The sequence below is a fragment of the Gorilla gorilla genome, chromosome 2 (genome assembly GCF_029281585.2).
Source record: "Gorilla gorilla gorilla isolate KB3781 chromosome 2, NHGRI_mGorGor1-v2.1_pri, whole genome shotgun sequence".
NCBI classification, from domain to species: domain Eukaryota; kingdom Metazoa; phylum Chordata; class Mammalia; order Primates; family Hominidae; genus Gorilla; species Gorilla gorilla.
Window position 1 is genome coordinate 85,732,501 of NC_086017.1, and position 144,179 is coordinate 85,876,679.

Below are 144,179 nucleotides of genomic sequence, written 5' to 3' on the forward strand. Positions count from 1 at the left end.
AAAAAATTTAAATAGACATTTATGAAAAGAAGACATGCAAATGTCAAACAGGCAAATGAAAAGGTGCTCCACATTACTGATCATCATAGAAATGCAAATCAAACCCAAAATGAGATATCATTTCACCCCAGTTAAGCTTGTTTTTATACAGAAGTCAGTCAAAAACAAATTCTGGTGAGTATGTGGAGTGAAGGGAACCCTTGTACACTGTTGTTGGGAGCACAGTTAAGAACAGTTTGGATGTTCCTGATATAACTATAAATAGAGCTACTATATGGTCTAGCAATCCCACTGCTCAGTATATGCCTAAAAGAAATAAAATTGGTAAATCAAAGACATATTGGCACTCTCATGTTTGCTACAGCAGGGTTTATAATAGCCAAGATTTGGAAGGAACCTAAATGACCATCAACAGATGACTGGATAGAGAAAATGTGGTACACATACACAATGGAATACTATTCAGCTATAAGAAAGAATGAGAGTATACCATTTGCAATAACATAAATGGAACTGTAAGTCTTTATGTTAAGTGAAATAAGTCAGGCACAGAAAGACAAATGTGACACGTTCTCACTTATTTGTGGGTGCTAAAATTCAAAACAATAGGTGTCATAGAGATGGAGAGTATAAGGATGGTTACCAGAGGCTGGGAAGGGCAGTGAGGGAACAGGGGGATGGTGGGGGTGCTAAATGGGTAAAAAAATTGTTAGAAAGAACGAATAAGACAGTATTTGATAGCTCAACAGGGTGATTATAGTAAAACATAATTTATACATTAAAAAACTAAAAGAGTATAATTGGATTGCTTATAACACAAGCTATAAATGCTTGAGGGATGGATACACCATTTTTTATTATGTATTACTCATTGCATGCCTGTGTCAAAGTATGTCATGTACCCCCATAAATATATACACCAACTATGTACCCACAAAAATAAATTAAAGATTGAAATTAAAATTAAAAGCAAAGGGAGGAGAGTATAATGAGGCCTGTGTGACCCATGGCTTGAACTAGCTTTTCAGGTTAACTTTGGAATGTCCTTATCCAAGAAGAGGGGTTCATTTAGTCAATAGGGGCTTAGAAATTTATTTTTAGTTTATAAGTGGAAAAAAGAAGGATTTTTAATCCTGAGCCATAGCTCTCAGTCAATCAATCCCTGCAGGGAACCCTGTTCTTTACTCTGGAGATAAACGCTAGTTTTCTTTTCCACTGAATAACACACTTCAAAACGAGGGGAAACATCTTGAAACTAAGAGGTACAGCCTTATTAAATTTGATTTGGTTTCAATTGTAGTTAGTTTAATCATATGCATTCTAGAGTTTGTCCTCAGTCTTCTCCTACTTTAAGCCCATGATCTGTTGAATTTGCTCAGCTCCCTGCTCAACAGCAGGAAATCAGAATTATTTTAAAACCTCATTGTGGCTGGGAGCGGTGGCTCATGCCTGTAATCCCAGCAATTTGGGAGGCCAAGGTGGGCAGATCGCTTGTTTTCAGGGATTTGAGACCACCCAGCCAATGGAGTGAAACCCAATCTCTACTAAAGATACAAAAATTAGCTGGGTGTCATGATGCACGCCTGTAATCGCAGCTACTTGGGAGGCTGAGGCAGGAGAATTGCTTGAATCCGGGAGGTGGAGGTTTCAGTGAGCCAGGATGGTGCACTGCACTCCAGCCTGGGCAACAGAGCAAGACTCTGTCTCAAAATAATAATAAATAAATAAATAAATAAATAAATAAATAAATAAATAAATAAATAAAAATAAAAATCTCATTGTGTTTCAAACAAAATTTCTTTTGAATATCAATAGTATCAACTTGCATATTAACTATCATTTTGTTTATATCCAATCCTGAGAAATCTTTGAGGACTAATTTTACTGTTTTCTGCCATTTTGGTAAACATACCAAATTCCATCAAACAAAATGCACAAAGTTCCTAAGAAATACATTTTCTCCTTGAGGAGTAGACTTGCTGTGTTAGAGGGACTCATGGCTACCAACCTTCTAGTTTAACAAAAATGACCAGAATACTCTATCTTAATATGAGTAGCTAGGTACTCACAAGGCATCTAGAAGGTTAATACTCATGGTCTGAAAATAGCCACATTTTTTAGCTGGCCACAAATTACAATTGCAGAATATTTGTGGCCATACAAGACATCTTCCACCAAGACTGAAAAATGTATAAATGTCCTAGGAGTGCAGCATTTTTTGTAAGGATAATATTAATGAGCTAGCTTAGGACAGTGGGTTAATGGTCATTGTTAAAACCAATAGCCTTGACTTTAGTGAGTACATCTGCACCTTCCAAGTTTAATTATAACTCTTTCTCTTTATAGTTACTTATAAGTAGAGACACTAACAAAAGACAGTGCATTCCTGCTCTTGTTTTCTGAGGATGTCCAACTCTGTAATGGAGTCATTTCTAATAAACTTGCTTCTTTCACTATGCTCTCTGACTCACCTCAAATTTTTTCTGCATAAGATCTAAGAATCCTACTTTGTGGTCTGTATCAGGACCCTCTTTTCCAGCAACATCTTTCGGCAATATCGTGAAGGGACACCAAGACAAGACCCCCACTCCAAGGAAAACAATCCACACAGAATCAATCAGCTGGCAAGTGGGCCATCTTTTAGAGTCGTGAAGCCATTCAGGTGGGCAAGAACGATTATCCACTATTATTTAAGTGAGAGACCCTAGGGCATAATGTTAAGGTGAGAGACTCAGCCCCAAAAGTTAGAGGCCCATGGGCATCATATTCAGATTAGAGGCCAAGCTCACAGGGTTAGAGGCCCCGGGGAATACTGAGAAGAATGGGTTTGGCTAAACAAGATGTTTGCCACTTTCTCTTTTTGGACTGTCCACCTTGCGCTCTCTGTCCCTCACCTGAGTGCTCTGCATCTTGTCACCTCTCTGCTCACTGCCTCAGTTTTGTAATAGCCTGGAGGCTGACCCAGGAAAGAGGCCCCAAATAGTTTAGCTTTCACTTTCCTCAACTATCCTCTGACTTTTATCTGATTGCTTGTTTAATTTGCCACTGGTCCAAGTGACACTGAAAAAAGAGAGATGTCTTGGAACCTAGTATTTTTGTACCTTAATTATCAGAAAAGATCAGCAGTAACCTCTCCATCATTATGACTAGAAGTTGAAATGTGGTATTTAACAGCCCTACATGATAAGATCAGATGTGCCTGTTTAGTGACAGCATCTTTTATGACAACCCTCCGCAAACAATTAGCCTCAAGATGGAGAACATGATACTTTTTCTTAACAGTTTTCTCTCATTTCTTAACCATAAGGTCATCTTTGATTAGCTGGTATAGGGCAGCTGTACCCTACTTTCTAAACCCAGCATGTCACTTTTTTTCCTGAAAGAGTTTTGTCAGTTTTGTCACAGCAGTGTGAAAATGGACTAATACATTACAATGTACAAGTTACAGCCTTCCCATTTCCCCTGTTTGATCTGACTCCTATTTTGCAGCTTAATTTGTTTTACAGAATAGAAACTAAGTGGGAGGAAATACATTATATACAGGCTTCTCTGATGCTTGGTCAGGATAAAAAATTAAAATGGGCTTCTGTATGTTTGATGGAGGAAAAGACAAAATAGGGATGGCACATAATTGATTACCCTTTTAATGCAAGTGCCTCTTAATATCAGGCTTTTCTTGGCTGGGGCTGAAATCCCCCTGCCAGTCCAAGCACCCCATAAGAACACAGTCAGACTCCTTCCAGTTCTGGTGAGGTGTGCAACACATTATTAATTTCTTCTAGTTTTCCAGGGTTATCTAGTGTTTGGTCATCCTCTTCTCCCTGCCCTTCAAGTCCTGTCTTACATACATACCCCACTCTCGAAACACCCGAGCTTCACTGGAACAACATGCAGTGGGGCCTCTTATCAGCCTGCAAAGTTGAATGTTTGCCCTCTCTGGGAAGTGACAGATGATAATAGGGACACTGTATAGGTATATGTACGCTTTTCTATGTCTGAATTAGCCATATGCAAGGAAAAACTAAAACAATTTTCAGAGGTTCTGGGAAAATTTATAGACAAATTTAAGAGGATAACCTTGATGTATAATCTGACCAGGCAGGATTTGCATATATTTATGTTTACCTGCTGCATGGTAGAAAAGCAGTGCATTATGGGAGTGGCTAGAGTACATGCTAATAGGGTGGCAGCCTGCAACCAGGGACGTGACACCTATCAAATAGGAGGCACACCAGTGCCTGACCAGGACCCAAAAGAGAACTAGAATCTAGAAAAGACAAATGAATTAGGAAGAAAGTGGGATATAGAGAGAAAAAATTACAATCATTTGACTCCTTGAAGGAATAAAAAAAAAAGTGTGATAAAGCTTTTTAATTTTTATAAAGTCTGGAAAGTTACTCAGGGAAAAGATGAAAACCTAGCATTATTAAAAGGGTGGATAATTTAGACTTTGAGGAAATACACTAACACTGACCCTGACCCCAAGAAGGGACAGGCATTGCTAGCAGTTTATTTTACAGCCCAGTCTGCTTCTGATATCTGCAGGAAGACACCAAAAGCAGCCTTAGGCTTCCAGACTCCCATGGATCAGATTTTAGACTTGGATTTTGCAGTTTTCCATCACAGGAATAGGGCAGAGAAAACATAAAATAAAGCAAATCTCCCAAGAGGCCCAGCTTCTAGCTGCAGCCTTGTGCTCTCCACCACTTCAGAGGCAGCCCCTGGGCCCCAGCCCTCACAGAGGAGGTGAGAAGGTGAAAGTCCCACTCTGTGCCTCTGAGCCACTGTGCCTTGGATACAAATCAATGTGCCTTCTGTAAGAAGGTCAGCCACTGATGAAGGAAATGCACTGTGCTTCCAAGGGAGCCATCATCAGAGCCCAGCAGACTCAAAAGTGATAGGGCCTGATACTTCCTACCTCTGCTCCCATTGGACTATTAGCTATCAAGAGATGGAGGAGACTCAGGTGACTCTTGAAGTGGCAGATAGGAGTATTAACTTCGTATTAGGTATGGGAGCAGATGACTCTGTCCTGATTCAATACAATGGTCTCCTGTCTTCTCATGATGGACAAGCCCCAAAACACTGCTTATCATATTTTCTAAGTTGTCCTTCAGGGCCTCTGGGCTTCTCACCTGCCTTTTTAGTACTCTCTGAATGCCTGACCTCTTACTGGGGAGAGGTTTATTGACTCAGGAGACCAAGTCACGGACAACTTCACAGATCATAAAGCATAGTAAGTGTTACTTTTGTTCCTGACCCCTCAGGGGAAGTTAAGAATGAGCTGTCACATTTACCGCCTGAGGTGTTGTCTCCAGTAAATCTTGAGGTTTGGGCCACACAGGCTCTGGGAAACAAACTAAACACCTCCCCCATTCAAATCCAACTTCAGCCTAGTGCTCCTCACCCTCAGAAAAGACAATACATATTAAGGCAAGAAGCATGAGGGGAAATTCAACCCCTTATCACCAAATTCTTGCCATATGAGTTATTAAGGCCATAAGAGTCCCCTTACAACACTCCCATGTTACCAGATAAAAAGCCTAATGGCAAGTACAGATTTGTCAGAACCCTTAGAGCATTAAGAAATGCAGTTGTCTCCATACACCTCATTGTCCCCAATACTTACCAAGTCCCAGGGGATGCAAGCTGGTTTACATTCTTAAATCTGGGGTGGGGTGGAGCCAAGATGGCTGAATAGGAATTGCTGTGGTCTACAGCTCCCAGCGTGAACGACGCAGAAGATGTGTGATTTCCGCATTTCCATTTGAGGTACCAGGTTCATCTCACTACGGAGTGCCAGAGAGTGGGTGCAGGACAGTGAGTGCAGTGCATGGTGCACAAGCCGAAGCAGGGTGAGGCATTGCCTCACTCAGGAAGCTCAAGGGGTCAGGGAGTTCCCTTTCCTAGTCAAAGAAAGGGTGACAGATGGCACCCGGAAAATCGGGTCACTCCCACCCTAATACTGCGCTTTTCCAATGGGCTTAAAAAATGGCACACCAGGAGATTATATCCCACACATGGCTCAGAGGGTCCTACACCCACAGAGTCCCGCTGATTGCTAGCACAGCAGTCTGAGGTCAAACTGCAAGCCGGCAGTGAGGCTGGGGGAGGGGTGCCTGCCATTGCCCAGGCTTGATTAGGTAAACAAAGCAGCCGTGAAGCTCGAACTGGATGGAGCCCACCACAGCTCAAGGAGGCCTGCCTGCCTCTGTAGGCTCCACCTCTGGGGGCAGGGCACAGACAAACAAAAACACAGCAGTAACCTCTGCAGACTCAAATGTACCTGTCTGACAGCTTTGAAGAGAGCAGTGGTTCTCCCAGCACACAGCTGGAGATCTGAGAACGGGCAGACTGCCTCCTCAAGTGGGTCCCTGACCCCCGAGCAGCCTAACTGGGAGGCACCCCCCAGTAGGGGCAGACTGACACCTCACACGGCCGGGTACTCCTCTGAGACAAAACTTCCAGAGGAATGATCAGGCAGCAGCATTTGTGGTTCACCAAGATCCGCTGTTCTACAGCCACTGCTGTTCTGCAGCCACCACTGCTGATACCCAGGCAAACAGGGTCTGGAGTGGACCTCTAGCAAACTCCAACAGACCTGCAGCTGAGGGTCCTGTCTGTTAGAAGGAAAACTAACAAACAGAAAGGACATCTACACCAAAAACCCATCTGTACGTCACCATCATCAAAGACCAAAAGTAGATAAAACCACAAAGATGGGGAAAAAACACAGCAGAAAAACTGGAAACTCTAAAAAGCAGAGTGCCTCTCCTCCTCCAAAGGAGCGCATCTCCTCACCAGCAATGGAACAAAGCTGGACGGAGAATGACTTTGACGAGTTGAGAGAAGAAGGATCCAGACGATCAAACTACTCCAAGCTACAGGAGGAAATTCAAACCAATGGCAAAGAAGTTAAAAACTGTGAAAAAAAAAATTAGATGAATGGATAACTAGAATAGCCAATACAGAGAAGTGCATTGCTGTAAAGAAATACCTGAGACTGAGTTATTTATAAATGAAAGAGGTTTAATTGTCTCATGGTTCTACAGGCCTTGTAGGATGCACGGTTCTGGCATCTGCTTCTGGTGAGAGCCTCAGGAAACATTTATTCATGGCAGAATTTGACGTGGAAGCAGGCACATCACATGGTGAGAGCAGGGGCAACAGAGGGAGGGGAGAGGTGCCACATCTTTTCTTTCTTTCATTTTTATTTTTTTTTTTAGATGGAGTCTCACTCTGTCACCAAGGCTGGAGTGCAGTGGCTTGATCTCGGCTCACTGCAACCTCTGCCTCCTGGGATCAAGCGATTCCTGTCTCAGCCTCCTGAGTAGCTGGAATTACAGGCTCATGCCACCAAACCCAGCTATTTTTTTGTATTTTTAGTAGAGATGGGGTTTCACCATGTTGGCCAGGCTGGTCTCAAACTCCTGATCTCTAGTACTCTGCCCAACTCAGCCTCCCCAAGTGCTGGGATTATAGGTGTGAGCCACTGTGCCCAGCCTCCACACACTTTTAAACAACCAGATCTCACATGAACTCTGGGTGAGAACTTATCACCAAGGGGATGGTGCTAAACCATTCATGAAGGACCTGCACCCATGATCCAGTCACGTCCCCAGGCCCCACCTCCAACACTGGGGATTACATTTCAACATGAGATTTGGAGAGGGCAAACACCCAAATCACATGAAAGACAAAGGTTTTCAAAGGAAACAATGAGGAAGGTTACATAATTGTTTTGAAATAATTATCCTTGGCTACAAAAATCAATAACAATCATGATGCCAGTACATGGTTGGAAGGCAGTAGTTACTGGGCAGATGTCCTTACAGAAATTTTTTTTTTGTATAACGTTGTCATGGACTTTGTGCAAGGTTGTAATTTTTGTAGAATCTTTTTCATCATCAGGCATACACGCATGAGAATGCTCTCTTAATGGCCTTCCCCAGCTCGAGCTGTCAGAGTTTTCTTATTACTAGTGACTCCATTTTGATTCAGACAACTTTCACGTTTCCCTTTTGTGCTCCAGATCTTTTTCCAAAAGCATCACTGATCAATCATCTTTAAGTTTGGTTTTGATGGCCCTTAGTGCTAGGATGGACCTATTTTGGTTTTTGTTCTCATCCCACATTGAGGCAGGGGGTAATTGGCACCTAAGAGTCAGTGTCAAAATCCTTTTAGGCATATTTGGAGCAACAAGGGAAATTTGAAGGGAGTAGTTTTCAGGCTAAGTCTACCTGGAGTTCATTATTAAGTTCGATTTTGTCTGTTCTGTAGTCTTTTGCTATCATCTCAAAGTGCTGTACTGGTATTATTCTGTTAGGAGTTGTACTTTTGAAAAAAAACTTAAGTAATGGATACACAGTTTAAAAAGGGAAATTATGAAGTAAATAGTAATAGGACAATTCTAGTTTGCATAATGGCTTTGAGCCATTAACCTAGGCTTACAGACAACTAATTGAATAAATCAAATGATCACAAGGAATCAGGTGAGATGGTGTAACCACATGGCCTGTCTTCTTCTTTTGTGTCTATAAATTTCTAATTTCCTAGAGAAACTTATCCAGGTACAGCATATAGTATTGACAATAACACAGTCATTTTCTCATTTAACCAAAGGATACTTATGAGCAGAAGCTATTGATTGTGGATTTTCATTCACATCATTATTCTGCCAAGTGAAAAATGTAGCATTAAGGAGGAGGAGGGGTAAAAATCTCATCACATGGAGTCTTGTTCTAATGACCTGGGAAAATCTGTTCTAATGACCTGGGAAAATCAGCATGAAAACATTAACTTCTCCTGCTTTGTAGTTTGAATGTCTTTGGTCATGACATCAGTTGGTTTGGTGAACTCTTTCTGTGATCCATACATCAGGCACAAGTTTATTCTTTAAAATTTATCTAGTTTCAGCTCATACGGCTTTAGTAACAGAGCAGCTTTTGCCTTTAGTTGGAGAGTTGTTGCCAAGTTAGGAGAAATATATTAGGAAAATTCAGGATCTAGTATAATCTACATGTAGATAACAAGAACTTGAAAAGAATGCACACGTTTACAATCTACTAACAGAGGCATTATAGTTTTTCTTTAGAAACAGAACTTTCTCTCTACATTAATTTACAGAAAGTTCAGGTTTAAAAACCTCTTGAGGCCAAAGCAAGGGAGGTTTTAGATTTTACTTACAATCTTAAAGTTTTTGGGTCTGCCAGGAAGTGACAATTTTTACTCATTCACTGTCAGGCTGGAAGCACTGGAAGCCAGGCATTTTATGCACATTCTTAAATATGAGATTTCAGTCAAAGCCTTAATAATATAACCAAGGTTTTCAATGGTATTCTGTTTATGAAGAGAAACAGATATTTATCGAGTAAAAATAGAAGAATACTCACAAATAGTTTCCAAATTTTGGAGGAATCAAGTAGGGAGACAAAATGAATGCTTCCATCTTTGTTCAAAAAATTATACTTTACTGAATTTTTGTAAACTATAAGTAGCTTACGAGATAAAGTTTTCTTAAATCTGGAAAACAAAATATTTCAGAACCAATAATGTTTCAAATAAAAGTCATAAAAACATCATCTTCGTGAACCACTTAATTTCATGTAATTGTTTTGTTTTGTTTAATCTTGATTAACAGTTTTATAAATCCATCAGTTTATTTATTTGAGCTCTGGAGATTTTTATTTAGTCTACCGATCTTAAATTATCAAAAATTTTGCCAGGCACAGTGGCTCACATCTGCAATCCCAGCACTTTGGGAGGCTGAGGCAGGTAGATGACTTCAACTTGGGAGTTTGAGACCAGCCTGGGCAATATGGAGAAATCCCATCTCTATAAAAAAAATATAAAAATTATCCAGGAGGCTGAGATTAGAGGATTGGGAGGTTGAGGATGCTGTGAGCCAAGACTGTGCCACTGTATACCAGCTTGGGCAACAGAGTGAGACCCTGTCTCAAAAAATTTATCGGAATTCTGTGTTCAAGAGTATTTGTTATTTTCTATGAAAAGCAGTTTTGGACTATAGCAGATTGCAAACACTTTTGGAGAAATTTTCAAAACAACCGTGAATGACAAAAACTTGGAATAGCCATGGTTTAAAATCTGATCAAAGGTCCCAATTGACAATGAAACTTGGTTGTTTTTATTTCATGCAACCAGAATCATGACTGACTACATCACATCAGGACAATCAGACTTTTATTAATTTCAAGTTATGTTGGAGTAAAACACTGTTTTTCTAGATTTTTCAGGACATATATTTCAGCATCAGGACATAACAGCAGAGTTGGAACCACAGAAAAAAAGTTACAAGAGTTGACAAAAGGTTGAAGGAAACTTATCACCTCAGCCAAGCAAAATGTTATGCCTTTTTAGGCAAGAAAAGGGGAGCTGAATCTCCATCCTCAAACTAGGCAAATTAAATAGATCTCAGAAAGATATTTGACAGAAATGGAAATTGTCTGTAGTTTAGAAGATGGCTGTTAAGGGAACAGATTTCAGAATTAAAACTCAAAACCTCTTGCAATTTTATGAAAACTAAATCAATACTTTAAGAAAACCTTGTTGTTCTAACATAGGGGACCACAGTTTTTCAGTTTTGTATTAGTGTATTTTTAATGCCAAAGCTTAATCCTTAGGAAGACTTTTCTAATTTTATTTAGAAAACTAATAAATTAATTTTCAGAAGAATTTAATTTTCTTCTGATTGTAACCAACTTGGTCACATGCAAAACATCTTGCATAAGTTCCCCTTTCACAAATGAGTTACTCAGACCATTGGTGACATGCTTGGGCTTTCCACTTTGTCCTGTACTTTCCCTCTTAAATAACTAGACATTTTAGTTTAGGATGAAAATTTACCACACAAGATTCTTTGTCATGTGAAATATTTCTTTTCTTTTCAACCTTCTCCTATCTCCATCTCCCTATCAATAACTTTCTTCGCATCTTTCTCTTCTACTTACTGGTTCTTCTTTAACATTTCACTGTTTTTTTGCTGAATCAATATTTTGAAACAACCTTTAAATAACCTTCAAATTATATAAAATTATTACTTCTTTCTCAATAAAGAGCATATTTGTATGCATTTCTTATACATTTTTTCTTATTAAAAACTCATCCTACATTTTAAGGCACACTTTTATATAGAATTATATATATTATTTAGGCCAGGCATGGTGGCTCACACCTGTAATCCCAGCACTTTGGGAGGCTGAGGGAGGAGGATTGCTGGAGCCCAGGAGTTCGAGGTTGCAGTGAGCTATGATCATGCCACTGCATTCCAGCCTGGGTGACAGAGTGGGATCCTGTTCCCCCACCCCACAAAAAGAATTATCCATATTAATTACAATTTTATTATTTTATTTTATTTGAGACAAGTCTCAATCTGCCACCCATGCAGTGGCACAATCACAGTTCACTGCAGCCTCAACCTCCTGGGCTCAAGCAACCCTCCCACCTCAGCCTCCCCAGTAGCTGGGACTACAGGCATGTGTCACCATGCCTGGCTAACTTCTGTATTTTTTGTAGAGATGGGGTTTTACCATGTTGCCCAGAGTGGTCTCAAACTCCTGGGCTCAAGCGATCCACCCACATCGGCCTCACAAAGTGCTGGGATCACAGGCATGAGCCACTGTACCTGGCCTATATTAATTAGAATTTTAAACTTGTAGTAACCTTAAATTATAGTGAAAACTTAGGAAGCAGGAAATCTGTCACATATCAGTATTATCAGTATTTTATGGGTGAGAACAATTTTATAGCAATATAGAAAGTTATATGGGTAAAAATCCATATAACATATCCACATAAATATAACTCTAGGAAAAAGTTAACATAGAAAACAAAATTATGACTAATAATGTAGGGACCAGCCCCACAGGGTCTGTGGGTTTTTCTCCCCATGTGTGGAGATGAGAGATCACAGAAATAAAGACACAAGATGAAGAGATAGAAGAAAAGACAGCTGGGCCCGGGGGACCACTACCACCTAGACACAGAGACCAGTAGTGGCCCCAAAGGCCAGGCTGTGCTTTTATTGGATACAAGACAAGGGGGCAGGGTAAGGAGTGTAAGCCATCTCCAATGATAGGTAAGGTCACATGGGTCACGTGTCCACTGGATGGGGCCCTTCCCTGTTTGGCAGCTGAGGTGGGGAGAGAGAGAGATAGAGAGGAGACAGCTTATGCCATTATTTCTGCATATCAGAGACTTTTAGTACTTTCACTAATTTTGCTACTGCTAACTAAAAGGTGAGCCAGGCATACAGGATGGAACATGAAAGCGGACTAGGAGCATGACCACTGAAGCACAGCATCACAGGGAGATGGTCAGGCCTCCAGATAACTGCGGTGGGCCTGACATCTGTCAGGCCCTACACAAGAGGTGGCAGAGCAGAGTCTTCTCTAAACTCCCCCCAGGGAAAGGGAGACTCCCTTTCCTGGTCTGCTAAGTAGTGGGTGCTTTTCCTTGGCACTAACACTACTGCTAGACCACGGTCCGCTTAGGTCACGGGCATCTTCCCAGATGCTGGCGTTACTGCTAGACCAAGGAGCCCTTGTCTTCTGGTCACTTCTCACTATGTCCCCTCAGCTCCTATCTCTGTATGGTCTGGTTTTTCCTAGGTTATGATTACAGAGTGAGGATTGTTATGATATTGGAATAAAGAGTAATTGCTACAAACTAATGATTAATGATATTCATTTATAATCATATGTATGATCTATATCTAGTATAGCTATTCTTATTTTATATATTTTCTTTATTACACTGGAACAGCTCTTGCCCTCAGTCTCTTGCCTCGGCACCTGGGTGGCTTGCCGCCCACATAATAACAGATTTCTAGAAGAGACAAATATAAAACCATCTGACCAGTAAACCTGGGTAAAATGTACACTGGCCATTTTGAAGATATTTCTATTTTTATTTTACCACTAATTTTAGAATAGTTTATTTATCACAGATTTAATTAAGTCACATGAATTAAAAAGCATTTAGGTTAATTATTGTATATTTCATGAGGCCATTTATCTAAATAGACTTTCTTAAGGGATTTCTGGAACACTACACCAGATTTTACCATGTAGACAAAACACATAACAAAATACATGTGTATATGCACAAACATATCTGACCACATATACACACACAAATAACAGATCTTACGGTTCTTTTATTTTAGACTTTTAGTCATGAGATAGTAATACTAATCCACCAGTTTATAAAAGACAGTTGGACCCAAATTATATTTTTTGGCAAAATGTAAAACATGGCTAAAATTTATTTTCCACGATAGGTAATCTAATAAGTGCTGTGAACCAGTTTGGGTAAAGCAGTTTCCATGGCAGTTTGACTTTTTAAAAAACTTTTTTCACCTTAAGTTTCAAATGAGTTTAGGGTTATATTTTCAATGTTTACATTTAAGCTGGGACTCGATAAATTGTATAAGAAAAATAAAATCTCCATGTAACCTTGAATTAGTAGCAAATCTATTTTCTGTTTGCCAGTGTGATTTGCTTGACTAGCAAGTGTGGACAGGAAAGATTTTCAGCGGTTTTTAATTATTTATAATTTTTATTTTTTGCTTTTGCATGGCAGAAATAGCAAAATTTTTGTGCTAGACATACCTTAGATTATTGCTGTAAGGTCAAGATTTTGACCTGTTTGATCTGAGAGCCTAATTTCATAAATATTTTTCTAGTTATTTTTCTCTTATATTAACTTCTAATTAAGTATTCTGTCATTGTACACAACTGTAAGTCAGGTAAACCTAAATTTATATTTCTTATTTTTTCTTAACACACGGTATTTTAGAATTAAATTTATATTTCTAAAGATTATCTCACTTGTTGATATCATGAAGCTGTTGTAATCTATAAAGCCATTAATTTGAAAACTCTTTAAGATTTGGGGCACAGGCCAGAATTCCATAAACAGTGAATGGGCAGAAGAAGGACAGAGAGAGGTATACAGAGAACTTAGAAAACTCTACATGTTAACTCTGTAATTGCAGGTTTTTCAAATAATGACTATTGGAGATCTGAATTTTCCTTGATGTAATTTTCCCAGCAAGTTAAAAATATGGGCCATAATATATAACCAGCTGGAGTCCCAGAAAACCTAGCATGCCTTAATGTTTGAGAATGCGATTCTGGTCTTTTTTGTTTTGTTTTGTTTTGTTTTGTTTTAGATGGACTCTTGCTCTATCACCAGGCTCTCATGCAGTGGCACAATCTCGGCTCACTGCAACCTCCACTTCCCAGGTTCAAGTGATTCTCCTGCCTCAGCCTCCCAAGTAGCTGGGACTACAGGCACATGCCACCATGCCTGGTTAATTTTTTTTTTTTTTTGTATCTTAATAGAGATGAGGTTTCACCATGTTAGCCAGGATGGTCTTGACCTCTTGACCTCGTGATCCACCCACCTTGGCCTCCCAAAGTGCTGGGATTACAGGCATGAGGCACTGCACCCTGCAACCATTCTGTTTTTCATTAATCTTGAAAGAGTAGAGAAAATCCTATAAATCCTGTCATGGAATTTCAGAGGTTTAGGCCAGTGTTTTAGAGGGTGATAACTGCCCTGGCAGCTTTTAGTTAGCCATCCTGACCCACCATTTAGAATGTTTGCTTTTGCTCTTGGGAGACTTTCAGAAACAAGGATAAAGAGTCAAACAAAATCAAAAGAAACCAAGATAAGATTGTTCACAAAAATTTTAACCTAGACATGCAGATCAAAATATTAAACTAGGCATGCAGACCAATTTGAAAGTAAATTCACTAGAATATATGCCTCACAGACAGAATGTAAAATCTGTAGAAACCAAGACTAATCCAGAAAGACACTGATCTTTATTCCAGAAAGGACTTACCAGAAAAGACAAAAAGTCTTTTATCCTCTCTAGAGGGATGTGTGGTCCTTCATTAAGGTAGCTTATCCAAACCTGTTCCCAAATGGTATAAAAAGCCTCTACCAAAAAGAGGGAGGCTTAGCCTGAAAGAACACAGGAAAAACAGGCAGGAAAAAACAAGCTGTGAAAGAAAGCAAGGAGCTCAAAGGGCTCAAAGGTGAGTGCTGCACACTGGTTCTGGGAGTAATTCCTCTCAATCTTGGTTTCTGAACAAGAACTCAGTGAAAAAATAAAGTCAGCAAGATTCTTGGGGGTGGTAAATAATTATACTTTCTGTGGTTAGTTAGGGAGAACATCTGTGGGCTTTTGGGTTAAAGGACCACTGACATCATGAAAACCAGGGCAGCCTCTCCCAAGAATACTATGTTCCTCCTTGTCTTCTTCATTCACAGAGAGGATTCCCTTCATCTGAGAAAGCCAGTTTTCATCCAAAGGATCCACCTTACACAAGTCCAGGGTAATTATAATGTATTGGCAACACCCATTCACTATGTTGTACATTTTGAAAAAGCTATTAATTTCAATACATCTGCATTTAACAGTTCAGCACACAATTGCAGACACTGTGTGCAGAGTCTTTTTCTTGGAATGCTGGTTTCCTGGGCTCAGTGCTTTCTCCAGAGGTTTTGCACAATTTGGGGATTTTCTCTAAAGAATGGAGAAGGCTTTTTTTGCTAAATACAAAAGACAAGCTCTTGAGAGGAAAAATCATGTTTCTATATAAAAGTAAATGTGATTCCCAAAGGCCTACTTTGAAAGAAAAGGGACAAAACTGAGGTGTTATTCCAGACAGTGTGATAGGTATGTCAACAAATGATAGGTATGTCCAATGGACACATCCAAATACACGCTTCCTAAAAATGGACCAATTTTTTTTATTCAAGAAATCTCTGTGAGCTGCTTTCCAAAATGGCAAAATCAATTATTTTGATCGGGTAGAAAATCTTCAAATTTTGAGGGTAAATTAGAAGTTGAAGAACAATCAAGTCATTCATAGCAGGGTCTGATAAGTCAGGAGGATGAATGAATGGAAAGAATGCTGTTGGTGTCCAAAGGTAAACCTGGCTTGCTTCTGGCAGGTGTCATCTAAGGCACATGCAATGTGACAGCTTTGAAGGGCAGAGGGTCTTGACATTGACTCTCCACAATGATATGGAGATCAGTGTGAGTGCCGGCATGTTGACTCCTGGGAGACTACTAAGCATTTGCCACCTCCTCCAAGGTGGAGGTCCACAAGAAGGCTACAGAGTCATTCACAGGTGTTGGCAACTTCCAGCATCAGTACAGCTCTCCTTACCTGCACAGCTAGAGACACAGACAATATTGGCAATACAATATTCTTGTGGGATTTGTTTGCTTCCAGCATAACAGATGAATTTTTCTCCAGCAAACACAACAATTCATTTTCAACAGGCACCATTTCCTCCTAAATATGGAAGATTCACCACGTCTCAGTGTGGGTTCCCAGTGTGGGGCTGGAGTGTTCTCAGTGTGGGTTCTCAGTGTGGGGCTGGAGGAAGACATTCGGCTGGGCTCCTACCGTTTATACTTATTATACCGTTAGGGTCAGTAAGAGACAGGTGGTGATGATGATGTCAGTTAAGAATAGCCATCATTTGCTTAGTTAAGTGTGGAATTGTCGTGGGAGTCTAACTTGCTAAGCTAATTTCACACTTAACTCCCACAGCTTGTCCACACCTAATTTCAGGATATATGTCAAAAGGAAAGAATAAATGTGATATACAGTTATATAAGTTACATCAGTGGTCCCCAGCCTTTTTTGGCACTAGAAATGGGTTTCCTGGAAGACAATTTTTCCACAGATGGCAGGGAAGATAGTTGCAGGATGAAATTTTTCCACCTCAGATCATCAGGCATTAGATTCTCATATGTGCATGCAACCTAGATCCCTCACATGTGCAGTTCACATTGGGGTTCGTACTCCTATGAGAATCGAATGCTGCAGCTGATCTGATAGGAGGCGGAGCTCAGGTCATAATGCTCACTCAGCCACCACTCACCTCCTGACGTGCAGCCCGGTTCCTCAGAGGCCACAGGCAATACCTGTCCATGGCCCAGGGATGGGGACCGCTGAGTTACATTATATATACTATTAATATCTAGCTGTACCTAACAGTATTGTGAAAACATTTATAGTCCTGTTTAAGGGTCTTTTCTGAAGCTTTCCATTTACAAATTGAAAAGAATATTAAGGCCAGGCATGGTGGTTCATGCCTGTAATCACAACACATTGGGAAGCTGAGGCAGGAGGATCCTTTGAGACCAGGAGTTTGAGACCAACCTGGGAAACATGGCAAAATCCTCTGTGTACAAGAAAACACTAAAGTACACCAGGTGTGGTGTCACATGCCTGTGGTCTCAGGTACTTGGGAGGCTGAGGTGGGAGGATCGCTTGAGCTCAGGAAGTTGAGGCTGCAGTGAGTTGTGATTGCACCAGCCTGGGTGATAGAGTGTCGCCCTGTCTCAAAAAAAAAAAGAAAAAGAATATTAAAATAGATACTGTGGTTTCTATCTATCTTTTTGGTCCTCTCATAGCAAAAATCAACAAAAGAAACTAATGTATAACCTAGCAAAATGCAGCAAGCACTAGGAATTTTCTATTTCAGTGCCTTAGGCAATCTGACAGATAATGTAGTTCAAAAAAAGTGTTTGCTGTACTGTGAAATGTACATTTAGATATGCAGACAGCCTCTTGACACAGACATTGCTATAGTGGTTTCTAGCATAATTTAAGGCTTTTTGTTCTTGATTAACAGTGAGATGCCATCCGCCTCAGTGTGTGCCCTAAGAAATTAAAGAGATGCCAGGAAGGAAAAGTATTAATGAGGAGTACAGAATTCTACTTTAGAAAACATCTTGGCCGGATGCAGTGGCTCATGCCTGTAATCCCAGCACTTTGGGAGGCTGAGGCAGGTGGATCGCCTGAAGTCAGGAGTTCGAGGTCATCCTGGTCAACATGATGAAACCCCGTCTCTACTAAAAATACAAAAAATTAGCTGGGCATGGTGGTGCATGTCTGTAATCCCAGCTACTCGGGAGGTTGAGGCACGATAATCACTTGAACCCGGGACAAGGAGGTTGCAGTGAGCTGAGATCATGCCATTGCACTCCAGCCTGGGCAATAAGAGTGAAACTCCATCTCAAAATAATAATAATAATAATAATAATAATAATAATAATAATAACAACCGCGGATTTTTGCAAGGCTACAGAGAAAAGGGAATGCCTATACACTCTTGGTAAGAATGTAAATTAGTTCAGCCACTGTGGAAAGCGGTTTGAAGATTTCTCAAAAAACAGAACTATCATTAGACCCAGCAATCCCATTACTGGGTGTATACCCAAAAGAAAATAAATTATAATTATTCTACCCAAAGACACATACACTAATATATCCACAATAGCAAAGACATGGAATCAACCTAGGTGCACATCAATGATGAACAGGACAAAGAAAATGTGGCATATGTACACCATGGAATACTATGCAGCCATAAAAGAGAATGAAATAATGTTCTTTGCAGCAACATGGATGCATCTGGAGCCCATCATCCCAAGCAACTTAATGCAGAAACAGAAAACCAACTATCACAGGTTCTCACTTATAAGTGGGAATTAAATCTTAGGTACACACAGACGTAAACATGGGAACAATAGACACTAGGGAATTCAAGGAGGGAGGAGGGAATGGGGCAAGACCTGAGAAGCTTCCTATTAGGTACTATGTTCACTATCCGTTTGAAGGGATCAATAGAAGCCCAAACTTAAACACCATGCTATATACCCTTATAACAAATCTGCACATGTACCCCTGAATCTGAAATAATAAACAAAATAAAAATGTTTTATTAGTCTAAAACCTGTCAATATGACATAAAAATAATTATCAGGTTGGACACAGTGGCTCGTATCTGTAAACCCAGTGCTTTGAGAAGCCGAGGCAGGAGGATCACTTGAGGCCAGGAGTTCAAGGCCAGCCTAGTCAACATAGTAAGACCCCATTTTTACTAAAAAGAAAAAAAAGAAAAGAAAATACTCAAAATAAAAAGCAATCACCTTTCTTACTCCTTCTTCTCTCTTCATTCCTACACCAGTCTTATTTTTCTAAATGACAATAATTATCAATATTTATTAAGATTGTGAAATTCTAGTACTTTTCAATAATAAATATCAACTAATTGCATTGTTTTTAAAATCATATTTCAAAAACAAGTCAATATTTTACATGGCTATAAAAGCACAAAATATTGATTAAAGTTTAATAAAAACATGAAAATAAATTATTTCAACTAAATATAAAGTTAATATAATTTAATTGAAGGAAAAACTAGTTGAAAATAATTAAGGTTGTTCAGGTTCAAATCAACAAATTCCATGATCAACAATTTAAAATATTAAGGTCTGGTAAGTGATAGAATTAATGCCTAAATATGCCTAAATGACAACATTGCTAACTGATGATTTTGTTTGTTTATTTATTTATTTTTCAGATGGAGTCTTGCTCTGTCACCCAGACTGGATTGCAGTGGCACGATCTCAGCTCACTCCAAATTCTGCCTCCCACGTTCAAGCGATTCTCCTGTCTCAGTGTCCTGAGTAGCTGGGATTACAGGTGAGTGCCAGCACACCTGGCTAATTTTGTATTTTCAGTAGAGACGGGGTTTTGCAATGTTGGCCAGGCTGTTCTTGAACTCCTGACCTCAACTCTTGAACTCCTGACCTTGAACTCTTGAACTCTGCCCGCCTCAGCCTCCCAAAGTGCTGGGATTACAGGCGTGAGCCCCCATGCCTGGTCTCATGTTATTTAATTTTTATTTTAAAGAACAATCCCTAAGCAATTCATGGTGCTAAGTTCAAATAAGTCAAAAATAAAGCAAATAACCTTTTTTTCTGCAGGACTTCACAATTTAGTTGGGATGAGAAGATTAAAAATAATAGTGATAAACCCTATGATGGAAAGAAAAAATGAAACTAAAGGAGTGTGGAGGAATAAGGTCTCTATTTTAATTTATGAGTTTTGCAGCCATTTGTAGACATGACACTTGAATTTTAAATAAGTTAAAAGGAAAAAAATTGACAACTTCCAAATCTTTCTCTCTCACCCAACTTTATTCATATGTATTATTTCTATTAATGATTATCATAAGAGAAATTAGGACTTCTAAATTAGTAAATATTGGCCGGGTGTGGTGGCTCACACCTGTAATCCCAGCACTTGGGGAGGCCGAGGCAGGTGGATCACAAGGTCAAGAGATCAAGACCATCCTGGCCAACACGTTGAAACCCCATCTCTCCTAAAAATACAAAAAAAAAAAAAAATTAGCTGGGCATGGTGGTGGGCGCCTGTAGTCTCAGCTACTCGGGAGGCTGAGGCTGGAGAATCACTTGAACCGAGGAGGTGGAGGTCGCAGTGAGCCAAGATGGCGCCACTGCACTCCAGCCTGGAGACAGAGCAAGATTCCACTTCAAAAAAAAATTAGTAATATGCTTAAAAATAATAAATTCAGTTCATGCTAACAAAATAGTATTTTAAAATAAAACAAGTCCCCAAATAGTTTGAAGAGTTGTAATGTTTTTATATTTTTGCAAAATGTCTGGCTTAACTGAAGACAGCTTGATACTCATATCTGCTTCTGAATTCAATCTGTTGCAATATGTTGTTTTGACTAAGTGTGTGAATAGTGCCCCACAGAGACATGAGGTTGTAGAAAGGAAGAATAATTTAAAAGAATTTTTGGACGAGGTGTGGTGGCACACGCCTGTAATCCCAGCACTTTCAGAGGCTGAGGCGGGCGGATCACTTGAGGTCAGGAGTTCGAGACCAGCCTAGCCAACATGGTGAAACCCCGTCTCTACTAAAAATACAAAAATTAGCCAGCGTGGTGGTGAGTGCCTGTAATCCCAGCTATTTGGGAGGTGGAGGCAGGAGAATCGCTTGAACCCAGGAGGTGGAGGTTGCAGTGAGTGAAGATTGTGTCCAGCCTGGTGACAGAGTGAAACTCCATCTCAAAAAAAAAAAAAAATTTAAGTATTTTTGGCCAACTATTGTTCTTCTTCTTTGATCTCCAAAGAAATGCTTTATTCAGGTTACTGCAATGGAAGGCATGACACCACATCATATGCTTTTTCTGCTATATCACATTAAAACCTATAGGTATATTTTCAATGTTAATGGCTCTTTTACCGATCATGATTTTTATCATATTGGCATGGCCATTGGGAAAATATTGGTTCATCGAATAATGCAGATGTTCCAAATATTGATACACTTTATTACAAAATATTTTGAAATTCAGTAATATTGCCCTTCATCTCCTCAGAAAAACCCGTGTTTTGAAAAATTGTCATGTTCAAGAATGCAGATACGTTTTCCAAATTTTAATTTTCACTTGAAAACTTTTTACATTTTCAGTAACAGCTCAGTTATTTTTCTTTAAGACAATCTCACTTCTTTTTTTTTTTTTTTCAGACAAGCTCTTGCTCTGTTGCCCAGGCTGGAGTGCAGTGGTGCAATCATAGATCACTGCAACCTCTGCCTTCCGGGGCCAAGTGATCCTCCCGCCTCAGCCTCCCCATTAATAGACTGTGGGCAGCAAGCCACCCAGGTGCCAACGCAAGAGACTGAGGGCAAGAGCTGTTCCAGTGTAATAAAGAAAATATATAGAATAAGAATACTTGTACTAGAAGTAGAATATAGATGATGATATGTGAATATTAATAATCATTAGTTTGTAGCATTACTCTTTATTCCAATATTATAATAATCTCTGTTCTACAACTATAACCTAGGAAAAACCAGTCCATACAGAGATAGGAGCTGAAGGGACACGGTGAGAAGTGACCAGGAGACAAGAGTGCGAGCCCCCTGTCACGCCCAGACACGGCCACCAGAGGGCTCCCTGGTCTAGCGGTAAAACCAGTGCCTGGGAAGACGCCTGTTACTTAGCCGACCTTGGTCTAGCGGTAGCGCTAGTGCCTGGGAAAGCACCGGTTACTTAGCAGATCGGGAAAGCAAGTCTCCCTCTCCCCGGGGGAGTTAGAGAAGACTCTGCTCCACCACCTCTTGTGGAAGGCAACATCAGTCAAGCTCGCCCGTAGCCATCCGGAGGCCTGTCTCCCTGTGATGCTGTGCTTCAGTGGTCACGCTCCTGGTCTGCTTTCATGTTCCGCCCTGTACACCTGGCTCGGCCTTCTAGAGAGCAGTAGCAGAATTAGTGAAAGTACTAAAAGTCTTTGAAATGCATAGAAGAAATAATGGCGTAAGCTGTCCTCTCTCTCTCTCCACCTCGGCTGCCAAACAAGGAAGGGCCTCCAACCGGTGGACAGGAGACCCACGTGACCTTGCCTATCATTGGAGATGGCTCACACTCCTTACCCTGCCCCCTTGCCTTGTATCCAAAAAATAACAGCGTGGCCAGGCATTCGGGGCCACTACCAGTCTGCACGTCTTGGTGGTAGTGGTCCCCCGGGCCCAACTGTCTTTTCTTCTATCTCTTTGTCTTGTGTCTTTATTTCTATGATCTCTCATCTCTGCACACAGGGAGGAAAACCCACAGACCCTGTAGGGCTCATCCCTACAGTAGACTACAGGCTTACATCATCACCCTTGGCTAATATTTTTTGTAGAGATGGGGTTTCACCATGTTGCTCCAACTGGTCGCAAACTCTTGAGCTCCAAAAGTGCTGGGATTACAGGCGTGAGCCACTGCACCCTGTCACACTTAGTTCATTTTTAAGTAATAAGTGCTCTATGAGTTCTTACGATTTTATCAAATAGAATACTGAAAAGACATACTTGGGGATCTAGATTTAATGAAAATTATATTTTTTACTGCTTCATCAAGGATATTCTTAAGTAACATGAAAATAAAATTGGCACGTTTATTTAGGCAACCACGTGAGTGTAAATAATAGAACTGCCACTATTGTTTGGAGCCACTGTCTTGTTTTGTGCTACGGTTTTACTTACTATTGCATTTGCACCAAAGCAGAGAACAAAAAACAAGTGAAAAAGACAAGTAACATATCTGTATTATGATAGAAAGAGTCTTATTTTCATGGAGCACTCTGAGATCCACTGTTCCAGGTATAGCTCTCTCCCAGACCCATCACACCTGTTCTGGCACAAAGTTTTATTAATTCTACTTCTTAAGTATTCTTCTACTCACTGCTTCCTGTCCACAAGTTTATGACTCAGTGAAACCCTCACTCTCTCTCACTTGAAATATTTCCATTTTCCATCATGTTCCCATCAGCCTGCATTCGACTCAGTGAAACCCTCCCTCCCTCTCATCTGAAATATTTCCATTTTCCATGTTTCCATCAGCCTGCACTCCTCGACTCAGTGAAACCCTCACTCTCTCTCATCTGAAATATTTCCATTTTCCATCATGTTTCCATCAGCCTGCACTCCTCTCACTTCCCGTTATCTTGTTCGCTTCCAGACTAATATCTCTAAACAGGTAACTGTGTTCCTCAAGGACTTAAAAGCACTTAACAACAGCTTAAAACTTAGGTTCTCACTCTTTAGCAAGGACTTGAAGAATTAATGATTCAGCTCCTGCTCACAAATCTAACCACTTTTTCCCACATCAACCCTGAACAGAAGCTAAGTTCCACTCATATACAAAATCTTTCAATTTTTCTGAATAAAAAAGATTATGTAGCTGTCACCCATAATCCGACTCCAGAACTCTGTTTCTGCACCTTCCTGTCAAACTCATAATAAGTCTGCGTATTAGTCTGTTCTCATACTGCTAATATGGACATGCCCAAGGCTGGGTAATTTATAAAGAAAAATAAGTTTAATGGACTCACAGTTCCACATGGTTGGGGAGACCTCACAATTATGGCAGAAGGCAAAGATCAGGTCTTACATGGCAGCAGACAAGAGAGAGCATGTGTAGGGGAACTTCCCTCCATACAACCATCAGATCTCATGAGACTTATTCACTATCATAAGAACAACACTGTCCTCATGATTCAATTACCTCCCACCAGGTTCCTCCCACAATATGTGGGAATTATGGGAACAATAATTCGAGATTTGGGTGAGGACACAGCCAAACCATATCAGTCTCATAATAAGGACCAAAGGCCAAGCCTTCCCTAAGTCATCCTTAAGAGACTCATGCAGATTTCATAATTTGCTCCCAGTTGGGCCTTTTCTCAAGACCTTGACATTTTGATCTAGACTCAGATGGCTTTGTGGCTCATTATGAAACCCATTTGTGTTCTTACGCTGGACTCAGTAAGATAGCTACTCTTTCATCAATTCGTGTCATTATTTATTAATTCTTTGCATAACTGGACTTCAAAATAGGATTTTAAAAAAAGTTTTGACCGTGTGCTCTTCACAATGAAGATCACTAGGCATTTGTTATGTGATTCTTTCTTTCCTATCATATGGGAGAAAATACGATTGGGCTGTGTGCCCTGAGGGGGAGGGCACATTTAGATATTTTAGGAGTTGTAAATAGAAGACCAAACATCAGAGAGAGAGACTTTGCTTCACCTGTAGTTCAAATATTTAGTTAGGACAGGCACAGTGGCTCATGCCTGTAATTCCAGCACTTTGGGAGGTTGAGGCAGGTGGATCACTTGGGCTCATGAGTTCAAGACAAGCCTGAGCAACATGGTGAAACCCTGTCTCTACAAAAAGTAGAAAAACTAGCCAGGCATGGTGATGCACGGTATTATGAGGTTGCACTTCACTGAAAAACCAAAGTTGTTTAGCACTTCCCTGTGAACCACACCATCTCACAAGTATGAGGTGTAGCAGAAGTCCAGTCCCAAGGACACAAAGAAGACACACCATGTTAATGGAATGACATACTGCAGTGTATCTAGATAAACGATCCTGGGCCTTGATGAGAGAGATAGATGCAGTCTTGAAGGAACTGATTATGCAGTGATTCTGCATTTAAATATTTGACCTTATTTTAATAACAAAAATGTATGCACCTTTCATTTTCAAAGTACAGTTGTTCCTCAGTATCCGTGGGAAATCAGCTCCAGAATACCCCACAGATACCAAAAACCACTGATGCTCAAGTCTTATATAAAACAGTATTTTGCATATAACCCATGCTTATCCTTCCATATGCAGTCATGTGCCTCATAATGACCTTTTAATCAATAATGAACCATGTATATTACCATGGTCCCCTAAGATTATAAACACATACAGAAACCTTCTTGCGGGAAGTCAGAGACCCCAAATGGAGGGACTGGCTGGAACTGTGGGAGAAGAACATAAATTGTGAAGATTTCATGGACATTTATTAGTTCCCAAAATTAATACTTTTATAATTTCTTATGCCTGTCTTACTTTAATCTCCTAATCCCGTCATCTTTGTAAGCTAAGGATGTATGTCACCTCAAGACTCTGTGATGATTCTGTTAACTGTACAAATTGTTTGTAAAACGTGTGTTCAAACAATATCAAATCTGATTCTAAAACATGGGTGTTTGAACAATATGAAATCAGTGCACCCTGAAAAAGAACACAATAACAGCGATTTTCAGGGAACAAGGGAAGATAACCATAAGATCTGACTGCCTGCGGGGTTGGGCAGAATACAGCCATGTTTTTCTTCTTGCAGAGGGCCTACAGACGGACGTGTGAGTAAGAGAATATCACTGAATTCTTTTCCCAGCAAGGAATATTAATAATTAATACCCTGGGAAAGGAATGCATTCCTGGGGGTAGGTCTATAGACAGCCGCTCTGGGAGTGTCTGTCTTATGTGGTTGAAATAAGTACTGAAATACACCCTGGTCTCCTGCAGTACCCTCAGGCTTGCTAGGATTGGGAAATTCCAGCCTGGTGAATTCTAGTCAGACTGGTTCTCTGCTCTTGAACCTTGCTTCCTGTTGTTTATCAAGACAATGTGTGCACAGTGGGACACAGACCCTCATCAGTGGTTCTAATTTTGCCTTCACTTTGTGATCTTTATGGCTCTTTGAAGCATGTGATCCTTGTGACCTACTCCCTGTTCGTACATCCCCTCCCCTTTCAAAATCCCTAATAAAAACTGGCTGGTTTTGCAGCTCAAGGTCGCCATCATAGTCCTACCAATGTGATGGCACCCCCGGAGGCCAAGCTGTAAAATTTCTCTCTTTGTACTCTTTATTTCTCAGACCAGCCAACACTTAGGGAAAATAGAAAGAACCTATGTTGAAATATTGGGGGCTGGTTCCCCCGATAAAACCTGACATGTGGGACTTGATACTAGCACTGCAGATCAAGTAGGGAAAGTGACTGATACTCGATGATGGTGCTAGAACATATGGTTTCTCCTATGAAAAAACATAAACATATACACCATCTAGGGTTATGTAACTACACTTTATGATGTTCACAAAACAAAAATATTGCTTAGTAATGCATGTCTCAGAACATACATGTCATTAAGCCATGCATGACTGTACTTTATATCATCTCTGGAACACTTCGGTCAATCAAGAAAAATGACCAAGACAAATCTCAATCATTTTAGGAGGTTTATTTGCCAACATTAAGGATGCACGCCCAGGAGACAGGTCTATGCTTTTCTTCAAAAATGATTATGAGGGTTCCAAATTTAAAGGGGAAAGGGTGAAATATTGAGAAATACAGTTTTCATGTAAGACTGGGGTAAGGGGAAAACATTCATTGATACGGTTTGGCTCTGTGTCCCCACCCAAATCTCACCATAAATTGCAATAATCCCCATGTGTCAAGGGTGGGACCAGGTGGAAGTAATTGGATCATGGGGGTAGTTTCCTCTATGCTGTTCTCATGATAATGAGTCACATGAGATCTGATGGTTTTATAAATGTCTGGCATTTCACTCATTGTCTGCTTGCACTCATTGTCTCTCCTGCCACCCTGTGAAGAAGTGCTCTCTGCCATTATTGTAAGTTTCCTGAGGCCTCCCCAGCCATGCAGAGCTGTGAGTCAATTAAACCTCTTTCCTTTATAAATGACCCAGTCTTGAGTATTTCTTCAGAGCAGTGTGAGAACAGACTGATACAGTCATTCATGCCTTTGTCTCAGTGAATCTCATTTATACATAACATAGACAAACAGGGAGGGGGAACAATCAGATATGCATCTGTGTCAGGTGGGCAGAGGGGTGAGAACAGACTGCTACAGTCATCCATGCCTTTGGCTCAGTGAATCTGCATTTATACATAACATAGACAAACAGGGAGGGTGAACAATCAGATACGCATTTGTGTCAGGTGGGCAGAGGGGTGAGAACAGACTGATACAGTCATCCATGCCTTTGGCTCAGGGAATCTGCATTTATACATAACATAGACAAAGAGGGAGGGGAACAATCAGATATGCCTTTGTGTCAGGTGGGCAGAAGGGTGATTCTGAGTTCTGTCCTATGCACTGTAAAGAAGAGTTATCAGACCAGGCGCGGCAGCTCACATCTGTAATCCCAGCACTCTAAGAGGCTGAGGTGGGTGGATCACCTGAGGTCAGGAGTTCGAGACCAGCCTGACCAACATGGAGAGACCCCATCTCTACTAAAAATACAAAATTAGCCAAGTGTGGTGGTGCATGCCTGTAATCCCAACTACTCAGGAGGCTGAGGCAGGAGAATCGTTTGAACCCAGGAGGCAGAGGTTGCGGTGAGCCGAGATTGTGCCATTGCACTCCAGCCTGGGTGACAATAGCGAAACTCCATATCAAAAAAAAAAAAAGGATAAGCTATCAATTTACATTGCTATGATGAATTTTAACAGAAACACTTTAAAGATCTTAAAGCACACCAGAAATTTCCTTGTGGGAAAAATATGAGGGAGGGGGCTACAAGATAAAAAGCTTTTTATCTTGGAGCCATCTTATTTAGGAACCAAAAGAAGGAGGCAGGTTTGCATGACCGAGTTCCCAGCTTGACTTTTCCCTTTAGCTTAATGAGTTTGGAGTCCCAAGCTTTATTTTCCTTTCACACTTAGAAGACCAAATACAATGTGGATGTAAACAGTTGTGTTGTTGAGGAAATAATGACAAGAAAAAGTCTGAATATGTTCACTACAGATACAAGCATCTGATTTTATTTCAAATATTTTGCATCCAAGTTTGTTTACATACACAGATATTAAACCTACAGATACAAAAAGCTGAGTGTACTTACAAATTAATAACTGTACACAGGCAGCATGAAATTCTCTTTGTACATGCCAAAAACATTCCGTGTCCACCCAGGGTGAACACAGCCACTTCACAAACAGGGTGTAAATAAGGAGGTTCACTAAGTACAGGAAAGTTACAAGACCATATTGGCATTTTTAACAGCCATTCCTGAGAAAGAGAATGGGAAAGTGCTTAAGAGTCAGAGGAGAGGAAAAGAGGAAGACAGATGACCTCCTACATCAGAAGATGGAGCAGTGAGAATACAGAATAGGGAAGCAATAGTTAAAAGGAAAAAAAGTAGAAACAGGATTTGATGTCAATTTGCTGTGCAGAGGGTAAAAAGGGGAGTTTTATTTCCAGGCTATCTGCCATGATCACAGCTAGTTTGTTACTGGTGATGTGAAATTTGGAAAAATAAAAGAACAATATGATGGCCAGAAGTGATACAGACTTGGACACATCATGTTTGAAATATCTGAGGTCCCATACGTAGGGATGTCGAACTGACAATTGGGAATACAGTTCCAGAGTTCACAAGAGAGATCAAACCTGGAGATAAAAGATTTTGAAACTATCAGAATTTCAATGGTACCTGAATCCATCAGACCAAATGAACCTAAGAGAATGAAAGGATAACAAGGAACAAGTACAGAATCCACAGAAATACTAATATTTACAAAGAGAAATAGACTGTTAAGACCAAGAAGGAACTTTCTGAGTTTATTTCACAAACTAAGAAAAGCTCAATATTAGAAAGTCTACTAATACAATTCATCATATTCAGAGTCCTGAGGAGAAAAATCCTTTAATTGTCCACATAGGCATTAAGAAGATAAGTCTTAGAAACAGATTCCAGGTTCTGATTTCTGCATGTAAGAAGCTTAGAAGTAGCCAGGTGCAGTGGCTCATGCCTGTAATCCCAGCACTTTGGGAGACCAAGGTGGGCAGATCACCTGAAGTCAGAAGTTCAAGACCAGCCTGGTCAACATGGCAAAACCGTGTCTCTACTAAAAATATAAAAATTAGGCTGGGCATGGAGGCTCACACCTGTAACCCCAGCACTTTGGGAGCTTGAGGTGGGTGGATCACATGAAGTCAGGAGTTTGAGACCAACCTGGCCCACATGGCAAAACCCCATCTCTACTAAAAATACAAATATTAGCGAAGTGTGGTGGTGTGTGCCAATAGTACCAGCTACTTGGGAGGCTGAAGCAGAAGAATTGCTTGAACCTGGGAGGTGGAGGTTGCAGTGAGCCAAGATCATGCCACTGCACTAGTCTGGATGACAGAGTGAGCTCTGCCTCAAAAAATTAAAAAATAAAATAATAATAATAATAATACAAAAATTAGCCAGCATGGTGGTGGGTGCCTGTAATCTCAGCTACTCAGGAGGTTGAGGCAGGGAGAATCACTTGAACCTGGGAGCCAGATGTTAATGTGAGCTGAGACTGCACCACTGCACGCCAGCCTGAGCAACAAAGTGAGACTCCATCTCAAAAAAAGGAAGAAAAAAAAAGAATGGAAGTAATCAGTCCATCTTAACAACACATGAAAAGCTGAAAAGGTCAGGTGTGGTGGCTCATGCCTGTAATCCCAGCACTTTGGGAGGCCAAAGCAGGAGGATCCCTTGAGTCCAGGAGTTTGAGACCAGCCTGGGCAACATAGTGAGACCCCCAACTCTAAAAAAAAAATTTAAATAAAACAAAAGCTGAAGAGACTGAAAAATCAACAATTCTTTTTGGATTTGAATGTGAAGAGAGGACATAGGGCAAACCACTGCCCCCAAGATTGGAGAGATAGAGAAGTGAATATAGGAATTTATGGCTTACAGGAACAGAGACTCACTACTGAAACCACCTTAGGAACCAGTGCTGGAGTAGAAAATCTTGAACTATAACTGGTGAATTGCTGAAGGTTCCATATGGACAACTCAAGGAGGTAAAAACACCAGGGAGATCCAGTTATGAGGGAGCATAATATTGTAAAATTTACCTCCTGGAGCTTCACCAGGCTCCTGTGGCAAATACCTGAGAAAACTTGCTTCCTGCTTCCACCTTTGGGAAGGAAAAAGGAAAACCATCTTAAAATATGCCAGAGCACCCTGTTCTTAACAAGGCTTGTGCTCAGGAGAAATTACTGAACCTCAGCCTAACCTGCTCTCATATAACCAGATCCTAAATGACCTGCTGGAAGGGAAATTCCCAACTCCAGCCTACTCCAGTCATCCCTAAAGGGGAAGATAAAAACAGAGAAACACATGTGAAGTTCATAGTCCCAAAGCAGAGACTCACTTAAACAATGAGGCCCAGTCGTAAGACTCCAGAACTCTTCTGCTACAGTCTGAATATCTGTTCCCTGCCGGACCCCCTGCAAAATGTGCCTGTTGAAACCGAGTCTCCAATGCACTAGAATTAAGGGGTGGGACCTTTGAAAGGTAATGGCAAAGCCAACCTGATTGGGATTAATGCACTTATGAAAGAGGCCAAATGAAGCTTCTTTGTCCATTCCAACATGAGAGGACATATAGCTGGCACCATCTATGAGGAATGGGTCTCATCAAACACTGAATCTCCTGGAACCTTGACCTTAGATTTTCTAGCCTCCAAATTGAGCAATAAATTTCTGTTGTTTACAGATTACTTGCTCTAAGTTATGCTGGTGGATGGACTAAGACAGCTTCCCCTCCCCTCCACAGCTTCCCATCATTACTGGATGCACTGTTACAGTAGTTCCTTTTACCTGGTATCTCATATCTAGGAATAAAGAAAAAGCACAAGGCATACTAAAAGGCAAAAAACACAATTTGAAGTGACAGATCATCAGAACCACACACACCTATGATATTGGAATTATCAGACAGGGATTTTTAAAAAAATCTCTGAGTAGTACGCTAAGGGCTCTGATGAACAAAGGAGACAGCATTCAAGAACAGATAGGCAATGTAAGCAGAGAGACAGAAGTCCAAGGAAAGAACAAAAGAGAAACAGTAGAGATAAAAAAAATACTGCAAAAGACCTGAAGAATGTCTTTGATTGGCTTATTAGTAGATTAAACACAACAAAGGAAAGAGTCTCTGAGCTCTGGAAACGTTGAAAGAAACTTTAAAAACTGAAAACAATGGAATGTAATATCCAAGAACTGTGGGACAGCTAGAAAAGGTGTAACATAGAGTGATGAGAATACTAGAAGGAAAAAGAGAGAAATAAAAGAAACATCTGCAAAAATCATGTCTGACAACTTCCACTGTTAATGTCAGACACCAAACCAAAGATCCAGGAAGCTCAGAGCACACCAGGCAGGATACATACCAAAAACCTACACCTAGGCATATTATTCTCCAACTGTATAAAACATCACCTCCAAAAGAAACCAAAGGTGGAGTGGAAAACATCTTACTTATAGAGAAACAAAGATAAGAATCACGTTCAGGCTGGGCTCGGTGGCTCATGCCTGTAATCCCAGTACGTTGGGAGGCCAAGGTGGGTGGATCATGAGGTCAGGAGATCGAGACCACCCTGGCTAACACGGTGAAACCCCATCTCCACTAAAAATACAAAAAATTAGCCAGGCGTAGTGGCGGGAGCTTGTAGTCCTAGCTACTCGGGAGGCTGAGGCAGGAGAACGGTATGAACCCGGGAGGCAAAGCTTGCAGTGAGCTGAGATCACACCACTGCACTCCAGCCTGGGTGACAGAGCAAGATTCTATCTCAGAAAAAAAAAAAAAAAATTACATTCAACATCTCAGAACCATGAAAGTAAAAAGAGAGTGGAATGACATATTAAACATGCTGAGAGGAAAAAAAAAAACCCATCAACTAAGATTTCAGTGCCCTGTGAGATCTTCTTTCAAAAGTAAACGAGAAATAAAACATTCCCTGGACAAACAAAAGTTGAGGAAACTTGTTACCAGCAGATGTGTCATGTGAGAAAATATTAAACATTATCTAGAGGAAAAAAAAGATACACATCTGAAAACTGAATCTACATTTTATTTATTTTTATTTATTTATTTTGAGACAGAGTCTCTCTCTGTTGCCCAGGCTGGAGTGCAGTGGCACATTCTCGGCTCACTGCAACCTCTGCCTCCCAGGTTCAAGCAATTCTCTGCCTCAGCCTCCCAAGTAGCCAGGATTACAGGAGCCCTCCACCACGCCTGGCTAATTTTTTTGTATTTTTATTAGAGACAGTGTTTCACCATCTTTGCCAAGCTGGTCTTGAACTCCTAACCTCATGATCCACCCATCTCGGCCTCCCAAGGTGCTGGGATTACAGGTGTGAGCCACCACACCTGGCCTGAATCTACATTTTAAAAAGAACATTAGAGAAGGAATAAGTGGTGGTAAAATGGTTTTTTTTTTTTTTTTTTTTGTAAGATGGAGTCTCACTCTGTCACCCAGGTTGGAGTGCAGTAGCGTGATCTCAGCTCACTGCAAGCTCTGCCTTCCAGGTTCATGCCATTCTCTTGCCTCAGCCTCCCGAGTAGCTGGGACAACAGGCACCCACCACCACACCCGGCTAATTTTGGTTTTGTATTTTTAGTAGGGATGGGATTTCACCATGTTAGCTAGGATGGTCTCAATCTCCTGACCTCATGATCTGCCCACCTTGGCCTCCCAAAGTCCTGGGATTACAGGCATAAGCCACCGTACCTGGCTGCTTTTTATTCTTAATTGACCTAACATATAACAGTTTGTATATAATAACAATGTATGCAATTATATATATATATATATACCTTTTTTTTTGAGAGTCTTGCTCTGTCAACCAGGCTGGAGTGCAGTGGTGCAATCTCAGCTCACTGCAACCTCCACCTCCTCCCTGGTTCAAGCAATTCTCCTGTCCAAGCCTCCCGAGTAGCTGGGACTACAGGCGTGTGCCACCACGTCCAGCTAATTTTTTGTATTTTTAGTAGAGATGGGGTTTCACCATGTTAGCAAGGAGGGTCTCCATCTCCTGACCTTATGATCCACCTGCCTCAGCCTCCCAAAGTGTTGGGATTACAGGCTTGAGCCAAGGCACCCAGCCAATGACATACTTTAATATATACAAGGCTATGTATGCTTACATATAAGTGAAACAAATGGCAACAATAACACGACATAGGAATATGAGAGAAACTGGTATTACATTTCTATTAGAAGGCAGTCAAAGTAACTGAACTGGTATAGTGTTATTTGAAGGTGGACTTGGATTTGTTGCAAGTCTATACTGCAAACTCCAGGGCAACTAGTAAAAACCAAAGTATAAAAATGATAAAAGAGAAAACAGGCCAGGTATAGTGGCTCTTGCCAAGGTAGAAAGATGGCTTGAGTCCAGGAGTTAGAGACTATCCTGAGCAATACAGTAAGACCCTGTCCCTACAGAAAAGAAAAGGCCAGGTATGGTGGTGCATACTTGTAGTCCTAGCTAATTGGGAGACTGAGGTGGAAGGATCACTTGAACCCACGAGGTTGAGGCTGCAGGGAGCCATGATCACACCACTGCACTCCAGCCTGGGTGACTGTCTCAATAAAAAAAAAAAAAAAAAAAAAAAAGCAACGAGATGAAACAAAAATCGTATAAAATCATCAACTCCATAAAAGGCAGAAAAAGAGTGGAGGACAAAGCAAGAACAAAGAACAATAGGAGTGAATAAAAATGATATGGCAAAATTAATCCAACTGTATAATCACTTTGAATGTCAATGGTCTAAATGCACCAATGAAAAGACAAATTGTTAGAGCCCATCAAAATAGAGGCACATCTCCCCTTGAGCTTCACTTTATTTTGCTTGGCAACATCACCTTTTTAACAAATTAAAGATCTGTGGCCACGAAGTGCTCAGCAAGCCTGACCAGCACCATTTTTCCAACACCATGGGCTCACTTCACATCTCTGTCACATCTTTTGGCAATCCCCACAATCTTTCAAAGATTTTAGTTATCACATCTGTTATGATCTGTGATCAGTGATTTCTGATGTTACTATTGGAATTGTCTCAGTGTGCTGGAACTCTATGGAAGATAGCAAACGTGATGGAAAAATGTTGTGTTTGACTGCTTCATTCACTAGTCATTTCCCTGTCTCTATTTCTCTCTTCCAGCTCCCCATTCCCCAAGACACAACAATGAAATTAGGCCACTTCACTCTGCAGTGGCCACCATGTGTTCAAGTGAAAAGAATTGTGCACATCTGTCACTTCAAATCAAAAGGTAGAAATCATCAAGCTTAGTGAAGAAGGCATGTTGGAAGCTAAGACAGGCCAAAGCTAAGCTTCTTGCATCAGCTACCCAAGTTGTGAATGCAAAGAAAAAGTTCTTGAAGGAAGTTATAGGTGCTACTCCAGAGAACACATGAATGATTTTTAAAAAACAAAACAGACTTTTTACTGACACAGAGAAAGTCTGAGTGGTCCACATAGAAGATCAAACCAGCCCCAACATTCCCTTGAGACAAAGCCTAATCCTGAGAAAGGCCCTAACTCTCTTCAATTCTATGGAGGAGAAGAGAGGTGAGGAAGTTGCAGAAAAAATGTTTGAAGCTGGCAGAGGTTGGTATATGAGCTTCTAGGAAAACAGCCATATCTGTGACATTAAAGTGCAAAGTGTGCTGTAAAAATGGGAACAAGAAAGCCTGCATGATAGGACTTCTGTTACAGCATGGTTAAGACCTTCTTGTTGGTAGGCCAGGAGGTAATGGTCACCATTTGTGTCCATATTCTCCTAGACTGAGCATGGAGAAATCTATAATAGTAGCCGGAGAGGTGTAGGTTGTGTGTTCAAGGGAAAAAAGAGTGATTTTGAGGGAACACATAGCCTGCCTCAGCTACGTCAGCTTTCTCTCCTATATGGGTTTGTTGATGCCTGCTGAGGTGTGACTTCTGGCAAAAGGTTTTCCCACATTCCTTACATTCATAAGGTTTTTCTCCTGTGTGTGTTCTCTGATGTATACTGAGGCCTGACTTCTGGGAGAAAGTTTTCCTACATTCATTACATGTAAAGGGTTTTTCCCGTGTGAGTTCTGTGATGTACAAAGAGTTTTGACTTCTGGGAGGTTTTCCTACATTCTTTACATTCAAATGGCTTCTCACCTGTGTGAGTTCTCTGATGTATGGTGAGAACTGTCTTATCGTAAAAAGTTTTCCTACATTCATCACATTCATAGGGTTTCTCTCCTGAGTGAGTTCCCTGATGCGTACTGAGGTTTGACTTCTGACAAAAGGTTTTCCCACACTCATTACATTCATAAGGTTTTTCTCCGGTATGGGTTCTATGATGTACAGTGAGGACTGACTTCTGACTGAAGGTTTTTCCACATTTGCTACATTTATAGGGTTTCTCCCCCGTGTGAATACCTTGATGCTTCCGAAGATTTGCCTTCTGATGAAAGGATTTTCCACATTCATTACATTCATAGGGCTTTTCCCCGGTGTGAGTTCTCTGATGTATAATAAGGTATGATTTCTGACAAAAAGTTTTTCCACATTCATTACATCCATATGGTTTTTCCCCTGTGTGAGTTCTCTGGTGTATGGTGAGGAATGACTTGCGATGAAAGGTTTTTCCACATTCATTACGTACGTAAGGTTTCTCTCCTGTGTGAGTTCCCTGATGGGTGCTGAGATTTGACTTCTGACGAAAGGTTTTCCCACATTCATTACATTCATAGGGTCTTTCCCCTGTGTGAGTTCTCTTGTGTATCCCAAGGTTTAACTTATTGATAAAGGTTTTCTCACATTCATTACATTCATAGGGTTTTTTGCCAGCATGAGTTCTCTGATGTATAGTTAGGAATGACTTACAGTGAAAGGATTTTCCACATTCATTACATTCATAGGGTTTTTCCCCTGTGTGAGTTCTGTGATGTACTATAAGGTATGACTTGTGGCTATATGTTTTTCCACATTCGTTACATGCATATGGTTTTTCCCCAGCATGAGTTCTCTGATGGACAGTGAGGAATGACTTACAGCAAAAGGTTTTCCCACATTCATTGCATTCATAGGGTTTTTCCCCTGTGTGAGTTCTCTGATGTATCCTGAGGTTCGACTTATTGATAAAGGGTTTTCCACACTCATTACATTCATAGGGTTTTTCCCCTGTGCGTGTTCTCTGATGGACAGTAAGCCTTGACTTATGGCTAAATGCTTTTTCACAATGGTCACATGCATAGGGCTTTTCCCCTGTGTGAGTTCTATGATGTACTGTGAGGTATGACTTCTGGCTAAAGGTTTTTCCACATTCACTACACTGATAGGGCTTTTCCCCTGAGTGAGTTCTGTGATGTAAAGTGAGAAGTGACTTACGGTGAAAAGTTTTTCCACATTCAATACATTTGTAGGGTTTATCCCCTGTGTGAGTTCTCTGATGTAAAGTGAGGAATGACTTACGGAAAAAGGTTTTTTCACATTCATTGCATCCATAGGGCTTTTCCCCTGTGTGAATTCTCTGATGGATAGTGAGGCTCGACTTATAGCTGAACAATTTTTCACACCAGTTACAGGCATAAGGTTTTTCCTCAGTAGGCATCTTGCGCTGTATCATAAGGTCTGATTTGCTAATGGAGGGTTTCTCACATTCAACACATTCATAGGGTTTCTCTCCTGTGTGTGTTTGCTGATGTTTAGTGAAGTCAGACTTTCTACAGCAAGTTGGCTGTCCTACCTGAGTTATCCCTTGGACAACAACAGCTGAGTTATTACAGGCTTTCTCATATTCATTATATTTACCAAAGGTCTGTACTATATGAACCCTCTTATGTATAAAGAACATTGCCTCCGTGTTGAAGGTTTTCCCTTGTTCATTACATTGAAAAGGCTGCAGCAGAGTTTGAATCTCGTGATGCTGAGTAAGATGTTCATGATGTCTGTGGGATCTCCTGGTTATATCAGGGACATGAGGTTTCTCTCCAGACTGTGCCTCCCCAGGCTGAATAGGGAAAAGCATGTTCTGGCAATAATTAAACTGCCCAGGCTTCATTCCTGAACTGTTTCCATTATTTATAATCAGATTTAAAACATGGTTTGAGTTCAAATTAAATGTTTTTCCTAATTCAACTCTCTCCTGAGTTGATGTGTTGCTGTTGGTGATTACAATTTGCCAGAAAAATCTATCATGACTTTCATGGCTCCTTTCAATAAGGTCATCAATGATCTGGACAGCTGAAATGAGAAAAAAGGTATCCATGAACCACACATGAGCATGTCTTACAGAATGCTTGCGTAAAGGTAAAAAAAATTACTTCCTATCTCAGTGGAGTAAGATTTGACAAAAATAAATATGGGTATTGGTTTTATATGCATATGGTTTCTGTTCCTACTGACATAATGTAATAAATCAGTATATTTTCTAATGTTCAATTGAGTTTTTCTTTGCATTTTGAAGTTTTCCTGTTCTTTTTTATTTCACAAAGAATTATTTGGTAATAATATGCATCTACTTCCTACTCATAGGTTTTAATAAGTGCTCATTATTGTCATTTTTCTTTTTTTCTATTTATTCATATAACAATAGTGGCTGTTTTAATAGCTGCTATTTTTTCTTTATTGTTCTTTGAAGATAGCCAGCTTTTTCCTGGGTCAGCAACTGGCAGGTACAAGAGATGGCCATTTTTCTGTCTCCTAAGCATGGAAGTAGCTTGTGGACAGGATTTTGCCTATATGTTAACCTTTCACTCCTCCCTGAGAATGGTTAAATGTGTCTGGAGGTTTTCCAAGCAGAAAATCTCTTATTCCCCACATTAAACAAAAACAGATCCTGGCAAATTCCTACTTAAACATGACATACCCTGCTTCCCAGAACCATAATAGGCACATAAGCTCCAGTCAAAAAACCACACTGGTGATCTGAAGGATTGGTTCTGCAACTCAGGCTGTTCCCGTCATCTTTGAAAAGTGTATTTCCGGTTCCTTCTGAGATCAACAGCCCTGCCCCTCTCCACTCACACACCCATGCTTGATAATTCACCATTTTTGAAGGGTTTTATTTTGTGTTTTGGAGTTTCAGATGTCACACAGTTTTATATAAAAATGAAGTTTCCTGTACCTTTCTCATCTTCAAATGGTAACTACAAACTCCACTCTCAAACAGAAATCTGAGCCCTTCAACAGGAAATAATTGGTTTCTTTGGACTTGAGACCCAGAATCCTCTGGTTCTCCTCCCAAGTCCAGCACCACCCCTATCCAGGCCCCTATGATGGGTCCTCCTCAGCTTCATAATTTCCTTCTGAGACAGGATCTTACTCTGTTACCAAGGCTGGAGTGCAGTGTTGCTATCATAGCTCACTGAAGCTTGAAACTCCTGAGCTCAAGCAATCCTTCCATCTCAGCCTCCCAAGTATAAAAACTGGTATTAGAAACCCTTGTCACCGTACTTAGCTACTATTTTTTTTTTTTTTTTTTTTTGTAGGTGAGGGTCTACAAGGATCATTTAAGGCCAGAAGTTCGAGACCAGCCTGGGCAATAGAACAAGACCTCATCTCCACAAACAATAAAAAATTAGCCGGGTGTGGTGGCACACACCTGTAGTCCTAGCTACTTGGGAGGCTAGGGTGTGAGGAACACTTGAGCCCAGGAGTTCATCGTTACACTGAACTATAATCATGCCACTGCACTTCAGTCTGAGAAATAGAGTGAGAACCATCTGTTTAATAAAAAATAAAACAAGAATAAAGCTACAGCTTAAAAAGAAACACCGTTTTCATCATCATTATAATGAGTGATTCTTAAAAATCGTTTAAGATACATTCAAAGGATAAATAAATGCATGAATGTCTAAAAAAAAATTTTAAGATACTACATCAGAATAGAGGAAAAGGGGGAAATAGAGAAAATAAATAGCAAAGAAAAAGGCCTAAGGAGAGGATGGCAGGGATTGGATTTGGGGTAAATAGAAGAAGATACTCAGAAAAATAAAAGACTGGTATATATGCATGAGAGTTACCCCTGGGGACTATATAATGCACATTTAATACACACCAACAGCCTTCAGGTCGAAGACCTAGTGAAAAAAGTAGTGAAAACAAGATAACTACAAAAATTTGCTGGGCATTACTCCTCCAGGCCTCCCCGCCCGGTATTCACTGACTGACCTGAAAGTCTCAGGTTTGGGGTTTCTTCTACTATCCATGGCTCTGCTCCTTGCTCTAGCTTGAAGATCATCTCAGGTTTGGTAATGCAATGCCCTGGTAATGAGAAACAATGGAAGACTTTGTCAAACCACTAAGTCAAATCCTTTTCAGAATGACAACAGCTGGGTTTCAGGGACTGTGCAATGAAGGAGCCAATTTGAACATTTCATTAGAGTAGTGACACATTTTTCATCAACTGGAAGCTTACAAGTAAATATTATTATACCTTAAAAGGGTTCCTATATTTACCAGCAACAAAACACATTCCTGGGAGTTACTGGGAAGTTTCACTCACCCAGTGATACCAGGCTGCTGTAGGTCTCCAGCATCACGTCCCCGTACAGGGTCCTCTGAGCGTCATCCAGGTCCTGCCACTCCTCCCAGGTGAAGTGCACAGCTACCTCCTCAAAGGACACCAAATCCTGTAATGATACCAGGCTGTTGTAGGTCTCCAGCATCATGTTCCTGTACAGGGTCCTCTAAGCATCATCCAGGTCCTGCCACTCCTCCCAGGTGAAGTGCACAGCCACATCTTCAAAGGACACCAACCCCTGTAATGGCACATTTTTCCTCAAGTCAAAGCATCAGCCCAGGGTCAAAAGAACAAGAATCTGGGAATTCACTCTTTTGTGTGTCCATGTGTCTTATGTATTTTACATAAGATGTAGTTTGTTTTGCACTGTTTATGGTGGGAGAAGGAGTAATCACAGTAGAAATATGCTTCCACTGTAATAACTTACAAATTAATAAAATTGTATTACAAAGTTCACCTTATAGATCTAGAACCACCCTTACTGCTAGGGATAAAAGTATAAACAAAATGCAAGACCCTCTCTCTACAAAAATAATAAAAAAAAAAGGCATAATGCTGCATGCCTGTAGTCCTGGCTACCCTGGAAGCTGAGGCTGAAAGATTGCTTCAGCCCAGGAGTTTGACAGTGCAGTGAGTTATAATCACACCACTGCACTCCAGCCTGGCCAACAGAGAGCCTACCTCTCAAAAAAAAAAAAAAAAAAAAAGGGGATAAAATTCTACTCCTCAAAGGAGCTCATGATCTGGTTATGAATATATAAGTATAAACACATACTGGTAATAATGTTTAGGTGAACTCATTGAGACACAAGTTCAATGCAGACTAAGATAAGAGAGAAGGAGAAAATAAGTTTTGTTTATTTTGCACCATGAGGTTCCACTTTACTGAAAAATTAGGTGTTTGGCTCTTCCACATGAACCATGAATTCTCATGACTATGAGAAAGTATCAGAAGTCTACTCACAAAGGCAAAGAGAACACGCACCACTTTAATGGAACTCTGGACAGCACCATGCCTAGATGAATGATCCTGGGCAGTGATGAAAGCTAAATGCAATATTTAAGGAACTGATTATGCAGTGATTCTGCATTTAAATATTTGACCCAATTTCAAAAATTCTTATGCACCCATCGTTTTTACATTATATTACTTCCTCAGTATCCATGGGGACTGATTCCAAGATACCCCCAGATATCAAAATCCACAGATTGGATAACTCTCTTATATAAACTATTCTCATATTTGCATATAACTTATGCACATCCTCCTGTATACAGTCATGAGCTGCATAATAACATTTCAGTCAATGATGAAACATGTATATCACAATAGTCCCATAAGATGATGATGAAACATACACGGAAACCTGATATTGGCATTGCAGATAAAGTACAGAAAACGATATTCAATAATGGTTCTGAGCCATCTGGTTACCCATATACCAAAAACATACAAATAAAAATATACATATCATGTAGGTTTTCGTAACACTGTGATGTTCACAAAACAATGAAATTACCCAAAGATGCATTTCTCAGAAAGTAATCCCATCAGTAAGCCATGCATGACTGAACTTTAACTCTTTAGATTACATATAATACTGAAGACAATGTAATGCTACATAAATGGCTGTTATACTGTACTGTTTAGGAAATAACGACAAGAAAAATTTCTGCAGATGCTCTGCACAGAGACAACCATCTATTTTTGTGGGAATATTTTCAATCTGAAGTTGGCTGAATCCACAGATGCAAAATCCATGGATACAAAAGGGTGAATATACTTAATTAAAAGCATATACACTGGCATTTCAAAATTTGCTTTCTACGGGACAAAAAATTGCTGTATCCACCCAGGGTGAACACAGCCACTTCACATACAGGTGTAAATAAGGAGGTCCAGTAAGGACAGAAAAGTTACATGTCCATATTGGCATTTTAACAGCCATCCCTGAGGAAGAGAATGGGAAAGGGCTTAAGGGAAAGCCAGAAGGGAGTAAAGAGGAAGACAGATGACCACCTACATCAGGACATGGAGTGTAAGAATACACAATAGGGAAGCAGTTCTTAAGAGGAAAAAAATGTAGAAACAGGATTTGGTACCAATTTGCTGTGCAGTGGGTAAAAAGGGGAGTTTTGTTTCCAAGTTATCTGCCATGATCCAGCTAGTTTGGTACTGGTGCTGTGAAGTGAAATTTGCAAAAAATAAAAGAATACGATAACCAGAAGTGACACAGACTTGGACATATCATGTGTGAAACATCTGAGGTTCCATATGTGGGAATGCTCAACTGGCAACTGGGAAAATGGCTCCAGTGGTTCAGAAGAGAGATCAAAACTAAAGATAAAGATTTGGAAATTACCAGAATTTCAATGGTACCTGAATCCATCAGACCAAATGAAAATAAGAGAATGAAAGAATAAAAGAAACAAGTACAGAATCTACAGAAACACTAACATTTACACAGGAAGAGAAATAGACTGTGAAGACCAAGAAGGAAATTTCTGAGTTTATTCCATGAATAAAGAAAAGTTCAACATTCGGAAGTCTACTAATATAATTCATCATGATCATAGTCCTGTGGAAAAAAATCCTTTGTGCATATAGGCATTGAGAAGACAGTTTTAGAAACACATTCCAGGTTCCTATTTCTGCATGTAAGAAGCTTGGAAGTAATCAATAATTACTTTACAATAATTAATTTTAATAACAATCTTAACAAATTAATATGACACAATTAATCTTAACAAATAAAAAGCTGAAGAGACTAAAAAATCAACAGTTCTTTCTAGATTTGAAACTCAGGGGAGGACACAGTGCAAACCACTGCCCCCAGGATTGCAGAGACAGAGAAGTGAATATAGGACTTAATGGCTTACAGGAAAATGGACTCACTACTGAAACCAACTTTGGAACCAGTGCTGGAGTAGAAAAACTCAAACCGTAATTGGTGAACGGCTGGAGGATCCGCGTGGACAACTCTAAGTGTTAAAAACTACAAAGAGATAGAGTTATTGTGGGGGAGGGGGCACAATACTGTAAAATTGTCTCATGGAGCTTCACCAGGCTCCTGTGACAAATACCTGAGAAAACTCCCCTCCTGCTTCAACCTTTCAGAAGGAAAAAGGAAAACCATTTTGAAATATGTCAGAGCACCCAGTTCTTAACAAGGCTTGTCCACAGGAGAAACTACTTAACTTCAGCCTAATCTGCTCTAGTATAATCAGAGACTAAATAACCTAGGGGAAGGGAATTATCCCCTTCCACTGCAGCCCATTCTAATCATGTTCCGCCCAACGTAGAAAATTAATTAAACAGAGGAACACTTCTGAGGTTCACAGTATAGACCCAATCATAGCATTCCAGAACACGGCTGCTGGGGTCTGTGTGTTTGTCCCTCACATATGATACCAAAACATTGTTCCTGAGGTCTGAATGCTTCTCCCTCACATAGAATTCCAGAACACTGCTACGAGGGTATGAATGTTTGTCCCTCACAACACTGCTGCTGTGGTCTGTTTTTTTTTTCTTTCTGCCTTTTTAAAATTACTTTATTAATATTTATTTTTAATTGACATATGACATTGCAAGTTTTTGTAATGTAAAACGTCATGGACAAATATTCAGACCAATGCAGTAGCGTTCTGGAATCCTATGTGAGGGACAAACATTGAGACTCTCGCAGTAGTGTCCTGGAATCCTATCTGAGGGACAGACATTCAGACCCCAGCAGCAGTGTTCTGGAATCCTATGTGAGGGACAAAGTACGCATACACTGTGAAAAGGTCAAATCTAGCTAATTAACAAATACATCAATTTGCATAGATATTTTTCTGGTGAATACACATAACATTAACTTTCTATTTCTCAAGAATGCAATAGGTCATCATCAATTACAATCACCTTGCTCTACAATACATCTCCTGAAATTTATTCCTTCTATCTAACCCTAAGTATGTATCCTCTGATTAACATCACTGCAACTCCCCTTTACCCCTAGCTCTGATACCAACCATTGTACTTTGTAATTCTATGAGATCAACTTTTTTATATACCAGTAGGAGTCATGTCATGATATATTTGTCTTTCTGTGCCTGGCTTATTTCACTTAACATGTTGTCCTCCAGGTTCATCCATGTTGTTCAAAAATGACAGGGTTTTCTTTTTTTTTTTACTGCCAAATAATATACCACATTTTCTTTCTTTTTTAAATATGTTTTCTGTATTGAATTATTTATATATACATTTTTATCATACTTTAAGATCTAGGATACATGTGCACAATGTGCAGGTTTCTTACATATGTATATGTGTGCCATGTTGGTGTGCTGCACCCAGTAACTCGTAATTTCCATTAGGTATATCTCCTAATGCTATCCCACCCTGCTCCCCCTACCCCACAACAGGCCCTGGTGTGTGATGTTCCCCTTCCTGTGTCCATGTGTTCTCATTGTTCAATTCCCACCTATGAGTGAGAACATGTGGTTTGGTTTTTTGTCCTTGCGACAGTTTGCTCAGAATGATGGTTTCCAGCTTCATCTATGTCCCTACAAAGGACATGAACTTATCATTTTTCATGGCTGCATAGTATTCCATGGTGTATATGTGCCACATTTTCTTAATCCAGTCTATCATTGTTGGACATTTGGACATTTCAGTTGGTTGCAAGTCTTTGCTATTGTGAGTAGCACCGCAATAAACATATGTGTGCATGTGTCTTTGTAGTAGCATGATTTATATTCTGTTGGGTATAATTCCAGTAATGGGATGGCTAGGTCAAATGGTATTTCTAGTTCTAGATCCCTGATGAATCACCACACTGTCTTCCACAATGGTTGAACTACTTTACAATCCCACTAACAGTGTAAAAGTGTTCCTATTTCTCCACATCCTCTCCAGCACCTGTTGTTTCCTGACTTTTTAATGATCGCCATTCTAACTAGTGTGAGATGATATCTCATTGTGATTTTGATTTGCATTTCTCTGATGGCCAGTGATGATGACCATTTTTTCATGTCTGTTGGCTGCATAAATGACTTCTTTTGAGAAGTGTCTGTTCATCTCCTTTGTCCACTTGTTGATGGGGTTGTTTTTTTCTTGTAAATTTGAGTTCTTTGTAGATTCTGGATATTAGCCCTTTATCAGATGAGTAGATTGCAAACATTTTCTCCCATTCTGTAGGCTGCCTGTCCACTCTGATGTCTTTTGCTGCGCAGAAGCTCGTTACTTTAATTAGATCCCATTTGTCAATTTTGGCTTTTGTTGCCATTGCTTTTGGTGTTTTAGACATGAAGTCCTTGCCCATGCCTATGTCCTGAATGGTAATGCCTAGGTTTTCTTCTAGGGCTTTTATGATTTTAGGTCTAACATTTAAGTCTTTAATCCATCTTGAATTAATTTTTGTATAAGGTGTAAGGAAGGGATCCGGTTTCAGCTTTCTACATATGGATAGCCAGTTTTCCCAGCACCATTTGTTAAATAGGGAATCCTTTCCCCATTTCTTTTGTCAGGTTTGTCAAAGATCAGATAGTTGTAGATGTGTGGTATTATTTCTGAGGTCTCTGTTCTGTTCCGTTGGTCTAGATCTCTGTTTTGGTACCAGCACCATGCCGTTTTGGTTACTGTAGCCTTGTAGTATAGTTTGAAGTCTGGTAGCGTGATGCCTCCAGCTTTGTTCTTTTGGCTTAGGACTGACTTGGCAATGTGGGCTCTTTTTTGGTTCTATATCAACTTTAAAGTAGTTTTTTCCAATTCTGTGAAGAAAGTCATTGGTAGCTTGATGGGGATGGCATTGAATCTATAAATTACCTTGGGCAGTATGGCGATTTTCACGATATTGATTCTTCCTATCCATGAGCATGCAATGTTCTTCTACTGGTTTGTGTCCTCTTTTATTTTGTTGAGCAGTGGTTTGTAGTTCTCCTTGAAGACCTCCTTCACATCCCTTGTAAGTTGGATTCCTAGGTAATTTATTCTCTTTGAAGCAAATATGAATGGGAGTTCACTCATGATTTGGCTCTCTGTTTGCCTGTTATTGGTGTATAAGAATGCTTGTGATTTTTGCACATTGATTTTGTATCCTGAGACTTCGCTGAAGTTGCTTATCAGCTTAAGGAGATATTGGGCTGAGATGATGGGGTTTTCTAGATATACAAACATGTCATCTGCAAACAGGGACAATTTGACTTCCAAGAAATAACTAAGATCAGAGCAGAAGTGAAGGAGATAGAGACACAAAAAACCCTTCAAAAAATCAATGAATCCAGGAGCTGATTTTTTGAAAAGATCAACAAAATTGATAGACCACTAGCAAGACTGATAAAGAAGAAAAGAGAGAAGAATCAAATATATGCAATAAAAAATGATAAAGGGGATAGCACCACTGATCCCACAGAAATACAAACTACCATCAGAGAATACTGTAAACACCTCTACGCAAATAAACTAGAAAACCTAGAAGAAATGGATAAATTCCTCGACATATAAACCCTCCCAAGACTAAACCAGGAGGAAGTTGAATCTCTTAATAGACCAATGACAGGCTCTGAAATTGAGGCAATAGCTTACCAACCAAAAAAAGTCCAGGACCAGACGGAATCACAGCCGAATTCTACCAGAGGTGCAAGGACGAGCTGGTACCATTCCTTCTGAAACTATTCCAATCAATAGGAAAAGAGGGAATCCTCCTTAACTCATTTTATGAGGCCAGCATCATCCTGATACCAAAGCCTGGATGAGACATAATCAAAAAAGAGAATTTTAGACCAATATCCCTGATGAACATCAATGCGAAAATCCTCAATAAAATACTTGCAAAACCAATCCAGCAGCACATCAAAAAGCTTATCGACCATGATCAAGATGGCTTCATCCCTGGGATGCAAGGCTGGTTCAACATATGCAAATCAATAAACGTAATCCAGCATATAAACAGAACCAAAGACAAAAACTGCATGATTATCTCAATACATGCAGAAAACGCCTTCGACAAAATTCAACAGCCCTTCACGCTAAAAGACTCTCAATGAATTAGGTATTGATGTGACGTATCTAAAAATAATAAGAGCTATTCATGACAAACGCACAGCCAATACCATACTGAATGGGCAAAAACTGGAAGGATTCCCTTTGAAAACGGGCACAAACAGGGATGCCCTCTCTCATCACTCCTATTCAACATAGTGTTGGACGTTCTGGCCAGGGCTATCAGGCAGGATAAAGAAATAAAGTGTATTCAATTAAGAAAAGAGGAGGTCAAATTGTCCTTGTTTGCAGGGGTCTCTTTGCCCTCACATAAGATTCCGGAACACTACTGCTGTGGTCCGAGTGTTTGTCCCTCACATAGCATTCCAGAACACTGCTGCTGTGGTCTGCTTGTCCCTCACGTAGGATTCCAGAACACTGCTACAAGGGTCTGAATGTTTGTCCATCACATCAGATTCCACAACACTGCTGCTAGGGTCTGAGTGATTGTCCCTCACATAGGATTCCAAAACACTGCTAAGAGGGTCTGAATGGTTTGTCCCCTGCATAGGATTCCAGAACACCATGGCGAGGGTCTGAATGTTTCTCCCTCACATAGGCTTCCAGACCACTCCTGCTGTGGTCCGAATGTTTTTCCCTCACTTAGGATTACAGAACACTGCTAGTGTGTTCTGAATCTTTGACCCTTACATAGAATTCCAGAACACTGCTGCTGGGTTCCAAGTGTCTGTCCTTCATATAGGATTCCAGAACACTTCAACGAGGGTCTGAATGTTTGTCCCTCACATAGGATTCAACAACACTCCTGCTGTGGTCTGAATGTTTGTCCCTCACATACAATTCCGGAACACTGCTGCTGGGTTCTGAGTGTTTGTCCCTCACATAGGACTCCACAACACTGCTGCTGTGGTCTGAATATTTGTTCCTCACATAGGATTCCAGAACACTGCTACGAAGGTCTCAATATCTGTCCCTAACATAGGATTCCAGAACATTCCTGCTGTGGTCTGAATGTTAATCCCTCACATAGGATTCCAAAACACTGCTGCTGGGTTCTGAGTATTTCCCCTCACTTAGGATTCCAGAACACTGCTACGAGGGTCTGAATGTTTGTCCCTCACATAGGATTCCAGAGGACTCCTGCTGTGGTCTGATTGTTTGTCCCTCACAAAGGATTCTAGAACACTCCTGCTGTGGTCTGTATGTTTGTTCCTCACACAGGATTCCAGAACACTCCTGCTGTGGTCTGAATGTTCATCCCTCACATAGGATTCCAGACCAATGCTGCTGTGGTCTGAATTGTTGTCCCTGACATATGATTCCAGAACATTGTTACGAGGCTCTGAACGTTTTTCTATCACATAGGAATCCAGAACACTCCTACTGTGGTCTGAAAGTTTGTTCCTCACATAGGATTCCAGGACACTGCTGCAGTGGTCTGAATATTTGAATCTCACAAAGGATTGCAGGACACCCCTCCTGTGATGTGAATGGTTGCCCCTCATATAGGATTCCAGAACACTGCTGCTGGGTTCTGAGTGTTTGTCCGTCACATAGGATTCCCGAACACTGCACCAAGGGTCAGAATGTTTGTCCCTCACATAGGATTCCAGAACGCTGCTGCTGGGGTCTGGATCTTTGTCCCTCAAACAAGATTCCAGAACATTGCTGGTGTGGTCTGAATGTTTGTTCCTCACAAAGGATTCCAGAACACTTCTGCTGTGGTCTGAATGTTTATCCTTCACATAGGATTCCAGAACAATACTGCTGGGTTCTGAGTGTTTGTCCCGCATATAAGACTCCACAACACTGCTGCTGTGGTCTGAATATTTGTTCCTAACAGGATTCCAGAACAGTGCTACGAGGGTCTATTTGTCCCTCACATAGGATTCAAGAACACGCCTGCTGTGGTCTGAATGTTTGTCCCTCACATAGGATTCCAGAACAATGCTGCTGGGGTCTGAAGCGTTGTCCCTGACATAGGATTCCAGAACACTGTTACGAGGCTCTGAATGATTGTCCATCACATAGGAATCCAGAACACTCCTACTACGGTCTGAAAGTTTGTTCCTCACATAGGATTCCAGAACACTGCTGCAGTGGTCTGAATATTTGAATCTCACAAAGGATTCCAGGACACCCTTCCTGTGATCTGAATGTTTCTCACCCACATAGGATTCCAAAACACTGCTGCTGGGATCTGACTGTTTGTCCCTCACATAGGATTCCCGAACACTGCGCCAAGGGTCAGAATGTTTGCTCCTCACATAGGATTTCAGAACATTCCTGCTGTGGTCTGAATGTTTATCCCTCACATAGGATACCAGAACAATACTGCTGGGTTCTGAGTGTTTGTCCCTCACATAGGACTCCACAACATTGCTGCTGTGGTCTGAATGTTTGTCCCTAACATAGGATTCCAGAACAGTGCTACAAGGGTCTGAATATTTGTCCCTCACATAGGATTCCAGAACACTCCTGCTGTGGTCTGAATGTTTCTCCTTCACATAGGATTCCAGAACACTGCTGCTAGGTTCTGATTGTCTGTCCCTCACATAGGATTCCAGAACGCCGCTATGAAGGTCTGAAAGTTTGTCCCTCACATAGGATTCCAGAACACTACTGCTGGGGTCTGAATGTCCCTCACATACGATTCCAGAACACTGTTACGAGGGTCTGAATGTTTGTTCCTCACATAGGATTCCAGAACACTCCTGCTGTGGTCTGAATGTTTGTCCACACATAGGATTCCAGAACACTACTGTTGGGTTCTGAGTGATTGTCCCTCACATAGGACTCCAGAACACTGCTACGAGGGTCTGAATGTTTGTCCCTCACATAGGATTCCTGAACACTGCTAGGAGGGTCTGAACATTTCTCCCTCACACAGGATTCCAGAACACTCCTGCTGTGGTCTGATTGTTTGTCCATCAGAAAGGATTCCAGAACACTCCTGCTGTGGTCTGAATGTCTGTCCCTCACACAGGATTCCAGAACACTCCTGCTGTGGTCAGAATGTTTGTCCTTCACATAGGATTCCAGAACACTGCTGCTAGGTTCTGAGTATCTGTCCCTCACATAGGATTACACAAAACGCTACGAGGGTCTGAATGTTTGTCCCTCACACAGGATTCCAGAACACTCCTGCTTTGGTCTGATTGTTTGTCCCTAACAAAGGATTCCAGAACACTCCTGATGTGGTACGAATGTTTGTCCCTCACAAAGGATTCCAGAACACTCCTGATGTGGTATGAATGTTTGTCCCTCACACAGGATTCCAGAACACTCCAACTGTGGTCTGAATGTTTGTCCCTCACATAGGATTCCTGAACACTACTGCTAGGTTCTCAGTGTCTGTCCCTCACATAGGATTCCAGAACAATGCTACGAGGGTCTGAAAGTTTGTCCCTCACATAGGATTCTAGAACACTGCTGCTGGGGTCGGAATGTTTGTCCCTCACATTGGATTCTAGAACAGTGTTACGAGGGTCTGAATGTTTGTCCCTTACATAGGATTCCAAGTCAATCCTACTGTGGGCTGAAAGTTTGTTCCTTACATAGGATTCCAGAACACTGCTGCTGTGGTCTGAATGTTTGACCCTCACATAGGATTCCAGGACACCCCTCCTGTGGTCTGAATGTCCCTCACATAGGATTCCACAACACTACTGCGGGGCTTTGAGTGTTTGTCCCTCACATAGGATTCCACAACACTGCTACAAGGGTCTGAATGTTTGTCCCTCATATAGGATTCCAGAACACTGCTGCTGTGGTCTGAATCCTTGTCCCTCACATAGGATTCCAGAACACTGCTACGAGGGTCTGAATGTTTTTCCCTCACATAGGATTCCAGAAAACTGTTTCTGGTGTCTGAATGTTTGTCCCTCACATAGGATTACAGAAAACTGCTACGATGGTCTGAATGTTCATCCTTCACAAAGGATTCCAGAACACTCCTGCTGTGGTCTCAATGTTTCTCCCTCACATAGGATTCCAGAACACTCCTGCTGTGGTCTCAATGTTTTTCCCTCACGTAGGATTACAGAACACTTCTGCAGTGGTCTGAATGTTTGGCCCTCACATAGGATTCCAGAACACTGCTCCTGGGATCTGAGTTTTTGCCCCTCACATAGGATTCCAGAACACAGCTACTAGGGTCTGAATGTTTGTCCCTCACATAGGATTCCACAACACTGCTGTTGGGGTCTGAATGTTTGTACCTCACATAGGATTCCAGAACGCTGATGCTGAGGTCTGTTTTTCCCTTACATAGGATTCTGAAACACTGCTACGAGGGTCTGAATGTTTGTCCATCACATACGATTCCAAAGCACTGCTAGGAGTGACTGAATGCTTCTCCCTCACATAGGATTCCAGCACACTCCTGCTGTGCTCTGAATGTTTGTCCCTCACATAGCATTCAAGAACACTTCTGCTGGGGTCTGAATGTTTGTCCCTCACATAGCATTCAAGAACACTTCTGCTGGGGTCTGAATGTTTGTCCCTCACATAGGACTCCAGAACACTCCTGCTGTGGTCTGAATGTTAGTCCTCACATAGGATTCCAGAAAACTGCTGCTGGGTTTTAAGTGTTTGTCCCTCACATAGGATTCCAGAACACTGCTGCTGGGTCCTGCGTCTTTGTCCCTCACATAGGATTCCACAACACTGCTACAAGGCTCTGAATATTTGTCCCTCACATAGGACACCAGTACCCTGCTGCTAGGGTCTGAATATTCCTCCTTTACGTGGGATTCTACAACACTGCTACAAGCGTCTGACTGTCCCTCACATGGGATTCCAGAACACTCCTGCTGTGGTCTGAATGTTTGTCCCTCACATAGGATTCCAGAACACTACTGGTGGGTTTTGAGTTTTTGTCCCTCACACAGGATTCCAGAACACTGCTATGAGGGTCTGAATGTTTTCCCTCACATAGGATTACAGAACACTCCTGCTGTGGTCTGAATATTTGTCCCTCAGATAAGATTCCAGAACAATTCTGCTGGGGTCTGAATGTTTGTCCCTCACATGGGATTCCTGAACACTCCTGCTGGGTTCTGCGTCTTTGTCCCTCACATAGGATTCCACAACACTGCTATGAGGCTCTGAATGTTTGTCCCTCACATAGGATACCAGTACCCTGCTGCTAGGGTCTGAATGTTCCTCCCTCAAATAGGATACTAGAACACTGCTCCAAGGGTCTGAATGTTTGTCCCTCACATAGGATTGCAGAACACTCCTGCTGTGGTCTGAATGTTTCTCCCTCACATAGGATTCCAGAACACTGCTGGTAGGTTCTGAGTTTCTGTCTCTCACAAAGGATCCCAGAACACTGCTATGAGGGTCTGAATGTTTGTCCCCCACATAGGATTACAGAACACTGCTGCTGGGGTCTGAATGTTTGTCCCTCACATAGGATTCCAGAACTATGTTACGAGGGTCTGAATGTTTGCCCTCACACAGGATTCCAGAACACTCCTACTGTGGTCTGAATGCTTGTTCCTCACATAGGATTCCAGAACACTCCTGCTGTGGTCTGAATCCTTGCCCCTCACATAGGATTCCAGAACACTGCTGCTGGGTTCTGAGGGTTTGCTCCTCACATAGGATTCCAGAACACTGCTACGAGGGAGGGTCCGAATGTTTGCCCTTCAAACAGGATTCCAGAACACTGCTGCTGGAGTCTGAGTGTTTGTCTCTCACACAGGATTCCAGAACACTGTACGAGGGTCTGAATGTTTGACCCTCACATAGGACTCCAGAACACTCCTACTGAGGTCTGAATGTTTTTCCCTCACATAGGATTCCAGAACTCCCCTCCTGCGGTCTGAATTTCTCCCTCACATAGGATTCCAGAACAATGCTGCTGTGTTCTGAGTGTTTGTCCCTCACATAGGATTCCAGAAGACTGTTATGAGGGTCTGAATGTTTGTCCCTCTCATGGGATTCCAGAACACTGTTACGAGGGTTTGAATGTTTGTCCCTCACATAGGATTCCAGAATACTCCTACTGTGGTCTGAATGTTTGTCCCTCACACAGGATTCCAGAATACTGTTGCTGGGTTCTGAGTATTTGTTCCTCACATAGGATTCCAGAAAACTGCTATGAGGGTCCGAATGTTTGCCCCTCAAATAGTATTCCAGAACACTGCTGCTGGTGTCTGAATGTTTATTCCTCACGAAGGATTCCAGAGCACTGCTAGGAGCATCTGAGTATTTGTCCCTCACATAGGATTCCAGAACACTGCTGTTGGGGTCTGAATGTTTGTCCCTCACATAGGATTCCAGAACACTGCTTCGAGGGTCTAAATGTCTGTCCCTCACATAAGATTCCAGCACACTGCTACGCAGTTCTGAATGTTTGTCCTCACATAGGATTCCAGAACACTCCTGCTGTGGTCTGAATATTTGTCCCTCACATGGGATTCCAGAACACTGCTTTGAGGATCTAAATGTCTGTCCCTCACATAAGATTCCAGCACCTGCTACGCGGTTCTGAATGTCCCTCACATAGGATTCCAGAGCACTCCTGCTGTGGTCTGAATATTTGTCCCTCACATGGGATTCCAGAACACTGCTACGAGGGTCTGAATGTCCCTCACATAGGATTCCAGAACACTCCTGCTGGGGTCTGAATGTTTGTCCCTCACATAGGATTCCACAGCACTCCTGCTGTGGTCTGAATATTTGTCCCTCACATGGGATTCCAGAACACTGCTACAAGGTTCTGAATGTTTGTCCCTCACATAGGATTCCAGAACACTGCTACGAGGGTCTGAATGTTTGTCCCTCACATAGGATTCCACAACACTACTGCTGGGATCTGAATGTTTGTCCCTCACATAGGATTCCAGACACGGCTACGAGGGTCTGAATGTTTTTCCCGCACACAGGATTCTAGAACACTCCAGCTGGGGTCTGAGTGTTTGTCCCTGACATAGGATTCCTGAACACTGCTGCTACCGCTACAGTCGTCGCGAGTGTCTGAATGTTTGACCTTCACCAAACACCAAATGTCCTGGCACTTTAGTCTTGGACTTTCCAGCCTCCAGATCTGTGAGCAATAATCTCTGTTGTTTATGAATTACTCAGTCTAAAGTATTTTGTTATAGCCACCTAAAGAGACTAAGAGAGCATCACCTGCCCTGACACCTCATAACCACATTACTGAAGCTATATTAACAGCAGTCACTTTTAGTGGGTACTTCATGCCTGGAATTAAGGGGAAAAAATTACAAGGCATACTAAAAGGCAAAAAAAGAAAAAAAAATACAATTTGTAGCAACAGAGCAAGCTTCAGAAGCAGACAAAGCTATGATTTTGGAATTTTTTTTTTAAACCTCTGGAGAATATGCTAAGGGCTCTAATGAATGAAGTAGACAGCATTCAAGTGTAGATGGGTAATGTAATCAGAAAGACATCATAAGAACCATCAACATAATGTAGTGACAAAAAATGTGGTAAATAACTGAAGAATACCTCTGATGGCTTATTAGTAGACTAGACTCAGCTGAGTAAAGAATCTCTGAGCTTGAGGATTTATCAACACAAACTTCGAAAACTAAAAAAGAAAAACACTGAAATGAACAGAAGATGATATCCAAGACTGTGGGACAACTACAAAAGGTGAAACAGGGTAATGAGAATACCAGGAGGAGAAGAAATAGAAGAATGATCTGCAACAACCATGTCTGAGAACTTCCAGTATTAATGTCAGACACCAAACCAAAGATCCAGGAAGCCCCGAGAACACCAGGCAGGATAAATGCCAACAACCTACACTTGGACATAAAATTTTCAAACTATATGAAATAAAAGATAAAGGAAAACTCTGAAAGAAACCAGAGGTGGGGCAGAAAACACCTTACCTACAGAGACACAAAGATAAGAACTGCATTCAACATTGCAGAAACTGTGAAAGCAAGAAGACAGTGAAATGGAAAATTCAAAATGTTGACAGAACAAAACCCACCAACCTAAGTTTCTGTACCCACTGAAACCACCCTTCAAAAGTGAAGGAGAATTAAGGCCTTCATCAGAAAAATAAAAACGCAAGAAACTTGTTGCCAGGAGACCTGTCTTGCAAGAAATGTTAAATGAAATTCTTTAGAGGGAAACAAAAGATATATAACTGAAATCTGGATCAACATTTTTTTAAAAAGAGCATTAAAGAAAGAATTGTGGTACAATAAAAACTTATGTATTTATTCTTAATTGATCTGACCAAGAAGTTTATAGATAATAATAAATACACACAGATAGATTATGTATGCTTATACACAAGTGAAATGAGTAACGCTAATACAAGGAATGGAATGGAAGGATGGGAGGGAGGAATTGTGGTACAATAAAAACATGTATTTATTCATAATTGATCTGACCAATAAGTTTGTAGATAATAATAAATACACACAGATAGATTATGTATGCTCATACACAAGTGAAATAAGGAATAATAATACAAGGAATGGAATGGAAGGATGGGAGTGAGGAATCAGGTGTTTTCTTTGTTAAGCAGGTAGTCACCCGTGAAGTGGGACAGTGTTATCTGAAAGTGGACTTGAATTCTTTGTAAATGTATATTGAGGAATTAGGTGTTTTCTTTGTTAAGCAGGTAGTCTTATTTGTGGGACAGTGGGATAGTGTTATTTGAAAGTGGACTTGAATTGGTTGTAAATGTATATTGCAAATTCTATGGCAACTAGTTAAAAAAAGTTTTAAAAAAAGAAGTACATGCTAAGAAAGACAGGGAAAATGTAGTCATCTAAAATCATCAATGAAAACTGCAAAGGGCAGAAAAAGAGTGGTAGACAAGAGAACGAAGACTAAGGAGAATGAATAGAAAACAGTAACAAATACAGTACATATTAATCCAATGATATCAATAATCACTTTGAATGTTAATGGTATGAATGTACCAATTCAAAGACAGAGACTGTCAGAGTCTATCAAAAGACAGACACATCTCGTTTCACTGCACTTGCTTTATTGTGTTTTGTGACCATGTTTTTTACATATTGAAGGTTTGTGGCCACCCTGCAATAAGCAGGTCTCACTGGCACCATTTTTCCTACACCACGTGCTCACTTCACGTCTCTCTGTCACACTTTGGTCATTCTCACAGTAATTTAAGCTTTTTATTATTGAATCTGTTATGGTGATCTGTAATCAGTGATCTTTAATGCTACTATTGTCATTGTTTTGGGAACCACAAATCACACCTGGATAAGACAGCAAACAACTGACAAACGCGTGTGTTCTGACTACTCCACCAACAGGCCATTTCTCTTTCTCTCTTTTTCTCAGGCTTCTTTTTATTAATATTAAAATGTGGCCAATTAATAACCCTACAATAGCCTGTATGCGTTCAAGTGAAAGAAGAGTTGCATGTCTGTCACTTTAAACCAAAAGGAAGAAATAATTAAGCTTAGTGAGGAAGGCATGCTATAAGCAAGACAGGCCAGTAGCTAGACCTCATGCAACAAACACTTAGCCAAGTTGTGAATGCAAAGGAAGTGTTCTTGAAAGAAATTTAAAGTACTACTCCAGTGAACACATGAATGATAAAAAGCTAAACAATCTTGCTGCTGTTATGAAGAAAGTTTAATTGGTCTAGATAGAAGATTTAAAAAAATATTCCAGTAAGCCTAAGCCTAACTCTCCTTTTTCTTTTTTTTTTCTTTTTTTTTTGAGACGGAGTTTCATTCTTCTTGCCCAAGCTAGAGTGCAATGGCGTGATCTCGGCTCATCGCAACCTCTGCCTCCCAAGTTCAAGCCATTCTCCTGCCTCAGCCTCCCGAGTAGCTGGGATTACAGGCATGCGCCACCACACCCGGCTAATGTTTTGTATTTTTAGTAGAGACGGGGTTTCTCCACGTTGGTCACACTGGTGTTGAACTCCCGAACTCAGGTGATCTGCCTGCCTCGGCCTCCTAAAGTGCTGGGATTACAGGCGTGACAGCCACCGCACCCGGCCTCTCTTCAATTCTATGAAGGCTCAGAGAGGTGAGGCAGCTGCAGAACAAAAGTCTGAAGCTAGAAGAGCTTGTTTCATGAGGTTTAGGGAAAAAAATCATCTCCATAACATAAAAGCGCAAGATAAAGCAGCAAGTACTGATGGAAAAGTGGCAGAAAGCTATCTAGAAGATAACTGATTAAGATGGCTACACTAAACAGATTTTCAATGGAGACAAAACAGCCTTCTGTTAGAAGGAGATGCCATCTAGGATGTTCCCAGCTAGAGAGGAGTTGATGTCTGGCTTTAAGGCTTCAAATGACATGCTGACTCTTTTGTTAAGGTCTAATGCAGCTGGTGATGTTAACTTGAAACCAATGATGATTTACTATTCTGAAAATCCAAGGGCCCTGAAGAATTATTATAAAACAGCTCTGCCTGTACTCTAGAAATGGGAACAAAGCCTGGATGACAGACTATCTGTTTACAAATATGGTTTACTAAATATCTTAAGCCCACTGTTGACACCTACTGCTCAAGAAATAAGATTCCTTTCAAAGCATTACCACTCACTGACAATGCTCCTGGTACTCAAGGGCTTTTACAGAGATGTATAAAGAGCTGAATATTGTTTTCATGCCTACTAACCCAACATTCATTCTGCTGCCCTTGGATCAAAGAATAATTTCAACTTTCAAGTCTTATCACTTAAAAAATATATTTCATAAAGCTATAGCTTCTCCAGAAAGTGGTTCCTTTGATGGATCTGGGCAAAATAATTGAAAATCTACTGAAAAGGATTCACCATTCTAGATGCCATTGAGAACATTCATGATTTAATAAAGAAGATCAAAATAGCAACATTAGGAGAAGTTGGGGCCGGGCATGGTGGCTCACGCCTGCAATCCCAGCACTTTGGGAGGCCAAGGCGGGTGGACCACCAGGTCAGGAATTTGAGACCAGCCTGGCCAACATACTGAAACCCTGTCTCTACTAAAAACAAAAAAAAATTAGCTGGGCCTGGTGGGGGGTGCCTGTAATCCGAAATACTTGGGAGGCTGAGGCAGGAGAATTGCTTGAACCCGGGAGGCGGAGGTTGCAGTGAGCTGAGATCGTGTTGTCACTGCACTCCAGCCCAGGCAAGACTCCATCTCAAAAAAAAAAAAAAAAAAGAGTGAGAGAGAAGTTGGCAAGATTATTCCAACCCTCACAGATAACACTGAGGGGTTCACGACTTCTGTGGAGGAAGTAACTGCAGATATAGTGGAAATAACAAGAGCACTAGAATCAGAGACAGAGCCTGAAGATGTGGTGAGACTGCAGCAGCCTCGGGAGAAAACGTGAGTGGATGAGTTGCTTCCACGGATGAGCAAAGAAAGTGGTTTCTTGAGATGAAATCTACTCGTGGTGAAGACAGTGTAAACATTGTTGAGATGACAACAGATTTAGAATAAACTCAGTTGGTACAGCAGAAGGAGGGCTTGACAGGTTTGAACCCAATGATTTACAATAATACATAAACTTAGTTGGTACAGCAGTACAAAGGCCTGACAGGATTGAATCCAATTTTGAAAGTTCTACTGGGGGTAAAAAGCTCTCAAACAACATCGTATGCTACAGATAATTCTTTTGTGAAAGGGAGAGTCAATTGACACAGCAAACTTCAATGTTGTATTATTTTAAGAAATTGCCACAGCCACCCCAACCGTCAGCAATCACCACCTTACATTAAGGCAAGACCCTCCATGAGCAAGAAGACTGCAACTTGGCCAGGTGCAGTGGTTCACACCTGTCATCCCAACACTTTGGGAGGCCAAGGTGGGGGGATTGCTTGAGCCCAGGACATCGAGGCAACATGGCAAAACCCCATCTCTACAAAAAAAAAAAAAAAATTAGCTTCACATGGTGGCATGCACCTGTAGTCCCAGCTAGTCAGGAGTCTGAGGTGGGGGTTTGATTGAGCAGGAGGTTGAGGCTGCAATTACTCCAGCCTGAGACACAGAGTAAAACCCTGTCACACACACAAAAAAAGACTGCAGCTTGCTGAAGGCTCAGATGACTGTTAGCACTTGTTAACAATAAAGTATTTGTAAACTAAGGTGTCTACACTTTGTAGACATATGCTATTGCACACTTTATACAGCATAGTATAAACATACTTTTACATGCACTGGGAAACCAAAAGAAATTGTATAACTCACTTTATTGCAGTGGTCTGGGACCAAACCCACATATATCTCTGATGCATGGCCGTCCTGTATTGTACACTTAAAAAAAACTTAAGAGGGTATATTTTAGGTGAAATGGTCATCTAATTTTTTTTTTTTTTTTTTGAGATGGAGTCTTGCTCTGTTGCCCAGGCCAGAGTGTAGTGGCGTGATCTCGGCTCACTGCAAGCTCCACCTCCCGGGTTCACACCATTCTCCTGCCTCAGCCTCCCAAGTAGCTGGGACTACAGGTGCCCGTCATCACACCCGGCTAATTTTCTGTATTTTTAGTAGAAACGGGGTTTCACTGTGTTAGCCAGGATGGTCTTGATCTCCTGACCTCGTGATCCACCCGCCTCGGCCTCCCAAAGTGCTGGGATTACAGGCGTGAGCCACGGCTCCCGGTCTCATTTTTTAAAAAGCATGAGAATGAGAAATATTTGGGGAGTGATGGTCACGTTTATGGCATTATTTGTTTTGATGAGTCCTTGGGTGAATACTTATCTCTAAACTCATTAAGACGTATATATTCAGTGTCAGACACCTGTAATCCCAGTGCTTTGGGAGGCCAAGGTGGGCGGATCATCTGAGGTCAGGAGTTTGAGACCAGCCTGGCCAACATGGTGAAACCCTGTCTCTACTAAAAAAACACAAAAATCAGCCGGGCATAGGGGTGCACGCCTGTGATAACAGCTACTCAGGAGGCTGAGGCAGGAGAATTGCTTGAACCCGGGAGGTGGAGGTTGCAGTGAGCTGTGATCGTGTCACTGCACTCCAGCCTGGGCAACAAGAGTAAAACCTCCGTCACACACACACACACACACACACACACACACTCACACACACAAGGTATATCTTAAATATGTGTAATTTTTGTATGTCAACCACACCTTAATTTTATTTTTTGAGATGGATTCTCGCTCTGTCACCCAGGCTGGAGTCCAGTGGCGCAATCTCGGCTCACTGCAAACTCCACCTCCCAGGTTCACACCATTCTCCTGCCTCAACCTCCGGAGTAGCTGGAACTACAGGCACCTGCCACAACGCCCCACTAATTTTTTCTATTTTTAGTAGATACGGCGTTTCACCGTGTTAGCCCGGATGGTCTCGATCTCCTGACATGATCTGCCTGCCTCAGCCTCCCAAAGTGCTGCGATTACAGGTGTGAGCCACCGCGCCCAGGCAATTTTTATTTTTTTGAGACAGAGTCTCACTCTGTCACCCAGGCTGGAGCGCAGTGGCACTATCTTGGCTCACTGCAACCTCTGCCTCCCAGGTTCAAGCAATTCTCCCGCCTCAGGCTCCTGAGTAGCTGGGACTACAGATGCATACTATCACACCTGGCTAATTTTTTTATTTTTAATAGAGATGGGATTTCACCATGTTGGCCAGGCTGGTCTCAAACTCCTGACCTCATGTGATCTGCCCACCTCAGCCTCCCAAAGTGCTGGGATTACAGGTGTAAGCCACTACACCCGGCAATTTTTAAATATATATAATTAAAAATTAATGAAAAACAGGTATTTGCAGGTTTCCGTTTTGGTATATGTTTATTTATCTTTATGTCAGGTTGCTGTGTCAATACACTTAGGAGATCATAGTTTCTAAATTAAAATACATATAAATATGTCTGAAATTTTTTCTTTCTTCTTTTTTTTTTGAGATGGAGTCTCACTCTGTCACCCAGGCTGGAGTGCAGTGGTGCAATCTCAGCTCACTGCAACCTCCGCCTCCCAGATTCAAGTGATTGTCCTGCCTCCGCCTCCACAGTAGCTGGGATTACAGGCATCTGCCACCACACCCAGCTAACTTTTATATATTTTTTTTCTATTTTTAGTAAAGACAGGGTTTCACCATATTGGCCAGGCTGGTCTCTAACTCCTGACCTCAGATGATCCGCCCGCCTCGGCCTCCCAAAGTGCTGGGATTGCAGGTGTGAGGCACTGTGCCTGGCCTGGAATTTTTTTCTAAAGTTTACATTTCTGAGTTAAGAATGCTTAAAATATTATAAAAACAGAAACACAATTCATTATGTGTTTCATTAATCACCTTTATTAAAAACAACGCAATTATATTACAATAGGACAAAAAAAGTTTAAGCAAATGAAAACAAAATCATGACATACCCAAACTCAGGAGGAGGCAACAAAGGCAGTGCTAAAGGGAAGCTTACAGCTGCAGATGCTAAAATTAAAAAGAAGATCTCAAACCCATGCTAAAGGGAAGCTTACAGCTGCAGATGCTTAAATTGAAAAGAAGAGAGATCTCAAATCCATGCTAAAGGGAAGCTTATAGCTGCAGGTGCTTAAATTAAAAAGAAGAAAGATCTCAAATCAATAACCTAACATTACACCTGAAGGGAAAAAAAAACTAATGACAAACCAAGCAAAAGGAAGAAAATAACAGATTAGAGCAGAGATAAGCAGAATAAGACCAGAAAAAAGAAAGGAAAAAAACCACACTGAGTTTTTTTTAAAGATCAATAAAAATTTTAAAACTCACAGCTATATTAAGAAAAAAAGAGAAATCTCAAATACTAAAATCATATATAAAAGAGGTGACAGTACAACAGATGCCACAGAAATGAAAAAGATTACAAGAGACTAATGTGAGCAACCATATGCCACAAAACTGGGCAACCTAGAATTTATAAATTCCTAGAAACACAAACCACCATACTGCATCATGGAGAAATAAAAAATCCAAAGAGACCTGTAACTAGTAAGAAGATTCAACCAGTAACCAAAAACCCCCTAAAAAAGAAAATTCCAGGTCCAGATAACTTCACTGGAGAATTTTACCAAACATTTCAAGAAGAATTAATGCCAATCCTCTGCAAAATATTCCAAAAATGTTCAAAAACCAGGAGGGGACATTCCAATCCATTCTATCAGGTCAACATTTATCTGGTTCCACAGCCAGATGAACACCTTTCATAATAAAAACACTCAAAGAATTAGGAATAGATGGAAACTCCTCAGTAAATAAAGATCGTACATGAAAAGCTCACAGCTAACATCATACTCAATGGTGAAAAACTAAGAACTTTTCCTCTAGGATCAGGAACAAGATAGCAACATCTCCTCCTGCCACTTCTATTCACCACAGTACTGGAATTTCTACTCAGAATAATTAGGCAAGAGAAAGAAATAAAAAGCATGCAAATTGGAAAGGAAGAAGTACAAAATTTTATTCACAGACAACAGGACGTAATGTGTAAAAATCCTGAAATTCCACAAAATACTGGTAGAATAATGAAATTCAACAGTTTCAGGATACAGTAACACACACAAGTCAGTTGCATTTCTATAAACTAACAATGAACAATCTGCAAATAAAATTTTAAAAACAGAGGCCAGGTGCGGTGGCTCATGCTTATAATCCCAGCACTTCGGGAGGCCAAGGCGGGTGGACCACCTGAGGTCAGGAGTTCGTGACCAGCTGGGCCAACCCCATCTCTAATATAAATAGTAAAACTCTGTCTCTATTAAAAATACAAAAATTAGCTGGGCATAGTGGCAGACACCTGTAGTCCCAGCTGCTTGGGAGGCTGAGGCAGGAGAATTGCTTCTTGAACTTGGAAGGTGGAGGTTGCAGTCAGCTGAGATTGTGCCACTGCGCTCCAGCCTAGGAAACAGAGTGAGATGCCGTCTCAAAAAAAAGAAAGAAAGGAAAGAAAGAGAGAGAAAGAAAAGAAAAAAAGAAAAGAAAGAAAAAGAAAACAAAAGAAAAGAAATTTTTAAAAAGAATGACATTTGGCCAGGTGTGGTGGCTCATGCCTGCAATCCCAGCACTTTGGAAGGCCGAGGTGGGCATATCACCTGAGGTCACAAGTTCAAGACTAGTCTGGTCAAAATGGAGAAACCCTGTCTCTACTAAAAATATCAAAAAATTAGCTGGGCGTGGTGGCGTGCACCTGTGATCCCAGCTACTTGAGAGGCTGAGGTTGGAGAATCGCTTGAATAAGGAAGGCGGAGGTTGCAGTGAGCTGAGACAGTGCCACTGCACTCCAGCCTGGGAGACAGAGCAAGACTCCATCTCAAAAAAAAAAAAAAAGAATTACATTTACAACAGCATTTTAAAAATTAGAAACAAGCTTATCCAAGAGGGCAAAAGATTTGAACACCGAAAACTACAAAACACTGTCGAAAGAAATTAAACACAAATAAATGAAAAGAAAAGCTGGGTTTGCAGATTAGATGATTTCATCTTGGAATGATGTCAACACTACTTGAAGTAACCTAGATTCAATACAATCCTTATAAAGATTACAATGACATTTTTGATAAACAGAAAAACCCATCCTAAAACTCATATGGAATCTCCAGGGTCCATGAATAGGCAAATCAATCTAGAAACAGAACAAAATTAAAGGTCTCAAAACAATTACAAAACTGCAATAAGCCAAACAAAAAAAAAAATGTGGTCATGACATAAAGACGCACGACAAACTTATGGACCAACACAACAGATACCTCATAAACCAACCCTGGCATATATGGTCCAATGATCTTCCACAAGGATGCCAAGACCACTCAATGGTGAAGGACAGTTTCTTCAACAAATGGTGTTGGGAAAACTGTATATCCACATGCAAAACAATGAAGTTGGACTCTTACCTTACACCACGTTAAAATTAATTCAAAGTGAATTATAAACCTAAATGTGAAACTAGAATTATCAAACTCCTAGGGAAAACAAATTTGGAAAATGCTTTATGACAATGAATTTGTCAATAATTTTTAGGATATGACATTAAAAGCTCAGGCAGTAAAAGCAAAAACATATCAAACCTAAAAGTTTCTGTACCTCAAAGGTCACAACCAACAGGGTAAAAGGCAAACTGTAGAGTAAAAGAAAATACCAGTTGAGCGTCCCTTATTTGAAATGCTTGGGATGTGTTTCAGATTTTGTAATATTTGCATTATTCTTACTGGTTGAGCATCTCAAATTCAAACACCTGAGTCTGAGATGCTCCAATAAGCATTTCCTTTGAGTGTCATGTTGGCATTCAAAAAGTTTCAGACTTTGGAGCATTTGGGATTTCAGATTTTTGGATCATAGACATTCAACCTATAGCTGCACATCATGTATCTCATAAGAAGTGAACATCCAGAATACGTAAAGAACTCCTACAGAGAGACTACCAGAAGCAGAGAGGAGCAAACACATTTTCACACTAGGGCACCTCCTATCTCTCCTGGATTCCAATTAGGGCAGAGTAAGTGCTAGTTCTCTGCCAACCCAGGATTAGGCCCTGCAGCTGCAGTGAAAATAATCACAGAAGAAAACTAAGAAATAAAAAATGGAGAAAGTGAGACATCAAACTAAAATTACTAGAAACACCTAGGAAGAAGGAAAAAGAAACCAAGAAAACAGAAAAACAATCAAACCAGTTAATTACACCTTGGAGTGACCAGAAGATCAGAGTTTCCTAAAGGAGTGGAAATTTATTGATTTGAAGAGGATTTATTGATTACTGATTTGAAGAGGAAGAAAAACCATTAATGGTCTAAAGCAACAGCCTAGTGTCTGAAGAAGTCAGTAGGGTGAAAACAAGAGCTGACCAGAATGTCCACAGATGGTGACAAGTTTGCAAAATCTTTACTAGACTACTCGTGAGGCTAACTAGAGGCCAAGGAGCCAACCCTTTCCCTGTCCTTACAGAGAGACCCTACACAGGATTCCCAGATATAGATAGAAGGACAACATCTTATCAGGTCCTCTCTGTGCAGATGTGGTTGTCATTCCAAATAATGAGCTCCAGCCCCAAACCTGTTCCATCCTCAATTGCTTTTGAGTGGCCAATGTGGGCTCTCCGCACACGAGCTACATGTAGGTCCCTTGGGTACCCAGATGGGAGCCGTGAAACACAAACCCTCCATGGTCAGGTCCGTATCTGTTTCCTGCCTTTTTCCCAGCAGTCCCCAGGCCTCAGCAGCAGTGCTCTACCTCTGCTGATTCTCATTCGGAATCTAAACTTAGAGACAATTAGAACCTGGACCCCAATTCTACCTGAAAGTAACAGAATAACATAATCTATACCATGCAGCATGACTGTTTGCCCAACGTAATGAGGATGAACTGTGATATAATGAATGATCATGACCCTGGCCCAACGTAACGAGAACGAACTGTGAGATAAATGAATGATCATGACCAAAAAACCCCACTACAACCCAACAACAAAATAAAGTGATTAAAAAGTGGACAAAGAACATTTATCCAAAGATGCAAAGATGATATACAAATAGCCAACAGATACATGAGATATATGAGAAGATGTGTAACATTACTAATCATTAGAGAAATGCAAATAGAAACCACAATGGGACATCACTTCAAACCCAACAGAAAGTAACAAGTGCAGGTGAAACTGAAACCCTTGTACACTGTTGGTGGAAATATGAACTGGCTCCTCAAAAAAAATAAAATAAAATGACCATATGATCCAGCCATCCAACTTCTACAGAGAGACAGAATAACTAGTAGCAGGACCTCAAACAGATATGTGCACACCTATGTTCACAGCAGCATTACACAGCCACAAGGTGGAAGAAACCAAAATGTCCATCCAGGAATGGATGGATAAACAAAAGGATATATATATATATATATATGTATGTGTGTGTGTGTGTGTGTGTGTTTGTATATATACGTACACACAAAGAAATGTTATTCAGCCATAGAAAGGAAGAAAATCCTGACACATCTGACACATAACATGAAACCTACTTAACAAAACAACAAATATTATATAACCCCAGGTATATAAGCCAAATTTTTAGAAACACAAAGTAGAATAGTACTTGCCAGGAGGTGGAAAGAGGGGGGAATTAATAGTTGTTGAATGGGTATAGAGCTTTCCAAGATAAAAAAAATCTAGAAATCTGCTACACAACACTGTAAATATTCTTAACTCTACAAAACTGTATACTTACAACTGGTTATGATGGTAAATTTTAAGGTATGTGTTTGTCACCAAAATTCGAAATAATAAATTACTTATAAAAAATGATCTTTTTTGATACAGGGTCTTACTCTGTTGCCCCGGCAGGAGTGCAATGGCATGATCACAGCTCACTGCAGCCTCGACCTCCCAGGCTCAAGCAACCCTCCCACCTCAGCATCCCGAATAGTTGGGACTACAGGTGCACACCACGATGTCAGGCTAATTTTTGGTTTGGCTTTTTTGTAGACAGGGTTTTGCCATGTTGCAGGCTGGTCTCCACCTCCTGGGCTCAAGCAATCCACCTCCCTTGGCTTCCCACAGAGCTGAGATAACAAGCATGAGCCACCTGGGCTCAAGCAATCCACCTCCCTTGGCTTCCCACAGAGCTGAGATAACAAGCATGAGCCACCATGCCCAGCCTATAAAAAATTATTTGAGAAAGCCAAAAGATTAACCGAACTGGAATATTTACAAATATTTAATTAACCCAAAAGAAGTTAGGAAAGAATATATAGAAGATCAAAAGACAGACGAAGGCCAGGCATGGTGGCTCATGCCTGTAATCCCAACACTTTGGGAGGCCAAGGTGGGTAGATTGCTTGAGCTCAGGAGTTCAAGACCAGCCTGTGCAAAATGGCAAAACCCTATCTCTACAAAAAATATAAAAATTAGCCAGGTATGGTGCCATGCACCTGTAGTCCCAGCTACTCAGGGGGCTGAAGTGAGGATTGGTTGGGCCTGGGAGGCAGAGTTTGCAGTGAGCCAGAGTTTGCAGTGAGCCAAGATTGCACCATTGCACTACAGTCTGGGTGACAGAGCAAGATCTTGTCTTAAAAAAAAATAAACAAACAAACAGAAAATAAGTAGAAAAATGGCAGACCTAAATCCAACCTTAGTAATGATTAGTTACAATGTAACTGGACAAATACCTTACTTAAGACAGAGACTGCCAGACCTGAGAGGAAAGCAAGACCCAACAATATGGCATCCACAGAGACACAATTTAAACACAAAGACACAAACAAACTATGAGAAAAAATATGCTATGCAGACACTAATCATAAAAAGATGGTATCCAGACACTAATCATAAAAAGCTTCAATGGAGATGTTAACACTAGATGAAAGAGGCTTCAGAACAAAATATATCACCAGAAATAAACAGGGTACTTTCATAAAAATAAAAGAATCAGAAAGGATGATATTAAAATTGTAAATTGTGCCTCAGAGTGCACACAAAGTACACACACACAGAACCTCAAAGTACGTGAATCAAAAACAACAGAACAAAAGCAGGAAATTGACAATCCACAATTATAGCTGGTGAATTAATACTGCTCTCTCAGTAACTGATGGAACAACCAAATAAAAAAATAGGAAAAATACAGATCTAAATGACAAAATCCTGACCCAAATGGTATTTATGAAGCACACAGTTGAGCACTACCAAGACAGACTGTATGTCCATCTATTGACAAAAGGTTCAAGCCTGAAATAGTATGCAAAGTATGTTGTCTCAACACTTGAAATTAAATTAGAAACCAACAACAAATAGATATCCAGAAAAGCCTCAAATGTCTGAAAACCAAGTAATAAACTTTGAAACACCCTGTGAGTCAAAAAAAGTATTCACATGAGGAACTGGAATGTATTTGGAACAAACTTGTTATAAAAATCACATTTCTGGTAGACTAAAGGTGACAATTTCTTTCCTGCTCCTCTCTCTGTGAGAACCAATTCCCCATGAATCTTGCCCAGACTACTGACTTATTTGGCCAACAGAAGGTGACAAAGGTGGTATTTGGGGACTTCAGAAGCCAGGCTGAGAGAACGGAACACTTATCCAGGAGAAAGCCAGTCACCAGGCAGGAAATCCCACTTCCCTGAGACCCCCATGATGGAAACCATACGGCCAGTCCACAACTAGCTACACTCATTGACAGCCCCCACTGAGCCTCCAGCAACACCCACTCCCAACAACTAGTGAGCCACCCCGCACACCACACCACTGTGCTTTCACACAATCCAGCTCAGCTGCTGCCCTGCTGCAACTATGTGTGAGATGAGCTGGCCAACAAGACTCTCTAAGCCAAAAAACAAGTAATAATGAATTGTTTTAATCTGCCAAGTTTTGGGGATGGTTTCTTCAGAATAGATAACTGGAACAGAATACAGCAGCTGGAAATGAGCCGCTGTGGTAATCAGAAGCTACAACATGTGCCATGACTGTGAGGCTGAGCTGTAACTGGGCCTCAAGGAGACCATTCATGCAAGCTGGAAGGTCATCAAGACTCTTGGTGAGGGCCTGAAGGACAGTGAGAAAATGTCATTGGAAACTGGAGAAAAGGCCTGGGAGTTACGTGCTGAGGGACTGTGGGAAAACTACAGCCAAAACATGGAAACTGAAAGGGCACTGCACCATCTCAGGGATCTGCCTAAGGAGACATCTGAGAAGAACATGGAAAGTGCTACCAGCCTCTCCTAACTGTCACTGAATAAATATGACAGGAGAGGGACATGATCTAAAGAATGAGGTTCAGTTTTCAGACAGAATTTAGAGAAAATATAAAGAAATAACTTATTGTCTCAAAAGGCCAAAGTAAAAAAAAAAAAGGAAAGAAAAGAAAAGGAAAAAAAATGAAAAAGAAGCCAGTCTATTGACCATAAGAAAAAGGCAGAGAAAGTTGGTCAATGGCAACCCAGGCACCAAAGGAAAAAGAACATGGAGAATGACAAAAGCCCAGAGGGAGGAGTAAAAAGGCACAAACGCCATTCTCAGGAACCAGGACCGAGCGTCGTTCTCAGGGACCAGGACTGGGCACTAATCAGAGACCTGCAACAGGTGCCCCATGGGAATGACCAACCGTTAGACGGGGCCTGCAGGGCAGCACCTACCTCCTGCCTCCCACCAACCCCATCTAAACAGAAATGCTGACGGCTGTCACACCAGTCCCCTCACTTCGGCTGAGTGTGTGGGCACAGATGACAGGCCACCACAACCTCATTCAGTCCTCACTGCGGCTGAGTGTGTTGGGGGGCAGATGACAGGCCACCACAACCTCATTCAGTCCTCACTGCAGCTGAAGTGTGTCGGGAGGCAGATGACAGGCCACCACAACCTGATTCAGTCCTCACTGTGGCTGAGTGTGTGGGGGGACAGATGACAGGCCGCCACAACCTCATTCAGTTCTCACTGTCGCTGAGTGTGTGGGGGGACAGATGACAGGCCACCACAACCTGATTCAGTCCTCACTGTGGCTGAGTGTGTGGGTGCAGATGACAGGCCACCACAATCACAACCTGATTCAGGATTCAGTTGGGCTCCAGCCAGTGCCATAAGGAAAACCATTCTGGGGCTCTTGAGAGGGGCAAAGCATAATTTGCATGTGGGAGAAATGTTAATAGTTTGTGGCCAGAGGACAAGCTGTGGTTTATTAGACTGCTGCAGGTTCCTACTATGCTTCTCATCAAAAGGGGGAATCTAATCACCTTCCCCCCTTGAATCACGGCTGGTCTCAGTGATGAGTATGACTGGACAGTGTGACAGGAGAAATGCTCTGGGACTTCTGAGGGGCGATCATGAGAGGCCTTACAGCTTCTGCCTGGGCCTCTTGGACACACACCCTGGGAGAAGCCAGACAAACCTGACTACCTGACGATGCCAGACTGGGAGGAAGTCTGTGCTGGCCACAAAGAGAAGGCTGGGTGCCTACTCCACGTCCCCAGCCACTAGAGTCCTTCTGGGTGCCTGCTCCACGTCCCCAGCCACTAGAGTCCTTCCAGATGAGACCAGAGACATCATGAAGCAGCCAACCCACACCACCCTATACAGTGTCATGACCCAGAAAATTGTGACATGTAAAAGGATAAATTCCTGGTTTAAGCCAGCAAGGTTACTGGTACGTTGTTACATCACAGATAATTAAAACGTTCAAAACTCATGAGAGATCACAAGTAGAACCTTGATCTGAAACATGGCATGTGGAGATTTATATTGAGTATTAGCTTAAAAATGCAAGAATGGAGCATAGTTAATATTTTACATTAAAGCTAAAACTACAATTGCCTACTTAAAATTTTCAGTTAATTAGGTTGTCACTTTTTGTTCTTAACCAAGAAATCAACTAGTTTTAGTCCATAAACAGTTAGAACTGATGCACACATCCGTTTTTCCTTACTCATTTTAAGAGGCTATCTGAAATAGGAAGCGTAATATAACCTTTAAAGAATCTGAAAACATGACAGAAATGTTTAAACTATAAACATATATTGTATATGTTAGCATACTGTATACATTGCATATTAACATAAGCTAGAATCATTGACATAAATTTATATAAACAAAAGGTAGAAAATATGCCAATGTGCTTCTTGTTTTTTGTCTTTGCATATTTCTTTATTGGCCCTTGTCAAACGTGTCCCACTAACTCCTGAATGCTTTCTCTCTCCCCATGGATTCCTAAGGATGTCATCACAGTGCTGGACAGATACACAGGTCACACGGGACTGAACCTCACCACCCCACAAACACCCCCTTCAGGTTTTGCCAAGAATGACACTGTAAATGTAACAAAGCTTCTGTGCTTGTTAGTGAACACCAACTCAGCTCTTCTCCTGTATTCAGAAATCAGGATGAAATGAAAACAAGAAGCAGGCCGGGCACGGTGGCTCATGCCTGTAATCCCAGCACTTTGGGAGGCCAAGGCGGGCAGATCACCTGAGGTCGGGAGTTCGAGACCACCCTGATCAAAACGGAAAAACCCCATCCCTACTAAAAATACAAAATCAGCTGGGCGTGGTGGCACACGCCTGTAATACAAGCTACTCAGGAGACTGAGGCAGGAGAATTGCTTGAACCTGGGAGGTGGAGGCTGCAGTGAGCCGAGATCGCACCACTGCGCTCCAGCATGGGCAACAAGAGTGAAACTCTGTCTCCAAAGAAAAAAAATTGAAAATAAAAGAACAACCAAACAAAAGTAACAGGGCTTGACACGAGATGAGCCTGAATCTAAGCAAGAAAAGCCCAGAAGAAATCCCATTTTGGGTCACTGGCTGCATGGTAGTAATACCATACACATAAGGGAAGAGAGAAGGATGTGGCTTTCACTTTGAATTTTTTGAGCTTAAGGTAACTTTTGGATAGCAACAAAGAAGCATTCAACAGAGAGTTAAACCTATGATGGAAAGACTAAAGAGGTCTAAGCTGTAGAGAAACAGGACTGCAAACCACAAAGGGCTGAATCAGTCAAGGAGAACTGCAGGGCGGGATGAACAGGGACCAACAGAACATTTGGATAAGCTGTTGAGAAGAAAGGAGAATTCAGAGAAAAAGAACTGTCAGTGAGGTCATAATAGGAACTGTTACGGTGAACTAAATATGGCCTGGGAAGGACTCTGTAATTCTAGATTTGAGTCCCTGTGGACAAACTGCAACCTAACTTAATAGGTAGAAAGACTGAAAACCTAACTTAGGAGTATGTGCCTGTAACAACAGCTGAGTCCTGGCCAATCCCAACAGCCAAACTTCTGCCACTCACACACTGCTGAGTGTTCAGCTGTGTTCAAATAAGGCCAATGCTAAGCACTGTAACCAGTCCAGTTGTTTCTGGACCTCACTGCTGAGAACTGTAATGGACCCAGTTGCTTCTGGACCTCACTCCTCACTTCAGATTTCTGTACATCACATTCCCTTTATTGTCTATAAATCTTCCACCATGTGGCTGTGCTGGAGTCTCACCGAATCTGCTGTGATTCTGGGGGCTGCCTGACTCCTGAATCATTCATTGCTCAATTAAGCTCCTTTAAATTCAATTCAGCTGAAGATTTTCTTTTAATAGATGGTGTCAGAAGTGGGATCTGCCGGAGCAGAACTGCTAGGGCCTCCGGAGCGATAGTGTGGTGAGCAGGGTTGCTAGGGCTTCTAATGACCCCCAAGAGTGCTGAGGTACAAGCAAGGCACCTGCAAGGACCCCTTTGTGATGTCAGCAGGGGCCCATGTGGAGCAGTCGCTACGGAGACACTGGCTGCAGTGGGGAGGAGTGGCTGGGGCTGTGCGCTCCTCGAAGCTGGTGGGAGCCAGGAACGGGTGGGAGCCCCACCCCGGGTGGGAGCCCCGCCCATTCTAAATTGGCAGGCAGGAGCCCCACCCTCCCAGGCACAGCTGCAGCCATCCAGCCATGACTGCAGACCCGGGCATCTCTGCACTCTCAGAGGCCCAGCAAGCCCCCCTGCCCCTGCAGGCTCAGTCATACCTGGTCCTGCCACCTGGTGTCTCTCTGCTCCCAGAGCCCACTCCAAATTTGGATTCAAGTTGAGGCCAAACCCAGGCACAGTCGCAACCCGGCCCGGCGTGTGCAAGCTCAGGGCAGTGCTGACATGCCAGCCTCCTGTCACCTCGGCCCCCTCCAGACTTTGGGCACTGACGAGCACAGGAGGGAGGTTGAGGTGGGGCTAAGGGTGGCTCAGCACTGGCCTGCAGGCACTCCTCAGCTCGAACAGCCTGGGCACTGTGGGCACAGCTACCCACCATGGGTCTCCTCTCGGCTGCTGAGAGCTGAACAGACATCGGGATGACCTGCCTGCAGAAAGGAGCTACCCACTGCAGGTCTCCTCTGACCTGTACTGTTGCTCAATAAAGCACCTCTTCACCTTGTCACCTTCTACTTGCCCACATACCTCATTCTTCCTGGATGCAGGACAAGAACTCGGGACCTGCCAACCAGCAGGGCTGAAAGAGGTGTAACATAAACAGGGCTGAAATGTGCCCCTTGCTTGCCAACTTGCAGGCAAGAAGAAGAGAAGAAAGAAGGAGAGAAGAGCTGTGGCCCTTCAGGGAGCCCAGACCTAGGAGCTCCCCAAGCCAGGGCTATGACACCTTCTTTGGGGCTCTGCAGTTCCTGCATCTCCAAGCTTCCGGGCGCCAATGCATTCCCTGATACCCACAGTGGAAGCTGTCTGCAGTTGGCCTGGTCCAGCTGCAGCCTCACAGGAAGCTGGCACCTGTGCCAGTGCCTGGAGCTGCCCACCCCACCGCAGCTGGCATGCTTGGCTGTGTGCAGTGGCCAGATCCCATGCTCGCTTGCTCACACACCCCTCACTGCTCTGTACCCAGCTTGCCCTTGGCAGGCGTGGGATCCAGACAACTAGCATGAGCCGAGTGGACAGAACGAACCCAGTGGGCCTGAGAAAAACACAGGTAAAGGAGACACCAGCCAGAGGTTTCAGGCAGAAAAGTGACACCCCAGGATTCAGTAACACTTGTGCCCTTTAGCCTCTCAGAGCAGCTGGGGATCATGGTAAATTCTCTCTCGGATTTCAGAGCTCCATGGATTTGTGTTTTGAGCAGAGTTTCTTTGAGCAAATTTCTGTTTCAAACAGGCTTTAGAAGTTATGACAGAAACGGGACTGGGTCCAGGATCAGATTTGATCCAGTAGTTAACTGGCTTGAATACAGTTCCAGTTAGAGGCCTCCTACATCTGACTGGGTCAGAAGGAAAGTGGAGTAAATGATAATATTGGAACGGTTGTAAATTTGGCTTTTGAAAATTCACAGGGATTTTTGTGTTCCACCTCTTTGTTTCATTTTTCTCGCACGCTTAGGTAGGAAAAAAAAATCATTGGCTAAGTTAGTCAAGGGAACCTAGGAGTAAAGCCAATATTTTAGGTAAAAACTGGATCCTTAATTTCTGGAAAACTGAGTTCCTTCTGGCGAATACATTAGGCCTAGGAAGCAGCAAAGTCTCACAGAAATGGCAAAATCTTACTAAAGATAACTTACAGTGGAACATTCCAAATGAATAATGCCCTGAAGTGCATTTAAAAATGAGGGCTCCCAAATTAGTCTCATCTAGGAATGCCTATTAATATGCAGAAGCTTCTAAAAAGATTTAGAGATGGCACGGCCCATCTGGGAGCAAGTTTGAGTCTTACCAGTTTGATACTGGGTGCTAAGCAAAGTGGCTCAAGTCTGTTTTGTCACATGTATTTTGCTCTGGACAGAATGAAAAATGTTAATTTGGTTACTCCAAGCAACCCCTTCCTTGGACAGCATCTTGCAAAGCTGAGTGGATTCTTCCTATGGTTCCATGATTTTCCATTGTGATGCAGCTTGGCCCCCAGAGCTATAATGTGGTGAGGAGGGCGACAGAGCAAGACGTTATCTTTAAAAAAAAAAAAAATGGCCAGGCGCAGTGGCTCACGCCTGTAATCCCAACACTTGGGGAGGCTGAGGCAGGTGGATCATCTGAGGTCAGGAGTTCAGGGCCAGCCTGACCAACAAGGAAAAACCCCGTCTCTACTAAAAACACAAAATTAGCTGGGCATGGTGGCGCATGCCTCTAATCCCAGCTACTCAGGAGGCTAGGGCGGGAGAATCTCTTGAACCCAGGAGGCAGGGGGTTGCAGTGAACCGAGATCACACCATTGCACTCCAGCCTGGGCAACAAGAGGGAAAATCCATCTCAAAAAAAAAAAGAATAATAGATTTGTCTATGAGGTTTTATGAAAAATTCGGTGACATTTGGCTTTCTCTCTTTAAAGAAGATTTTCAGGTAATATTAAAAAACAATGAAAAATTTGTTTGCCTTGTAAATAAACTACCGAAAAAAAAAAAAAGGAAAAACAAGAGGCAGATTGTTTGGGAAGGTAAGTCTTCCCTCTATCAATGAGTAAAGACTTTCGCCCTTTAAAAATTTTTTAAGTCATGATTTTAGGTAAATGAATGACTTACGGTGACCTGGAATTCTATTTCATAACATCAAGTGTTTAAACCTTTAATATATTTAATAGGCTTCCCAAAATCAAATTTCAACTTCAAAATTGTCTTCTCTGACCTCTAACTTTGGGATGCTACAGAGGCCCCTGAGGCACCCAAAAGAGAGGTAAACAGGACTATTTAACATGTTAAGTCACATGGGAAGCACTGTCAAAATAAAAAATAATGTTGAACCTTCTTCAGGTTATATTTAGTGTATATCATCAATCCATTCTAAAATTGTATAGAATTTCTAAAATTCGGAATCAAAGATGGCCGAAAAGGAACAGATCTGGTCTACAGCTCCCAGCGTGAGCGACGCAGAAGACGGGTGATTTCTGCATTTCCATCTGAGGTACCGGGTTCATCTCACTAGGGAGTGCCAGACAGTGGGCACAGGTCAGTGGGTGCGCACACCGTGCGTGAGCCAAAGCAGGGCGAGGCATTGCCTCACTTGGGAAGCGCAAGGGGTCAGGGAGTTCCCTTTCTGAGTCAAAGAAAGGGGTGACAGACGGCACCTGGAAAATCGGGTCACTCCCACCCGAATACTGCGCTTTTCCAATGGGCTTAAAAAATGGCGCACCACGAGATTATATCCTGCACCTGGCTCGGAGGGTCCTACACCCACAGAGTCTCGCTGATTGCTAGCACAGCAGTCTGAGATCAAACTGCAAGGCGGCAGCGAGGCTGGGGGAGGGGCGCCCGCCATTGCCCAGGCTTGATTAGGTAAACAAAGCAGCCAGGAAGCTCGAACTGGGTGGAGCCCACCACAGCTCAAGGAGGCCTGCCTGCCTCTGTAGGCTCCACCTCTGGGGGCAGGGCACAGACAAACAAAAAGACAGCAGTAACCTCTGCAGACTTAAATGTCCCTGTCTGACAGCTTTGAAGAGAGCAGTGGTTCTCCCAGCACGCAGCTGGAGATCTGAGAACGGACAGACTGCCTCAAGTGGGTCCCTGACCCCTGACCCCTGAGCAGCCTAACTGGGAGGCACCCCCCAGCAGGGGCACACTGACACCTCAAACGGCAGAGTACTCCAACAGACCTGCAGCTGAGGGTCCTCTCTGTTAGAAGGAAAACTAACAAACAGAAAGGATATCCACACGAAAACCCATCTGTACATCACCATCATCAATGACGAAAAGTAGATAAAACCACAAAGATGGGGAAAAAACAGAACAGAAAAACTGGAAACTCTAAAAAGCAGAGCGCCTCTCCTCCTCCAAAGGAACGCAGTTCCTCACCAGCAATGGAACAAAGCTGGATGGAGAATGACTTTGACGAGCTGAGAGAAGGCTTCAGACAATCAAATTACTCTGAGCTACGGGAGGACATTCAAACCAAAGGCAAAGAAGTTGAAAACTTTGAAAAAAATTTAAAAGAATGTATAACTAGAATAACCAATAAAGACAAGTGCTTAAAGGAGCTGATGAAGCTGAAAACCAAGGCTCAAGAACTACGTGAAGAATGCAGAAGCCTCAGGAGCCAATGCGATCAACTGGAAGAAACGGTATCAGCGATGGAAGATAAAATGAATGAAATGAAGTGAGATGGGAAGTTTAGAGAAAAAAGAATAAAAAGAAATGAGCAAAGCCTCCAAGAAATATGGGACTATGTGAAAAGACCAAATCTACGTCTGATTGGTGTCCCTGAAAGTGATGCGGAGAATGGAACCAAATTGGAAAACACTCTGCAGGATATTATCCAGGAGAACTTCCCCACTCTAGCAAGGCAGGCCAATGTTCAGATTCAGGAAATACAGAGAACGCCACAAAGATACTCCTCGAGAAGAGCAACTCCAAGACACATAATTGTCAGATTCACCAAAGTTGAAATGAAGGAAAAAATGTTAAGGGCAGCCAGAGAGAAAGGTCGGGTTACCCTCAAAGGGAAGCCCAACAGACTAACAGCGGATCTCTCAGCAGAAACCCTACAAGCCAGAAGAGAGTGGGGGCCAATATTCAACATTCTTAAAGAAAAGAATTTTCAACCCAGAATTTCATATCCAGCCAAACTAAGCTTCATAAGTGAAGGAGAAATAAAATACTTTACAGACAAGCAAATGCTAAGAGATTTTGTCACCACCAGGCCTGCCTTACAAGAGTTCCTGAAGGAAGCACTAAACATGGAAAGGAACAACCGGTACCAGCCGCTGCAAAATCATGCCAAAATGTAAAGACCATCGAGACTAGGAAGAAACTGCATCAACTAACGAGCAAAATAACCAGCTAACATCATAATGACAGCATCAAATTCACACATAACAATATTAACTTTAAATGTAAATGGACTAAATGCTCCAATTAAAAGACACAGACTGGCAAATTGGATAAAGAGTCAAGACCCATCAGTGTGCTGTATTCAGGAAACCCATCTCACGTGCAGAGACACACATAGGCTCAAAATAAAAGGATGGAGGAAGATCTACCAAGCAAATGGAAAACAAAAAAAGGCAGGGGTTGCAATCCTAGTCTCAGATAAAACAGACTTTAAACCAACAAAGATCAAAAGAGACAAAGAAGGCTATTACATAATGGTAAAGGGATCAATTCAACAAGAAGAGCTAACTATCCTAAATATATATGCACCCAATACAGGAGCACCGAGATTCATAAAGCAAGTCCTGAGTGACCTACAAACAGACTTAGACTCCTACACATTAATAATGGGAGACTTTAACACCCCACTGTCAACATTAGATAGATCAACGAGACAGAAAGTCAACAAGGATACCCAGGAATTGAACTCAGCTCTGCACCAAGCGAACCTAATAGATAACTACAGAACTCTCCACCCCAAATCAACAGAATATACACTTTTTTCAGCACCACACCACACCTATTCCAAAAATGACCACATAGTTGGAAGTAAAGCTCTCCTCAGCAAATGTAAAAGAACAGAAATTATAACAAACTATCTCTCAGACCACAGTGCAATCAAACTAGAACTCAGGATTAAGAAAGTCACTCAAAACCGCTCAACTACATGGAAACTGAACAACCTGCTCCTGAATGACTACTGGGCACATAATGAAATGAAGGCAGAAATAAAGATGTTCTTTGAAACCAACGAGAACAAAGACACAACATACCAGAATCTCTGGGACACATTCAAAGCAGTGTGTAGAGGGAAATTTATAGAACTAAATGCCCACAAGAGAAAGCAGGAAAGATCCAAAATTGACACCCTAACATCACAATTAAAAGAACTAGAAAAGCAAGAGCAAACACATTCAAAAGCTAGCAGAAGGCAAGAAATAACTAAAATCAGAGCAGAACTGAAGGAAATAGAGACACAAAAAACCCTTCAAAAAATTAATGAATCCAGGAGCTGGTTTTTTGAAAGGATCAACAAAATTGATAGACTGCTAGCAAGACTAATAAAGAAAAAAAGAAGAATCAAATAGATGCAATAAAAAATGATAAAGGGGATATCACCACCGATCCCACAGAAATACAAACTACCATCAGAGAATACTACAATCACCACTACGCAAATAAACTAGAAAACCTAGAAGAAATGGATAAATTCCTGGACACATACACTCTCCCAAGACTAAACCAAGAAGAAGTTGAATCTCTGAATAGACCAATAACAGGATCTGAAATTGTGGCAATAATCAATAGCTTACCAACCAAAAAGAGTTCAGGACCAGATGGATTCAGAGCCGAATTCTACCAGAGGTACAAGGAGGACCTGGTACCATTCCTTCTGAAACTATTCCAATCAATACAAAAAGAGGGAATCGTCCCTAACTCATTTTATGAGGCCAGCATCATTCTGATACCCAAGCCAGGCAGAGACACAACAAAAAAAGAGAATTTTAGACCAATATCCTTGATGAACATTGATGTAAAAATCCTCAATAAAATACTGGCAAACTGAATCCAGCAGCACATCAAAAAGCTTATCCACCATCATCAAGTGGGCTTCATCCCTGGGATGCAAGCCTGGTTCAATATATACAAATCAATAAATGTAATCCAGCATATAAACGGAGCCAAAGACAAAAACCACATGATTATCTCAATAGATGCAGAAAAAGCCTTTGACAAAATTCAACAACCCTTCATGCTAAAAACTCTCAATAAATTAGGTATTGATGGGACGTATTTCAAAATAAAAAGAACTATCCATGACAAACCCACAGCCAATATCATACTGAATGGGCAAAAGCTGGAAGGATTCCCTTTGAAAACTGGCACAAGACAGGGATGCCCTCTCTCACCACTCCTATTCAACATAGTGTTGGAAGTTCTGGCCACGGCAATTAGGCAGGAGAAGGGAATAAAGGGTATTCAATTAGGAAAAGAGGAAGTTAAATTGTCCCTGTTTGCAGACGACATGATTGCATATCTAGAAAACCCCATTGTCTCAGCCCAAAATCTCCTTAAGCTGATAAGCAACTTCAGCAAAGTCTCAGGATACAAAATCAATGTACAAAAATCACAAGCATTCTTATACACCAATAACAGACAGAGAGCCAAATCATGAATGAACTCCCATTCACAATTGCTTCAAAGAGAATAAAATACCTAGGAATCCAACTTACAAGGGATGTGAAGGACCTCTTCAAGGAGAACTACAAACCACTGCTCAATGAAATAAAAGAGGATACAAACAAATGGAAGAACATTCCATGCTCATGGGTAGGAAGAATCAATATCATGAAAATGGCCATACTGCCCAAGGTAATTTACAGATTCGATGCCATCCCCATCAAGCTACCAATGCCTTTCTTCACAGAATTGGAAAAAACTACTTTAAAGTTCATATGGAACCAAAAAAGAGCCCGCATCACCAAGTCAATCCTAAGCCAAAAGAACAAAGCTGGAGGCATCACACTACCTGACTTCCAACTATACTACAAGGCTACAGTAACCAAAACAGCATGGTACTGGTACCAAAACAGAGATATAGATCAATGGAACAGAACAGAGCCCTCAGAAATAATGCCAGATATCTACAACTATCTGATCTTTGACAAACCTGAGAAAAACAAGCAATGGGGAAAGGATTCCCTATTTAATAAATGGTACTGGGAAAACTGGCTAGTCATATGTAGAAAGCTGAAACTGGATCCCTTCCTTACACCTTATACAAAAATCAATTCAAGATAGACTAAAGACTTAAACGTTAGACCTAAAACCATAAAAACTCTAGAAGAAAACCTAGGCATTACTATTCAGGACATAGGCATGGGCAAGGACTTCATGTCTAAAACACCAAAAGCAATGGCAACAAAAGCCAAAATTGACAAATGGGATCTAATTAAACTAAAGAGCTTCTGCACAGCAAAAGAAACTACCAACAGAGTGAACAGGCAACCTACAAAATGGGAGAAAATTTTCGCAACCTACTCATCTGAGAAAGGGCTAATATCCAGAATCCACAATGAACTCAAACAAATTTACAAGAAAAAAACAAACAACCCCATCAAAAAGTGGGCAAAGGACATGAATAGACACTTCTCAAAAGAAGACATTTATGCAGCCAAAAAACACATGAAAAAATGCTCATCATCACTGGCCGTCAGAGAAATGCAAATCAAAACCACAATGAGATACCACCTCACACCAGTTAGAATGGCAATCATTAAAAAGTCAGGAAAAAACAGGTGCTGGGGAGGATGTGGAGAAATAGGAACACTTTTACACTGTTGGTGGGACTGTAAACTAATTCAACCATTGTGGAAGTCAGTGTGGCAATTCCTCAGGGATCTAGAACTGGAAATACCATTTGACCCAGCCATCCCATTACTGGGTATATACCCAAAGGACTATAAATCATGCTGCTATAAAGACACATGCACACGTATGTTTATCGTGGCATTATTCACAATAGCAAAGACTTGGAACCAACCCAAATGTCCAACAATGATAGACTGGATTAAGAAAATGTGGCACATATACACCATGGAATACTATGCAGCCATAAAATATGATGAGTTCATATCCTTTGTAGGGACATGGATGAAATTGGAAATCATCATTCTCAGTAAACTATCGCAAGAACAAAAAACCAAACACCGCATATTCCCACTCATAGGTGGGAATTGAACAATGAGATCACATGGACACAGGAAGGGGAATATCACACTCTGGGGACTGTTGTGGGGAGGGGGGAGGGGGGAGGGATAGCATTGGGAGATATACCTAATGCTAGATGATGAGTTAGTGGGTGCAGCGCACCAGCATGGCACATGTATACATATGTAACTAACCTGCACAATGTGCACATGTACCCTAAAACTTAAAGTATAATAAAAAAAAAAGAAATTAAAAAAAAAAGAATTTCTAAAATTCTTGTGTTTTTTTTTTTTTTTTCTGAGACAGAGTCTTGCCCTGTCACCCAGGCTGGAGTACAGTGGCGCGATCTCGGCTCACTGCAAGCTCCGCCTCCCAGGTCCACACCATTTTCCTGCCTCAGCCTCCCAAGTAGCTGGGACTACAGGTGCCCACCACCACGCCTGGCTAATTTTTGTATTTTTAGTAGAGACGGGGTTTTGCCGTGTTAGCCAGGATGATCTTGATCTCCTGACCTCGTGATCCATCCACCTCGGCCTCCCAAAGTGCTGGGATTACACGCATGAGCCACTGCACCTGGCCAGGATTTCTAAAATTCTAATATGTCTATATGCTATCTATCATAATTACCTGTTTTGTTTTGTTTTGAGACAGAGTTTTGATCTTGTCACCCAGGCTGGAGTGCAATGGTATGATTGAGGTTCACTGAAGCCTCCACCTCCTGGGTTCAAGCAATTCTCCTGCCTCAGCCTCACAAGTAGCTGGGATTACAGACACCTGCCACCACACCAGGCTAATTTTTTTTTATTTTTAGTAAGGACAGGGTTTTACCATGTTGGCCAGGCTGGTCTCAAACTCCTGACCTCAGGTGATCCACCTACCTTGGCCTCCCAAACAGCTGGGATTACGGGCATGAGCCACCACATCCACCCTAATTATGGTTATTAAGTTATTGTAGACCACAGAAATAACCAAATTTCCTTGTCATTTGTCTTTAACTATAACTATTTAAAGTCATTTCCACAGTTAATTGCTTAATGGTGATGCAGTTTCTAAAAACTTCACAAGCATGCAAAATTCTAGAATATGGTGTCTCTTAGAAGATTCATGAAAGAATGAAAAGGACCCTGAAAAACACTCGTGAACACAGGTTTCTAATAACTTTAATATCATGGGTAAATATTCCCCATAAGCTCCTCGATTCCCCAAGAATTGGACTGGTTAAGAATTCCCAAAAGTTACACTGGGTGCAGTGGCTCACATCTGCAATGCCAGCACTTTGGGAGGATGAGGCCAGTGGATCACTTCAGGTCAGGAGTTTGAGACCAGCCTGGCCAATGGTGAAACCCCACCTCTACTAAAAATACAAAAATTAGCCAGGTGTGGTGGTGTGCACCTGTAATCCCAGCTACTCGGGAGGCTGAGGAGGAGAATCGCTTGAACCCAGGAGTCGGAGGTTGCAGTGAGCCAAGATCGTGCCACTGTACTACAGCCTAGGTAACAGAGTGAGACTCTGTCTCAAAAAAAAAAAAAAAAAAAAAATTCCCAAAAGTTTACTAAAAAAACCAACTGGTTTATAAAACTGCTAACCCAAGTAAAACAAAAATTGAATACCAAGGAAATATTTTGCCAGATTTGCATGCTAAATCACCAATACTGAAATTGTTTAGATATATAATTTAAATAAACTCCATGGTCTAAGTCAAATTACCTATAACTCATCAGTTACCAGCGCCATGCACCTAATTTGGAGAAACAGCTGGTATTCAAGAGGATGTAAGTCTAATGTTAATTAAGCACGGACTTATGAAGAACCAGGATGGCCGCCTTGTCCTTCTTAAGTCCTTAAAGCTTCTGTTATTAAAAGTTCTGCATTCCATAACTCATCATCGAAAAGAGAAAATGATTCAAATTAAATATATTGGTGTGGTGATTTCTAAATTGCTAAAATAGGTTATAACCAATGTTTGGTTTGTCAAACCTATATTCCTAGGAAAATAATCAAACTTCAGGTACATCTGGTTACCCGATGGGCCATTTAAACATTTTATAAAGGGATTTCATTCAGTTTTCATTTTCAGTGCATGTTTTCTGATTGTATAAAAGCTCTTCCATGCAAGAGGGTTGATGTTAAAACAGTAGATTATTATGCTGAAGTGTATTTTCACCAGCTAAAGAAAGCCTTTTATGGTTCACTGAGGACAGTCAACCCCTTCACAATCTAGAATCTGATGACTGGATATTCTGAGAACATCAGAGAAGGACTGCCCTTGCCATCCACATGACAGCAAAACTTTAAAACCATAAACTTTGGGTTCATAGTCTCACAATTCAGAAGGGTCGCTCCACACTCAGAACCGTATACCCATTGGAACCCTTAAGGTAAAGCTAACAAGGACAGTTTCTCCCCCAGAAGAAGATGGCATCCTTAATGTGAACAGCTTTTCCCAAGATCACAGATCAAGACTTCTCTACTATCATGAGACTCTTAAGTATCTGTGCAGCTGCTAACACTTATGGCATATGGAGAAAACATGGGGTATTATAAAGATTTGGTTGTAGGGAATTAACAAAAAACCCACTTAGTTAAGCAAGTAAACTCTTTATCTAACTCATTCTTTAATCTATTTGATATTAGGTGGTTTGATTTACAGGGACCCTGAGTAAGGAGCATATGACAAATTCTTGGTGATATCCCAGCAGTCATAAGAGTCTCCCTGGTGCACTGTACTTCCTCAAATGTTTTAAGAGTTTGCATGCAGCCATCTCTAAAACCTCAAATGGTATCTCTTCAACTGATATGACAAGAGATTTAAAAAAATAAGTGCAACTATAAGGACACTGTAACCTATGAGTGACATGCTAAACCGGAAACACAAAACAATGGGAGTGACATGCTAAACCAGAAACCCAAAACAATGGGAGTGACGTGCTAAAACCGGAACCCAAAACAATGGGAGTGACGTGCTAAACCAAAAACCCAAAACAATGGGAGTGACATGCTAAAACCGGAACCCAAAACAATGGCAGTGACGGCAGTGACGTGCTAAAACCAGAAACCAAAAACAAATGGGAGTGACATGCTAAAACCAGAAACGAAAAACAATGGGAGTGATGTGCTAAAACCGGAACCCAAAACAATGGGAATGACCTGCTAAACCAGAAACCCAAAACAATGGGAGTGATGTGCTAAAACTGGAACCCAAAACAACGGGAGTGATGTCCTAAAACCGGAACCCAAAACAATGGGAGTGATGGACTAAAACCTGAACCCAAAACAATGGGAGTAACCTGCTAAACTAGAAACCCAAAACAATGGGAGTGACGTGCTAAAACCGGAACCCAAAACAATGGGAGTGACCTGCTAAACCAGAAACCCAAAACAATGAGAGTGATGTGCTGAAACCGGAACCCAAAACAATGGGAGTGATGTGCTATAACCGGAACCCAAAACAATGGGAGTGATGTGCTAAAACCGGAACCCAAAACAATGGGAGTGCTGTGCTAAAACCGGAACCCAAAACAATGGGAGTAACCTGCTAAACCAGAAACCCAAAACAATGGGAGTGACGTGCTAAAACCGGAACCCAAAACAATGGGAGTGACTTGTGAAAACCAGAACCCAAAATAATGGGAGTGACGTGCTAAACCAGAAACCCAAAACAATGGCAGTGACGTGCTAAAACCGGAACCCAAAACAACGGGAGTGTCATGCTAAACCAGAAACCCAAAACAATGGGAGCGACGTGCTAAAACTGGAACCCAAAACAATGGGAGTGACCTGTTAAAACGGAACCCAAAACAATGCAAGTGACATGCTAAAACTGGAAACCAAAACAATGGGAGTGACGTGCTAAAACCGGAAACCAAAAAAATGGGAGTGACTTGCTAAAACCGGAAACCAAAAACAATGGGAGTGATGTGCTAAAACTGGAACCCAAAACAATGTGAGTGTCCTGCTAAACCAGATACCCAAAACAATGGGAGTGACGTGCTAAAACTGGAACCCAAAACAATGTGACTGATGTGCAAAAACTGGAACCCAAAACAATGGGAGTGACCTGCTAAACTAGAAACCCAAAACAATGGGAGTGATGTGCTAAAACCGGAACCCAAAACAATGGGAGTGACGTGCTAAACCAGAACCCAAAACAATGGGAATGATGTGCTAAAACCGGAACCCAAAACAAAGGGAGTGTCCTGCTAAACCAGAAACCCAAAACAATGGGAGAGACATGCTAAAACCAGAACCCAAAACAATGGGAAAGATGTGCTAAACCGGAACCCAAAACAATGGGAGTGATGTGCTAAACTAGAAACCCAAAACAATGGGAGTATCCTGCTAAACCAGAAACCCAAAACAACGGGAGTGACGTGCTAAAACCGGAACCCAAAACAATGGGAGTGTCCTGCTAAACCAGAAACCCAAAACAACGGGAGTGACGTGCTAAAACCGGAACCCAAAACAATGGGAGTGATGTGCTAAACAGGAACCCAAAACAATGGGAGTGACGTGCTAAAACCAGAACCCAAAACAATGAGAGAGACCTGGTAAACCAGAACCCAAAGCAATGGGAGTGACGTGCTAAAACCGGAACCCAAAACAATGGGAGTGTCGTGCTAAACCAGAAACCCAAAACAATGGGAGTGATGTGCTAAAACCAGAACCCAAAACAATGGAGGTGACGTGCTAACACCGGAACCCAAAACAATGGGAGTGACATGCTAAAACCGGAACCCAAAACAATGGGAGTGACGTGCTAAAACCGGAACCCAAAACAATGGGAGTGACCTGTTAAACCCGGAAACCCAAAAAATGGGAGTCACGTGCTAAAACTGGAACCCAAAACAATGGGAGTGATGTGCTAAACCGGAAACCCAAAACAATGGTAACTAAGAGTGGTGCTAAGGCCCTACATTTTGGTCACACTCTCAACTAAGTGAGAACTTGACTAAAGAGGAGGAATTTTTTTTTTTCTGAGATAGAGTCTTGCTCTGTCCCCCAGAGTGGAGTGCAGTGGCAAGATCTTGGCTCATTGCATGTTCCGCCTCCCAGGTTCAGGCCATTCTGCCTCAGCCTCCCAAGTAGCTGGGACTACAGGTGCCCACCACCACGCTCAGCTAATTTTTGTATTTTTAGTAGAGACAGGGTTTCACCGTATTAGCCAGGAGGGTCTCAATCTCCTGACCTTGTGATCCACCCACCTCGGCCTCCCAAAGTGCTGGGATTACAGGTGTGAGCCACCATGCCCAGCCAAAAGGAGGAATTTTTTAAGCAAAATTATGGGAGGCTATTGTTTTAAACTAAGCTCATGCAATAGGTCCCAACAGACCAAACCAAACCAAAATGGAGTTACTCATGCTAAATGTAACACAATCAAACTAAGACTTTAAGAAAACACATACATCCTAGAACAAACCAGATTTGTTTTTCTCCTGTAAACACGACGTTCCGGCATAAGAAGGTACCTTCTACTCAAGTCCTTGGTCCACCTTTTCAAAACTCACTGCTCTATTTCCCAGTGGGTTTCTAAAGCCAGTAAGTACATTTGCAATGGTAATAGTGACACCAGTGACTGAAGTTTTGGCCAATCTCTCAAAATTGAGAAAATAACCAAAGCGAAGGAATTGTTAAAGTGAACTAAGTATGGCCTGAGAAGGACTCCATAATTCTATATATGAGTCCTTGTGGATGAACTGCAACCTATCTTAATAGGTAGACAAGAATGAAAACCTAACTTGAGAGTATGCACCTGGAACAACAGCTGCATCTTGGCCAATCCCAGTGGCCAAACTTCAACCACTCAGGCACTGCCAAGTGTTCAAACTGTGTTCAAACAAGGCAAATGCTGAGTTGTTTCTGTACCTCACTTCTGATTTTGGTATGCCACTTCCCTTTTGTCTATAAATCTTCTTCCACCACATGACTGCGCTGGAGTCTCTGTGAATCTGCTGTGATTCTGGGGACTCTCCGATTCGTGAATCGTTTATTGCTCAACTAAACTCCTTTAAAGTTTTTCCTTTAACAGAACTAACACAGAAGAATTTCCAGATCGTGAACAGACATTTTGTAGTACCCAACGTTGTGTTAACATGAATAGACTCTTCCTTAGATACCTAACCTTGTTTTTAATATGAATAGACTCTCCCTTAGCTGAGAAAACCGGACAAACTCCATTTGGCTCCTTCATTTACAAGACATCAAGGGCTCCTTACCCACTCCCTTTCCTCAAGGACTTTAACTTGTGCAAGCTGACTTTCAACATATCAAAGACTGCAATTAACTGATAAAGTGCTGAGGCAAGCGATGTCCGCAGTTCCCAGCAATTTACTCAGAGATAGTATCATAAAGCCCGCACATTTGTCCGGCAGCTAACGCCCAGAGCCCCCTCACCTATCACTTTGTGGTGAATTTAAAGCCCCTGCACCGGGAACAGTTTGTTTTCCTGTAACCATCTGTCTTTTTAACTTTTTTGTCTGTTTTTTCTTCTGTAAAGCTGCTGCAGCTAGAATCCCCCCTCTCCTCTCTAAACCAAAGTATAAAAGAAAATCTAGCCCCTTCTCCGGGGCCGAGATAATTTCATGCGTTAGCCGTCTCTCAGTCGCCAGCTAATAAAGGACTCCTGAATTCGTCTCCAAGTGTGAGGTTTCTCTCTAACTCGCTCGGATACGACAGTTTCAACTATGGTAGAAGACTCGAGTAAGGCAAACGCAGTCCCCCTAAATTTGACTATTATTTAGGTTAATGGTGAGTTTAGAAGAAATAAGTTAGGACTACACAGAGTGGGCTAAAGTGCAAATAAACACTGGAAGTATTTCCCAGAAAATATCACTTTGAACAGGCTGCTGCACACCCTGCATATAGAGATAAACTAAGATAAAGGTGTGGAGAGTTATTTAAGGACCTGTGGTTAACTCAGTTCTCAAGATGCTCCAGGTTTCATCCATGAATCAAGGAGGACCTCCCAAAAGCTGTTTGGGACCACACTCTTTGAGCAAGGAGCATACCTTACGATGGAAGCTGTGCTTTAGCAGCAGATGACCATTTCCACTGCACAACACGCCGTGCTTTAGTGGAAGATGACTGTTTCCACTGCACAACACTACAAGTGTTTACTGCCAGGCTGGTGTGAAATATGTTCCAGCACATAACCTATGTCACCACTGAAGGTGGTGGTTCAGACTTGGTGCACGCAAGCTTTCCTGTCCCACAAGAACACAGCATGCTCTCTTCTCGGGTTCCATTCCAGTCACGTAACAACCATGACTGCCTTTTTTGTCACTGCATCAGAAAGATCAGAGGAAAATTTGCACTCAACTTAGACAACTCTAAGCTCTTATACCCTGTCTATATCTACAGGTCAGCTTTATCTTATTTATGTATATTTCCTTCAACCTGAGTTTTACTTATTTCCACTTTTCCTTTTTAATTCACAGACACCCATAAACTCAGAAAATACAGTGTAAAACAAAGTGAAGAACAAATAAACAACTCACCAGAGATTTATTCGTTTCTTGTAGCTCTTGGAACACCCAGAGGACACTGGAAACATACCTGGGAGAGAAGGCAAATGACGTGAATTAAGGAGAGGACTGGTGTGGTGTTGTCCCAGATTCTTCTGACCAACACTCTAGACACATTACCTGGAAAAGCCCTCCTCCCTCCTGAAAAAGAAAAACTTCCCCATGGGAGAAGAGTCCTTCAAGCCTCATTAGGGGCAGCAAAGACTCAAGATAAGATACATCTACAAGTACATTAATTGGTAGACATTAGATGCACAATTTATTTTGAATAAAAATATGTATTACCTACTAATTTAGCAACAATATTACCTAAAGATATAATCTAATAATTTAATACAAAGAAACATTGTAAGTTCACTAAAATAAATGTTATAGAAATATACTGGGCTGTATTATTTTCCTATTAATATGTGGATTCCACAAATAACTTCATATGAGTGTTCCCATGACAGTACATCTTGCTTTTCTATACCTGAACATCATGGAAAGTGCATCTTGCAACCCAGCAATTTTGGCCTACAATTACTTGTTTTTAAATGTACATAATATGTATTTCCTGCAGTACACCATTCTACTCATGTTTCCCAATAACACCTTTCCCTGTATCCAAGCCCTCATATTATGCTCTGACAATAAATTGGGCTTTTCCATCTGACTTGTCCAGTGAATGGACAATGGAAAATGTGATGCAAATATCCATTGGTTCTTGCCTTTTTGGACACAGTCATATTGTGAGGAGGTCTGGAGCTACCCTGGTGGAGACACAGGGCCTAGCCAAGAGTCACCACAAGCCGCCAGATTGTGAAGGAAACTATCTTAAACCAACCAGGCTCAGTCAAGGCACCAGGTGACCAAGGCCTCTTTTGTGATCCAGGCAACATAAATGTATCAACTACCCAGCTGAACCCACCACACCAAAATGCAGATCCACAGAACTTCAAACAAATAAAATGGTGGTTGTTTTTTGTAAGCCAGTAAGGTTTAATTAGTTCCTTAAACAGCAAGTATTAACTGTTACACCTAAGTGAACAGAATTCAATATGTTTTTAACAAAATTACGTAGGGGGAGAAAGTCTTAAATTACAAATCAAATACAATCAATAGAACTTCACAATCTAACGCTAAAGCTAAATTTGGTGATGGACTAAGTTTAATATATCTCAAACGCTGGAAACGAGGAAAGGTTGAAGGAATGGGACTGTGTTTGGAGAGTATTTTAATCTTCTCAGGTATGACAGGTCACTCCTGTACCCCAAACCACACTTTCAGGCCCCTTCAAATAAGGAATATTTCCTAGGTCCTTGCCTGTTCTTCTCAGCCGAATTCACCTCAACCTTCTGAAAGTTCTTCCAAACCTTCCACTATCACCTAGTCTTTGCAAATCTTGTGCATTCTAGGGAGTAGAATTAATATTTCCCGAGCGAGGAAAACTGGGATCTTCACCTGTGACCTTTTATCCTCCTCTGAAGCACCAGTGAGAGGTTAGACCAGAGGGCTGTTCTTTCAAGTGCGCTTCTTATTCATAGGGAACCCTCCCTTTCAAACTTTATAACACACGGTTAAGACTGAAGTACCCTTAAGGCTGAAGACCATCATCCAGTGCCCCATCTCCCTCGCGGCATCAGTGAGTTCTTCCCTGGAAACTAGGTCTCGTATAAACTTCTGTAAACGCAACCCAGGAGGACTAGGCAGGTCACACAGTGAAGGAGGGAACCAGAAACTTCACTTGCTAAAGAGACACCGGGAAACACAACTAATACAAACGTCCAGTTTAAGACTCGAGGCGCACGCGTTTCGCACTACTCCTCTGGGAATGGGGAACGTCTCCCGAGAACTGTGCGTTAGCACTGGGACAGATGGGCAAACTGAGCGTCATGTGGGTTGGTAACCGGGTCCCTCAGCGGCAGGACAGGAGCGCAGCCTGCAGACTCCGGGCCCAGGGCCACCCGCCTCGCCTACCCGCTCCTGCGCCTCTAGAACCGGCTTCACTGCCGGGACCCCACGCCTGTCCTCCGAGCCCCCGCCAGGGTCCGCGGCCCGCACCTGCACTTCAGGCCCTGCCCGCCCGCGATGCGCCCACGCGTCTGCTCCCACAACTGGGGAACACTGGTCCGGCCCCCCGGGATCCCCCGGGCCCACGGGTTCCTCTTCGCCCTCGCACCGACCCGCAGGGACATACAACCAAGCCCCAGGCTGGCCCAGCTACAAGACCGCCTCTGGGTGCCGCACTTCCGGAGGAAAATGGCGGGGTGGGCGGGGTGGCGCATGCGCAGAGAGAAAAGCTGGTTCCCAAGGTCCTTGATGGTAACATCATTGGAAAGTGACACTACATTTCCCATGAGGCTCTGCGGTCCCCCTTTAGGAACCCACGCCGGACATTCTGTTTTGCCCAGCAGTGAGTCCAGTTACCCAGAGACCCGGACTTAATGGATCAGGACTGGTCCCTACCCAGGTGACACAGATGTGGCATTCTGGTTCTTTATTAAATCCTGGTTTCACAGCCTGGGACATTGTGAAAATAATGGAGAAATTTCAATAGAGGCCAATTGGTCTATGCTATTAATGAGTAACTTTTTTTTTTTTTTTTTTTTGAGACGGAGTCTCACTCTGTCGCCCAGGCTGGAGAGCAATGGTGCGATCTCGTCTCACTGCAACCTCCGCTTCCCAGGTTCAAGCGATTCTCCTGCCTCAGCCTCCTGAGTAGCTGGGATTACAGGCGCGCGCCACCACACTCGCCTAATTTTTGTATTTTTAGTAGAGACGGGGTTTCACCATGTTGGTCAGGCTGGTCTCGAACTCCTGACCTCGTGATCCGCCCTCCTCGGCCTCCCAAAATGCTGGGATTACAGGCGTGAGCCACTGCGCCCAGCCCTCAAGTCTATTTTTTATAAATGCATTCGAAAGCATGAAAAAAATCATGTCTCTATTTTGCTTTAAAATTTTAAAAACACAACTAATGAATATGGTAATTCCCTTCCAATCTGTTACCTTTTCTCTCACTAAACTAATTTATAAGCCTTCAATTTACACAGTTACAAAAAATGCTCTAGTGCATATACTGGGATAAAATAACAGGGTCATAAGACAGGTGCACTCCATAATCTTTGTGACAACTTACACTTCCAGTGTCTGATAAATATTTGCCCATAAACTCCCACGTTTCATCCATCCACCAATCAATCAAATCTAGCTATCTTTATTTATTTATTGTGAGAAAGACCTGAACTTCGCCTTTCCTTCCCTGATTTCTGCCACAAACTAGGCAAGGATTTCTTCTTAGGGGTTTCTCAGAGCTCCGGCTACCACCGAGGTTCCTAACAGGGAAACGCAGGCTTGAATGCTCAGGGTTGATGTGGGAGTGCGTGTGAAACGGGGGTGGGGTGAAAGGGCAGTGAAGTTTGTACGTGGGCAGATGGGGGTGTGAACGGCTTTCAGGTAAGAGGCACGCAGGAGACTGGGAGAGGCAGCGAAAGCACCTCACGCCTCAGATCACCAGAAGACGCTCCCACCAGTGCCGTGACAGTTTGCCAATGCCACGGCAGCACGGGAAGTCCCCACCCCTTGCCATGGAAACAGCTGGAAGTTACTGCCCATTTCTAGCTATTTCTGAATAACCCGCCCCTTAATTAGCATGCCATTAAAAGTGAATTATAAAAATGACTGCAAGCCACCCCCAGGCTGCTACTCTGGGAGCACAACCCACGGAGGGCTTCCTGCCCTGCAGGAGTGGACGCAGGGCTGTAACACCGCCAGTGCCTCCATAGAGCCGCTTTCTTCCACCACAGGCTTGCTTTTGGATTCCTTCCTGAGCGACGCCAAGAACCTGCCCTTCCTCAGTGTGACTCTTGCCTAAAACCTATCCCTGGTTTTCTCTTTTCCTAAGCATGCCCTGACTTGTTCTTTCATCTCCTCTGATCTTGCAATTGCTCCTCAGTGACTCTATTCTGCAGATCCAGAAAACTCAACCTTAATCTTCCCAGAGCCCTGTTGTCTCCAATATCGGAATCTCTAGCCTTGCTTTCTCAGACGCCTAGATTACAGACCTCTCTCTTGAACACCTATTGGTATGGTATCTGGGGATCCTTTAAATACACTATGATTGGCAGGGGTTACATAGCAGAAATCAGTGCCTGACAATTTGCCTTCCAGGATATGGACTGTCATTCCCTCTCTTGGTGGGCCTCAGTCTCTTATCCATAAAAGTAGAGATTGTAATACTCATTTGAATTGCAGATACCTCAACCCGAACCCACCTAATATAATGTAAAAGCCAAGACTGCAACCCCTTTCCTCACCCCGTGAGGGTAAAGTCCTCAGAGCCAAGGAGAGAAGGCTCAGGGATGGTACCTGGGTGTCTCCAACGCCAACGATGTATTGCAGTTTTTAGTGTTCAAGTTTAAGCTTCTCCAGCTTTAATTCTATTATAACAAGATTTATTTTTGTAATTCCATTTTTGGATTCTTGATTTCTTGGTAAAGAAATACAGTTATTTTTGTATACCAATCTTATATAGTGTTACATTCTTAAATTTGTTCATGAGTCCTAATACTTTTTAGTAAATTTCTTACGATTTTCTAAATGCAAGATCATGTCATCTGTACATAAAGATAACTGTACTTCTTCCTTTCCAATCTAGATGCCGTTTATTTATTTACGTTGCCAAGTTGTCCCAGCTACCACTGTTATCAAGTAAAAGGGTCTCACTGCCCAAAGCACTAGAAGCCGGTATCATGACACTGAGTTTTCGAGAAAAGAAAAAGTTTAAAGTCAAACCAAAACCTATGGGGTACAGGCCGGGCGCAGTGGCTCATGCCTGTAATCCCAGCACTTTGGGAGGCCGAGGCGGGCGGATCGCGAGGTCAGGAGATCGAGACCATCCTGGCTAACACAGTGAAACCCCGTCTCTACTAAAAATACAAAAAACAAAAATTAGCCGGGCGTGATGGCGGGCGCCTGTGGTCCCAGCTACTCGGGAGGCTGAGGCGGGAGAATGGTGTGAACCCGGGAGACGGAGCTTGCAGTGAGCCGAGATCGCGTCACTGCACTCCAGCCTGGGCAACAGAGCAAGACTCCGTCTCAAAAAAAAAAAAAACCTATGGGATACAGTAAAAACACTACTACAGTACTAAGAGGTAAATTTATAGCAAAAAGCACCTACATCAAAAAAAGTAGAAAAGCTTCAAATAAACAACCTAATAATGCATCTTAAATAATTAGAAAAGCAAGAGCAAACCAAAACCAAAATTAGTAGAAGGAAACACAGCAAAGATCAGAGCAGAAATAAATGAAATTGAAATTTAAAAATATAAAATATCAATGAAATGAAAAGTTAATATTTTTTAAAAGACCAACAAAATCAACAAACATTTAACCAGACTAAGAAAAAAGAGAGAAGACTCAAATACGTAAAACCAGAGATTAAAAAGGAGATACTACAACTGACACTGCGGAAATTCAAAGAATCATTAGAAACTATTACGACTGACTATATTCCAATAAATTGAAAAACCTGGAAGAAATGGCCAGGCACCGTGGCTCATGCCTGTAATCCCAACACTTTGGGAGGCCAAGGCAGGTGATCACCTGAGGTCAGGAGTTCAAGACCAGCCTGGCCAACATGGTGAAACCCCATCTCTACTAAAAATACAAAAATTAGCCAGGCATGGTGGCATGCACCTGTACTCCCAGCTACTCCAGAGGCTGAGGCAGGAAAATCACTTGAACCTGGGAGGCAAAGGTTGCAGTGACTTGAGATTGTACCACGCTCCAGCCTGGGTGACAGAGCAAGACTCCATCTCAAAAAAAAGAAAACAAAAAAACAACCAAGCAACAAACCTAGAAGAAGTGGATAAATGAAATTGAAGCCATAATAAAACATCTCCTAGCAAAGAAAAGCCTGATCCAATGGCTTCACTGGCTTCACTGATTAATTTTACCAAACATTGAAGGCAGAATTACTACCAATCCTACTCAAACTATTCCAAAAAACAGAGAAGGCTGTAGTATTTCCAAACTCATCCTATGAAAAAGACCATTCATCATGTCTAAGTGGGATTTATCCCGAGGATGCCAACATGGTTCAACATATGCAAATCAATCAATGTGACACATCATATCAACAGAATGAAGGACAAAAACCATATGATAATTTCAATTGATGCTGAAAAGCATTTAATAAAATCCAACATCCCTGTGATAAAAAGAAACCCTCAAAAAAAACTAGATATAGAAGGAACATACCACAACACAATAAAACCCATATGCAACAGACCCGCAGCCAGTATCATCCTGAACAGGGAAAAGCTGAAAGCCTTTCTTCTAAGATCTGGGACAAGACAAGAATGTCCACTTCCAACACTGTTACTCAACATAGTACTGGAAGTCCTAGCTAGAGCAATTCAGACAAGAGAAAAACAATAAAAGGGATCCAAATTGGAAACAAGTAAAATTATTACTGTTTTCTTGTTTGCAGATGATTTGATCTTATATTTGGAAAAACCTAAGGACTCCACCAAAAAACTATTAGAACTGATCAACAAATTCAGAGTCACAGGATACAAAATCAAACTACAAAAGTTGGTAGCATTTCTAAATGACAAAAATGAACAATCTAAAGAAGAAAATCAAGAATGTAATCCCATTTACAATAGCTACAAATAAAATAAAATATCTGGGAACAAACATAACAGGAGAAGTGAAAGATCTCCGCAAAGAAAACTATAAAACACCGATGCAAAAAAATTAAAGAGGACACCAAAAAAAAAAAATGGAAAGATAGGCCATGTTCATTGATTGGAAGAGTAAATATTGTTAAAATACCCATACTTCACAAAGCAATCTACAGATTCAATGCAATCCCTATTGAAATACCAATAACACTCTTCACAGAAATAGAAAAAAAATCCTAAAATTTATACGTAACCATAAAAGACCCAGAATACTGAAAGCCATCCTGAGCAAAAAGAACAAAACTGGAAAAATCACATCACCTGATTTTAAATTATAGTACAGAGCAATTGTAAACAAAACAGCATGGTACTGACATAAAACAGACACATAGACCAATGGAACAGAATAGAGAACCCAGAAATAAATCCATACATTTACAATTAACTCATTTTCAATGAAGGTGCCAAGAACATACATGGGGGAGAGGACAGTCTCTTCAACAAATTGTGCTGGGAAAACTAGATATTCATTGGCAGAATTTTTTTTTTTTTTTTTTTTTTTGAGATGGAGTCTAGCTCTGTTGCTCAGGCTGGAGTGCAGTGGCGTGATCTGGGCTCACTGCAAGATCCACCTCCTGGGTTCACACCATTCTCCTCCTCAGCCTCCCAAGTAGCTGGGAGTACAGGCGCCCGCCACCGTGCCTGGCTAAATTTTTTTTTGTATTTTTAGTAGAGACGGAGTTTCACCGTGTTAGTCAGGATGGTCTCGATCTCCTGTCCTCATGATCCACCCACCTCGGCCTCCCAAAGTCATTGACAGAATAATTAAACTAGAACCCTCTCTTGCACTATATACAAAAATCAAATCCAAATGGGTTAAAGACTTAAATCAAAGACACGAAACTGCTGAAAGAAAACATTAGGGAAACTCTCCAGGAAATTGGTCTGCGCACAGATTTCTTGAGTAATACTCCAAAAGCTCAGGCAACCAAAGCAAAAATGAACAAGTGGTATCACATCAAGTTCAAAATTTTCTGCATAGTAAAGAAAACAATGGGTAAAGTGAAAAGAGAATCCACAGAATGGAAGAAAATATTTGCAAACTATATATCTGACAAGGGATTAATAACCAGAATATATAAGGAGCTCAAACAACTCTATAAGAAAAAAACTAACAATCCAATTATTTAAATAGGCAGAAGATCTGAACAGACATTTCTCAAAAGAAGGCACACAGGTCAGGCGCAGTGGCTCACACCTGTAATTCCAGCACTTTGGGGAGCCAAGACGGGTGGACCACTTGAGCCCAGGAGTTCAAGACCAAACTGAACAACATAGCAAATAATTTTAAAAACTACCAGGGCATGGTGATGCATGCCTGTGGTCCCAGCTACTCAGGAGGCTGAGGTGGGAGGATTGCTTGAACCCTGGCAGTCAACACTACATTAAGCCATGATCATACCACTGCTCTCCAGCCTCGGTGACAGAGTGAGACCCTGTCTCAAAAAATGAGCAAAAACAAAAAAGAAGTTATATAAATGTCAAATAGGGATATGAAAAGATGCTCAATATCATTGATCATCAGAGAAATTGAAATCAAAACTACAATAAGATATCATCTTACCCCATTAAAATGGCTTTTATGCAAAAGACAAGCAATAACAAATGCTTGCAAGAACGTGGGGAAAAGGGAACACTCTTACTCTGTTGGTGGGAAGGTAAATTAGTACATTCACTATGGAGAACAATATGGAGGTCCCTCAAAAAATTAAAAATAGAACTATCATATGATCCAGCAATCCCACTGCTGAGTATATACCCAAGAGATGGAAAATTAGTATATCAAAGAGATATCTGCATTCCCATATTTATTTCAGCATTATTCATAGTAGCCAAGATTTGGAAGCAACCTAAGTGTGCATCAACAGAAGAAGGGATAAAGAAAATGTAGTACATATACACAATGGAGTACTCTTCGGCCATGAGAAAGAATAAGATTCTGTCATTTGCAACAACATGGATGGAACTAAAGGATATTATGTTAAGTACAATGAGCCAGGCACAGAAAGACAGACTTTGCATGTTCTCACTCATTTGTGGGAGCTAAAAATTAAAACAATTGAACTCATCAAGATAGAGAGTAGACTGAGAGTTTCCACAGGCTGTGAAGAGTAGCGGTGTTATGGGGTCTTTGGAGTGTTACTTTTCTGGACAGAAACCTCTATGGCTGGTGGCACCTTTGCCTGCATTTTGCTGGGCCCCACCCAATCAGCCTGGCAGGCTGTGCTCAGCTCATGCTACCAGGTTGGATCCCATGCCTGCCAAGGGAGACTGCATGGAGTGGCAAGGGGTGTGTGAGTGAGCATGGGGTCTGGCCACTGTGCAGTCAGACTTGCTGGCTGCTGCAGTGGGGCAGGTGGCTCCGGGTGCCAACATGGGCGCCAGCTCTCCACAAGGCTGTGGCTGGACCACAGGCACCGCAAGCAGCTTCCACAGCTGGCACACTGGGAACACAGTGGCACCCAGAAGCTTGGAGATACCAGGAACCACAGGGCCCTAAAGAGGGAATCACAGCCCTGGCTCGGGGAGCTCCCAGGTCTGGCCTCCCCAAAGGGCCACAGCTCTTCTTTCCTTCTCTTTGCCCACAATGTGGCGAGCAAGGGGCATGTCTCAGCCCTGCTTGTGTTACAGCTCTTTCAGCCTCTTCCCTAGGATTTGTCATAATTAATTCCCATATCGTCTTATTTTTTTACATGTGTTTCAACTTCAGAAGATGTATGGATCTAAACACAACATGATGTGTTAGCTAGCTTCCATATGAGTTTCTCCCTGTTTCACCACTATGTAGCCTAAAGTTGTTCCGTCATCCACGACTATCCTGGCTAAAGAGTCTGAAGATCTTTATTTGGTAGCTATGGCTTCAGCTAGTTCATTTGCTAAGTTACCTAGAGTGGTTGACAGATTTCTAATTATACGTTCATGAGAGGTTACTCCCCACCATTGCAAGAGACTTCCGCCAAACATAGGCCAGAATTCATCTCCTTGGTTTGCAGGTACGGTTTGTCTAATCCTGGAAAATAATTTCGATGAACTACTTCAGCGTTCAGAAACATTGGAGTTATAAATAGAAAGAGGAAGAGCCACATAACCTAATAGACAATTACCTCTCATATGCCAGTGGTCAACACATTCATAAGCCCATGGGTGCTTGATTCAGGGACCACACAGGTTCCCTGACGGATTCTGAAATTTAAGGCTTTGGTTTACTGGTAACAGAGACAGGTTAAAGTACATGTCTTCAGTCTTGAGTAGAGTGTAATCAGTCTGATTTCTTTCTTTTTTTTTAATGAGACAAACATCAGGTAAAGACCTTGACAAGAAGGAAGAGAAATCCCGAGATTCTATAATCATAATAATCGAATTGTAATTGCTAGTTAAGTAGTCCTTCAAAAATACATCTCATTCCTGACAGGATAAAACAAGTTTTTTAAAATATGTTGTATCTGGGTTAACTAGGGAACACTTGGAGCCAGGAAATAATTCAGGATTCAGCCCAAATTATAGGCAAATAATAAAAACTCAGAAACAATGATCAGGGCTGGAATCTAATAGCATATGTCATAGTTTTCTTTTGGAACATAAATTTTCTCTCTCTAGTCCATCATTTTATCAAAGACAAATCATAGTAGGACAAATTTGTGTGCAAAATAAGTTTTAGTCTTATCATACCTGGTCTGATTATTTGCATAAAGTGCAGTAAGAATATTTATTGACCATATAGGCTTCTTAAAATTGGCTTTGTTGGAACTTTTTAATAAGGAATCTTAGACTTTTAAAAGCCTTGAGGCTAGCCAAGTCAAAGATTTGCATCAGACTGTGTCTGTAATACTTTTTTTAACCTACTTTTTTTAATTATACTTTAAGTTCTGGGGTACACGTGCAGAACGTGCAGGTTTGTTACATAGGTATACATGTGCTGTGGTGGTTTGCTGCACCCATCAACCCATCACCTATATTAGGTATTTGTCCTAATGCTATCCCTCCCCCCGCCCCCACCCCCCAACACGCCCCAGTGTGTGATGTTCCCCTCCCTGTGTCCATGTGTTCTCGTTGTTCAACTCCCACTTATGAGTGAGAACATGTGGTGTTTTGTTTTCTGTTCTTGTGTTAGTTTGCTGAGAATGATGGTTTCCAGCTTCATCCATGTCCCTACAAAGGACATGAACTCATCCTTTTTTATGGCTGCATAGTATTCCATGGTGTATATGTGCCACATTTTCTTTATCCAGTCTATAATTGATGGGCATTTGTGTTGGTTCCAAGTCTTTGTTATTGTGAACAGTCCTGCAATAAACATACGTGTGCATGTGTCTTTATGGTAGAATGATTTATAATCTTTTGGGTATATATCCAGTAATGGGATTGCTGGGCCAAATGGTATTTCTAGTTCTAGATCCTTGAGGAATAGCCACACTGTCTTCCACAATGGTTGAACTAAGTTACACTCCCACCAACAGTGTAAAAGCATTCCTATTTCTCCACATCCTCTCCAGTATCTGTTGTTTCCTGACTTTTTAATGATCACCATTCTAACTGGCATGAGATGGTATCTCATTGCGGTTTTGATTTGCATTTCTCTAATAACTCGTGATGATGAGCTTTTTTGATATGTTTGTTGGTTGCATAATTGTCCTCTTTTAAGAAGTGTCTGTTCACATCCTTTGCCCACTTTTTGATGGGATTTTTTTTTTTTTTTTTTGTAAATTTGTTTAAGTTCTTTGTAGATTCTGGATATTAGCCCTTTGTCAGATGGATAGATTGCAAAAATTTTCTCCCATTTTGTAGGTTGCCATTCACTCTCATAGTTTCTTTTGCTGTCCAGAAGCTCTTTAGTTTAATTAGGTCCCATTTGTCAATTTTGGCTTTTGTTGCCATTGTTTTTGGTGTTTTAGTCATGAAGTCTTTGCCCATGCCTATGTCCTGAATGGTATTGCCTAGGTTTTCCTCTAGGGTTTTTATGGCTTTAGTTCTTAGGTTTAAGTCTTTAATCCATCTTGAGTTAATTTTTATATAAGGTGTAAGGAAGGAATCCAGTTTCAGCTTTCTGCCTAAGGCTAGCTAGTTTTCCCAACACCATTTATTAAATAGGGAATCCTTTCCCCAGTGCTTGTTTTTCTCAGGTTTGTCAAAGAGCAGATGGCTGTAGATGTGTGGTGTTATTCCTGAGGGTTCTGTCCTGTTCCTTTGATCTATATATCTGTTTTGGTACCAGTACCATGCTGTTTTGGTTATCGTAGCCCTGTAGTATAGTTTGAAGTCAGGTAGCATGATGCTTCCAGCTTTGTTCTTTTTGCTTAGGATTTTCTTGGCTATTTGGGTTCTGTTTTGATTCCATATGAAATTTAAAGTATATTTTTCCAATTCCATGGAGAAAGTCAATGGTAGTTTAATGGGGATAGCAGTGAATCTATAAATTACTTTGGGTAGTGTGGCCATTTTCACAATATTGATTCTTCCTATCTATGAGCATGGAATGTTTTTCCATTTGTTTGTGTCCTCTCTTATTTCTTTGAGGAGTGGTTTGTAGTTCTCCCTGAAGAGGTCCTTCACATCCTTGTAAGTTGTATTCCTAGGTATTTCATTCTTGTTGTAGCAATGGTGAATGGGAGTTCACTCATAGTTTGGCTCTCTGTTTGTCTGTCATTGGTGTATAGGAAAGCTTGTGATTTTTGCACATTGATTTTGTATCCTGAAACTTTGCTGAAGTTGCTTATCAGCTTAAGGAGATTTTGGGCTGAGACGATGGGGTTTTCTAAATATATAATCATGTCATCTGCAGACAGAGACAATTTGACTTCCTCTTTTCCTAATTGAATACCCTTTATTTCTTTCTCTTGCATGATTACCCTGGCCAGAACTTCCAACACTATGTTGAATAGGAGTACTGAGAGAGGGCATCCTTGTCTTGTGCTGATTTTCAAAGGGAATGCTTCCAGTTTTTGCACATTCAGTATGTTATTGGCTGTGGGTTTGTCATAAATAGCACTTAATATTTTGAGATACGTTCCATCAATACCAGTTTATTGAGAGTTTTTAGCATGAAGGGCTATTGAATTTTGTCAAAGGCCTTTTCTGCATCTATTGAGATAATCATGTAGTTTTTGTCATTGATTAGGTTTATGTGATGGATTACATTTATTGATTTGCATGTTGAACCAGCCTTGCATCCCAGGGATGAAGCCAACTTGATCATGATGGACAAGCTTTTTGATGTGCTGCTGGATTCAGTTTTCCAGTATTTTATTCAGGATTTCTGCATTGATGTTCATCAGAGATATTGGTCTAAAATTTTCTTTTTTTGTTGTGTCCCTGCCGCGTTTTGGTATCAAGATGATCCTGGCCTCATAAAATGAGTTAGGGACGATTCTCTCTTTTTCTATTGTTTGGAATAGTTTCAGAAGGAATGGTACCAGCTCGTCTTTGTACCTCTGGTAGAATTTGGCTGTGAATCCGTCTGGTCCTGGACTTTTTTTGGTTGGTAGTCTATTAATTAATGCCTCAATTTCAGAACTTGTTATTGGTCTATTCAGGAATTTGACTTCTTCCTGGTTTAGTCTTGGGAGGGTGTATGTGTCCAGGAATTTATCCATTTCTTCTAGATTTTCTGGTTTATTTGCATAGAGGTGTTTCTTTATTAGTCTGCTAGTGGTCTATTTTGTTGATCTTTTCAAAAAACCAGCTCCTGGATTCATTGATTTTTTTGAAGAGTTTTTCCTGTCTCTATCTCCTTCAGTTCTGCTCTGATCTTATTTATGTCTTGTCTTCTGCTAGCTTTTGAATTTGTTTGCTCTTGCTTCTCTAGTTCTTGTAATTTTGATGTTAAGGTGTCAATTTTAGATCTTTCCTGCTTTCTCTTGTGGGCATTTAGTGCTATAAATTTCCCTCTACACACTGTTTTAAATGTGTCCCAGAGATTCTGGTACGTTGTGTCTTTGTTCCCATTGGTTTCAAAGAACATCTTTATTTCTGCCTTCATTTCGTTATTTACCCAGTAGTCATTCAGGAGCAGGTTGCTCAGTTTCCATGTAGTTGTGAGGTTTTGAGGAGTTTCTTAATCCTGCATTCTAATTTGATTGCACTGTGGTCTGAGAGACTGTTTGTTATGATTTCTGTTCTTTCGCATTTCCTGAGGAGTGTTTTACTTCCAATTACGTGGTCAGTTTTTGAATAAGTGTAATGTGGTGCTGAGAAGAAGGCATATTCTGTTGATTTGGGGTGGAGAGGTCTGTAGATGTCTATTAGGTCCACTTGGTCCAGAGCTAAGTTCAAGTCCTGGATATTCTTGTTAATCTTCTGTCTCAATGATCTAATATTGACAGTGGAGTGTTAAAGTCTCCCACTATTATTGTGTGGGAGTCTAAGTCTCTTTGCAGGTCTATAAGAACTTGCTTTATGAATCTGAGTGCTCCTGTATTGGGTGATTATATGTCTAGGATTGTTAGCTCTCCTTGTTGCATTGATCTCTTTACCATTATGTAATGCCCTTCTTTTCTCTTTTGATCTTTATTGGCTTAAAGTCTGTTTTATCAGAAACTAGGATTGCAACCCCTGACTTTTGTTGCTTTCCACTTTCTTGGTAAGTGTTCTTCCATCCCTTTATTTTGAGCCTATGTGTATGAGATAGGTCTCCTGAATACAGGACATTGATGGGTCTTGACTCTTTATCCAATTTGCCAGTCTGTGTCTTTTAATTGGGGGCATTTAGCTCATTTATATTTAAGGTTAATATTGTTATGTGTGAATTTGATCCTGTCATTATGATACTAGCTCGTTATTCTGCTCATTAGTTGATGCAGTTTTTTCATAGTGTCAATGGTCTTTACAATTTGGTATGTTTTTGCAGTGGCTGGTACCAGTTGTTTCTTTCTGTGTTTAGTGCTTCCTTCAAGAGCTCTTGTAAGGCAGGCCTGGTGGTGAGAAAGTCTTAAAGCATTTGCTTGTCTGTAAAGGATTTTATTTCTCCTTCACTTATGAAGCTTAGTTTGGCTGGATATGAAATTCTGGCTTGAAAATTCTTTTCTTTAGGAATGTTGAATATTGGCCCCCACTCTCTTCTGGCTTGTAGGGTTTCTGCCAAGAGATCCGCTGTTAGTCTGATGGGCTTCCCTTTGTGGGTAACTCAACCTTTCTCTCTGGCTGCCCTTAACATTTTTTCCGTCATTTCAACCTTGATGAGTCTGACGATTTTCTGTCTTGGGGTTACTCTTCTTGAGGAGTATCTTAGTGGTGTTCTCTGTATTTCCTGAATTTGAATGTTGGCCTGTCTTGCTAGGTTGGGGAAATTCTCCTGGATAATATCCTTAAGAGTGTTTTCCAACTTGGTTCCATTCTCCCCGTCACTTTCAGGTACCCCAATCAAACGTAGATTCAGTCTTTTCACATAGTCCTCTGTTTCTTGGAGGCTTTGTTCATTTCTTTTTACTCTTTTTTCTCTAATCTTGTCTTCTTGCTTTATTTCATTGAGTTGATCTTCAATCTCTGATATCCTTTCTTCTGCTTGATTGATTCAGCAATTGGTACTTGTGTATGCTTCCTGAAGTTCTTGTGCTGGGTTTTTCAGCTCCATCAGGTCATTTTTGTTCTTCTCTAAACTGGTTATTCTAGTTAGCAATTCATCTAACCTTTTTTTCCAGGTTCTTAGCTTCCTTGCATTGGGTTAGAACATGCTCCTTTAGCTCAGAGGAGTTTGTTATTATCCGCCTTCTGAAGCCTACTTCTGTCAATTTGTCAAACTCACGGTCTGTCCAGTTTTGTTCCCTTGCTGGCGGGGAGTTGTGATCCTTTGGAGGAGAAGAGGCATTCAGGCTTTTGGAGTTTTCAGCCTTTTTGCACTGGTTTCTCCCCAGTTTTGTGGATTTATCTACCTTTGGCCTTTGATGTTGATGATGTTGATACTATTCCTTTCTGTTTGTTAGTTTTCCTTCTAACAGTCAGGTCCCTCTGCTGCAGGTCTGCTGAAGTTTGCTGGAGGTCCACTCCAGACCCTGTTGCCTGGGTATCACCAGTGGAGGTTCGGTTGGATTTGCATGAATCACCCGCCTTCTGCGTTGATCTCACTGGGAGCTGCAGGCCGGAGCTGTTCCTATTCGGACATCTTGCCAGCTCTCCTGTAATACTTTTATGAATGGGTGTAGTCCTCTCTTCTCAAGGTCCCCAAATATCTTGAGGTTCCTGGGCCCATCAGAAAGTGACATTCTTTACTTCTTACCACAGGGACAGCAACTTTGTAAAGGACCCTTGTAGACAAGACACCAAGCCAGTCATTCTAAGGGGCTTTGTATTGGTGCTATAAAGTCAACCTCAATTCCTTAAAGTGGTCTGGTTGTATCTGCCATTCGAGTTAAAGCCTTGATAAAACAAACAGTGTCTCCAATTGAATCCTGTTACCAAAAACAGATTCTTATTGAACTTATGCAAATAATTATATTGCTAAAATTTAAGAATGCTCATGAATGCCTTCTGAATTCTGGAGAAATCAGTTAGAGAGACAGATAAATGGCTCAAATTTTTGTTCACAATATAGTTTATCTAATGTATTGTAAGTTAAAAATAGCTGAAAAGAAAAAAAAATTTCTTGACTTTGAAAAACAAAACATAAAGAGAATCAACAATGTTTCCAATGAAAGGGCCATGAACAGAATCTTTTCCGTCTTTTATAAGTTCAGTCCCATGTAACTAAATCTTGTTCTGCTTGATTTCAAATAGAAATTCTCATTCAGCTTTTTGTGTTTTGCTTGATTTCAATTAGAAATTCTCATTCAGCTTTTTAGAGTCCTGGAAGATTTTCCTAGTCCAATGGTATGATCCCCAAAGTTACCAGAAACCGTATTTAAGAGAACTTGTCAGAGTCCTTTCCATTAAAAGTAATTTAGATGATAGCTGATTTTAAAGGCTTTTTTTTTCTTTTTTTTTCTGAGACATGATCTGGCTCTATCACTCAGGATGGAGCACAGTGGCATGATCTTGGTTCACCGCAATCTCTCCCACCCAAACTCAAGCCATCCTCCTACCTCAGCCTCCCAAGCAGCTGGGACCATAGGCATGCACCACCATACCTGGCTAACTTTTGTATTTTTGTAGAGACAGGGTTTGACCATGTTGCCCAGGCTGCTCTCAAACTTCTGAGTTCAAGCAATTCACCCACCTTGGCCTTGAAAAGTGCTGGGATTCTTATATGTGTGAGCCACCGTGCCCTGCACCACGCCCAGAACCATGCCTTGCACAGTGTCCAGCACCGCGCCCGGCCTGCAAAGGGTTTCAGAGAAGAACTTTAAACAATCACCGTGGATGACAAAAACTTAGAATAGCCTTTGGTTAAAATCCAGTGGAAGTTCTCAACTGGCAAGAAAATTTAGTTATTTCTATTATATGTAGCATTTTAAGATAACAGCCAGAATCATGACTGATAGCAACACATCAGATCCATCAGACTTCCACAAATTTTATATAATCTTTAGAATATTTATATTAATAATATATCTATACACATACTTTAGAAAAGATTTAACATCATCAAAATTATCACTGATACCATATTAGATTTTTATAATTTATATAACATTTAAAACATTTATATTAATAACATACCTATAAATGTAACCAAAAGAAGATTTAGGCCAGGCACAGTGGCTCATGCTTGTAATCCCAACACTTTGGGAGGCCAAGTTGGACAGATTATCTGAGGTCAGGGGCTTGACACCAGCCTGGCCAACATGGCGAAACCTTGTCCCTACTAAAAATACAAAATTAGCCGGGCATGGTGGCATGTGTCTGTAGTCCCAGCTACTTAGGAGTTTGAGGCAGGAGAATCGATTGAACCTTGGGGCAGAGGTTGCAGTGAATTGAGATCATGCCACTGCACTCCAGCCTGGGTGACAAAGCAAGATTCTGTCTCAGAGAAAAAATTTTTTTTTATTTTATTATTTTTTTGAGACAGGGTCTCACCCTGTTGCCCAGGCTGGAGTGTAGTGGTGCAATCATTGCTCACTGCAGCCTCAACCTCCCAGGCTCAGGTGATCCTCCACCTTAGCTTCCCAAGTAGCCAGGACTATGGGCACGTGCCACCACACCTACCTAGTTTTTGTGTTTTTAGTAGAGATGGGGTTTTGCCATTTTGCCCAGGCTGGACTTGAACTCCTGGGTTCAAGTGATCCACCCATCTTGGCCTCCCAAAGTGCTGGAATTACAGGCATGAGCCGCTGCACACAGCCACATGTCATTTTTAAATAACAGCCATTCATTTAAGTAGCATGACAACCAAAAGACATCAAAAGCAACATAGAAGGTTACATGGATGTGAAAACTGAAAACCCTCAGTTTTCCCAAGTAATTAAAAAAAACAATAAAGGCAACACATGGATTATTTTGATAAAATCTAAAATCTTTATTAGAGGCCAGTCATTTAAAGGGTAAAAGCTCCTGTGGCATAATTGTGTCTTCTTATGGGAAGCTAATTTAAATCACTTGGAAGTCAAACCTGATGACAAGGAGACTTAAATTTAATTAGACATAGAAAGAGTGTGTCCAGGGCCATGAGTGAGCATAATATTACAGACGAACGTAAACAGGAAAACCAGAGCATAGAGCAGTGGGGATCCATAGCTCACAGTGATAGCATGGAAGTTTCCTGGTTACATGAAGTAATTAAGACATATTTAAAAGCCAAGAGTACAAAGTTAGACCTGATGAAAAAGCAGAAGGAGTTATCATCCCAGCCACGCAGAAAAGCCAAGCCTTCTCTCCCTTCTCAAGAAGGAACAGAAGACAATGATGTGATCTGTGACTCATGTGTAACATGAAAGTACAGGAAAAGTTGAACTTCTGATATACAAATCTGAAAAGTTTTTATAGTAACAGATTTCAGGATTAAAAGTCAATATTTATTACCTCTTATTAAGAGCAAATAAATACTTTAAGAAAACCTTGTTGTTTTAACCAAAATTTTTAGTTTTGTATCACTATGCTTTCAATATTACAGCTAATTTAAATAAACTTTATAAACAATCTATTTGATATCAATCAGTTTTGACCTCGAGGTAAGATTTACATAAACTTTTAATAGCCTTGTATAATTTTTTCCATCTTTCCCAACTTTTTATACACATTCAGTTTTATCTATCTTTTTTATTCCTTCAATTTAAAATAATCCTTAAAAATCTCTAAGCGAACTTACTTTCTCTGAAACAAAAACCGGTATACATTTTGCATACAGAATTGTTTCTCTTGTATCTAGTAATCTTAATAACATACATCTACCACGATATTAACACTTAGTAACCCTTGTTTTAATAAAAAACCTAAGAAGCAAGAAGTCTTGAATTGTCATATAGTAGTATCTTACAGATGAGAATGATTTCATAATTTAGAATTACGTGTTCCTAAAACATATTTATTTTTTAAGATGGAGTTTCGCTCTTGTTGCCCAGGCTGGAGTGCAATGGCGTGATCTCGGCTCACTGCAATCTCCGCCCCCCGGGTTCAAGCAATTCTCCTGCCTCAGCCTCCCGAGTAGCTGGGTTTACAGGAACCCACCACCACACCTGGCTAATTTTTTGTATTTTTTAGTAGAGATGGGGTTTCACCATGTTGGTCAGGCTGGTCTTGAGCTCCTCACCTCGGGTGAGCCACCTGCCTTGGCCTCCCAAAGGGCTGGGATTACAGGCGTAAGCCACCGCACCTGGGCTAAAACATAAGTTTTTAAATTGGAAATAATCCAGATATTTAATGAGTATCTATTATTTAATTTAACATAACTAAAATTTCAAAACTAGGCTGGGCATGGTAGCTCATACCTGTAATCCCAACACTTTAGGAGGCCAAGGCAGGAGTATCATGAGACCAGCCTGAGCAAAATAGTGAGATGCTAACTCTACAAAAAAAAATAAAAATTAGCAGAGCATGGTGGTGCATGCCTGTAATTAACAGCTACTTGGGAGGCTGAGTTGGGAGGATCCCTTGAGCGCAGGAGGTCAAGGTTGCAGTGAGCTGTGATCATGCCACTGCACTTCAGCCTGGGTGACAGACAGAGACACTGTCTCAAAAAATTTTCAAAAATACATTAAGATGTCTTGTATAGACATTTATCCATTTACATTTACTTATTTTTAACAGTTTATCTAGAGTATTTGTGAGAACTGAGGTATTAGACAAAGCTAGTCATCATTTCTAGGTTATTTTCTTGTTAACCATGTTATAGCCTGTGAATATCATGTGTTCACATAAATGAGGACTTCAAAGTTAAATACATGGGTATTTTACCAATAACTCAGAAAATTCCATTATTTTTGTTCAACAAACCATATTAAATTGGTCTTATGTATTTAAAAAATCACATAAACAAATATTCTTTTTTTCCTGTGTTTATAGCTTTATAACCTTCATGCCAAACCCTAGCACCTTAAAATATCTAGCAAATGTAAATCTAAAACACCTTCAAAAATGTATGCTGACAATTCTGAAGACATTTCTATTTTTATTTTATCAATACTTTTTAAATTATTTGTATTTATAAAAGAACTCTTTTGTCTGGGCACAGTGGTTCATGCCTGTATCCCAGCACTTGGAGAGGCTGAGGCAAGAGGATCACTTGAGCTCAGGAGTTTGAGACCAGCCTGGGCAACATAGTGAGACCCAATCTCTACTAAGAATAAGATAAAAAATTACCAGGCATGGTGGTGCATGCCTATTGTCCCAGCTACTAGAGAGGATGAGGCAGGAGGATTGCTTGAGCCTGGGAGGTTGAGGTAACAGCGAGCTATGATCCCACTACTGCACTCCAGCCTGGGGAACAGAATGAGGCCTTAGAGAGAGACCTTGTCTCAAAAAGAGAAAAAAATAAAGAATTGTTTCATTCTTATGTTTTTCTTCAGCCAAGTAACCTTGAATTGGTAACACCACAGACAGTAAGTTTCATCTCAACACCAGTAGACAAGTCAGCAGATTCAAAGTAGGCAGGGAAAGAAAAATAGTCAAAAGAACTGAGATTTTTTCATTTTAGGGTTTTTAAAAATAGTAACTATTTGAGCTCTGAATTTTCTTTCTTGTAATTTGGCCATCAGGTTTAAAGTGTGCACTAAAGGCCAGGCGCAGTGGCTCATACCTGTAATCCCAACACTTTGGGAGGCTGAGGCAGGTGGATCACTTGAGGCCAGGAGTTCGAGACCAGCCTGGCCAACATGACAAAACCCCATCTCTACTGAAAATACAAAAATTAACTGGGTGTGGTGGTATGCACCTGTAATCCCAGCTATTCAGGAGGCTGAGGCAGGAGAATTGCTCAAACCTGGGAGGTGGAGGTTGCAGTGAGCCGAGATTGTGCCACCGTACTCCAGCCTGGGCAACAGAGCAAGACTCTGTGTCAAAAAGAAAAAAAAGTGTATATATATATACACTATATATATATATAGGCTGGGTGCAGTGGCTCACGCCTGTAATCCCAGCAGTTTGGGAGGCCAAGGCGGTTGGATCTCCTGAGATCAGGAGTTTGAGACCAGCCTGACCAACATGGTGAAACTTCATCTCTACTAAAACCACAAAAATTAGAGGGGCATGGTGGTGCACACCTGTAATCGCAGCTACTCAGGAGGCTAAGACAGGATAATCACTCGAACCTGGGAAGTGGAGGTTGCAGTGAGCCAAGATCGCACCACTGCACTCCAGCCTGGGAAACAGAGCAACACTCTGTCTCAAAAAAATGTGTGTGTGTGTGTGTGTGTGTGTGTGTGTGTGTGTGTGTGTGACTAGAATGGTCCATAATATATAGCCAGCTCGAGTCCCAGAAAACCTAGCAAGCTTAAGGTTAGAGCTTCTCATTTTGGCCTTTTCAACATTAAATCTCCTTTAGTAAGCCCTTCCCCTCTAGGGAGGTACTTGCCGGAGCACTGCCTGAAGTTGATTTTCTGATGCCCTGTCGTTTCTGTTCTGAATGGTTTATTTCTCATTATAAGAGCTCAGCAAAGCAGGCAAAGGTAAAAAGCAGACATGAAGACTTTTTAAAATCGTTGACTTCACTCCTACACTGAATCTCAGGTCCCCATAAAGAGAGAAACACCATGGGACCACAGCAAAGGCAGAAGGAGGAGTGAGAGAGGGAGGTGGACAGAACAACAAACAGGAGTTGGCTCTCAATTTTTCACATCTGCCATTTTCTTTAGGTTTTTCTAGTTTATGGAGTCTCTTTGTTCCAATTGAGCACACAGATAAACTAGAGATCGCACAAGGCTTTTGCTGGGACCATCAAAGCCTTTAACCTCTGTTGAGCCAAATATTTTAGACCAAAAATACAGATAGACACACAAAAGCCAGAACCAGACCAGATTGAGTATCTCAGTGGCTGCAGCCTTTATTCCCTTTATTCTTTAGGATTCGAACTCAAACCAGATTCAGGGTTCTAACCCAACCAGGACCCCCCTGGGGTGAAACTGAAACCCCACAGTCTAGACAAGGTTGGGGGTCTTTTTTTATTTTTTTATTTCTATTTTTTTGAGACGGAGTTTCACTCTTGTTGCCCAGGCTGGAGTGCAATGGTGCAATATCGCCTCACTGCAACCTCCACCTCTCGGGTTTAAGCACTTATCCTGCCTCAGCCTCCCAAGTAGCTGGGATTACAGGCGTGTGCTACCATGCCTGGCTAATTTTGTATTTTTAGTAGAGACGGGGTTTCTCCATGTTGGTCGGGCTGGTCTCAAACTCCCAACCTCAGGTGATCCACCCGCCTAAGCTCCCCAAAGTGTTGGGATTATAGGCATGAGCCACCATGCCTGGCCTGCTTGTTCATTTCATCCTGATGTGCGAATACAGGAGAGTGGCTGAGTTGGTGTTCACTAACAAGCACAGAAGCTTTGTTACATTTACAGTGTCATTCTTGGCAAAACCTGAAGTTTTACCTGCCGGGTGCATGCCATTCTCCTGCCTCAGCGTCCTGAGTAGCTGGGACTATAGGCACCCACCACCTTGCCCAGTTAATTTTTTGTATTTTTAGTAGCCATGTTAGCCAGGATGGTCTGGATCTCCTGACCTTATGATCCACCCACCTTGGCCTCCCAGAGTGCTGGGATTACAGGCATGAGCCACTGAGCCCAGCCAGAAGCTCTGTAATTTCAATGATGATTGTGCTTTTAATCTGTTTCTTGGCATCTGGCTCATGATAAAGTTTCAGGTGTCTTGATGGTATCTAAATCAGCTGTTGATTCGGTCCTGGAGAAACACAAGCATAACCTCAATGCCAAGTTATTATTTTACCTATTTCCCAACTTTTTGTTATTGGATCTCTCCACCAAACCAGCTGTTCTGCTTCTGTCTTTGCAGCTGTTTTCTGTAGATGCTGTTCAGCTGCTGATAACATCTGGCCTTTGGGCAGGCTCAAAAAATTGAAAGTTAATAATGCTAGATTCAATTGTGTATGGGCTGTCCCATAATCCCTCTGTCTCTCCCTTTTTTGTTTTTATTCTTAGTTGTTCATCTGTATGAAATCATAACTGAGCATTTTCAATTAGCTGTGTGGAATGAACCATGTATGAAGAATCAGAAATCACATTAATAGGCATATCAAAAGCAGTCAATACCTCAATTACAGCTATAAGCTCTGCTTTTTGAGCTGAAGTATAGGGTGTCTGGAAAACTTTACTTTTTGATCCAGAATAAGAAGCTTTACCATTACTAGACCCATCTGTGAAACAATGAAAATGCTTAGCAGGCTGCAGGTTGTTTACTGCAGGAATTGTAAATGCAAACCGTTCAGTCTTGCTCAGCTAAAAGGGTAGTAAAGAAACAGTCTTTTAAATCTATGACTATTAAAGGACAATTTTTTGGAATTATAGTAGGAGAAGGCAATCCAGGCTGTTACACTCCCATAGGTTGTATAACTGAATTGATGGCTCTTAAGTCAATTAGCATTCTCCATTTACCTGATTTTTTCTTAATTACGAAAACTGGAGAATTCCAAGGGGAAAATGTTGGAGCTATGTGCCCATTTTCTAATTGTTCAGTAACTAATTTCTCTAAAGCCTCCAGTTTCTCTTTGCTTAGCAGCCATTATTCTATCCAAATTGGCTTATCTGTTAACCATTTTAAAGGTACAGGTTCTGGAGGCTTAACAATGGCCACCATCAAAAATGATATCCTAATCTTTGGCAGGAACTTTGTCTTTCCACTTGAAGCAGTTCTTTCAAACCTTGCAAATTTTTTTCTACTCCCAAACCAGGGACATGCCCCATTTTGTGCATCATATGTTGACTTTGAGGGCCGTATAATTGTTATGGAATTAGAGCTTGTGCTCCCAGTTGTTGTAATAAATCTCTCCCCTATAAATTTATAGGTACAGAGGTTATAATTGGTTGAACAGTCCCAAGTTGTCCGTCGGGCCCTTCACAATACAAAATATAGCTATTTTGATATATTTCTGGGGCTTTACCAACTTCAACTATGTTAAATTGAGTGGGTTGAATTGGCCACGTGGACGGCCAGTGCTGTAGAGAAATGATTGATATATTCGCTCCTACCAAAAAAAATAGTATCTACCAAACCTTTAAAGTTCTTTCCCTGGATAGTTATTTCACAAGTAGGATGTTTATCAGTAGTTTGATTTACCCAATAAGCTGCTTTGCCTTGTTTATTTGTGCTTCCAAATCCTCCTGTTCATTGAATTTCACTTTTTCCCATCCCCACATACGGCACAATCAGGAGCTGTGCTATGCGCTCTCCTGGCTCTGCTTTCCAGGGAACAGAAGTAGATGTAACAATTTGAATTTCCTCATTGTAATCTGAATCAATGACTCCAGTGTGTATTTGTACCCCTTTTAAACTTAAACTAGACCTTCCTAAAAGTAATCCTATTGTCCCTGCTGGCAACGGTCCACAGACTCCTGTTGGGAACTTTTGCGGGGGTTCCCCAGGCAGAAGGCTCACAGCTTTTGTGCAGCATAAATCTACTGTGGCACTATGGGCTGTGGCGGGGGACAGACAATGTATGGGGATGAGGGAATGGCCTGAGCTGGAAATGCCCTGGTTTAGAACAGGGCCTGGGATGGGCCCCTCAGGGAGTTTCCCGAAATCGGGTTCCCATCTTTATCAAACTTAGAGTGACACTGATTAGCCCAAGGTTTTCCTTTTTTACATTTTGGACATATTTCAGGATCAGCAGTTTTCTTTTTTCCCTTATCTGGTGGCCTGACTCGCTGATTTTTTCTATATTCTTTTTAGTATGACCATGCTTCCCACAGTTAAAACAAGCTCCAGGAAATGGAGTATTTCCTTTATCCACTCTCAGTCCTGCCATCGCCTGTGCCAACAATGTAGCTTTATGCAGATTACCTCTGATACCATCACAGGCCTTGAAATAATCAACTAAATGTGCTTTCCCTCTGATAGGCCACAGAGCAGCCTGGCAATCGGGATTAGCATTGTTGAAAGCTAATAACTGCAACACTATATCCTGAGCAGCCAAATCTGTGATCATCTTTTTAAGAGACTCATGTAACCAAGCTATAAAATCCACTTGTGGTTCTCTTGGTCCCTGTTTTATAGCCCTAAAGGAAGGGTATTGTTCCCCACCTGAAGTGATTTTTTTCCCAAGCTCTAATGCACGCTCCTCTAAGCTGTTCTATGGCATCATCCTGCCTGACCAGTTGTGCATCCAAACCAGCCCAGCCACCAACCCCCAAAAGTTGGTCTGCAGTTATATTAATTTGAGGTTAGGCCCAGGCATTGCAAGCAGCCTGAATGGAAGCTTCATCTGCCCACCAAGTTTTAAATTGTAAGAACTGAGCAGGAGTTAGACAAGCTCAAGTAAGAGTGTCCCAGTCAGTAGGAATCATCCAACTGGAAACAGCAACATTCTTTACCAGTCCCATTACAAAAGGAGAACCTGGTCCATATTGATTTATGGCTTGTTTAAATTTTTTGAGTAATTTAAAAGGAAAAGGCTCAAATGTAGCTATAATATTTCCCTGTTGATCCAGGGGGTCTAACAGATTATTCTATTCTATTCTATTCTATTCTATTCTATTCTATTCTATTCTATTCTATTCTATTCTATTCTATTCTAACAGGGAACAGCCAAGCCTCTAAATCCCACACTTGTCTAGCTTGCTGAATTCCTGCCTGAATAGAACTAAGAGTGGTCACTCAAGGCACTGCTTGAACAGTCACCAGGTCAACTACTTTTCACCCAGTGTCCTCCAGAAAAGAAAGATCTGGAGGGTCATTTTCTTCAAAATAATAATGAGGGGGTACAGAAGGGTAGGGATGAACCTCTCCCTCCTTTGCTGCTTTAGCTTTAGGTGGCAAATAAACCTGGTCTGTAACCTCTACTGTTACTTTGTTATACTCTCCTTCCTCTTCATCATCAGTGTGAAAAAGTTCCAAGGTAGAACGAACCACAGCCCACACTTGTCCCATTGTTACTCTGATGCTTCTGAGCTCCCCTTCTTACTCACCATGGGGATTGCTTTAAGAGTACTTGGGTGTCCTCCAGCTAGTTCCACATTCTCCAACCATTGCTCTGGCGATCCTTCAAGCTGTATTCAAGCCCCCATGAATGGGCACCACTTGCCAAGACCAGGTTGGGGAGACTCTAACCCAGCAGCACTAGAGGAATTAAAGACACATATACAGAAATATAGAGGTGTGAAGTGGGAAATCAGGGGTCTCACAGCCTTCAGAGCTGAGAGCCCCAGAGATTTACCCACATATTTATTAACAGCAAGCCAGTCATTAGCACTGTTTCTATAGATATTCAATTAACTAAAAGTAACCCTTATGGGAAACGAAGGGGTGGGCTGAATTAAAGGAATAGATTGGGCTAGTTAACTGCAGCAGGAGCATGTCCTTAAGGCAAAGATCACTCATGCTATTGTTTGTGGCTTAAGAATGCCTTTAAGCGGTTTTCCACCCTGGGCGGGCCAGGTGTTCCTTGCCCTCATTCCAGTAAACCCAAAACCTTCCAGTGTGGGAGTTATGGCCATCATGAACATGACACAGTGCTGCAGAGATTTTGTTTATGGCCAGTATTGGGGCCAGTTTATGGCCAGATTTGGGGGGGCTTGTTCCCAACAGTTCCTCAGGGTAAGCATTGCCTAACTCCTGTGGGGACCTTCTTTGGTGGCTCCCCAGGAAGTAAGGAGATGGGAATTGTGCTGTAGAGGTCTACAGCAGCACTGCTTGCTGAGGTGGGGGACAATTGTACATTTGTAAGGGCAGTGGCTGTGCTGGGTATGCCTCAGTTTGTTGAGGGGCTCGAGGCGGGCCCCCTTCCTATTTCCTGAAAGAGGTTGTCCATCTTTGCCAAATTTAGAATGACATGGACTTGCCTAGTGATTGCCTTTCTTACACAGGGACATACACTGGGACTTTTCTGTTGATTGATGGTAGTAGTTTTTGTCTTTTGAGTTCCTTTCTACATTCCTTTCTTGTGTCCAATTTGCCCACAATTAAGGCAAGAGCCTGAGAAATGAAGCATATTTTTTCTTACTCTTAATCTAGCCATAGCCTGAGCTAAAAGAGTAGCCTTATGTAAGTTACCTCCAATGCCATCACAAGCCTTAATATATTTAGTTAAATGAGGCTTCTCTCTCAGGGGTCTAATAGCAGTTTGACACTCTGCATTAGCATTATTGGTATGCAAGAAGCTGTATTACAACATCCTGAGCTGTTTTTATCATTTATGGCTTTATACACAGCCTCTTGGAGCCGAGCAATAAAATTAATATATGGTTCTTTAGGTCCCTGTCAGAATTGAAATAAGGACACTTTTCCCCTGTAACATTTATCCTTTTCTATGCCTGTAAGCACATGAAGCACAGCTGAACAATGGCAACATCTTCCATTACTGCTTGATTCGCTAAACAACCCCAGTTAGGGCCAACTCATATTAACTGATGAAAGAAAACAGGCACAGGTGGCTGCACTTGTGTGTTTTCTTTTAACAGAGTTTGAGCTTCATCAGCCTACCAAGTTTTAAACTGCAAGTACTGAGCTGAAGTGAGAACAGGTTTTGTCAAAGTATCCTAATTATATGGTATTAATCTATTATCAAGAGCCATATTTTAAAATAAAGCTTGTACAAAAAGAGAGTTCAGTCCATATTGACTAATGGCTTGCTTAAATTCTTTAGTACCTTAAAAGAAAAAGCAGCCTAATTAGCTATATTCTGTCCTACCTGCTGGATTATAGTAATGGGAAATTGCCATGCTTCAAGGTCTCCCTTGGCTTTAGCTTTTTGACTAGAATTTTGTATAGCACCACCAATTGCTCCAGGTTTTAATGTTGCAACTACAGGAGCAGTAAGTTTTTCAGCTAATTTATTTTCTCACCCATTTAGGGGAGAGAGAGGAGGTGGCCATTCACTTAATTCAGCAGGTGGAGCCAACGGGCTAGTAAAATATACTTTTTAAAGTTTTTCTTTCTTTTCTTTAATCTCCTCCGGTAGCTCTTCCTCACACTCAGAATTTGAAGTTAGTTTTTTACACTCATCCTCTTCTTCCTCATCTGAATCTGCCTCATGATCTGTTTGAAGTGGCTCAAGGGCTGCCTTTATTAGCACCCACACTGACCATACAGAAACTGGAATTTCTGCTCCATCTTTATATGCCTTTTAAAAATCTCTTCCAATTCTCTCCCATTCATCCAACTTCATAGTCCTTTGTTCTGGAAACCATGGGCAAAACTGCTTTACTGTACTAAAGAGTGATAACAAATTCTAAGTACTAACTTTCACTCCCGTCTTTGTAATAAATGCCTTAAGAAATTTAAACAAGCAGAATGTCTGCTTTCACTTTGTCCCATTGTTACCCTGGTTCTCTGAGCACTCAGCTTTTCCACCGAGCTTCTTTTAGATGTCCTCAGGTGTCTTTTGATGATGTGTCCTTTGCTTTCACACGCTCTAGCCTTCCTTCACCGGGGTCTTTGTCGCCCCATGTTGGGCACCAGGAATGTTGGGGTGATCAGACCCAACACTAGGTTGTGGGGGTGACAAAGTCCAGTAGAGTCAAAGGAATGAGAAAAAGACAGTTTGAGAGAGAAAGTGGGACCAGGAGACCATCATAAGTGTGGAGTCTGCGAAGTCCCCAAGCTCTGGGAGCCCATGCTATTTATTGGTGCTCAAACAAAGAAACAGGTGGTGAGGATGTGGAGGTTGAAAGGAAACGGTGTATCAAGTGAATGAGAAACATATGGCCCTGCCTCAGCTTCTCTCCCAACACTCAGCTTTTCTCCCAACACATTCCCCTTAAGAACAGGAATAAAATAGGGATGCCTGTTCTCACCACTCCTGTTCAACAAGTCCTAGCCAGAGCAATCAGGCAAGAGAAAGAGATAAAAGGCATCCAAATAGGAAATGAAATCAAATTATCTCTCTTCACTGATGATATGATTCTACACCTAGAAAACCATAAAGACTGTGCCAAAAGGCTCCTAGAACTGATTAACAACTTCAGCAAAGTTTCAGGATTAAAAAAAATCAACACACAAAAAGAAGTAGCATTTCTGTACAGCAAAAATGTTTAAACTGAGAGGTAAATCAAGAATGCAATCCTGTTTACAATAGCAACCCCCAAAATAGAATAAAAAAAAATAAAATAAAGCAAGAATATGTCTAACCAAGGAGGTAAAGGATATCTAAGAGGAGAACTACAAAACACTGCAGAAAGAAGTCATAGATGACAAAACAAATGGAAAACCATTCCATGCTCATGGATTAGAAAGATCAATATTGTTAAAATGGCTATACCGCCAAAAGCAATCTACACATTCAACACTATTCCTATCAAACAACCAATGTCGTTTTTTACAGAATTAGAAAAAAACTATTCTAAATTTCATATGGATTTTTAAAGAGCCCAGACAACAAAAGGAAACCTAAGCAAAAAAAACAAAGCTGGAGACATCACATTACTTGACTTCATACTATACTGTAAGGCCACAGTAGACAAAGTAGCATGGTACTGATATGAAAACAGACACAAAGACCAATGAAACAGAATAGAGAACCGCAAAATAAACATATGCACCTACAGCCATCAGCTTTCCCAGGGTAACACAAAGAGAGCCAAGTGGCACCTGCACATTACACTGTAGGAGAAAAACCCAAGCTCAAGAAACCCCAACTTGTATTATGGGAAGTTCACTTGGCTGTACCCTTCCCCAGAGGGAGAAATTATCTGCATTATACTAGACAGTAAATAAACTTTTCCTTTGTTCCAGAAGGAGGTACTAGTTTTCTATTCCAACGCTGTTTTCCATACAAACATGCTTGAAAACAATCATTTGGAAAAAGATAGTCAGCGTCCATACTTGCAAAATATGCAGAAGTTAGAGACCCAAAAATTGTTTATCTACCAATTTCTATTTTTTTAAAATCATATTTTCCCCATATAATATGCTTTTAATATGTGATCATATTCTGAAATTGTCTTAGCATTTACCCCCACTTCTGAGTCCAGAAGGATACAATAAATTTAATTTAATTTAGTAACACTTCAAATAGTAGTGATTGTAATAGCAGAGCTAGTTTGTAGCATAAAGAAAAAATAATAATATTATTAGGTGACACTTACAAACAATACTAGTCACCATTTGTAAGTGTCATGGTAAGTACAGTGATTATTTTCTTTTCTTCTGACTCTTTTTTATTTTATTTATTTTTTTCCATAGGTTACTGGGGTACGGTGGTATTTGGTTCCATAAGTAAGTTCTTTAGTGGTGATTTGTGAGATTTTGGTGCATCCATCACCCGAGCAGTGTACACTGCACCCTATTTGTAATCTTTTATCCCTCGCCCCACTCCCTATTAAATAATAGACAAAAAATAATGGGTTTAGAATAAATGAGTTCAAATAAATTGTCAAACATATGTGGGAAAAGTGGAATCGGTTTCTGAGAAAAAGCAAAAAACTCAACAGAAATGCTGATAAAGCATCATCCCTTCATGGCTAGAGCTGCCAGGACACCAGAACGCCAAAATCAGCTAGGGAAATTTTGTAGAAGTCCTACATGTACTCATTGTTCTGTGAATACACAGAGTTATAATTATAACTATTACCTGCATGTGGAGTAAAGATGAGAAGGCATTGGTCATGGTGGCAGCTACCTCAGGAGTTACAAAGCAGACGTGGTTCCAGGACAGTATATGTCAGGGTAGAGCTGTCCTCGGAGGCTATTAGGAGCTGGTCATGGCACAGACATTGTAAGTCAGATGGTCTCATTACTTTCAATGACAAAACCAAAATTACTTTTGCATCAGCCTAATACAACGGCCTGGCAAGAGCACAGAAAAAGTCCCTGTGCTGTTATATGGGGACTTCTGATGCAGCACAATTCCTTCATCCCCTTCTCCAAAACCCCCTCTTCCAATTCCACTGAAGAGAAAATCTGATGGAAGTCCTGTGTAAGCAGGCTCAGATAGATCTACCACTATAGATAGTAGAAATGATTCACAAATCCAAGCCTATCAAATACATCATAAATAAGTTACACATTTAATTTTTTTTTGAAATTAGGGATCATGATATGAAAGTTATCAGAATCAAAACTGTCACTAATGTTTAAAAAGGAAAGAAAAAACTTGTAGAAATAGATTCAGAGAAGGCCTTGAAGAGAGGGTTCTCATGCTTCTAGGCCTGATAACAAAAACTATCACAAAATACCACAAAAACGACAACCTTGCACACAGGCCATAGCAACCTTACACAAAATATACTTCTGTGAGGACATCTATCCAGCAACCGCCTGCCCAAACTTCAACTGACATCGACCTTGTTGTTGATCTTTAAAGTCAAAGATAACTATATCAAAACACTTATATAAGCCTCTTTATTTTTCCTTTATTTATTTTTTTCTACTCCCCCGTACTTCCAGGTTGATCGTTTTTCTTTTAAAGACCTTGTCTTCCTTTACCATTTGAATCTACATAGTTTACTTTCTCATGCATATTCCCATTGAAATGCCCTCCTCCCTAAGATGTGTCTTTTTCCTTTAGAGAGCCTTTCTCTGTTATTTAGGTTTACAATGAGAAGGGGTCTAAAGTATTTTTGTAAAATTTTTACTGTCTTCCTAGGAAAAAATCACTGACTTACAGTATTTATATTGACTTATTTACATTCCTAGGGATGAGGAATTAAAGATTTCACAAATGTTCTTATTGAGAAGATCCAAGTTTTCATGTGAGCAAAACTGAATATGTAAATTGATATGTAAATTATGCTGCAGATAATATAGTCAAATGTTTACTTGTATTTAATTTGTTACACATGAATATTGCATATGTAAGATAATATACTAAGAAATTATCACATTTAATAAAATGCTTTAATCAAATTCCTGATTGAATTTTTGATATCAATATCTTTTTCATTGTTTAATCCATCTTTAGAGTGAACAGGGCTGTCTAGGCCAAAGTCCTCACTTCTATCTAAATTGTCTGAGTTACAGAACTTTTTGAATTTATTATGTTGTCACAGGAAGTTTCCTATTGCTTGTTTAAAGGAGTCTCTCTCAATATGACGCAGAATCCAAAAGCACTGAAGGGCATATATCCTGAGTTTCTGTTACTGAAGCCAAAGGTTGCCAATTTCTTGTAGATCCTGCTACAGTTAAACTTCATTTAAGTAATCATTAAAGCTGCATTTATTCCCTCACTTGAAATTTTGATTTCACACTATTAAGACTAATCTTCTAAGTCTTTGCTAAGTTATGTTCCTCCTTTTCTTGTAGCTTGACTCTGATGATCTCTATATGCAACATCAATTGACATAAATTAAAGTACATTCAGGGTCAGAGTTTCCTTAAATATTACTTTGCTATTCAAAATAATCACAAAAGCACTCATCATAGGAAAACTTGTGAGGATTCAAATATAGGGAAATACTTTTTCTTTCTAAGGCACAATTCTGTAAAGAAATTCACCTTAATTTGAATATATATGGGAAAATATCCTAGTTCACTAATAGTCTATGTTCACTCTGTTTTCTTCCCTCATAGACCAGCCAGTTCACTATTATTCCCCAAATGATGTGTGCCTCTCTAGAGTCCAGACTATCTGCATACCTAATTTTTCCCACAAATTACTGTTTTAAATTGCACTGAATTCAATTTAAGGGGATGTCATTTATAAACAGTGCAAATATATACTGCACGAGGGATCTTAGAAATCATATGCATGGTTTGATCCATAAGCTCATATGAGCGTGCAATGTCAACTTTTTTCATGTTTTTTTAAAATCCGCTTAAATTCTATTTTAAGCCACCATCTGTCTGTGCTGTTAGGGCAGTTAGCCTTAAATCATTTTAAGATGCTCCCCTCTAAGTACTGTGATAGTGATAGAGATGTCACCAGTCAGGAGTCCTAGGAAGCTGACTCCAAGATGGAGATTTGCATGCAAGGAAGTTGAAATGGATATTCCCAACACCTGTGGGAGAGTGAAAGCAATAGGATTGGGCAGAGCAGGAAGTCAGCTGGAATGCAATCACTATCATGGCCGCAGCCCACTCTACAGGGATCTTGGTGAGTTTACCTAACGACCTCAAATTGGAGCAAGCAAGCCAGGCCATTATATTTCTGTACCAAGCAGTTCTCGGATGTGGGATGCCTTGAGAAGGGACATGAACTTGGATGAAGGAACTTTACTGTGCTGTGAGTATTGTTGCCAGGAGTCAGCTGTCAACACTCCTAGGAGACGGGGAATTATGCTTTAGTCACTGAGGCGGCATCTAGTGCCAGAACACAGCCTTGTTAAACAGAGCCAGAATTTGGAGGATGGATGGTGGGTTTAACATTTGGGGCTTGACGTCTTGTCCCCACAAGCTGCTGCTGGCCTCTTCCTTGTCCATTTCTGTGTGGCCTGTTTAGGTCCACTGACTTCCTGCTGCTTCTTTACCATATTTGGAATGCAAAAATCTACTCATAATTTGGCCCATGGTCCCTTCTGCTTAGACATATCCTTGTAGCTATTTTTGTTAAAAGATGACTATGCCTTCTAGAATATTTCTAAGAAACTGCTCACCAGTGCTCACCAAGAGGCCTTTGCTTTTTCCTCTTCTTAACCATGGGAAAGGAATGTAGGGGTGTAGGGAGTGGATATTTTCTAACCTGGAAAAAAACTCATTTTACCCTATATATTTTTGTTAGCAAATTCCTTCTTTGCACTTACTCCACAGTCTTTCCAAATTCTCCCAAATCCTCAAGCTTTTAAAAAACAAAAGACAGAAATGATAGCAGGATATTATTTTTTTTCCACCAAACCTTTTCTTTCTATTCCTTCACATCAGTGAGCTTAGAATAACTGCTCCTGGAACTGGGAAAGGGACTTGGGAAAAGAAAGGAAAAAAAAGCTCTCAAAGTTTAACATCACAAAACATTATAGTCACTGATATATTATTTATTATTTATTTATTTGTTTGTTTGTTTTTGAGATGGTGTCTTGTTCTGCCACCAGGCTGGAGTGCAGTGGTGCCATCTCGGCTCACAGTAACCTCCGCATCTTGGGTTCAAGCGATTCTCCTGCCTTAGCCTCCTGAGTAGCTGGGTCTACAGGCCTGTGCCACCACACCCAGCTAATTTTTGTATTTTTAGTAGACATGGGGATTCACCGTGTTAGCCAGGATGATCTCTATCTCCTGACCTTGTGATCCGCCCACCTTGGCCTCCCAAAGTGCTGGGATTACAGGCGTGAGCCACCGCGCGGCCTTGCTTTGTAATTTTTACATCATATATCCCCTGTGTTAGACCAAAAGCTTGTAAAAGACAGAAGACATACACCATTTATAGTTCAATTAGAGATGTTTACTGATAAAACTGATTCTTAGATCTGAGGGTGGCATTTGTAGTTACAGTAATGTAGATGACAATCTAAGTTATGTTCAATAAACTGTGTCACTGACATCTAAATCTACAGCTAACTTTAATTTTTTAAAAGCAGAGGAGTGGGTTGTATAGGTTTAGAAATACATCCATTAAGCTAGTTAAGTGATATAGATTCAAACCTTCAACTCACTGGAATATTTACCAAATTAACTATTCATTATCTAAAGGAGCCATATAAACAAGGTACTTTTTAAAATTCAAAATTATGTAAGGTTTATTTCCTTTTTATACTGTTATGAATTGGATTGTAGAGGTTATAAGGTAAAATAAAATTACTTTTACAGTAAAACATACAACACATTGTCACAAGAGGGCAGCCTTTGAACATGAATTGCTTTTCAGGCGTTCCTTGAAATTTTGAGACAGTTACTTTAATTCACACAACTAAATAATAAAACAGAGGATCTAAGAAGATACTTTGACTTATGCATATTGTTACTTTTTTATTACTGCTAGTGGAAGATGTAATCTATAAGGAAGGCAAGGGCTGAATTTGTTTTATGTAAAAAGACAAATTTCTTTGGGTTGTAGCTTTCAAACATCAAGATAGTAGGTCAATGTCTAAATGAGTGTATCAAATTTCTCACACTAGCACATGTAAATCCACCTCTTATCTACCCAAAATTCGAACCAAGCAAAGGCAAGTTGGAAGAACCAGACAAATGTAAGTGCCTAGGATGCATAAATGCCACTGGATTTTATGTTTTTAATTTTCAACCTCCCAAGTTTCACTAACAGACATGTTATTTGGAGAGGCTGCTCAAGTGTAATTATATGATGTCTCTGTGTACGGTTGGTCTGGACCTCTCTCTGTCCAATGGTTGCCCTCAACTGATTAGAGCCACCTCTCTAAAGATCACGCTTATGTCCCTGGAGCAGTCCACAGCACTACCAATTTCTGACCTCCACCTTGTTCCAATTAAGATTTCTGTACTTACTGAATTGGAAAACATACAGGTGTTTTTTGCCTGGTCACTTGTGGTTTTACAACACTCCCCCCCTTCCCCACCACTGCCCCAGGTGATTTTGATGCCAGCCAAAGTGTGAGAACTACTGGCAGCTGCTGGCAGACAGCAACAAAGGCCCAAATCCTCTGTGTGATTTCAAGACCCGTATCTGGTTTTCAGCTGTATTTCCTTCTCACAGCTGAGCCCCCTACTCCTCCCTCACCACCTGTAGGCTATGCTTTCCAGCCTGTGTCCAGGATTAGTCCTGAGGTAAGGCACGTGGGGTTTAAGGCGCTCTCTCTTCAGTCTTATTTCTGCACCATCTCTGACAGATATATTCTAGTTGTAATCATGGGGCTACCTCCTTTTGTTTCCAGTCCCATGCTCGTTTTCTCTATCACATTCTACCTTGTAATAACCTAAATCTTCTGGTGGGCAAGCTTCTTCCTCAAACAAATTTGTGTTTATGAGTTCCTGGCTTTGGGGATCCAGGTATTGCTACTGCCTTGAATGAGGAGACTCATCCTTCTGTCTGGATTTCTTGAGTTTCTGGATAGTAAACCTTATTAGGGCCCATTTTTCTAGAATTGGAGCCTCTACTTTGTTCTTGCTACTTTAGTTCACCCAGAAAGCACGAACTCTGCCTGAATTTCAAAGTGTTGGCTAGTTTAAATATCCTTTTGTGAGACTTTTGTCTTCCTGCGGGGTGATTTTTTCATCTTACATACCATTGCTAATCCTTTTATCTTGAATGTAATTGAAATAGTTCTAATCTGTGTTACCAGCAACAAGAACCCCTTTTATGAGATGAGGAAGGCAGGTCAGTCTCATAACATGTGTCCCCCTCCGTGTGTTGAATTTATGTCCGAGCCAGGCTCTTTCCTATTTGATGTCTCTCACCAAATTCCAGTGTTTATGTCCTAGGAGGTGCCCAATAAATTCTAGAGTTGATACAAGCTGTAATTTTAGAGAAATTAAATTAAGTTGCTTAATTTAATTTAATTTAATTTAAGCAACTTTTGCTTAAATTAAGCAACTTAATTTAATTTCTCTAAAATTAAGCCCAAAGCAAGTAGAATTAGATTATATACAACCTAATCAACTTTTTTTTTTTTTTTTTTTTTCCCTGAGGATGACCAAGATTTGGGCTTCAGTGACAATAGTTGTCCCCTAAATATTTATACTCAAAATCTAGGATCACCAGTACAATGTTGAATAGAGGTGATGAACACACACATCCTTTTCTTGTCCTAATCTATGTGGTTTAAACATTTACGCTTTCACCCTTAAATATAATATTGTTTATATGTTTTGTTGTGGATGCTTTCCATCCCTTCAAGAAAATTTCTTTTTCTAGCTTGCTGAGAGTTTTTTTAAAAATCATTAATAGATATTTCTCCAAAGAATATATCCAAATGACCAACAGGTACCTGGAAAAAATGCTTAACATCACTAATCATCAGGGAAATACAAATCAAAACCACAAAGAGATATTGCCTCAAACCTGTTAGAATGGTCTTAGAAAAAGATAACTAGTGTTAACAATGGGGAGAAATTGGAACACTTGTGCAGTGTTTCTGGGAATGTAAAACTGTGCAGCCTCTGTGGAAAACAGTACGGTGGTTCCTCAAAAAAATTAAGAAAGTAGAACTACCATATGATCTAGCAATCTCACTTCAGGTTATTTATCTGAAAGAATTGAAATTGGGATGATTCTCAGGCTCATTGCAGCATTATTTACACTAATCAAAATGTGGAAATAAGTTTAATGTCTATTGGCAGATGAATAGATAAAGATAATGTGGTATATTCATACAACGGAATATTATTCAGCTTTAAAACAAGAAAGCCCGGCAATATGCAACATGGATGAACCTAGAGGACATTAATGCTAAGTAAAGTAAATCAGTCACAGAAGGACAAGCCGTATGATTCCACTTGTATAAAGTATCTAAGATAGCCAAATTCATTAGAATCACAGATTAGAATGGTGATAGCTCTTTAAGTTGAAATCAATTTTGCATTCCTGTGTTTTGTAGTTTTGGTATCAGGATTCTGACTCATAAAACAAGTTTGGAATTTCCCCCTTCTTTATTTCTGAAATAATTAAAAAATTTTTTTTTAAACATTTGAAAGAATTCACCAGCAAAACTCTTTGGATCTGAAGTTTGCTTATTTTTTTATTTTCTTTAGTTTTATGTTTTTATGTGCAGGTATTTGACAATTAATTTAATTACTTTAATAAATGTCAATTACTTCAAATGTTCCATTTAATCTTGTGAATTTTTTTATAAGCTTTTTTCAAGGAATTCACCCTTTCATCCAAGTAATGAAAATTGGTATAAAATGTTTCACAATATTCCATTATCTTGTTAATGTCTCTTGTGTCTACAAATGTACAATCTCATTAATCCCTGATATTTGTAATTTGAGTTTTCTTTCTTTCTCACAGAACTAACTTTTGGCCATGTTAACTTTCTCCTGTGTCTGTTTTCTGTCTCATTGATTTCTAATTTCTGTTTTATTTCCTTTCTTCTACTTGTTTTGGACTTAATTTGCTCTCTTGTTTTAGATTTTCTTTTTAAGGTAGAAAATTAGTTCACTTGGCGAGATTTTAGAATAAGCGTTTATACAAAAAATTTACTCTGGGTCTGCTTAACTTTATCCCACACATTTTGATATAGTATATTTTTATTTGTCTTCAGTTCAATGTATTTTAAGGTGTTTCTTATGATTTCTTCCTCGAGCTAAAGAGCATTTTAAGGTGTATTTAAATCCTCCAATAGTGTGGACTTTCCTGGATAGCTTGTTTTTACCCATTTCAACTCATTTTCATTATGGTCAGAAAGCATACTTACTATGATTACAGTGTTTTGAAACTTCTTGAGAGATATTTTGTGGTCTATAGTCTATTGATAAATGTTTCATGTGTAGCATAATAGAACATATATTCTACCGTCTTGGTCAATATCGATTAGGTCAAGCTGTTGTCAAAATTATTTTATCTTAACTTTCTTTAATTATTCTATCAGTTAGCAATATAGCATTATGTCTTCATAATTACTTGACATTTTATCATTATGAAATAGCTTTCTGTTGTAATATTGCTTGTTTGGAGGTCTACGTTTTCTTAATATAGCCACATAAGATTTCTTGTCCTTGTTGTTTCCATGGTATACTTGGAAATTATTTTACTCTCAACTTATCTATACCATAATATTTGGCATGCATCTCTTATAGGTACTTTTATTATCCAGTTGGACAATCTGTGTTTTATTTGGAGTATTTAAATGACCTTTGAAATAATTATTGATAAGGTTGGATTTAAGCCTACTATTTTGCTTTTTTTTTTTTTTTTTTTTTTGAGACGGAGTCTCGCTCTGTCGCCCAGGCTGGAGTGCAGTGGCGCGATCTCGGCTCACTGCAAGCTCCGCCTCCCGAGTTCACACCATTTTCCTGCCTCAGCCTCCCGAGTAGCTGGGACTACAGGCGCCACCACCACGCCCGGCTTATTTTCTGTATTTTTAGTAGAGTCGGGGTTTCACTGTGTTAGCGAGGATGGTCTCGATCTCCTGACCTCGTTATCCGCCAGCCTCGGCCTCCAAAGTGCTGGGATTACAGGCGTGAGCCACTGCACCCGGCCTATTTTGCTCTTATGTTCTATTTGTTCCATCATTTTTTGCTCCTCTGTTCTTTCATGCCTTTTTATATCAACTGAACAATATTCAGTGTTCCATTTTAATTCCTTTATTGGCATTTTAGAAGAATATCTTCATATAATGTGGTGGTTCTCTAGGGATTATAATAAGCATCCTGGGCTTATCACAGTCCACTTAGTCTTAATCGTCAACGTTTTCATGTAACATGAAGAAATGTTGCAGCAAAATTGTGTTTAGTTTCCTGTCAGAGCTATTAACTTAGAATATTTTACTCTACATACATTATCAATAGTACACTTAATTTTTTATTTAAACCATCAGTTGTTTGTTATAAAACTAAAAGAAAAAAGCCTTAGTTTTTCATGTTTATGCACTTGGCATTCCTAGAGCTTCTCCTTGCTTCCTGTAGGTCCTAATTTCCATCTGTTGTTATCTTTCTTTAGCCTAAAACATTTCCGTTTGCATTTCTTGTATTTAGGTCTGCTAATGACAAATATTCGAAGCTTTCTTTTATCTGAATAAATCTTTATTTTCTCGACAATGACTTTTTCTAGTTATAGAATTTGGAGTTGACAGGTTTTTTTTTTTTTATTTTGAAGATGTAGTTTCATTGCTTTTTAAACTGTCATTTCTGATGACAGGTCATCTGTCTATTTGTTTCCATGTATGTAAATTATTTTCTCCCTCCCTTTAGCTACTTTCAAGATTTACTCTTTTTTAGCCCAGTGGTTTGACTATGGTATGTCTACATTTGGTTGTCTTTATTTTTATTCTGTTCTTTGAGTTTCTTAAACCTGTAAGTTGATATATGCTGACAGTTAGGAAAACTTTTGGTCTTTACTTTTTCAAATAGCTTTTTCTGTCTCATTTTCTTCTTCTCTACTCTTTCTAGGACTCCAATTATATTAGTGCTAGGCTGGCCCTATTTTTATTATTTTTCTTCTTCTGTATTCTTAACTGTATTGGGAAATTGTTCTTGATCTGTTTTTAAGTGCACTGATAGTTTTTTCTGCCATCTTTAATTTACTGGTATGTGCATACAATGACATTTTTATGTAAGATATTCTGTCTCTCAGTTCTAAAATTTGTCCTATTATTTCTTTATCATTTTTACTTCTCTGTTGAGATTCTCCATATATTCCCTCTTATGACCATCTATTCTTTAAATCCTTGAACATGCTTATAATAGCTTATTTTAAGTTTCTTATCTTCTAATCCCAGCATGTGGACCATTTCAATGTCTTAATCCATTGTTTACTTTTTTTCTTATGCGTCATATTTTCCTGGTTCTATGTCTAGGCAGGTTAAATTATATGTTAGATTGTGTGGATGATATTTTGTAGAGATAGGTTCTTTTATTTTCCTTTGAAGAGTGACTCTTTTCTAACATTAGTCTTCTTTCTTTCTTTTTTTTTTTTTTAACAGTATAGATATCTTTAATTTCTTTCATGTTACAGTTTTCTTTCTGTAGTCAAACACCAAACTTTCACTCCTGAGCTATACGCAATGGTTGAAATCTCTGCTCTGTACTAGCAATTTAGCTGTTGTTTTCTGCTGGATTCTATGGAGTCTCTTTTTATGAATGTGAAATGTAGCGGCCGTGATATATCTGAATGAAGTTTAAGTGCTGATTTTAGATTTTTACTCTGTGACATTCTCCTCTGTGACTTCCAGTTGTGTGAGATTTCCTCCCATGTCACACAAATTTCCCAGTTCTTCTTTTCTGTCAGCCTGGAACTCTGTGCTCTTATTCCTCAAGCTAGTAAAACTCACCGCTTTACTCGCAGACATCTAATTTTGCACAGACCAGGGGGTGTCATCAGGTATGAAGTTGCACTGAAGCAAATTTAAATCATTGCAATTTTCTTTATTCAATGGTCAAATACCTCATCAGTGGTTGAATATTCTAGTATTTCTGCCTGTTTTCTGTTTCTCATTACCATCGAATGTGTATTTAATTTTTTTTAGAGTTTAAAGTTTTTTTCCCTGCGTTTGAGTTAGACATGAGCTACTACCACATTTTGTAATCCAAACTTTCTGTCTAAAAATGTTTTAAAAAACTCTTTATTTGGAGGGAATTCTCAAATTTCTAAATACTCTACAAACATTAGGATCAGGGCTCACATTCCCAGTTTCCCTTGTAGCCAGATGTGCATATGAAACATGGCCTCAGCTAATTAAGCATACCCACATATTTGAAAGTAAGAAAAGTGTTAAGAGGAACTGTAGATATCATTTTAGTTGATGCAAGGGTGGAAAAAAAATAACCAATTTTCACTGGTGAACTTTGTCTTCAATCATTGTTTTCCTGTGGGTAAGTGGCTAATTTTCTGGCCTGGAGGTGGGATTGGTGTGTTGGTAACAATTGATTTGATGATAACCTGCTTTTGTCTTTTTAAAAATTGCTAATCCACCATTGTTTCTGGTTCTGTTTTATACTTACACAGTGTATAATCTCTCATGCAAAATTTAGTTCTTTGTTTCTCAGCTTAAACTGGATTTTGATGAGCAGTTTTCACCTTCAAATGAAAGAAATGGCTTTGGTTGATGTTAGACAAAAATAACAAGAGGGAATTAAATATGTTTGTCATCTTGTAACATTACATAAATGAAACTTTGAAAATTCAACAATTCTGCTTCATAAAAAAAATACAAAGTTTCTACTGTTTTTCATTATTTTCAAAGCTATATCATTAAATGAAATTTCTGCCTCGTGGAAGATTTTTTAGAACTATGTAATAATAACATACAGACCATTAGGAGAGAAATGAATAAAGACAGACAGAAGTAAGCACTTTGTGGTAACGTAGATGGTGCATAGTTGTGTGCATGGAGCCCTAATACATTTTACCATGGAATTTATACAATAAATGTTAGTTTCCTGTGAACCTGCTAATTAATATGACTTTCGCAGACATTTCATTAACCTAAGCAGTTTAGGTTTCCTGTAGATAGACTGCATGTATTCTCATCTTTAACCTTTCCATAATGTTCCCTAATTACAGATGTCATTAGTTCTTAATAGCAAAAGAACAGCAGTAGCTTATAAAGTTATATTATTTGTTTTTTACTAATATGTGAAGTGATTTTGTCTTTCATTTCACCTCTAGAGCTAATTATGTATTCTAGGTTAACAAAAATTCCAGATTATACCATCATTAATTTAAACTTTACAATGAACTCATTATTTCCATTTATTACTAGCCTGCATTATAGCAATATTTAGCTAATGAATTCTCAAAATATTTCTTGAAAGGTGAAAGAGTACCTCAAGTAAAAGGTGTAATTAATTTATTTATCAGAATTTTAAATTAAGTGTTCTGTTTAATCTGAAAGGGGTACCAATGAAGTTAGGGTGTAAGGACTCTGTGGTTAATAAAATGGCAAGAATTAAAAAGGATTATTACATTTTTTCCTCATACTATGATGGCTATAATTTTTTAAAACAGTAGAAATGTTTAATTTTTAAAGGCTGCTAGTGTCTGTTTTATTCAAAGATGTGAGCTCTTCAGTTCAACTTGTTGTTTGAAATTTGAACAGCTTTTTCTTGCTCTTGTTCAATACAGTTATTAAACAGTCCAGGCAGGCCTCCGGAGTTACATATATGCATGTGGCTCTATGTGTATATATACATAGAAATACAAATAGCATATAATCAATTTACATAAGACGTTTGCTTTTGATGAAAATTCTTCTAAAAGTGAATATAAATTAATAGCATATGGAGCCTACAAAAATTGTCTAATAGGCAAGTAGGCAAAGATAATCTGTGAACAAAAAGTTTGCTGAAACATACTTTTTTTTACGTGTAAAAACTTTATACTGAAGGGTTTCCAGAAATATATAATGTTATAGGACACTTATCCCAAGACAAATGAAGGAGACAAGGGATACAGCTAGGATGGAAGTGAAAATAAAGGACATATAGAGATAGATACTTAAGTGGAAATGAAACACCGCATGTTCTCACTCATAGGTGGGAATTGAACAATGAGAACACATGGACACAGGAAGGGGAACATCACACACTGGGGACTGTTGTGGGGTGGGGGGAGGGGGGAGGGATAGCATTAGGAGATATACCTAATGCCAAATGACGAGTTAATGGGTGCAGCACACCAACATGGCGCATGTATACATATGTAACTAAACTGCACGTTGTGCACATGTACCCTAAAACTTAAAGTATAAAAAAAAAATCATCAAACAGGTGGTAATTCCAAAACATGGCTTTTCCAGGCAGCAAATTTTCTGAATGTATCGCAAAAGAAGATAAATCATGTGTCTATGTAGATCATGCCAATGAAATAAACAATAAAGGTTACTTATTAGAATATTGAAAGTGGTTGATAATAAATAATTTATATTTATGGTAAAAGCAATAAACTTGATTTTTAGGGCGTTCAATGACTTCCGGAAAATATCCTCTCACAGATTTTCTCAGAGTGTCTAGTTGGCAAAAGCACAGCTCCAAATAGCTATTTCTGTCAACGTCTACAGAACATTTATAGTTCGATTTCCGAAAGTTTACATTTCTACTCACCTTACAAATTTGTAAAATGAATGCCCAGCACGACAAAATATTAAGTGATAAAATTAATTGGATCCTACAAGTGAAAATCTAGGCAAGGAAAATCTTCTTCCTTCTTAATGAATGATTTTTATGTCTCTTCATTCATGTCCTTCTAGGTAGAGCAACACTCTGGAGACCTTCCTTTGAGGCATTTCACCACCACAGTAAGTGTGATGTATGACTAATTAGTCCACCCACAGGGGGCTGGTGAAATTAAATTGGAAGTTGTTTCCTAACTGGCATATCTTGGACTAAAATTAATCTAATAACAGCTTTCATAAGAGAGCATAAGCTTAAAAGACAACATTTTTCATTCAACTTTACCAAAGTGCAAATTTAGGTCTCCAGCTGTGAAGTTTGGTTGTGTGTGGATTGTACAGTGAAGGTACCAGTGGACAACAGTTGCTCCTCAAGCAAGTTTATACAAAAGCTTTGGGAGAAGTCCAACTCTAGATAAAATTCTAACGTATTTCATGCTTGTGTTCAGAGTTTCTTTTTCTCTCTCCAAGGTAACCCACATATCAAAAGACATATGGGTTGTGGGTAGAACTTCCTAAAATTGCTGGTGAGAAGTGTGCCATGCATAAACATACTTCACTAGCTTGAATTTTCTATTAGTCTCACAGGCAACAATTACAATCCTGTATGTTTTTCTATCTCCACACACTCCTGTACATAGAAAGACCAAGTAACATCCCTGGTTAAGATATGTACAGGTTACAAGACATGTCTAAATGTATTCACCAAGAGGTTTATTATTTTCACAGTGGCATTCACTAAATCAGTTGTCAGTGTAGCAATACTCAAGGAATAAGCAGGGTCTTTATCGAAGTTTGGAGTCCACTCCAAGTTAGATCACTGAAACACATAACTATAGATAAGGTCACTCAAAAGCACAAATCCAGGTTATAAATATTCAGTAGTAATTTATATGCATTTAGCAATTTGAATGCTGGGAAGTGTAGCCCAGAAAATCAATCGACATGGAACTATTAAAGAGGCATGTATGGCACCTGTACTTTGAATCTCTTCAGACTCAGGTTAAACAGGAGACACAGTAGCTCATGTATACTGCAATAACCCTTCCTCATTGCCTTTTTATCTATGAACCTGCCCTTTTCAATGTTATCTAGATGCCTGAAGGTATGAATACCCTTGATCTTGGTAAAAAATGGTACCACCAGTCAGCAAAATCTCACTGATCAGTGTCTATTTTACCTCACTGAGTTAGCCTTTTGTGTTGTCATGGCCCAGGATAACAATGTTGACACAATCCAAACCAGTAGTTGGAAAGTTAATGTTGGATGCGTCTTTGACAATTGATGGAATGACCTGAAATCAAATGTGAGGCAGTGGAGACTCAAGAATGCTATTCGGGCAGTTAGTGATCTGTGGAGATACTAAATGAAATATCTGGAAGGACCTGTAATCTTGCAACTATGCTTTTATGTGTTTTTTGACATAAACAGTTTCTATTTATGATGGAGCTGCAGAGTCCATTTCCCATGAAGTTCCCACAGTGTTAACTAATACAGTCATGTGTCACTTAATGACAGGGGTATGTCTGAGAAATGCATTCCTGGACAATTTTATTATTGTATGAACATGGCAGAGTTTACTTACACAAACCTAGATGCTATAGCTGATTACATACCTAGGTTATGTGGTATAGCCTATTCCTCCTAGGCTACAAACCTGTGCAGCATGTTACTGTACTGAATACTGTAGGCAATTGTAACACAACAGTTAAGTGTATCCATGCTTACTTATATCTATACAGTAAGTGTATCTATACATGTCTAAACATACAAGAGGTACAGTAAAAATAGTGTTATGATTTCATTGCACCACTGTCATATATGTGCACCATCCTTGACCAAAATGTTATGTGATGCATGATTGTAAAAAAAGAATTAATTAAAGATAATATTGAAGTGCCTATTGAGATTTCAATGAAGAAAGGAATATTTGTAAATTCTGATTACCTTAAGTGAGAACTGACTTTCTTCCTGTTTCCATGGCTGTTCTTGTGAAAGAGGATAGCTTTCCAAAGACCTGAAATCTCTGACAAATCTTGCAATTCTCTATTGCCTGCGTTATGAAGGTCACCTGGTATCAAATGAGGCAAAATGGTAGATTATAAAGACCTGTACTTTCTTGTCAGTTCCTAAACATAGCAAGCATTGGTCTGTCTTGAACACTTCTGCAGTTATAAACTAGCCTTGGGTCATGATTTTCTGCCTTTTTGTCATAGACAAGATTTAATTTAGGAGATGTCCATTTAATGTGTAATGTGAATAGTAAGTGCCACTTATGAAGCCCTATTTTCTTCCAGCCATTTTAATTGTCAAATCTGTCCAGTCAAGATGCATTGTTAGAGGCTTCACTGACAACACTGTCTGTATGTGTGTCTGTGTGTGTGTGTATACATACATATGATGGAGCAGGATTTAATGTAAGTCAAAACAGTCTCAAATTTCTTAGGACAATACAGCTTCCTTGGCCATTCCCTTGGAGCTCCGGGTTGAGGAGCTGGTGATGTGTATTTCTTTTGCATGTTCTCCACATTATCCCTATGCAGGCCTTCCATGGGCTTGGTTTTGGAACCAGTGATGAGGAATATCATTAGAATTGTTGTGCTCAAAAAGATTCCTCCATTCTTCTGTACAAGCAATGGCAATTTTCCCAGACCAATATTTCTTCTTTTGAAATGGTAAATTTTGAATATTAACTGGTTACTATAATCCCATAAAATAACAAAGTTTGAGTCCTATGAACTGTGTTTTAGGCTAAAGTTGTGTTTTATGGTAAATTATCATTTACTCCTTGTATGATCTTTTTTTTTTTTTTTGAGACAGAGTCTCACACGGTCACCCAGGCTGGAGTGCAGTGGTGCAATTTTGGCTTACTGCAAGCTCTGCCTCCCAGGTTCACACCATTCTCCTGCCTCAGCCTCCTGAGTAGCTGGGACTACAGGTGCCTGCCACCACGCCCGGCTAATTGTTTTTTAAGATTAAGGGCAAAATCAAAGATGCTCCCCTATATTACATTCATAAATAAGGATGATTAAAGCAAGCTATTTATTTATTAGAAACACATACTCCAAATTTAGCATCTAAGACATGACAGCCTTTCAAGAGACATCAATTTAATTTTTAGTGTCTATAGCTATCTTTGTATTCATGTTATTGGTGTCCATAGTATTTCATTAGATGCTCTGGGTAAACTGATAAATGAAAATAATGTATATGATAAGGAGAACAACCTAGGCCTCCTGGAGGGCCCCTTACAACTCAGCTGTTGTTAGCAGAAATGCCGGGTGTAATGGTGAGAAACAACCTTTCAAAAGTGTTGAGCAGTTTTTCAGGCAGAGGAATATGTATGCCAATCCAGGCAGCAAGATAAGTGGAGGTCAGTTAAAAGATCAGGCTGTGATTACACGTTATTTTTTAGGTTTCTACTGAGAGGAAATATAACACTCAGTTATTTTCTCCGTATATCTCTGGTTATTTTGTCACAACCTTTCATGTAAGCTGCTACCAAACGCTGGGTTATCCAAGATCTGTGGGTCGTATTCAATATTTGCTTTTCCCTCAACTACTAACACGTTTGATTCCCTTTGTAACTTTCTCCCCTATTTCTCCTTTCAACCTGTTTTCTCAAACCTCACTGAGTTAATGAGCCTCCCTATATACTCTCATACCCTGTTTCATCTCTAAGCTCCCTTGACCTGAAGAGATTTCCTTTTTCTACTAGTATAGTCATCTCATTCCCTAATTTATTTCTTCTTATTTCTCTCTATATTTTTTATTCTTTTAGGCACAGCTCATGTCTCATGACTTTCAAAAAGTTTTTCTTCTGATATTCCCAGCTTGAATTAGGTATATCCTAATCAGTTTCCTTAGACTTACCACTCTGCATATTATTTGCTTGCAATCTGTCTTAGGCTGGGAATTAGCTGCTTGTAGGCAGGGGCTAGAATTTATTTACTCTTATGTCCATAATGCCTGACAGAAGACCTATTCTCACATACAAATTGTAAGGCCATAATTCCTGAGAACATATGTATATTGTAGTGACTCATAAAGGCTTGAAATAAATTTTTAAAATGATGAAGTGGGAAGTCCATGAACTTGATATCTCGATGTAGAAGAAAAGCAAGGGCAGATGAAGAAGTTATACAGGATACTTGAAATACCAGAAGAATATAGTCAGAGAGCAATAAATTAATCCTGGATTTTTAGATGTGAAGAAGTTCTGAGAAATATTCGAAGACATGGCTCTAGGAATGAGTACATAACAGAGACCAGTAGCCAGAGTCAGAGCTTTTCAGAGTGAAGAAATTGCATTGCAGGGGGAAGGGCTGTTGTATACTAAACAGAAATTGTCATTAAATGGAAGACTGAGCAAGAGGCTGATGATCTGTGGATGAGAGACGCAAAAAGGTGTGGAGATAGACGTAAATGCCATAATGTACAAAGAAGATATTTTTGTGCCAGGAAGAAAGAATGGGTCTAGAATGTAATAAAAGATAAATCGTTAACTACGTTGTAATGTGGTCTGAGAACTCACCGAAGGCATAGCCATTGATATTAACTTCCACTTTGCTTCCAGACAAAAGATTTTATTTTATTTTATTTTATTTTATTAATTTTTTTTAACGTATGGGTTTTTTTTTATTATACTTTAAGTTTTAGGGTACATGTGCACAATGTGCAGGTTAGTTACATATGTATACATGTGCCATGCTGGTGTGCTGCACCCATTAACTCGTCATTTAGCATTAGGTATATCTCCTAATGCTATCCCTCCCCCCACCCCCCACCCCACAAGAGTCCCCAGAGCGTGATGTTACCCTTCTTGTGTCCATGTGTTCTCATTGTTCAATTCCCACCTATGAGTGGGAATATGCAGTGTTTGGTTTTCTGTTCTTGTGATAGTTTACTGAGAATGATGATTTCCAATTTCATCCTTGTCCCTACAAAGGACATGAACTCATCATTTTTTATGGCTGCATAGTATTCCAAGGTGCATATGTGCCACATTTTCTTAATCCAGTCTATCATTGTTGGACATTTGGGTTGGTCCCAAGTCTTTGTTATTGTGAATAGAGCTGCAATAAACATACGTGTGCATGTGTCTTTATAACAGCATGATTTATAGTCCTTTGGGTATATACCCAGTAATGGGATGGCTGGGTCAAATGGTATTTCTAGTTCTAGATCCCTGAGGAATCACCACACTGACTTCCACAATGGTTGAACTAGTTTACAGTCCCACCAACAGTGTAAAAGTGTTCCTATTTCTCCACATCCTCCCCAGCACCTGTTGTTTCCTGACTTTTTAATGATCGCCATTCTAACTGGTGTGAGATGGTATCTCATTGTGGTTTTGATTTGCATTTCTCTGATGGCCAGTGATGGTGAGCATTTTTTTATGTGTTTTTTGGCTGCATAAATGTCGTCTTTTGAGAAGTGTCTGTTCATGTCCTTCACCCAATTTTGATGGGGTTGTTTGTTTTTTTCTTGTAAATTTGTTTGAGTTCATTGTAGATTCTGGATATTAGCCCTTTGTCAGATGAGTAGGTTGCGAAAATTTTCTCCCATTTTGTAGGTTGCCTGTTCACTCTGATGGTAGTTTCTTTTGCTGTGCAGAAGCTCTTTAGTTTAATTAGATCCCATTTGTCAATTTTGGCTTTTGTTGCCATTGCTTTTGGTGTTTTAGACATGAAGTCCTTGTCCATGCCTATGTCCTGAATGGTAATGCCTAGGGTTTCTTCTAGAGTTTTTATGGTTTTTGGTCTACCGTTTAAGTCTTTAATCCACCTTGAATTAATTTTCGTATAAGGTATAAGGAAGGGATCCAGTTTCAGATTTCTACATATGGCTAGCCAGTTTTCCCAGCACCATTTATTAAATACGGAATCGTTTCCCCATTGCTTGTTTTTCTCAGGTTTTTCAAAGATTAGATAGGTGTAGATATGTGGCGTTATTTCTGAGGGCTCTGTTCTGTTCCATTGGTCTATATCTCTGTTTTGGTACCAGTACCATGCTGTTTTGGTTACTGTAGCCTTGTAGTATAGTTTGAAGTCAGGTAGCGTGATGCCTCCAGCTTTGTTCTTTTGGCTTAGGATTGACGTGGTGATGCAGGCTCTTTTTTGGTTCCATACGAACTTTAAAGTAGTTTTTTTCCAATTCTGTGAAGAAAGTCATTGGTAGCTTGATGGGGATGGCATTGAATCTATAAATTACCTTGGGCAGTATGGCCATTTTCACGATATTGAGTCTTCCTATCCATGAGCATGGAATGTTCTTCCATTTCTTTGTGTCCTCTTTTATTTCACTGAGCAGTGCTTTGTAGTTCTCCTTGAAGAGGTCCTTCACGTCCCTTGTAAGTTGGATTCCTAGGTATTTTATTCTCTTTGAAGCAATTGTGAATGGGAGTTCACTCATGATTTGGCTCTCTGTTTGTCTGTTATTGGTGTATAAGAATGCTTGTAATTTTTGTACATTGATTTTATATCCTGAGACTTTGCTGAAGTTGCTTATCAGCTTAAGGAGATTTTGGGCTGAGATGATGGGGTTTTCTAGATATACAATCATGTCATCTGCAAACAGGGACAATTTGACTTCGTCTTTTCGTAATTGAATACCCTTTATTTCCTTGTCCTGCCTGATTACCCTGGCCAGAACTTCCAACACTATGTTGAATAGGAGTGGTGAGAGAGGGCATCCCTGTCTTGTGCCAGTTTTCAAAGGGAATGCTTCCAGTTTTTGCCCATTCAGTATATTGGCTGTGGGTTTGTCATAGATAGCTCTTATTATTTTGAGATACGTCCCATCGATACCTAATTTATTGAGAGTTTTTAGCATGAAGAGTTGTTGAATTTTGTAAAAGGCCTTTTCTGCATCTTTTGAGATAATCATGTGGTTTTTGTCTTTGGTTCTGTTTATATGCTGGATTACATTTATTGATTTGCATATATTGAACCAGCTTTGCATCCCAGGGATGAAGCCCACTTGATCATGGTGGATAAGCTTTTTGATGTGCTGCTGGATTCGGTTTGCCAGAATTTTACTGAGGATTTTTGCATCAATGTTCATCAAGGATATTGGTCTAAAATTCTCTTTTTTTGTTGTGCCTCTGCCCAGCTTTGGTATCAGGATGATGCTGGCTTCATAAAATGAGTTAGGGAGGATTCCCTCTTTTTCCGTTGATTGGAATAGTTTCAGAAGGAATGGTACCAGTTCCTCCTTGTACCTCTGGTAGAATTCAGCTGTGAGTCCATCTGGTCCTGGACACTTTTTGGTTGGTAAGCCATTGATTATTGCCACAATTTCAAAGCCTGTTATTGTTCTGTTCAGAGATTCAACTTCTTCCTGGTTTAGTCTTGGGAGGGTGTATGTGTCGAGGAATTTATCCATTTCTTCTAGATTTTCTAGTTTATTTGTGTAGAGGTGTTTGTAGTATTCTCTGATGGTAGTTTGTATTTCTGTGGGATCTGTGGTGATATCCCCTTTATCATTTTTTATTGCATCTATTTCATTCTTCTCTCTTTTCCTCTTTATTAGTCTTGCTAGCGGTCTATCAATTTTGTTGATCCTTTCAAAAAACCAGCTCCTGGATTCATTAATTTTTTGAAGGGTTATTTGTGTCTCTATTTCCTTCAGTTCTGCTCTGATTTTAGTTATTTCTTGCCTTCTGATAGCTTTTGAATGTGTTTGCTCTTGCTTTTCTAGTTCTTTTAATTGTGATGTCAGGGTGTCAATTTTGGATCTTTCCTCCTTTCTCCTGTGGGCATTTAGTGCTATAAATTTCCCTCTACACACTGCTTTGAATGTGTCCCAGAGATTCCTGTATGTTGTATCTTTGTTCTCGTTGGTTTCAAAGAACATCTTTATTTCTGCCTTCATTTCGTTATGTACTCAGTAGTCATTCAGGAGCAGGTTGTTCAGTTTCTATGTAGTTGAGAGGTTTTGAGTGAGTTTCTTAATCCTGAGTTCTAGTTTGATTGCACTGTGGTCTGAGAGTTTGTTATAATTTCTGTTCTTTTACATTTGCTGAGGAGTGCTTTACTACCAACTATGTGGTCAATTTTGGAATAGGTGTGGTGTGGTGCTGAAAAAAAATGTATATTCTGTTGATTTGGGGTGGAGAGTTCTGTAGATGTCTATTAGGTCCACTTGGTGCAGAGCTGAGTTCAATTCCTGGGTATCCTTGTTAACTTTCTGTCTTGTTGATCTGTCTAATGTTGACAGTGGGGTGTTAAAGTCTCCCATTATTATTGTGTGGGAGTCGAAGTCTCTTTGTATGTCACTCAGGACTTGCTTTATGAATCTGGGTGCTCCTGTATTGGGTGCATATATATTTAGGATAGTTAGCTCTTCTTGTTGAATTGATCCCTTTACCATTATGTAATGGCCTTCTTTGTCTCTTTTGATCTTTGTTGGTTTAAAGTCTGTTTTATCAGAGGCTAGGATTGCAACCCCTGCCTTGTTTTGTTTTCCATTTGCTTGGTAGATCTTCCTCCATCCTTATATTTTGAGCCTATGTGTGTCTCTGCACGTGAGATGGGTTTCCTGAATACAGCTCACTGATGGGTCTTGACTCTTTATCCAATTTGCCAGTCTGTGTCTTTTAATTGGTGCATTTAGCCCATTTACATTTAAAGTTAATATTGTTATGTGTGAATTTGATGCTGTCATTATGATGTTAGCTGGTTATTTTGCTCATTAGTTGATGCAGTTTCTTCCTAGCTTGGATGGTGTTTACAATTTGGCATGATTTTGCAGTGGCTGGTACCAGTTGTTTCTTTCCATGTTTAGTGCTTCCTTCAGGAGCTCTTTTAGGCAGGCCTGGTGGTGACAAAATCTCTCAGCATTTGCTTGTCTGTAAAGGATTTTATTTCTCCTTCACTTATGAAGCTTAGTTTGGCTGGATATGAAATTCTGGGTTGAAAATTCTTTTCTTTAAGAATGTTGAATATTGGCCCCACTCTCTTCTGGCTTGTAGAGTTTCTGCCGAGAGATCCGCTGTTAGTCTTATGGGCTTCCCTTTGTGGGTAACCCGACCTTTCTCTCTGGCTGCCCTTAACATTTTTTCCTTCATTTCAACTGTGATGAATCTGACAATTATGTGTCTTGGAGTTGCTCTTCTCAAGGAGTATCTTTGTGGCGTTCTCTGTATTTCCTGAATTTGAATGTTGGCCTGCCTTGCTAGATTGGGGAAGTTCTCCTGGATAATATCCTGCAGAGTGTTTTCCAACTTGGTTCCATTCTCCCTGTCACTTTCAGGTACACCAATCCGACATAGATTTGGTCTTTTCACACAGTCCCATATTTCTTGGAGGCTTTGTTCATTTCTTTATATTCTTTTTTCTCTAAACTTCCCTTCTCGCTTCATTTCATTGATCTTCTATCACTGATACCCTTTCTTCCAGTTGATCACATCAGCTCCTGAGCCTTCTGCATTCTTCACGTAGTTCTCGAGCCTTGGTTTTCAGCTCCATCAGCTCCTTTAAGCACTTCTCTGTATTGGTTATTCTAGTTATGCATTGGTCTAAGTTTTTTTCACAGTTTTCAACTTCTTTGCCTTTGGTTTGAATTTCCTCCTGTAACTCGGGGTAGTTTGATCTTCTGAAGCCTTCTTCTCTCAACTCGTCAAAGTCATTCTCCATCCAGCTTTGTTCCGTTGCTGGTGAGGAGCTGCATTCCTTTGGAGGAGGAGAGGCACTCTGATTTTTAGAGTTTCCAGTTTTTCTGCTCTGTTTTTTCCCCATCTTTGTGGTTTTATCTACTTTTGGTCTTTGATGATGGTGATGTACAGATGGGTTTTTGGTGTGGATGTCCTTTCTGTTTGTTAGTTTTCCTTCTAACAGACAGGACCCTCAGCTGCAGGTCTGTTGGAGTTTGCTAGAGGTCCACTCCAGACCCTGTTTGCCTGGGTACCAGCAGTGGTCGCTGCAGAACAGCGGTTTTTCGTGAACCGCGATTGCTGCTGTCTGATCATTCCTCTGGAAGTTTTGTCTCAGAGGAGTACCCGGCCATGTGAGGTGTCAGTCTGCCCCTACTGGGGGGTGCCTCCCAGTTAGGCTGCTCGGGGGTCAGGGGTCAGGGACCCACTTGAGGAGGCAGTCTGCACATTCTCAGATCTCCAGCTGCGTGCTGGGAGAACCACTGCTGTCTTCAAAGCTGTCAGACAGGTACATTTGAGTCTGCAGAGGTTACTGCTGTGTTTTTGTTTGTGCCCTGCCCCCAGAGGTGGAGCCTACAGAGGCAGGCAGGCCTCCTTGAGATGTGGTGGGCTCCACCCAGTTCGAGATTCCTGGCTGCTTTTTTTACCTAAGGAAGCCTGGGCAATGGTGGGCGCCCCTCCTCCAGCCTCGCTGCTGCCTTGCAGTTTGATCCCAGACTGCTGTGCTAGCAATCAGCGAGACTCTGTGGGCGTAGGACCCTCTGAGCCATGTGCGGGATATAATCTCCTGGTGTGCTGTTTTTTAAGCCCATTGGAAAAGCGCAGTATTCAGGTGGGAGTGGCCCAGTTTTCCAGGTGCTGCCTTTCACCCTTTTCTTTGACTAGGAAAGAGAACTCCCTGACCCCTTGCGCTTCCCGAGTGAGGCAGTGCCTCGCCCTGCTTTGGCTCACACACAGTGTGCTGCACCCACTGACCTGCGCCCACTGTCTGGCACTCCCTAGTAAGATGAACCTGGTACCTCAGATGGAAATGCAGAAATCACCCGTCTTCTGCATTGCTGATGCTGGGAGCTGTAGACTGGAGCTGTTCCTATTCGGCCATCTTGGCTCCCCCTCTAAAAGACTTTAAATATCTTAAAAATTGCATTTGATATTGTATGATTCATCAAGACAGAAAGTAAAGCTGTAGTTGCCCTGGGAGGGCGGGGAATGGGGAGTCACTGTTTAATGGGTACAGGATTTCCATTTTACAAGACAAAAAGAATTATGGAGATGGGTTGTGATGATGCTTGCACAACATTGTGAATACATTTAATAACACTGAATTGTATACTTAACAGTGGTTAAGATGCAAATTGTTGAGTGTATTTTGCCACAATTAAAAAATGGAAAACAATAGTATTTGAAGATATAGCCCATTTCATCTGGTAGCTAGCTGTATGTGTCTGCTCAGCTGTGGATAGATATTTATGCTGTCTCTGAACTGTAGGTTACTGGTATTCTCTAAGGTATAGGAAACTTGATCTTATGTGGTTAACTGTGGTGGATATAGTTGTATCAGTCAGACAGTAATGATATAATCATGATAGTTTACATTTAACAGAATTTACTTGTGTTATACTTTAGAAAGCACTTCATAGATATTATTACTTAATACCATTTTCCCCTTACCATATTTGTCTCTCCTTTCTCTGCTGACTTCAGAAAATGTCTCTTCTACACTACTAAATTCATCTCCTTATCTGTGTCAAAATTTTAAGTCTCAGAGTCTCCAAAAAAATTCCAGATAATCTCATCAGCTTTCGGTCATTGATTAATCGATGCCCTTAGAGGCTTTCCCTTCCTCTTCTCAATTTAACATAGCTTCCAAATACACTTGCCAGTAAAACAGAGTTGTTTATATGGTTTTCTGTTTCTTCCTGTTGAATTATGAACATTTTTTCATATTGACATTGATTTCCATCTGGCCATGAAATACTCGAGGTGAAGAAAATGAAACAAAATGGTTAATATTTATCAAGATCCAGGTACTGTTTTAAGTTTCCTAGAAGCATAAACTAGTGTGATGCTCACCAGCTCATATGAGAGGCAAAAATGGATGAAACTATAAAACCAAGACACAGAGAGTTAAGGGAAATTTCCCAAGATCACACAGCCACTAAGGATATGAACTAGATTTTGACTTCAGGCTATTTACCCCAGAGCCTGTGCTTTCAACCGTCATTTGTACTGCTTCCCTAAATTATACTTGACTAGACTGTGACATCAAATTTCACCTATGACACTGATTATCTGGGGAACTCTGCAACTTATTCTGAATATGACTCAGTTTCCTTTCTGTACAGAGATAAAGTCAGTATATACCTCATAGATTCGTTATAAGGATTATAAGAAATGACACATGAGAAGGCTTTAAAAGGACTTGGAAAGCAATAAGCTTTTTTGTTTTCAGTCATTTTTCAATAGGTTATCAGTGTCATGAATGGTTCATGAAAAATGACTTGGGGCTCAGTGAGTAACTGAAATGTTGTTGCTTAATAGTGTGTTTAATATTAATATAATAGTAATAAATGTTGTTATTGTTGAGTGATAGTTATTTTTCTTTTCACTGCTTTTCTTTCCCAGTGTTTTAGTCAGAGACTTAAGCCTCCTCAAGTGTGTACACATTTCTTAAATTTGTTGGAAAGTACCAAATTTAAGATATCTTGCATTTTTCTCTTCCTTAGTAAACACTAAATTCCATCACGCAGCAGAAAAAGGGCTCTGTTATTGTTGGTACAATGGTTTAATATTCACTTTTATTCCCTGTGTGGTAGTTCTGATTTAATTGCTATTTAGAATAAAA

The 144,179-nt window shown here is 40.6% G+C and overlaps 1 protein-coding gene across 1 annotated transcript; it reads right to left on the reverse strand.

The window, feature by feature from the left end:
• Positions 1–27,950: 27,950 nt before the first annotated feature.
• Positions 27,951–90,117, reverse strand: ZNF717 (zinc finger protein 717). Its single transcript, XM_019024812.4, is given in 8 exon segments — positions 27,951–35,046; positions 35,048–35,340; positions 35,343–35,549; positions 35,551–37,199; positions 39,129–39,221; positions 39,463–39,589; positions 87,855–87,912; positions 89,925–90,117. Coding segments are annotated over 8 exon segments (2,790 nt in total). The 5' UTR covers positions 90,059–90,117; the 3' UTR covers positions 27,951–34,817.
• Between the last annotated feature and the right edge of the window lie 54,062 nt (positions 90,118–144,179).